This window comes from Dipteris shenzhenensis, chromosome 22, assembly GCF_047967505.1.
Source record: "Dipteris shenzhenensis isolate YYH24624 ecotype China chromosome 22, Dip_SZ_1.0, whole genome shotgun sequence".
Taxonomy (NCBI): Eukaryota; Viridiplantae; Streptophyta; class Polypodiopsida; order Gleicheniales; family Dipteridaceae; genus Dipteris; species Dipteris shenzhenensis.
The window spans coordinates 31391525-31535703 of record NC_141617.1 but is presented as its reverse complement, the minus strand read 5'-3'; the positions used below and the strand labels follow the sequence as shown (position 1 = coordinate 31535703).

Sequence of the window (144179 nt, the reverse complement as noted above, 5' to 3'; positions counted from 1 at the left end):
CGAATTGTTCGACGCATTGATGCGCCGCATGCGTTAGGTACTATATCGACATGAGAGACAACTTATTACAAGAATTCGAGTTTCTCGCCGCTCTTGTCCATTCGCTTCGACCTTGAACTAGGTGAGCTGCGGATTCTGGAATCACTTTGAAAGTTTGGAAGCCAATGGCTGCGGAGAAATCTCTGGCCATCGTCAATCACAATGAAATATCTTTAATAATACAGTGGAGTCTTGAGTGTAGAAATGTAGACATCTCAACACGCTACTATACATGTCATACACGGCAAGAAGATGCACAACAGAACAAGGACTGAAACTACCCAAGCTTGAACCTAAAGGTGCACGACATCTCATGATAACAAACAAGGCTTGAAGTCTCAACCACACGGGTAACACGCTACTATACATGTCATACATGGCAAGAAGATGCACAACAGAACAAGGACTGAAACTACCCAAGCTTGAACCTAAAGGTGCACGACATCTCATGATAACAAACAAGGCTTGAAGTCTCAACCACACAGCTCTGAATTGATTTAGACTCCTCTCCTGCCATTGCTAACTCCCTTCGAGTACATTTAAACTCCCAAGTAAAAATTCAAATACTGAACTACACATGATTTTTACCAAACCATCCTAGAAATGAAAAAAAAACATTACAAATAAATAAACAATGGGAAAGAACCCCACTAATCCACATCAACGGGAAGACTCTATGTGTGTGTGTGTGTGTTCGATTCCTAGAATCACTTCGGATGATTCACTCTTTGGCTCCTTGGCGTTGTTGCTACAAAGTTTTAAAAAACCTCTCTCTCTCTCTCTCTCTCTCTCTCTCTCTCTCTCTCTGTTTCTCCCTCTCTCCCTCCCTCTCTCTCTCTCTCTCTCACGCACACACATGCACAGGTCACATACACACACACACACACACACAAGAGACGAGAGGTTGTATTAAGACTTATAAATCATTGCAACAAGTCACTCTTTGTCACTACTAAGAGCATCTACGTACACTGCACGCGCATGTTGACCATGAGTCAATACCAATGCTTACGACATTTTAGGGCAAAGGTGTTATGCAAACTATTGCTCGAGAGATTGCAAACTAGGAACACTGAGTGGACGGACTAGCTCTTTAAGCCATATGAGCACTACTCTAGGCTACTTTGATAGATGAGCATCTCTTTCTAACTCCCTATTTAAGTGTAGCACCCTTGTTGAAGGATCCTCAAGGTTGTTACATTTATGTTGGCATGCTTCTATACTACTAGAGTTGGTGTGCTGCCTTAGAGACTCTTCATCTTTCTAATTAGTTAGATCTCGGGCTTGAGGGGGTAATGCATGATCGAATGTGGCCATTTTTTACAAGGTTCAAGGAATATATTGCAAACCAGCTTGCTTGGTCCATTCTTTATGTGTTGATCAATGGAATTCAACAAACTTAGTATCCAAACTAATATACACATCCCAAATGTGAACATGAGACCTTATGTGAGCATGAGACCTTGTGGAATCACCTTCTTGAACGAGATCGGTAAACTATGACAAATGCTATTTTGTATGTGAAGTATCATGTTTAGTATTCAAACTAATCTACACATCCCCAAATGTGAACATAAGCTATGGAATTTCTTTCTTGAATGAGCTCGTTAAACCATGACAAAGGCTGTTTTGCATGTTGAAGTATGTATCCTAGGCTATACAGGGTATAATCATACATGCAAGCAAGTGTTTAGTGCTCAAAAGTGCAAGTAATGTGTTTTCTCACAACATAGGAGACAATCAATTGTAAACATATGATATGCTTTACAAGGTGATGCAATGTTGTACTAGAATTATGTGTGCACATTCGAGGGCGTGCTGCATGACTTTTTCTAGTTTTGTTTACAACTAGATAGATTTGAAGGAATGTACTCCATACTTATGGAGCTATTGTATGGTGTTCTTAAAAACACAAGGAAACCCTAACCTAAAGGGAAAAGTTGTGTATAAGGCCATTTCGTAGAGTTGTGCATTATAGGTTTCTATGGTGTACTCTCTCTCTCTCTCTCTCTCCCCCTCCGCTTTTATGTGGCATCAAAGCCTTCCAATGAGTCATATACTCTTGTAAATCATGAAGTTGATTGTGGAATGGGTTGACTTTGTGTACATATTTCCTTCTAGATTATATATGAGGCCTTATGACTTAATAGAAGGCATAGGACTAATTAATTGATGGGCATGGAGCCTATAGTTGATTGGCCCAAGTGCAAGAAGCACTTTGGTGATTGGTGGCATGTACATCATGCCTATGCATGGTCGAGATGTGGCATTATTTGAGTGTGATAGTCTTGGAAAACCTTGGCTACATGGCAAATACAAAGTTCTTGGGCGATAATGGTTCATCTCTTTTTGTCCATTGTGATCCTTTTAGGGTTTGATGAGAGTCAGTTCATGGTTAAGCAACAGCTTCTCATTATAGAGTCCATACTGAGTCTTTGTAGACTTGTATGGCCAACCAATGCAGTAGTGATGAGGCCATATATTGGAAAATGAATGTGAAATAAGAGATGCAAGCTAATTGAAACAAAGGATCCAATCAATAGTGTATGCTCGGGTGACATAAAGTATAAACACAAGACTTATTATTATATTTCTCCGCACACTATCTATGGTAGTGCATCCCTATAGGGCTTGTTCTACTGACCTTACAAAAGCTAATAAATAGTATGCCACAAAGGCCAAGAGATCCTCCCTCGATCCTCCAAACACTCAGAGTACAAAGATATCAAAAGCATGAGCTACCTTGAGGTAGAGTCAACTATATAGAGGTGGTAGAGCTTTGAGTAAGTGAAGAGCCACAAGAGACACTAGCAACACCCCCCAATCAAAGCCAATCATTGTGTGTAGTCCAGCATCAAGGTAGTCACTCAAGGTTTCTGCCGAGTCTCACCTACACTAACTCTCATGGAGGAGAGCTGAGCTTTGACCTTCTCAAGGTGACAAGGGTTGCCTTTGTAGAAGGATGAACACACATGCAAGGCTACCACATGGCACTCACTAGAGCCATAACTCCTTTTTTCCCTTGTCTTTTATTGAGAAATATTGCTCAGTAGTGCCAACTATATTCATCTTAGACCTCCTTTCTTCACTCAAAAGCATAGAAACAATATCGTGAAAGGTGAGATCATCACAGTTGAGCCTTGATATTGTGACTACCTTTGAGTATTGTGGAGGAAGGTTTGTCAGCAAAATTGCCTGGGTATCATCATCTTCAATTTGAACATTGTGTGCCTATAGCTACTTCATAATTGCCTACATCTTATTGAGATGAGTAGCCAAAGAACACTCGTTGCCCATTTTTAATGCAAACAACTCTTGCTTTAACATTATCTTGGAATTTCTTACCCTAAATCCAATTAGAGTTTCAAGCATGCTCCAATTTTGAGAAGCAGTCTTGGTGTCATCAATGTGATGAAAAAAATCTACTTCGAGTGATCGACCAAGAAATCATAATGCCTTATAATTATTTACATCATAGGCTTGCATTTTTTCAAGCCCTTGATTATTTGTGGGCTTCTTTTTGTCCCAGATACAACCTCCCACAAGCCTTTCTCCATAAACAATATCAGATGAACAATTTCCAGAAAGGGAAATTCCTACCATCAAAATTACCAGGGATGTTTTGGGGAGGCAAATCTTAGCGATGTTTGTCCATGCATCCATATTTGCTCCTATTGCAAAAGAAATTGCCCACACAGATCTGCTAGCATGTCAAATATATCAAAAGCATGACATGCCCTCCTGAGGTAGAGTCGACCATATAGAGGTTGTAGAACTCTATGTCAATGAAGAGCCACGAGAGACACTAGAAACACCCACCAATCTCTATGCGTGATCTATCATTAGGATAGTCACCCAAGGTTATTTCCAAGAGTCACGTGCATTGACTCTCGTGGAAGAGAGCTCAGGACCTGATAGGAAGAAGAGACCTTCTCAAGGTGACAACGGTTGTTTTTGTAGAAGGATGTGGTAACATGTATGGAAGGCTACCACATGGCACTCATTAGAGCCCTCCATCAACCTTTGTGTTATCAATCCCCCCATGAGGTTTATAATCAACCAAACACACTAACACCATAGTCTCCTTGCATCACTCTATCTCTTGAGTTTATGAGTCGAGGATAATAGAAAATATTTTGTTCACTCGAGGCTTGGGACTTCACCTCCCCAAATTTTAGTGTACCATGTGCATTCAAAAGGTCCAGGGGTATTTTAATTCCACTTTTTGGGAAAATTTTAATAGGATTACAATAACAAGAGGGGATTTTAATTCAACTTTACAAAAAAATCCATTAGTTCATAAATAAAAAGGCGCCTTTTTTTTAAAAAAAGTTGTTTTTCAAATACCCCTTGAACACACGTGATACTTAGGATTTTTTAGTAGTGCACCCTTTAAGACTTGAGATGTCGCAATCACTTTTTGTATTCAAGGCAATTCAAGAATCTATATGAATCGTCATAAATGTGGTGTCTGCTACTACAATTGACATTCTATAGGTAACTTTGTCAGTTTATAGGAATAAGCAGTTCGGGCTATGAGACTATTATACTACATGCTATGCTTGAGTGTTGAGGTTCCAAAATCCTACATTTGGTATTAGATCCAATGGTCAATTGTTTGTGAGTGAAATTTGGAAGTTTTTTGTTGGTGCTTTCCTTGTCCTTTGAATATATCTATAGTCATCCCTACGAGGAGAGTGAATCTATCTATAGTCAGCCCTACGAGGAGAGTGATTGTGTTTGCAATATGGATGTTGTAAAGAAAGAGAAAGCCATCGTAGGTTCCATTGTGCAATTCAATGGTTGTAACTTCCCCTCCTGGCAGATAGCCACTAATCTCTACCACATGCAGAAGATTCTTTGGAATGTGGTGGTAGGGACTGAGAAGAAGGCAAAAAGTGGAGAACATGATGCAGACATGGGAGAACAAGAATGAAAAGGTGATCAGTATCATTAGAAGGGCATTGATCCTGAATTCTTCCACCACATTGATGTTGGAAAGATGGTGGCCAAGAACTGGACAACCTTGGAAATGTTATTCTGTGTTCATATGAAGAATTCAAAGGCTATGTCAAAGCAGGAACTCTTTGGTTTGTAGATCAACAAAAATGAGAGTTTGGGAATATTTCTGAACCAAATGCAAGCACTCCTCAAAAAACCTCATGAGCTAGGATAGAGACTCAAAGATGCAGATAAGAAAGCAGTGTTGGTCTTTTGCTTAGTAAAGAATATCTTTTTCAAAGTGACCCTTCTTATGTTACCAAAGATAGAGGTAATGCAAAGAGAAAGAAGAGCTATAGCTAGTGTGGAAAGCCTAGGCTATAGAAGTGCATTGTTGGAAGTGACAAAAGGATGAGAAAGCAAGAGCCCACATACGTTCAAAGAATCTTCTATGAATGAGATTTCTGACCTTGCTATAGTCATGGAGCATGACTGGGCATTTTAGATTCTTGTGATTTTTGTTAGTAGTACACCTATTTTAAATCATGATAGATGTTTCATTAGTATTTGGGATTATCTAGAGTAGCCTCTTCCTATTTGGGTTATCTACTACGTCTTTTTTGATGAATTAGTTGCAGTAGTGTTAGTTCTTGTTTTCTCATATTTTATTTTCTTCCCAATTTGACTTTCGAGGGCGATTTTTGGAGAAAATCCTTCATGGGGTGGCTATCTCAAATTAAGGTTTGGAGAGGTGCCTTATGACTTGGCAAAAGGCATAGTAGTGATTGGCTGATCGACATGGAGCTCATTGTTGATTGGCCTATGCAAGAAGCATTTTGGAAATCAGTGGCTCATACATGATACGTATGCATGGCAATGCTCATATGATCAAATGTTGTTTTTTTAACTCATGGCTTGTTTTTGGAGTCTCTTTCAAAGATCAGTGAAAAACGATAGCTCTAAGGACTAAGGGATTGCTAGCGTTTTATATATGACTTGATTAATACCTCCTTTGTATAAAACACCAGTAATCACAAAAAGAGACTTACTCCTCAAAGCTATGTTTTTTCTCTGATCTTTGAGAGACTTCTCTCCAAACAAATGTCCTACAAGAACTCCCTGATGGGATTTTGAAGTAAGAAGATATTATGCTCTCTATTTTTGAAAGGATGCACTTTTTTAAAATCCCATTAGGGTTGTAGGACTTTTCTACTTTGGATTGCACAACTGTCAACCACATTGGTTAACAAAGGCGCCTTTTTGGCATCAATGGATTGGGGAGTAGAATGTATAGGTGATTATGCCTTGGATCCGGATAGGCCCCAAGTGGCTTGTAAAAAGAGAGAAGATTGAGAGTGGAAGTAAGAGAATTGGGTTGGCCCTCCCTTCAAAAAGTGAGATGTATATAAGACCAAAAGTTTGACTTTGGTCTTAAGTGTTCTCTTGTTTCCATTGTAGTGACCTTGTGATTGCCACTCCCTCTCTCTCTCTCTCCTTCCCCTTCATCCTTCTCCTTCCCATCCCCTTACCCTTCTCTCTTCTCATCTCCCCATCCCCTTTCTTCTTTGTGGCAACAGCCTGAAAGCTGCTATGGTGACACTAGAAGTTTTGGCAAGCCTCTGCATTGCTCCGAGATTTCTCCCACCCAGGAGTCAAGTGGAATAAAGCTCACCAGCATGTCTGCAACATCTTCACAACACATGAGTCACCATTAGGACATTTTTAGTTGCTGGGGATAGCCAGGTATTCTTTTGCATTTTGTTTTGCCTCCTTCCATTATCTACCCATTGCCGAATTCTTTCGAGCTTAACTAGGAGTGTTGGTTTTGGAGAATAGGAAGTGGTTGACAAGAAAAAAGAGGAAAATATATTTTTTTGTTTTTGAAGCATATGAGGTGGATGTGAGTTCTTTTTGGTGTTTTGTGTTTTCAAATCACAATAGAAGCTAGTTTAGATGATTGCTAAGGTGTTTTGCAATCAAATCCCAAGAAAAACGCTGTGAAATGTTGATTTTGGGTGAATTTCAAGTTCTTAGGAAGACCAAAATTGTCACATCATATAAAAGTTTCCATTTTTCCTCCAAAATGTGTGTGTTTTTTTTTGTTGCAATGGGTTGTATAGGTAGTATATGGACCCCTAGAAGCTCATAAACTCTGCACAGAGACTCAAAATCAATTAAAAATTTGCCAGCTCGTATAAGGGGTATAGTCACCAATATCATGGGAAGGTTTGGACTATCAGTGTCCTCAGACATGGTAAAGTCGTATGCTCAGCAGAGAAAGGATTAGGAAGAGCCCCAACAACCCCCAATTTCCACTCCACTTGTGGTGTTAGAATCCATATTTGGGGAACTAGATACCATCGGCTATCAATCCTGAGTCTACCCACTTTATGATAATAGTCAGTCATTTGGAAGTGAATTTGGTCCACGACCCCCACAAGACTTCCAAGTGGGCTATAACCCTGGGTAGATCCACTTTATGATGATAGTCAGTCATTTGGAAGTGAATTTGGGCCACTACCCACACAAGACTTCCAATTGTTAGATCCAAGTGGGCAACACATTTTTCCAATAGGTCCACCAGTGAGACCATCAACCACTAAAGCACCAGCATTCTCAGCTTGGAGCCAACACCCTACCCAACGACCATCCCATATAGACCCTATGACCTCGGGGGGGTCAGTCGTCATATGTAACCCTGTCACGTGAGTTCAACAGAAGGATATTTTTAATATCTAAATTTTACATAAATTAATTTACATAAGGGAGTTTTTTTAATGATTTTGGGAAAATTTTACAGATTTATATAGAAAAAGGGTACATTTCATTAATGGAAAAATTATAGATAAGGGATTTTACAAGTAGGTCTTGAACGCACGTGATATTGAGGGTTTATACATAGTGACCCCCCCGAGCCTATGACTAGGGTGAATATAGACCTATGTCTGGGGTGAGTATGCCAATCTCCCACATCACCATTTCAGTGTTCGGTGGGTCAGATTTTCAAATCCCACCTTCGAACCATTGAATCAATGGGCACCTCTAATGTGGCCACCTCTGTATAATGCTCGAATGACATTCTTGCAACCCCAACCCTATTCAATAAACGTTCCTTATGGACAAAGCCATGAGGATCCTAGTGCAAGCACTAAGAAGGGGGCCACCATGCCTCCACTGTTTATAGAAAGGGATACCAATCCTTCAAGAAGCAAGCTTGTTACAATCTTGAAATTAACTACCAAGTTCCTAGGAGAGGGAGACCCAATCTCCCATGTCAAATGCTTTGAGCAAGTTTGTGAGACATTTGGTGATGCCGAAGATTTGGAAAAGGTCAATGCTTTTGGCTTAATTCTGGATGGTAAGGTTGGAAAATGGTTCAAAGCCTTAAACCTTGAAGAAAAAATAAACTGGGACACATTGATTAAATCCTGCATAGTGGGGCTCACCCCTATGGCCATAAATGGAGTCCCATTAACCAACTTTGCCACGTAAAGAAGAAGGAGATAGAGTCCATAAGAGACTATATCACTACGATTAAACATTTGAGCTCACGATGCGAGACCCATAGGATTAGGGATGCACAACTTCAGCCATGTTTCCTCATTGGGCTATGGGATCCAAACTTTTCACGATCACCTTTTAGCCACAAATACCACATTTTTTGAGTTATGTAGCAAGATGGCAATATGCCTAGGTGATAACTCAAATGGATAAATCCTCATCTTCCCAATTAACAAAGGCTTCAACCTCAAAGAGGCTCATAGAAACCCCCATCTATTTCCATGGGGATAATGTATGGTGTGGGGTTTGCAATGGGCATCATCCTAATAATGAGTGCCCGTGCCTTAGGACATGCCTGTCCAGTGTCACTCTACTATGTTCACTGTGCTCTATGGGAAAAAACCATGACACTAAGACATTTTTTCAATTGGATTATCAACCAAGGCTAGGACTTGCCTTACCCACAGTGCCTTATGCACCCAATCACTTCTAAATGGAGGCATAGGATTCCATACTTAACATTTTGGGCTAGCATAGGAACCAAACCATTCCATTACCTCCACCAGTACTAGGTTCTCAACCTTTGCCTCTGCAATTCATTCTAGTCAACCAAGTGTTTATAGAGGAAGTACCTTGTAACCACGAGGTTCAGGACTAAGAAACCAAGGGGATTACATCCTTTATGAGAATCAAGCTGACTAAGCTGTAGTCATAAGTCATTATGTGCTGCACAAGGACCTGTATGTACCAAACTATTAGACAAATCTAGTATTAGAAAAGGCTAGTGATATGTTAGCACAACTAGGAAGTGTCGCTATACCTACGAAGGACCCCTTAGGGCTATAGAGTGCCCATTCAAGACAACAATAACTATCAGCCACCTATGTCTAGTGAGGTGACCCTCCACTGCCATTGCGGACCTCAAGGCCCCTCTCAACTTGCTAAGTGTTGAAGTTAGCCAAGTATTGTCTATCTCCTTAAATGTGCTCACCAGACCCCAAGTAGAAGCCTTTAGCTAGGAGCTTCACAAACAAGTCAAACGGGACAAGGCTAGCACATTGTAGCCCTATGGAGCGGGCCTTGTGCAAGTACTAAGAATGTAATGCAAATAGGCAAGGGTCAATGAAGTGATCATCCAAGATGGATTTGATGAAGGGATATCTACATTAGCCACATCATAATCTTTGAGCAAGTCCTCCTCATGAGGTGATAAGTCAATTCCACCACAAACCATGGGGAAGGAAAGGGTTGGAACCCAAATCCAAGACACTGGGGCTACATCAAGAGGACATCCAGATTACCCCAATCTCTAGGTCAAAAATAGTTCTTATTAGACCTAGAAAACTTGGTACTTGAGTGCTAAGAAAAATTTGAGCAAAGGCTCATGACCGGCAAAGGAGCTGATACAATGCATCCTAGTTATCAAGTAGCCCCTCAAACCACAAAAACCATATAGGTATTGGAGAAGATAGAGGAATAATTTATAACAAACCCTTCTACATCATATTTCAAGGAAGGACCCATCCTGCAATAGCTGATAAATGGGGAAGAAATGACCTTCTATGACTTTGAAGAACCAGAGTCCATTGGTAAAGGACTTGCCACCACAGAGCCTCAAGACATATCTAGATTAGACTCATTCCTATCCATGGATTAAAGATGCCCATTGCAGCACTACTGCAAGGTAATTCAACCCTTTGGAGAGACCTATCAGATTGGATGATGCCACTAATCTAGGGTAGTACTTTGAAAGTGATGCCACTAATCTAGTGCTCCCAATTTCTTACTAGAATCAGAAGCTCACCATGTTCCTAGATGGAGGGGCCAGCAGATTAAGTGTCGCCACCAAGCAATGTTGGGAAAAATGGGGAAGACACAACATCGGGAGTATGTCCTTAACTAGCCAATGGAGGCACAGTGAGGCCGATAGGAGTGCTCAAGGAAATCATTAGTCTTTTTTTTTCCTATTTGGTATGGTTTGTCATAATGAACTTTTGGAACCAACTAGGGTACGAAACCATCTTAGGGAGACCTTTCTTGCCCCTCATAGGTTTGGTCCATGACTGGCACTCAAGAGTCCAAGCTAATCTATCTTGGAACCTAATTGACTTGAGTTATAGATCATGATCACTCTTACGATTCATCCACCTTAGATTAGTGTTGTCATTAGAGTACATTAGGGTCCATAGGAGAGCTAGGTCCATGTGCTTTAACAAGTGGGGGGATACCTATAAAAAGATGAAGCGACACTTGAAGAGATAGTTATAGTGATCTTTAATCTCATAGTACATAGGGCATCAAAAGGCGAAACTCCTCAAGTTGGATCTCTTTCCAATTACAAAAAGAACAGATGCAACCCTCTTTGGGTACTGTGTTATGAAGTTGGGGGTAATAAACTTCACGCACCTCTTCACTTCCTACTACTTTTGAACAAAGTGACAAAGATGTTTATCATTGAAAAAGGGACATTAAAAAGAAGATTTTATGCCAAGATACCACACCATACTTTCCTCCCTTAGATGAGAATGAAGATGGTAACATCCCAAGTGATGTTGTACTCAAGCACAGGGAGAAGGAAAGGATCAGCAGAGGCCATAATCTTAACAAGCCGGTCTGCGCCAAAGAGAAGAGTGATCTGTTGTTGAAAGAAGATCTTGCGGCTCAACATGACATGAACCGATATATATCGAGGAGCTTGAAGAGACTGATTGGGTCGGATGGGTAGGTTCCGAGGAAACATTGCACCTCCTTCATAGATACCTTTACACTTAGCTCAAAACACTCTACAAACTGTCATTAGACACAAAGGCCTATAACTTTTGGTAGATACATGATACCAAAGATTTAAACACATATAGAGATGCACCTTGAGATGGGCTTCGCGCTGATATACATTTTGTAAGAAACAAAGAAGCGGCCAGAAAGTTATGGGCGGTTTACTAGACGGGGGTAAAAACTATCATGAAAACAGATTGTCAAACACAGAGACATAACTTTTTGCTATAGTATCCGATTCAAGGTCTAATAACACAGAGATATGCACCTTGAATAGAGGTTCGCATTGATATAAGCTTCATCAAAATTGGACTAACGAGCGGAAAGTTATGAGCAAAACACTAATAGGGGGTCAAACTATCATGAAATAGACTGTCAAACACAGAGACTCATTATTTTTTGTTGTAGTATCTGATACATGGTTAGATATACTAACAAGCAGAAAGTTATGAGCAAAACACTAACAGGGGGTCAAACTATCATGAAAACTGCCCTCTACCCATGCAAATTTTGCCTGTGCAGGATGCTCCCTCAAGACTCCACCTTCATCAACGATCCACCACTCATAGATTTCACCTAAAAGAGAGTAAGTAACTCCTTTGGTGGCTCAAGAAATGGATGGACCGTGTGTGTGCAATGAGCAGCCGAATAGAAAGAACTTTTAAGGCTTTGAAAGAAAGAAAAGGGAAAGAGATTCAAGCGAGGGAATATGAAGTAATATTCATTGTCAATAGAGTGAGAATCCACTCTAATGCAACTCAAAATTCTACAAACACAAGGGAGAAGAAGAGGTTTCATACGTACAAGAGGGAGCAGAAGCTCCAAGGCTACTCATAGAGAGAGAATGAACTAGAGAGAGATGGACTCAAGAGTCTACATAAGAGAATATCTACAAGAGGGAGAGAAGGCTCATGGAAGAGACTTGAGGAGACTAGAGCTATAGCAACATGAGGCCTAATGGTAGAGGAGATGATGAACAAGGGAGAGGAGGGCTCCTTTTATAGAGATTTTGTCACCCTCCACCCATTTACAATTGCTGCCTATAGATTCCTTTCCCCATCAATCACATAAGCCCGTATGTCACCATCCATGTCCTTTTTGGCTACTCTTGTCATGTGTCCTATCAAAAGATGCTCAAGACTCTTAAAATATTGAGAAAGTCAAGAGTCTCCCCACATGGAGCCCATAGGAACCCTCTCTTTTCCATATGTCCACATCCTCCTTATTCCACATAGGAATTCTAGAGGATTCCTCTTGACTCCACACTCCTCCACATGCCTTCCACACGCTTGGCATGTGATCTCTCTTATATTATTGGAACGCATGGACATGAGTCCACCTCTTTATATGACTCACTCTTCCTATTTTCTAGAAACCCCATAATATCCCTTACACAAATAACTCTCACCCCATACCAAGGTATTTATAATTCATACATATGGTATTTACAATGATCCATTCCACTCATCCTCTCAATCCCACACAATATCTTAGAAAATAGAAATGAGAGCCGCTAGGCTATCACTTGATACTCAAACTCTTATCAAACATAGAGAAAAACAATACCAATGCCAAATTAAAAATATCAATTTTTGGCGTCACATCTTTCCCCCCTAGTAGATCCTCTCTAGTGACAGAGAGGGTCTGCTGGCCCTCAAGGTGGTCGAGCATAGAAGAATTTAAGGTGATACTCATTGGTGCGTCTGGGTATCACCATGCCGTCAACATCCTCAAGCTGATAGGTTCCATTGGTGACATTCATATACATCCTTATGCAGGCGTGGCCAAAAGTAACCAATCTCTGCTTCTGTTGTGGAGTTAACCCTCAAGGAAACATGCCTTCTTCCACATATTGCTGAACATCTTGCAGTTCTAGCCATCCAGTGTCTACCAAAGAAACCACCCCCCGGTCTTGTACTACAATCGCTTGAGTAGCTAACTCATCTACCCTTTGATTTTCTTTTTGTTTTATATGAACAAACTTGCAAAAATCAAATTGACTACATAGTACCATAGCCTTTTGATTAAGCTCCTTCAAATGAGAACTTCTTGTCTTGTAATGCCCTTGCATTTGCTTTATAATAAGCTGAGAATCTCCTCTTACTTCCAATTCTTTAACTTGACTTTGAAGACAACCCTCCAAACCAAGAATCAAAGCATTATACTCAACTGCATTGTTAGTTGTGATACCTGGAAGCTCTTGTCCTCTTGCCCACACCTCTTGACCTTCAGAATTCATCAAGACTATCCCCCTGGCTCCTTGTTGGCATGGACTAAAAGCCCCATCAAAATACAAGACAAAAGCTATTGGTGGTGTTTCCTTTCATCATTAATGTCCTCCTTATATTTCTTTTCTTCTCTTAGATCCTGCCATCCTGTGAGCAAATCTGGCATGTGCATCTGGCTTGATAGGGATCGCCTGAAAAGTGGTTGGCACAGAAATTCCACATACATCCACTTCTAGATTCTTCACAACTCCCAAGGTCTTAACCCTAGTGTTATTAGCCAATTTGATGCAATAAGGAGAGGTAGTACTAGAGTATTTTAAATCAGCATCTATCATGGTCTTCTCACTCATGACATTAATCGATGCACCTCCATCAATGTACACATTAGAAATCACTTGACCATCAATGATCACATCAACCACAAGTACATCATCACCAACATCTATATCTACCTTTTGAACAACAGGAATGGCACTTTTCTTCTTTTTTTCTTTGACACTCTTGTGCTTGCTAGCTTTCCCTATTCCTTCCGTAGTTTTGGAGACAAAGCAAGTAATTGATAAAAGGTGATATGAGCTTCTTTTTCTTTAAGGTCAAAAAACAAGTCATAGCTTCCAATGTCTTGCCCTAAAGGAAAGTCTCACTAGCTGATTCTCCTTCTAGATGCCTTCTTTTTCTTACTATGGCGTTCCTCTTCCTGATGTTCCTCATCTACTTCTTCCTTGCTTTCTTCTTCTTCTTTTGCTTTACCACGCCCCCGTTTAGCCATCATTACCTCTCTTTCCTCATCCCCTGAAGAAGCTTCTAACAAGGATACTTTTTTTTCTTCTTTCTTTCTCAATTTAGGACACTCAGGGCAATAGTGACCTTTTTCATTACATTCATAGCAAGTGATCCCACTCTTATCTCGAGGCCTATCTTCACTCTTTAGTGCTCTAGGTTGTCGTGCGTTGACCAAATGCAATTTCAAATTAGCAAACTCTGCCATCAATTGGGAGATATTATAATCTAACTCAGAGGACTTTGGTACCTGAGGAGTGCCCATTACCTCCACCTTAGAAGTTGAAGCTATTGAAGACACAAAAGAGGATTTGATCTTTAGAGAAGCTTCTTCTTGGTTGCAATGTGAAGTGCCTCCACGTATGTTGTTGGATCTTTACTCATTACTTTTGAGCAAAGACAAGGCTCCAAAGCCATAACAAATTTGATCATCTTTAAGTGCTCCATCCCCGAGAGACTTTGAGGGGCCGATGATGCAGATGCCACAGCTTGCAAAGCTATCCTTTCATACTTTGTCCATAAAGTTTTGTATTGGATTACCAACGCAGAGACCATCTCACTCTCTCCTTGATAGAACCAGTCCAACTGAAACATCAAAGCTTTTGGCGACTCCACTGCCCCAAATCTCTACTTCATTGTTGCCACCAAACTCCATTTTTCACCAAGTATTATGCACAAGCGCCAAAAAATAGTATCTGAGGTGTATTATTTGAATGCTCTCATACCTGATGGGCACGATATTTGCACACGTGTTAATATAACTAATTATAGATGCATGAAAAATATCATGTCCATCAAATATGCTTTGGATCATAAAATGCGCCACAAACTCCATTTCTCACTAAGTGTTATGCACAACTGCCAAAGAATAGTATCTGAGGTGTGTTATTCAAATGCACTCATACCCGATGGGCATGATACTTTGCACACATGTCAATACAACCTATGTTGAGGTGCATGCAAAGTATTGTGCCCATCGAATATGCTTTGGATAGTCAAAGTTGGCACAAACCCACTTTTTCATCAAGTATTATGCACAACTGCCAAAAAATAGTATTTGAGGTGTGTTATTTAAATGAACACATACCGGATGGGCATGATACCTTGCACTCATGTCAACTTAACCTTTTTTTATTCTTGTGCCATGTATCGTCAGCAGATATGATTTGGATGGTCAAACTCGCCACAAATCGCATTTCTCACTGTGTCATACACAACCGCCAAAAAACACACTCTGGGTGTGTTATTCAAACGTGCACACACTTGATAGGCATGATACTTTGCATGTGTGTCAATCCAACCTATTTTGATCTGTGTGCAAGGTATCATGCCCATCAGATATGCTCTGGATGGTTGAAGTCGCCAGAAACCTTGTTTTTCACCAAGTGTTATCCACAACCGTCATAAAATGTATCTGAGGTGTGTCATTCGAATGCACTCATACCCGATGGGAATGATAATTTTCACACACATCAACACAATATATGTTGAGTTGTGTGCAAAATATCATGCCCATCATATTTGGTTTGGATGCTCAGGTGTGCCACAAACTTCGTTTTTCACCAAGTGTCATGCACAACTGCCAAAAAATAGTATTTTAGGTGTATTATTCGAATGCTCTCATACCTGATGGGCACGATGCTTTGCACATGTGTTAATATAATCTAATTAGAGGCGCATGAAAAATATCATGTCTATCGGATATGCTTTGGATGGTCAAATGCACCACAAACCCCATTTTTCATCAAGTGTTATGCACAATTGCCAAAGAATAGTATATCTGAGGTGTGTATTCAAATGTACTCATACTTGATAGACATGATACTTTGCACACATGTCAATCCAACTTATGTTGAGGTGCATGCAAAGTATCATGCCCCTCGGATATGCTTTGGATGGTCAAAGTCAGCACAAACCCAGTTTTTCATCAAATATTATACACAACTGCCAAAAAATAGTATTTGAGGTGTGTTATTCAAGTGCACACATATTGGATGGGCCTGATACCTTGCACTCATGTCAATTTCACCTTTTTTGAGTTCTGTGCCAAGTAGCACGCCTATGGAATATGCTTTGGATGGTCAAACTTGCTACAAACCCTATTTTTCACTAAGTGTCCGCTGCAAAAAAACACGATCTAAGGTGGGCTATTCGAGCGTGCACATACCCAATGGACATGATACTGTGTGTAGGAATCAATCCTGCATATTTTGATGCATGTAAAAATTATCATGCCCATCAGATATGCTTTGGATGGTCAATGTTGCCACAAACCCCATTTTTCACCAAGTAATATGCACAACTGCCAAAAGAAACTATCTGAGGTGTGTCATAATAATGTGCTCATACTTGATGGACATGATACTTTACACATGTGAATCCAACCTATGTTGAGGCACGTGTAAATTATGGTGCCCATCATATATGCTTTGGATGGTCAAACTGGCCACAAACGTTGTTTTTCACCAAGTGTTATGAGAATATGAGGTGTGTCATTCGAATGTGCTCATACTTGATGGGCACGACACTTTACACATTTTCTTTAAGCTGTAATTTGAAACTTCTAACCATATAGATGACTCCAGATGGCTTATTTGAGTACTAGGAGGGCTAAATTTGGGTCTCATACGAGGAAGTTATGTTAATTTTTGGGCGAATTTAGCAAATTTCAAGTTTGAAATATTAGCTAAACTAGAAGGGGAAAGGGGGGGGGCTAAAAAAGGGGGGGAGGGGGGAAAAGGTGGGAGGGGAAGGGGGGGAAAGCGTGGAAAGGGGAAAGGGGGGAGGGGAATGGGGGAATGGGGGGAGAGGAAGGGGGAAGGGGGGGAAAGGGGGGAAGGGGGGAATGGAGGAAAGGGGGGAATGGGGGAACGGGGAATGGGGGGGAGGGGAAGGGGGAAAGGGGAGAAAGGGGGAATGGGAGGGGGGAAAGGGGGGAAGGGGGGAATGGGGGAAATGGGGGAATGGAGGAATGGGGGAGGGAAAAGGGGGGAGTGGGGGAATGGGAAAAGGGGGGAATGGGGGAGGGAATTCGACTTCTTCATCAACATCAGAGTCATTTGACTTCTTTTGATCCACATCCACTTTTTGGTTAAAATTGTCTGGCTTGTTGGACTACATAGTCGAAACTGTCAGAATCTGTCTTCTTATCATTTGTGTATTTCTATAGAATGCCTACCATATCTACTTCAAACAATGGTACTAATGAAGGATTTCTTCTGAGAAAATAATCCTCTTCCAACTCTAGACCACCATATTAATTCCCTCGGCCTCTATAAGTTGCATATGCCTAGGAAGAGTTCTCTTCAGAGTTAGACTTATCTTGTAATTTTTCTTTCCCTTCCTAATAGTAATCCTTTCAGCTCCCCATTCCTGCTTAGCTTTTATAGTACGAAGCCAAGGTCGGCCTAGTAGCATAAAGTAAGAACTTTCTTTTTCTTCCATTCCCAGTACCACAAAACTTATTGTAAATGTCAATCCCCATTTATTGATTTGCTGACCTCTCACTATACCCAAGGTTGGATTCACCTGTGATCAACCATTATGACCTGAAAAGGTGCTGGAACCAATTTATTCTAACAAAAGCGCTTATACAACTATTCCGAAAGGATGTTAACACCAGATCCCCCATCAATAAGTAATTCTGGAATTATTTGTCTTTTGTACTCCACACATACTATGGGAATTTTATGATCAACATCCTCCACCACAGAGGTATAGGTTTCCACATCTTCTTCATCTTCCACTCTTACTCCCACTTCAACTACTATAGAGGGTTGCTTGTTATGAAAATTCTAGCACAAGTGTTCTTTAAAAGCAGGTACCAGGTTAAGCAATTGATCAAGTGTAATATGGATCTTTGAGTGCAACAATTCTCTAAAAAACTCCTCTTGTCCTCCTTTACTTTTAGGCTTCACTTCAAGTTCTTGTGCTTCATCTTTGATCAGCAAACTCTGCTCCCTTTTAGGTGCTTCATTTTCTTCTTCTTTATCTTCAAATTTCTCTTTACTGCTGCTGACTGCTGTCTTCAGATTCCTGTCCGATCTAGTCCGTCTGTATGTTGAAGTCTCCTTCTTTATTGTGTCACTTTGGGCAAATTCTTCTTAAGACCATACTTGTTATTGCTTTGTTTATTTGATCTCTTCTATTCTGGCATGACTCCTCCATGACTCTTAGTAGCATCATTATCCTCCTCCATCCGACCTACATTTGACTGCTGTCAGACTGCACTCTAACTGTTCTCCATTGACAGTCAGAAGTGAGTCAAATCGTTGTTTCCTTTACTGAGCTCCTCTTTTCCATCTCTCTTAACTTAATTTGCTTTGTATATAGCCTTCAAGGCTTCATCCTTGACTTCTTGTTGTTCCTCCCAATCTACAATTGTTTCGGATCAAAAGCCAATGGGTTTTATGTTTGCACTTGAGCCTTATCTCCTGCTCTTGTGATCACTAAAGCATCGGTATTCGATTGAACCATGGATACCTCGGCTTCCTTTTGACACTCTGAACAATCATAATTAACTTTAGGATATTGAATGCCACATTTGCTATGAATTTTTTTAACTGTCCTTACAATATCCTCCTGGAAGATCTCTTTGGGTTCCTCCACAATTGTCTCAAGAATGACAACATTTACACCTGTTAGTGGTTGTGGTGGAGGGTTTGCATTAGGTCTAGGAGTAAAGTTTACAATGGGAATACCTCTTTCATTTCTATGTTTACACCATAGTTCACAGTGAGGGCCTTGGAAATGTCTATCCTCAAGCCCACAATAAGTGCATGCTTGACTATTTTGTCTTTGCTAAGTATTCCAATAATGGTTCTGTTGTCTTCTAGGTGCTGTAGTTATGTCTTGGGTTAGCTTGTGCGCCCACTCAATTAACAATTGCTGCTTGGGTAGCTTGCCCTATTGGCTGCATATGAGGAGGCAACCTCCCCCTGTAATTTGGATTATACCAACACTTTTCTTTATCATGATTATCTTTCCCACAATACTCACTTGGTGCCTTCTCTTTCTTTGATTCTACTCCCATACTCTTCAATTGTTCCTTGATTATCTTCTCAAGCTTAGAGTCTCCTTTAGGACTCCTTTCTTCTTTTTTCTTGGTTTTAGTTTTAGACTTTGCTTTAGACTTCTTGTCTTTTCCTTTTTTCTTCCTCTTTTTTCCTTCTCCTTCCTCATCCGAATCTTCATCTCGAAACTGTCATCTTCTGAACTATCACTCCTCAGCCTCTGAGTTAGAATCCTCCTCTTCATTTGATTCTAAGTCAGAGTCATTATGCTTTTTCTTCTTTACCTCCTTTTCTTTGTTCTTTGAAATACCAGATATTCTTTCTGCCCTTTGGGCAGCTTCAACCATATTATTAAAATCATTTGCTCCAGCAAGTTGGTCATGGCCTGCTAACTGCGGTCCGCAACTCCTTGCCCTTTGCAAAAATAGTCTCCCAACTATTCTTCAGAAGGACTTTGCAGTGCTGCAAGCCTTTGATACAGGTTTCTAAATTTTTGTGCATAATCCTCCACTAATAAGTCTTTCTGCTTCATGTTGCGAGTCCTTTTAAGCACTGCCTTCGGTGTCTTTTCCTTTGGAAATCTTCTCAAGAAAGATCCCTTCATATCATCATGACAAGAGGTAGACACTATGATGTATGACCTTCTATGGAAAAGGATGGGCCATCAAAATGTCCCCTTGACCCAAACATCATCGCTTTTGGCTTGCACCTTTGATTGTGGGAAGGGCATGTCCTCTCAAAGGTTTATTGGGACCCTACAGAGTGGTTTGTTTGTGCATAGCCACAAAGCCTCTCCCTACCTTTCTTTTGTTGTTTCACTCAAATTGGGTCTAATTGTGAACAATCTCCTAGTACCTCAAGGGAACAACATAGAAGCTCCTTCTTTACTACATCTACTTATCCCTGGAAACTGCTCGCAATCCAGTGGGCCCAATGGGCCTCCAACTGCCCTACATGACTATCAGGGTCTTGTCCTTTTTTCCCTTCAAACTTTGTGGGCTTTCACTAGTGGATTTGGGTTTGCACTTCTAAATACTCGAAACTGCAAGTAGAATCCATAGAGGATCCTTCTCTACTCGACACATAGTCAACATCTTCAATGCTTTCTCCATCTTGTTGTTGCTGGAGGTCAGTTTGACTAAAGGCTTCAGACCTGACTCTCTGGTAAAATAGGTGTGGCCTCTTTGGGTAGGAGTCTCATGTTCTCCTGTGTCTGACATTTGCTACCCGATCCTCCATAAAGTCAATGATGCTAATTGCCGAAACGTCTTTCCTTCATTCTCGTTCTCCTTTGCCAATTTCATCAATACTCGATTTGCTCTTTTTGCTTGCCCATTCCCTTGTGGGTAGCAAGCTTGCGTCTGTTTTGTCTTGCTCTCTTTCTTCATTGCCTTGTAACTACTTTCGCACATCTTGCTAACACTTTTCCATACACGGCATCAATCTTCATTGATCCTTTCCATTTCAAAGACTTTTCTGAACCTAAACCAACTGTAGGATCACAAAGTGCGTTCAGGGTGGTTATACCCAGACACTTCTACATTAGACTTTAGACAAACACTTCCCATCAAGTATTCAAACACAGAGTCAAAACTATATCAAACAGAAGTTGGAACAAATAATTATTCAATGGTGCATTGGAAATAGCAAATATAGATCAAAAAGTGTCTCCTTATATTCATCATTATCAGATATAGCAAAAGATCAGTATAGAACTGGTAAACAGAGCATCATTACAATCCAATCAATCTCTGAATCTTGTCAGACTACTGAGACTCATAAGCACAAGCATAGAAGTTAACTGCAGATAATTGAATAACTATTTTTAGTATGTTGACTATGACAACTAACACTTAGGACTAGAGCTAGTTATAGGTGCCTAGCTAACCCCTAACAGTGATGCACATTAGAGAATTGTGCAATTCTATGGTAGATAAGAATAGAATGGTTTTGTGAAAGGAACAGACATATTCAAAAACATCGTAAATGTGTCAGTGGCTTTAGATCATGCATGTGTGATATGTGTTTGTAGCGGAGTTCTTCCGAGCATCTTGGGACACCTTGGGCCACGATGTGACTAACGTGGCCAATACCCCCATCATAGAGGTTGCCTCTAAGAGGATGTAAATGCTGGTTTCTAACGCTCTTCCCGAAACACCAAAGATGGTTAAAAGTTGGGGATTGGTGCCCTATAGCCGTGCTCAATACCTCTTAAACAATAATCGTAAAGGCATCGGCAATACACATTGGAGGATTGTGTATGTCCATGATGGATAAAGGAGAACAAAATGGTTTTCCCAAAGGGTTGGGACATCTTGAAAACATCTTAAATGTTTCAACAACCTTAGATCATAGATGTGTGATCGAATCCTGATGCTGTCCAGGTGTGGGCAATCCGTATCTTCATAGACATGTCTATCTCACCTTTTCTAGGGATTGAACTAGATAAGGCTTATGATCACGTGAGATGGGGCTACTATCTAGATATAGTAGATAAGATGGGCTTGAGGCTTGGGTTGTATAGATTGGTAGAATGCTTATTTGGGAATGGCTCATCAGTTCTATGCATCAATTGAGGAGCGGTTGGTAGATTCTGATAGTGGAAGTGAGAGAGGGAGAGAGGGAGAGAGAGAGAGAAGTGCACACGATATAGCTACATGTACACTATGTTGTATTGAACATGAACATGAAGATATACATGTGGACCCCTTAGGGTTACGGTTAGGGCTAGGGTTAGGGTTTGCCCCTAATACCCTAGAGGTATGGTGCAATTTACACCATCCTCAACACCCCCTCTAGAGGGTGCATGTACAAAACCCCCTCTTACATTGCACTAGGTAAGTAGAGGGTGCATGTACAAGACCTTTTTGTGCTTTGTTTGGTGCATATAATAGCATCCAAAACTAGAAAAAAAAATTGAAAAAGAAATCAGAGTAGTATGTGCATATGCTCACATTGACTACGTAGTGGAAGCATGTACAATGAGTACAACTTATGATCCTATACATAACGTGGATTTTCCCCTCTTATATTGTGGGTCAAACTGAATATAGACATAAGGGAAGAGGAAGGAAATATGTAGAAAGCAAAGTTCACCTAGATCAAAGACTGGTCGATCGAAAGATGACTATGTGTAGAACTGTGTGTATGGCTACGTGCTGAATATGTCAAGGTTGAACATGTTATAAGTCACCATGGAATGTGCAGTTGAAGAGGCATCTGGATGTGAAGCTAGTTGATGTATCCATGAAGACATGATCTAAAAGGTTATGACATACAAGAATGTCACCAACCCAAAAGGACTGATAGCAATGGCGGAGGTATGCTGCAGTATAAGTATAGTTTCTATCGAATGATGTGGGGTTGAATAAGATTGCAGTGATCCAGGGGCTGAAAATCTGGGGCCGAAGGTGCAGGTATGATACACTACTCTACTAAAGAAGAGGCCCGTAAAATTGACAAGGTACGACAACCTATCAAACTGGTATGCTTAACTGTCATGAGTTGAAGGGTAAGTGCATGGCTAAACATCCATCGGCATGGGATGTAGCATCTATCATAGGATTGTCAAGAAGGAATTGATAGTAAGAAGGCCTAGAAGCCTGAAACACAATTGAGAATGCATAAGATGTCCCTAAGGCATATGTGCTACCAAATGCTAATGTAGGGATCGATCTGCAGTCCTAGATCCAACCACTAATCTACATCATGTAAGGACTATAAACTACAACCTGTATCTCCATATGCGACTGGAGATGTGGGTGCCTCATACTGAGGACTTACATGCTGAATAACTGCATGATCATAGCTGTTGAACTCCTACTGTGTATCAGCATCTGGTGTGATAGTCAATGGAGCCAAATCCATGCATAAATGTGATGGATGTGCATCACTAGAATCAGTCTGTGCTGATGTAGATGGGACGGCCTTGTGCTGAGGGATTACTATCAAATGTGCCTCGTGCTAAGGGCCTACAGAGCAATGTGCCTCATGTTGAGGGCTTACTGACAAATGTGCATGATCAGAATGTGTGGGTTAATCCATGCTAACATATATGTCCAATCGCTTAAGATCAATGAGGCTCGAGTCTGCATCATATACTGGTACATACCCTATGGCAATAAATGGTCAAAGGTTCTCTTTCCACTCACGAATCTTGCTCGGAGTCACGACTGGTGTATCATCAACTGCATGACGTGTGAATAGCTCCACGCTAGAGGCAGCCTGGTGCTCTATGCAAGAGGCTTACCTGTGTACCCATGAGAGTGTCTACCCATGAGAACACTATGTGGGAGTTGCCACTAGGGAGCTTATGCTAAACTGTCAAAATCAAGTCATGTGAGAATTGCCACTGGGGGGCTTACGCTAAACTATCAAAATTAAGTCATGTGAGAATTGCATGTGTGCCAAGGATCAAGCCTGTAAGAAAGTGATGGCATCTATGTGTCGGGCATAGCCAAGAGGCTGTACAAGGCTGATGTATGTGTGCTATAACCAATGCAAAAAAATGGTCAACAATGTGTGACTTTACATGGATGGCATGTGCGTGCAAGATGTGTGCAACAATCTTAAATCCGAGAGGAAGATCATTGCCAAGTGTCACATTGAGTGATGAACCGCCAATGCTAAGGGACTGAGCTAGTGTTGGATGTGTGAATGTGTACATCGATGATAGATCCTATGGGACTGATGCCGGTGGGAACTAATCGGATAACGTGGTAATGGATGACTTGGCTTGGTGGAGTTGGATCTCCTCTATGGTGGTGCTAGTCTACAGCTACAGTACACGTTGAAGCGTCAAATGCACCAAAATGAATTTTATGTGGATTCATTTTATGCACTGGGTACGCTATAATGGATCAAGAGGTGGTTTCGATGATGAGGATTGCATGATGATTTGTGAAAAAGTCAAATGGAAGATCTGAGGTGCTCATCATGTAGAGCATGATCTAACAATCATTTTTGCTTTTTGGATCACCTCCAAATTCCATGTACATCAAAAGTTATGGCTCTCGGAAGGATGGCCAACAAACTTTGATCAAGGAGAGTGGTCAAAATTATGCAGTGGAGGTCACATGCCAAATGCACTGTGTGCCTGTGGAGAGAGAACAGTGCCGACGGGTATGCCATGTGGCACTACTAGCTGTGCAAGCTGAGGTGGCAGTACGACTAATGTGACAATGCCAACTGTACAGATGATGTGGCAAGCTACCATGTGTCTTGCTAACGTGGTAGTGTAGAAGCAAGGTGATGATGTGGGGGGGGGGGGGGGGATTTGGGCTCGCTACTGATTAGCAGCTGAGCTGTCAAGTGATGACATGGCAGTCAGTACGTGGTAAGCTTGACGTGGCAAGGTGGGTGCCTACGTGGCTAAAAGAGGTTGGCAGATAAGGTGCCACATGGCTGTTTGTCTAGTTATCAGAATCTCAAGATTTCGTCATCGCTCGTTGCTGAAGAGTCTGCTGTGTTTGAGGAGACTTCGGAGGTGGAGCTTCGTAGGAAGCTCGCTTGGGGGATAGCTGAGCAAGCTGAGCTCACCGTTGTTGTGGGCTAAGGTGCTGGCTATACGTTGAGGTCCCTTGATGGGAAGCCGTGGTGGTTTCAAGATGGAAATCCAAGGAGGTGCTGTAGCGGATGTCGTTGAGGTGGGTGATCTGCAGTTGCGTGGAGCTCTGAGGGCTGGTTGACAATTGCTGAAGGGCCGCCATTTGAGGTCGTGAAGGTCGCAGCTTGGAGCTAGCTTGCGCCTACTTCTGTTGTCAGTTGGCATTGGATGTGTTGAGGCTCCGTTGATGGACTTCGCTGGAGGAGCCAATTGCTCGAAGGAGTTCGCTGGCTTGCTGCTAGGTGTTGCTATGTTGTTGCCTAATTGGCGTTTGCTGCTCAAAGTGCTGGAAGGCCGTTGGAGAGCTCGTTTGGCACTGAGCTTTTGTTGCAGCCTGTGGAGTCGCCAAAGATGGTGTACGCGCTGCTTGTTGAAGTCGAGCCTTTGTGCTGCTGGTCGAGTAGCCGGGCTGGAGGCTTGAGAAAGGAGGTGGCTTGGAGTGTGTCAGTTGGCTGTGGAGCGGCTCGTATGCTTCTGGCTGAGATGTCGTTTGATGGCGCAGCGTGTGCTTGTGGAGTCGACGGTGCCGTGCGGGCTGTAGTCCTTGGTAGCCACTGAGTTGTTGAAGCTTGCTTTACAGCTTTTGCTTCAAGTCTGTTGCGCCTTGTGGAAGAGTCATGGAGTGTGAGCTTCGTTGGCGGTTGTTGGAGCTGCTGCGCAGGATTTTCGAGCCGCTGCTTCGTTGTAAGAAGACAAGGTGGGTGCACATGTGATGAAGCCTTTCCAATAGTCGTTGTAGTTGCTTGCGGGTCGCCTTGTAGCTGCACAAGTAGCCAAGTGGAAACAACCAGAAACTAATAAACCAGGAGAACCAGAACCAAAAATCTCTGCGGAAGAGCAGGAAAGAAGATACTTTTTAAACTCTCTGATAACCCTCTAAAATCTCTTCAAATGAACATCTCTCACAAGTTCTCTCAAAGCAACAATCACTCAAAAGGCATGAACATGAATCTCTCAAGAAATGAAGAAGAACACAACCTCACTAAAATGAGCATAAATGGAGTTCCAGAAATCGGAATTATGAGATTTCTGTCTCAAATGAGAGAAGGAGAAGAGTTTTACAAACGAGGGCTCAGCTCTCTTGTTTCCACCTTGCCACTGCTCTCTTTCAAGTTCCTACTGGAATCCTCCCTCCTAGCCCAGTGCTTGCCACATGGTGTTCTCTTGAGTGCCATGTGTCCATATGGACCTTAGAACCTCTATGCCCATTTAGGCCTTACTTATGCACTCCACATTGTTGCCTAAGCTTAAAGTAATCCCTAGTCCCCGACCCTCTACACTCCCATTGATGCGAGCAGTGTTGAGCCCTCTGGTTTCTCGCTTCACCATAACCACACCAGACAGTTCCGCAATTATGGCTTACTTAACATTCCCTTCCCCTTAAGAATGGTTAACGTCCTCAAAAACAAAATTGGGAAACCTCCTCTGGAGATTGATTACCCTTTCCCATGTTGAACTCTCTTTAAGTCTATCTTTCCACTTAACCAACATTCTTGCCATATAGTATGTCGTGTTCTTTTTTCTTGTTTATCTAAAATTCTTTCTGGTTCATGTGGTAAAGATGTAGGTTCAATGAGTTCAACTAGGACTTTATTTCCAAGGAGATTATCATCATCTCCTAATTTTCTTTTTAGCCTACTAACATAAAAGATTGGATGTACTCTACATCCCTCAGGTAAGGCTAATTTGAAAGCAAGTTCTCCAATCCTCTTAAGTATTGTGAATGGTCCACAATACCTAGGAGACAACTTCGGACATTTACTTGTCTTTAGAGATTCTAAAGATTTAGGTACCTTGAGGTAGACTTTCTCATTTACTTCAAACTCCAACCTTCTATGGTGGGCGTTTGCATAACTTCATGCCCTATCCTGAGCTCTTCTTATGCTATATTTAGCTAACTTAAGTGTTTGATTCATATCTTCAAGAAAGTCTTTGGCTGCCTGAACCTTCTCTTTTTTGAGTCCCACTGCCATTGGGGCTCTTGGTTGAAATCCATACATCATCATGAATGGACTAAAACCTGTAGCTGAATGTTTGGCATTGTTATATGCAAATTCTAATATGGGAAGATATTGTTCCTAATTAGTTTGCCATTTACTTACATGTGCTCGAAGCATATCCTCAATTATTGACCCTTTCAGTTTCTGTGGATGATCTGCGGTGCTCATATTCAATAAAGTTTCTAACCTGTTAAACACAGCCCTCCAAAAATGGTTGTTAAATTTTCTATCCCAATCAATAATAATACCGGCTGGTAGCCCATTCAGTCTATAGATATGCTCCACAAATAGCTTGGCTAATTCTAGAGTTTTAACATCTTCATTAACAGGAATAAAATGAGCCATCTTGGTCAACCGATCCACAATTACCTACACAGAGTTGTGCCCCCTCTGTGTCCTAGGTAATCCCACAATGAAATCCATGGAGATGCTTTCCCATTTGCCAGATGGAATCTCCAATGGGTATAGGAGACCTCCTACCTTAAGGCGTTCAGGCTTATTGACCTAGCATTTTTGGCTCTTCAATACATAATCTTGGACATCCTTACCTATTCTAGACTAAAAGAATTGTCTTTTCAGAAGCACATATGTTTTCTGAATTCCCGAGTGTCCAGCACTCAGACTATCATGACATTCAAAAAGAATTTGGCGCCTAATATCATTATTATTCGGAACACATACTCTACCCTTGTAAAGCAGGCAGCCATCTTCAATAGTATATTTTTTCCACTTGAGTCCTTTATCACCAACCTGTGGTGTGTCGCCATTTCCATGCGACTCCTCAGTGAAAGCCTCTGGATTAGTTGGATCCTTATCTCTAATTGCTTTCCATATTTTAGAGAAATGACGATCAAACTCACATTTCCCCTTTAAGGACTCTAGAAAATCATTCTGAAATTGAGTAAAACTCAATTCATTAACAATTGGCATTCGGCTAAGAGAGTCTATACCACATTGAACTTCCCTTTCCTATATGTCAATTGTATATCAAACTCTTGCATTAACTCAGCCCATCTAGCTTTTCTATCTTTAAGCTTTGGCTGATTACAAATCCACTTAATGCTCTCCTGATGAAAGATGATCTCAAATTTTGCACCATATAAGTAGTGCCTCCACTTTTTTAAAGCATAGACTATAGCATAAAGTTCCTTCTCATATTCCGAGTAGTTCCATTGGGCATTATCTAATTTTTTGCTTTCAAAAGCCACTGGCTAACCCTTTTGTAAAAGTACCGCCCCAACAGCAAAATTACTGGCATCTGTCTCAACCACGAATGGTTCATTGGAATCCACTATTTTCAAGATAAGAGCTGCTGCTATAGCTACTTTGAATTTTTCAAAACCTCTCTTTTGAGATTCATCCCATATGAAGGTGCTTCCCTTCCCCTTAAGTTGGTCCGTCATCGGAATAGTAATCTTAGCATAATCCTAGATGAATCTCCTATAGAATCCTGACAAACCTAAGAATATCTATAATTCTTCTAGATTTGTAGGTTGTGGCCATTCCAATATGGCCCTTACTTTGTCAGGGTCCATACGAACCCCTTCTTGGGATATTATATGTCCCAAGTAATAGACAGCACATGTGGGTGCTATCCTCATGATAGACCTCTACCACAGTGTACTTTTCAGTACCATTAAGCGGCAACACTTGCATCGCATGTACTTGTTTTTGTGGAGGTCTATTTGGGGCTTTAGCTCCCGCTTGTCTATTTTTAGGGCAATTCCAAGCAGCATGGTCTTTGCCCAAACATCTGAAGCACAGATTTTCTTGCGTGGCCCTTTCATAATCCTCTTTCTTCAAGAGAGGATAATTTTGTGTTTGAGGTTTCTTAGGTGGTACCTGAGGAACCTCCTCCTTAAAGTGCCCCTTTCTTTTCAAACTGAGAAATTTGTTAAACTTTGGAACAAAACATGTTTGCTATGAAGTTCCAAATTTGAATTTCCCTGTGGTATCATCGTATATTTGGGCATACTTAATGGCTTCCTCAAAGGTTTTAGGAGAATTTCTTTTCACCTCAACCTTATTCATCAATTCCCTTCAACTTAAGAACTGCCTCCCTATAGTTTGCTATATACTGGACTAGAGTGTTTGTACCCATAGTGCAATTGTCCCAAGCCTCCCACAAATTTTCTAATTCATTTTCCGGTAAAAACTCTTTTAGGAAGGCTTGTTCAAACTCAGTCCAATATCTAGGAATTCTATCGTTTTCCCAAAGACTCATCCACCATTTATAGGCTTTATTTCCAAGGGAAAGACTTGCTTCCACGACTTGATTTTTAGGAGGAGTATTCCCGAGTCGATGGAAGTCTTGCCACTTTTGCAAGAACATATTAATCGCATCTTTATTATGCTCCTTTTCTTCCCCATTGAAAATTGGTGGTTTCAAGTCCTTAAGGATGTTAGAGGTTTCTCTAAGTTGAGAGGTGGACCTTTCAACTTGATTAGGAGAAATCGGTGATTTTTCTGCAATAGTTACCGATTGAGAATCGGCTAACTTAGTTATAGCTTCAGCTAGGGTTTTTAATGTATCACTAATAACTCCTAGCTGTGTTTCTATATTTTGCATTCGAGTTTCAAGTTTAGTGAATTCTGTATACGGAATTCCATAATCACCGGTCTATATCCTCCATTTCCACGTTATCTTTTTGAGTTTCAATTTGTACCTCCTCATGTATTTCCTCTCCAACTATTGCTTTTCCTTTTCTAGCCCTTTCCCGGCCTCCCTAATCATTTCGTCTCTTTCTGGAGTTGTCATTTTAAAAAATGCATACTTTCCAAAAATTATAAAGCAAAAAGCTTTATATCAGAGAGAAAAATGCAATGCCCACTTCCTTGGTATTTGTTCGAGGCATTGGATTTGTCTTTGAAGTCGACACGTCCTCTCACACTTTTAATTCATGATCTGTCTTCCCGATCCCGCTCTCCGTTATACTCTTTGCTTCGAACTTCTCGACCCATTCTTCGATCTTCTTCTTTCACTTTGGCAAGGCTAAGAAGGTTGGAACTAATCAAATACAAAATTTGGATTTTCCAACATCTCCTTAGTGTGGGAAATGAACTTGTCAATAGAAACGTAAAAGGGCCCGTGTTGGCTCAATTTAATTTGAGCCATCCTATTACAACATTTTCAGAAAGAGAATGTGGCCAGCCCATTTCCAGCAGTGGTCAAATTCCCTCATGAAATTTTCGACGACAAAATTACCTAACCCGAAACTTGCTCCTCGAAGGTAAGAGAGAGATTGAGGATATAGGATACATGAGATTGAGGAGGTGATCCCGGACTCTTGGTGGGAGGGATTACGAAGCCCTTGGACCCCCCATTGGTGGTCAGGACTGTTCTCACAGATAGGAGTACCACTCCGGATATGCTTCTTTCGGGAGACTCTTGGCTTCCCCAAGACTTGCTTTTACCGAGTGGGATCGGGAGGATCTCTACAGGTTGAGTCGAAGATGGAGGAGGAGACAAAGGTGGACTTGGACTTAGAGTTGCAGAGGGTCAGAATAGTGGGCCGGCTGGGCAAGGCATGGTACATCGATCCCTCCATAGTCTTATCAACCCCAGAGGGATCAGTATGGCGCTTATGGATTTGGGTGGGCAAACCTTTATCTGACCTTTAGTGGGACCCGGTTGTGGCCAGCCCGCATCAGATACTCTAACCGAGTGAAGGAGGTCTCTTTCTTCTTGTACACTACTCGTATTGGACGCCGTTTACAGCTTGAGGTAGCAGCATGGTCCCCTACGAGGGAATGTCACTGGCTAGAGCAGGATGTCCCGCAGGTCATAGGCCGCTTTTGGCCCTGGACAAGTTTGTGCTCGCAGAAGATCTCTTATTTCTTTCGGATGTTGGCGCATGGGGGTGTGCCCATTGGCCCATGGCTAGAGTAGATGAGGATAGATGGCAGATGCACTACTGCCTTGTCGCACAACAGATATGGCTAGCGTCCTTTTAGGATTTTTGCCAGGATGAGCAGGGATTTCACGTGGGAGATGGTGGCTTACAGGATACATGGGCAAGCAGGTTTCCCAAATTGAGGTTCACAATACAGTTCAACCTCCACGTCCACCATCTCTCCTTGAGGATGGTGTTTGGGAGACTATTTCCAGCATCAATGCCTAGAATGTCTAGGTGGCTCAATACAGCCGGTGATGGGAGGCCAGTTGACTTCTTCGACAGCCACCCTAGTAGCCATTTGGCAGGATATCATCTTCACCCTATGCGCCATTTAGGAGTGCAGTACTCCAAGCTCGAGAGCGACTATCGAGAGACAGGAGCGCTTCCGCCAGATATGGCCGGTAGGCATATTCTACACCCATTTCGCAAGGGGTATTCGCTGGGCTTATAGACCACCATGATGGTTGCTAGCTCCTGTGTCCAAATCTCAAAAAAAAAAACCCGAAACTTGCAAGCGCCTCGCGAGCCTCCACGTGGGGTAATGGGCCGTGGTCGGGCCAGGCAAATGGTTCCAAGGCGGCACTTGTCGGTCTAAGAGGTCCATTGTCGGGCCAGGCAAATGGTTCCAAGGCGGCACTTGCCGGTCTAAGAGGTCCATTCCCCAATACGTAATGGATTCATTCTACTATTGCTTAGCTTCTTGCTTAAGAACTGCCGTATGGATTTCAGTTTGATGCTCCTCGTCGGAGCAGAGACATGCGAATCACATTCTGTAAAGAAAAAGTCGAATTCTTGGGAGCATTTTCGGACGAGCATTCTCGATTCATTACCCACAGACATGGTTTCCGGAATATTATGACAAACCTGATGGAAGAGATCCTATGCGAGCAAGCTATTCCTGGGTCGGCACATCCAAAAAGACGCATGCCGGCACCAGTGAGTGGACAGCAACGAAGGACCCTTCGAAGGACAGAGACATTTGCCAACGATGCTGTAGCTGGAAACCCAAATGTGGGAGTCGGGTTGAAGCAGCTGCCTGGGGCACTTGCAAATTGTGCTACCTTGGCGGCCCAATTGAGGGGCTACGGAAAAACCAATGCCCTACGCGATGGTAAGCTATTACATGCGTTCATTAGCTGCAATGGATATGATGGAAACACTTTTCTTGGAAATTGTCTTATCGATATGTATGGCAACTGTGGGAAGATAAAGGAGGCAGCAGCTGTGTTTGACGCATTGCCTAAGCCCAATCTGTATTCTTGGAATATTTTGATTAAAGCGTATGCCCAAAATGGGAGATTGGATCATGCAAGCAGTTTGTTTGACAGAATGCCTCATCGAGATGTTGTCTCTTGGAACGCCATGATTGCAGCATATGCCAAGAATGGGCATGGAGAAGAGGCTCTGGTGTTTTTCCGGCGGATGCAGCGTGAAGGCTTCAAGCCAGTCAAGGTCACCTTTGTCTGTGCTCTTGATGCATGTACCAGCCTAACAGCCCTGGAAGAGGGACAGGAGATTCATGGCATCATTCTCAACACACAATGTGAGGGAGATCTAGAGGTGGGGAATGCCCTTATCAACATGTATGCCAAGTGTGGTAGTTTGAGCAACGCAAGACGTGTATTTGGCAAAATGGCTTACAAGGATGTAGTGTCTTGGAATGCCATGATTGCAGCATTTGCCCAGAATGGCAGTTTAGATGATGCCACGTACACATTTGGCCAAATGCCTCATCGGAATGTCATTTCTTGGAACTCCATGATTGCAGCGTTCGTCCAATATGGACGTGGCAAGGAGGCACTGGATCTTTTTTATGAGATGCAGCTCGGTACCGTAATACCAGACAGGATCACGTTTGTCTGTGCACTTGATGCTTGTGCCAGCCTGGCAGCCCTTGAAGAGGGGCATTACATTCATGCTACTATCATGGGCATTCGATTTGAGCATAATGTCATGGTAGGGACTGCACTCATCAATATGTATGCCAAGTGTGCAAGTCTCTGTGATGCGCAGAGTGTGTTCACCAGAGTCCCTTATCGAGATACTGTTGCTTGGAATGCCATAATTGCAGCATATGCCCAGAATGGGCAAGATCAGGACGCTCTGGATCTGTTTCCTCAGATGCTGCTTGAAGGCATCAAGCCAAACGCAGTCACCTTCATCTGTATTCTTACTGCTTGTAGCCATACAGGACAGGTTGCAAAAGCCAGGCAATTATTTACATCTATGAGTAAAGACCATGGTGTAGCGCCTACTGGGGACCATTGCGTATGCATGGTGGATATTCTTGGTCGTGCAGGACACCTAGATGAGGCAGAGAACTTGATTATCAGTATGGCATCTGATAGAATTGCTCTTGCATGGTTGTGCTTGCTTTGTGCTTGCAGGATTCATGGTGATTTGGAACGGGGGGTGCGTGCTGCAAAGCTCTGTTTCAAATTAGATTCAAAAAATTGTGCGCCATATGTAATGCTATCAAATGTTTATGCTGCAGCTGGCAGGTGGAATGATGTAGCAAGTGTGAGAGAGGCTCTCAAGGAAATTAGTTTAAAGCAGCAGTCTGTGCATGCTTGTATTAAAATGAACATGAAGGTGCATGAATTTATCACTGCGGTTGGGGTCCATCCTCAGAGTGAGGTACATGCTGAACTGCAGATGTTTTCCAGACAGATGGAGGATGGTGGATATTTACCTGCCACAATGGCACTGCTGCATGTTGAAAAGGACGAGAGCTGAAGATAAGATATGCTTTCATGCTAAACAATTGGTCATTGGGTTCGGAATCATTTCCACATGCCCTGAATGTAGACTCCACCTGTGGGTGTGTTTGGAATGCCACACTGCCATTTAGCTCATCTAGAGGGGATGTTAATTGTTATCATCACTTTGAATTTCGAATGTGTTCCTGCAAGGATTAGTGGTGAGATCTGTGCTTACAACTTTCCACCTTTAACAAGAAGCAAGAAACAAGGTGCATGGAATATCACCAGGGTTGGATATATATCCTCCATCTATCTGGATAACCTCTACAATTTGAGCATGTATTTACTCACTTTGAGGATGGAGGCCAGCCTTCCTAATAAATTCATGCACCTTCTTGTCTGAAGTGCACTTCCACGGTGCTCAGAAATGATACCAAACAAGCAACAGTGACGTCAGAGAATAAGATCCATCAGACATTAGGCTGAGTGGAGGGGGATCATGGTGATGATGATTGCTTTAATGTCCGTGAAGGCTGCATAGGCCCTATGGGACCATAACAAAAGCCAATACATGCACTTTCTTGTGCACTATAGACCAATGGCAGTGTGACAATTCAAACACACCCACAGATTCTTGGTTTCTGAAGTGCCCTTCCACGGGGCGCAGAAATGATACCAAACAAGCAGTGACGATGTCAGAGAATAAGATCCATCAGACAATAGGCTGAGCGGAGGGGGAGACATGATGATGATGCTGATTGTTTTAACATCCGTGAAGGCTGCATATGGCCTATGGGACCATAACAAAAGCCAATACATCTATGATAGATCATATGACGAATTACATATGGTGATAAACATGCTGCATGTCTAGTGATTCAGCAAATGACATCTTGTCTCCATAACCTTTGCAATGTCTGCTCCCATAGCTAAGGTATGGACACGTTTGGAGAGGATCCCATGACACTAACAAATGTCTCCTCAAGAAGGCCTCTACAACTTGTTAGTCTTCTATGAAAGACACCCATAATGCTTCAGCACTCCATCGTTTGAACCAACGCTTGTGTATTGCATCCAACCCGAGACTAGAATCTTACTCTTGTTATTTTTTTGTAACTTCGAACTTGCTTCCCATGATGGCTATGTTCTCTTGAGAATTTTCGCTAACATAATCTTTGTTTTGTCTATGTTTATTTGCAGCCAACTATATTCGCATAAGATATCCAACACATGTATCAATTTTTTAGCATCTTCTTGTTTTTTTGTGGGATAGGACAATGTCATGTGCATACAATAGTAAGAGAATGGCATGCACCAACTTGAGGTCCCATTTGCCTCTTGGTCTGTATAATTTGTAACTGATTCCTCCAGCTCATCATGCAAAGCGAAACAATGTGGATGAGGGTGGGCAACCTTGCTTTACTCCAATATTATTCTAAAAGGTCTCATATAAGTGCCCTCTCTGTTGGAGCTCAACATCCCCTGATGTCACCTTAGAGAGAGAGGCCCAATGTGAGGATGGGGCAGATGAGAGACGGCCGTGTTGTGGGTGTGCCTGCCCCTCTTGTGAGGCATAGGTAGAGTAGGGTTTGGGATATGTTCATGCCGGAGGGCGTGCTGGCCATGTGGAGGCTGTTCAGGGCCTTCCTGAAGCCTGCTTTGTTGCTGCGTGGCAGCCCCTATTGAGGCGCCTAGGGAGTCGGCTGGTGCAGATCCTTTATGAGCAGGAGGGCAGAGGGCGGTTGGCTGGTGCTGCTCCCTGTGGAGGGCTAGGGGCAGTCGGCTGGCAGGGCCACACTTTAGGGCCTTGCACAGCCCTTTATAGGAGGCTGTTGGGTCGGCCCTGTAGGCTGCTGATCGGCCCAGCCCCTTTCTGGCCGACTAGGAGGCTGGGGGGCTATTTATAGGCCCCCCCACTTGAGCATATTGTAGGGCCTGGCAGAGGAGTAGAGCCAGCCCAGTCTTGCATCATGTGGAACAGTTCAGTCCACCACAGATTGTGCCTGGCAGAGGTGCAGAGCCAGCCCACAGCATCACTTGAGGAGCTGGGTAGTGGAGCAGTTCATCCACTCCCTCGTGCTCCCGTTGTTGTTGAGCTGTGCGTTCTGAGCTCTTGAGCAGCCCGCTGTTTTCAAGGTTTTCCCCCAGTTGTAGCAGGGTTTACTCCAGGGATCACTTGCAGTTCTCTTGTGCCTCTCTCTCTCCTTTCTCTCCTCCTTAGTGTGCGTGTGTGAGGTGTGTATCTCTCTCTCTCTCTTCCGTTCATTTCCACTGCACTTCTCACATGATATCAGAGCCACGGTTGGCTTGAGACTTGAGGGGCAGAGGGAGTGTTGGACCAACACACACAGGAGGATTAGGGTGCTGTTCGGAGGTGTGTTTGAGGAGGAGCGTGTTCGAGGAGGGGTGACCAGCAAAGGGGTGACTTTGAAGGATGTTGTCAGATCAGAGAGGAGGTGTTTCCAAGGGACGGAAAGCGAGGCGTGAAGATACACTGGGCTGTCAGCCCCTTTATCCTCTTCTTCCGCCTTGTTCCCTTCTATCCCATCCATCTTCTCTTTCAGTTCATCGTCCTCTTCACTCCAACATGGCGACTTTGTCCGAGATGGCAGAGAACAAGACTAGAATTCTAGTGTTGCCCACGTTCCCGGTTGACTGGCAGTTGGATGGGCTCAATTACGGCATTTGGTGGGTGATGATGGAATCTGTGTTACAGTCATACGACATGGTAGATTTCATCTTGATAGGTGTTGCCCGACTAGATCCCTTGGTGAAGGACCTTGGCATCTGGGTGCGGAAGGAGGCCGAGAACTTCTCTCAGCTCTAGGACCATGTTAATGCCAAGGTAAGATCATTTATCTTTCTTTAATTGTACTCCTCAGGTGATTAATCACGTGAAGCACATGACAGTGCCCATGTATAACTGAACCTCCGATCAGGTGCAGCAAGGAAGGAGTCATTTATCAAGGCAGGCTTTCAGGCAGGACCTCGAGCCACGAGGAGTGGTTCCCACTGACTCAGGTGGCAGTATGTTACCAGTTTGTATTTTGTTTGGACGTTATGACCTGGCGATCCAGAGGGGGTCTCCTAGTGCTTTGCTGCAGCTATTGTCTGATGCTGCTAGAGATCATTGCCAGTGCGGGAACCCAGACATAGTTGATAGTTCCTTCTGAGCTGTTATATGCCCGTTTGAAGCATTGAAGTTCATTGATCTAGCGACATTGTACCAGTTAGGACTTGAGAGGGGGCTTCAGAGGGGGCTATCTACCTTTATGATACAGGTGCCCATGCAGGGAAGAAGACCTTGCACCGGAGGTAGTATCAGTTGGATTATTTTTCCAAGATCCTCTGGTGGAGTGATGTACCTGTAGTTGGATTGTTGTACCAGATGACTCAATGTACATTACCAGACCAGAGGAGTGAACCTACACCCTGTGGCCTGGGAGCAACAATTCCAGGTTTCCAATGATCGCGCTGAGGATTTCGTGCCACGAGGGGGCTTCTTCGATAGTATTTGTGGCGGTCTTCAACAGTGGAGCATCACACGATGGATTCTTCCAATTGTTGCAGCGGTACACCTAGCTTCCTGGCGTCTCTGTTCCATCCAAGAGCTGAGAGGGGGTGTTGGAGGTCAACATTTCCTGATGTCACCTTAGAGAGAGAGGGCCTTGCTTGTGGGTGTGCCTACCCAGTGTGAGGATAGGGTAGATGAGACAGGGCCTGTATTGTGGGTGTGCCTGCCCCTCTTGTGAGGCATAGGTAGAGTAGGGTTTGGCAGGATGTTCATGCGCAAGGGCGTGCTGGCCATGTTGAGGCCTGCTTTGTTGCTGCGTGGCAGCCCCTATTGAGGTGCCTAGGGAATCGGTTGGTGCAGGTCCTTTATGAGCAGGAGGGCAGAGGCGGTTGGCTGGTGTAGCTCCCTATGGAGGGCTAGGGGCAGTTGGCCCTAGGGCCCTGCTTGTCGGCTCGCAGGGCCACACTTTAGGGCCTTGTACAGCCCTTTATAGGAGGCTGTTGGGTCGGCCCTGTAGGCTGCTGGTCGGCCCACCTTGCTGACCGACTAGGGGGGTGGAGGGCTATTTATAGGTCCCCCCCACTTGAGTGTTCCTTCACACATGGCAGGGCCTGGCAGAGGAGTAGAGCCAGCCCAGTCTTGCATCTTGTGGAGCAGTTCAGTCCACCACAGAGTGTGCTTGGCAGAGGTGCAGAGCCAGCCCACAGCATCACTTGAGGAGCAGGGTAGTGGATCAGTTCTTCCACTCCCTCGTGCTCCCGTTCTTCTGGTTGTTGAGCTGTATGTTCCAAGCTCTCAAGAAGCCCGTTGTTTTCGAGGTTTTCCCCCAGTTGTAGCAGGGTTTTCTCCAGAGATCACTCACAGTTCTCCTTGTGTCTTTCTCTCTGCGTTCTCTCCTCCTCAGTGTGTGCGTGTGAGGCGTGCTGTGTGTGTCTTCGGTTCATTTCTGCTGCGCTTCTCACACTCTCATCCTAGCACGACACTGAACATGCTCATAAAGATTTACAACTGCTTGCATGTAGTCTTTGGTACTCCAATGTTTTGCATTCGTTGCCAGAGACTTAAGTCTTGGGATGGTATCAAAAGGCATTGTTGTGGCTGTCCAAATAATGCATATTGTCCTAGGATTCTCTATCCCATCCCATTTCCTTGGCATCTAGCTCTGTATGCCAAAGGAAAAGCTCATCTCGATTTCCCCAATTCGAACTTTGCCAAGCCTTCCATTCATGTCCCCCAAAACCATTTACATAACCTTCCACATGATAGTTGCAATATCTATCTCAAGGTCTCTTAAAGGGTCACCATTTGTGCGTGTAGAAAACAAAGTTATTATGTAGCATCCAACCATGAAGAGAGATGCAGGTCTGTGTAATGTAATACGCATCCATATGTGGGAGCTTTCGTGCAATGCGTCATTGTATTTGCATCATCTCCCTTTTTATTCTCTTGCTTTCTTTTTCTCCTTACTCTCCCACCAGGCTCGACTACCTTGGCCCCGAGCTGATGCTCTCGGAGATACAGTTTTGAATACTCCACGACGGACGGACGGAAGGAAAATTCAGGCTTCTACTGCTTTTGTTTTTCCTAAATATCTTGCCAAGCTTGACTACTTTGGCCCCGATCTGAATTAGTTGATGTGCTCCCTTCCTCGCAATGCCCATCATCTCTCTCTCTCTCTCAGCCTCGCCTATAGCTTCCTCACCATCTCTCTCTCTTAGCCTTGCCTCTCCTTCCTCTCTTCACTCATCCTCTCCCCAGCCTCTCCTTCCTCACCGTCTCTCAACCTCGCCTTCCTCAGCTCTACAACTATCTCTCAACCTCTCTCTCACCCTCGCTTAGCCTCTCTCCTCCCTCAACTCTCCCTCTCAGCCTCGTTCAATCTCAACTCACATTCAACTCTGTCCTCCGCCCATCCTTTCCCACCGTATGTCAACCTCTCCCCTCCACTCAACCATCCCTCTCTTTCCCCCTATGTTTCTTTCTCCTCCGTTCTTCATCACTTGAAGGAGGCACTCAGCGTGTGGAGTAATCGAGGCGCCTCCCTCAACCCCTCTCTCTGCCCCCCCTTACAAGTCTCCCTCCCTCTTCCTCCCCCATATATTTTTCGTTGAGGCGGCAAACATCAAACTTCTAGACTTCCACGCTTTTCGAACGTTCTAGCTTAATTTATTGAATTGTTCACTAATTGCCTTAGGTTAATCTGGCATTCCACTCCAACCGTGTAGAACTAATTAATTAATAGCTTGTTTTCATCAACTCGGGGGCCTTATTCTTGACCGTCATTTTGTTGAGGGCTCTATAATCCACACACATACGATAGGAGCCATCTTTCTTTTGGACTAAGACCATGGGTGAACAGAAGGGTGAGGAACTGGGTCTAATGAGTCGTTTAGAAAGAAGGATCATGTACCTGTGCCATGATTTCTTTTGGTCTGTAATGCACTTACACGATAAGGTGGCTGATTTGGAGGCTCACTTCGTAGAATGAGCTCTTTGACATGTGTTAGATATGCTCAATGCTCCACCCTCCTGGTAACCACCAATGGTCCAAGGTGCTCAAGTTGTAAGGCCATCATATGAGGAGAAGCCATGTGTGAGCCTGGGACACTGGATGGATCCTGACTTACATGTCAGATGAGGTATATCAATGAGACCGTTGATGGTAGAAAGGTGATTGTGTGGGAGCCCCTTATTCTTGTTGGGGCCTGGGGGCCATCTAGCCCCCAGTTGTGGAGGGTCCTAGGGGGCCAGCAGTCCCCCTGGTGGGGATTCGGGGACGCGAGCCCCCGAGGCGACGGTATAAGAAATATTCTTTGAATATTCCATGGACGACTGGTCGGCTCCACCGACTAGGTTGACTGGTCGACTCCACCGACTACGTTGATCTGACTACTGCCCTCATAGCTATAAAGAGGCGACCTCCCTAGTCCATTGTATTAGATCAGATCAAATCTTCCAGCTAGTAGCTCTTCACCTAGTATCCGTCTAGATCGCCATCTAAGCTCCACTGTGGGAGCGCACGGGTGGACGGAGCCATCATCTGTACTACATCAATATTGAAGGAAAAGTTTGTTTCTCTCCAGTATGTTGTATACTCTCTATTCTTTGTTCAGTATCTATTTCGTTGCGCCGTGTAATTTAGCATGGTATAAGAGCCCAGGTGGCTCTAAGGATTGAAGAATAGAAGAGAGGCGAGAGTTTCATCAGCATACGGAGTGATGGCAATAGGAAGCGGCTCGAGTTCAGCAGTTGCTGCTGCACCAACAATCTAGGTGTCGAGGATTCGGCCACCAGCCTTCACTAAAGGCAAGCTAGATGGTATGAACTACTCTATGGAAGTTTAAAATTACTGCTATTCTGGATTCATATAAGCTTCTGGAGACAGTACTAGGGACTGTTGACCCAGAACCACAAGAAACCCCCGACCCAGCAAATCCGGGGAGTACGATACCTCCTAATGCCGACCTTCTACGAGCTTGGAAACGTAGGAACGCAGATGCTCTGTGTGCCTTGGTTACAAGTACTATTGATAGTGTTTTGACCTTGATTCACCATACATCTAAGGCAACTATGGCCTGGAACATATTGAAGAGTGAGTATGAGACGCAGAATCAGATAAGGATCCAGAACCCTGAGAATCAGCTCGCAGCTGAGAAGTTTAATGAAGGAGAGACAGCAGAGGTGTTCATAACCTGAATGAAAAATTTGCGTGACCAGATGGCTGGTGTTGGGATACAAAAGACTAGCGAAGAGCTAGCTTGGCGGTGTCTCCGGATATGTCCACCAAGGTTTGATGGACTGGTAACAGCGCTTAACACTCAGGTGAGACCCCAACTATTGTCATTTGAGGAGTTCTGTGCTTTACTTGTGGAGGAAAAATTGAGGCTTAAAGCTCAAGATGGAGGCGGCAATGGGGATGTTGCTTTCTCTGCCACTGCGAAAGGCAAAGGTGGTTTCTCCACCAAAGGTGAGTCCTCTACTAGTGGTGACAAAAAGAAGAAGGGCGGCAAGAAGAAGTTTCAAGGAGAATGCTACTGCAAGAAGAAGGGCCATATGATTGCAAATTTCCGGGTCAAGAAAGCAGATGAAAAGAATGGTATAGTGAAGAAGACAGATAAGGGGAAAGTGACAGCTAACATAGCGGAAGCAGAGTTGGATCTATTTCTGGCCATTGAGGAAGAGTATTCCTCAGTTCAAGAAGATTCAACCATTGATTCATGGGTGTTGGATAGTGGTGCCTCCCGTCACATAACTTGCAAGAAGGGTCTATATTGTTTCATGCAGCCTCTACAGGAACCCATCACCGTGACGGTTGGTAATAACGCAAAATGCCCTGTTGAGGGTACAGGTACGGTTTTATGTGTTTCTGTAAATGGAGATGTTAAGAAACTATCTAATGTGGTGTATGTTCCACAAATCAAGAGAAATTTGCTATCAGTTGCTTCCATAACTGACCTTGACCATGAGGTGAGGTTCAACAAGACAGGAGCAAAAATTCTAGATAGTGCAGGCAATCTTGTTGGCACAGGAGTAAGGAGGAACAACCTGTATGAGCTAAGTGCTCTTACAGCCACCGCTGGAGTGGGAACGAGTAGACTTTGGCATGAAAGATTCAGCCACATCGGATTTGCAATGCTGAAGGAGATGCAGAAGCAAGGTATGGTTGCTCACTTACCTGCAGTCGCAGAAATCAAAGAACCATGTGAAGCTTGCATGATGGGCAAGCAACAGAGAAAGGCATTCCCACAAGAAAGCAAGAATAAAGCAAGAATAGAGCAAACGCTCCTCTAGAGTTGGTGCACGTTGACTTGTGCGGTAAGATGCCTACATAGGCCTTAGGGGGATCTTCCTATTTTTTATTGATTGTTGACGACTATAGTAGGAAGATGTGGGTGTACTTTATTCGCAAAAAGGCTCAAGATTTTGGTAAATTTAAAGAATGGCTACAGCTTGTTGAAAATGAAACAGGGAGAAAAGTGAAGAATATTGGCACCAAGTGGGTTTGGAAGGTAAAGTACAAGGCCGATGGGACTTTGGAAAAGTACAAAGCCAGATTGGTTACACAAGGATTTTCGCAGGTTGAAGGGTTTGATTTTCAGGAATCTTTCGCTCCGACTGCCAGAATGACCACTATTCGCATAATACTATTAGTGGCTACTCATAAAAAGTAGCCAGTTTATCAAATGGATGTGAAATCAGCATTCTTGAATGGTGACCTCAAGGAGGAGGTGTACGTGGCTCAGCCACCTGGGTTTGAGGCCCCCCATTCTGAGAACAAGGTATGTAAGGTGAAGAAGGCTCTGTACGACGGGCTGAAACAGGCCCCAAGAGCATGGTACCAATGGATAGACAAATTCTTTCATAAATTAAACTTCAAAAGATGTGCCTCAGATGCTAACTTGTATGTGCACAGGAAAGGTGGAAAATCTGCTATTATTGTTCTATATGTGGATGATCTCCTTATTACAGGTGACTATGAAGACATGATCTAGCAGACTAGAAAGGCGTTGAGCACAGAGTTTGAGATGATAGACTTAGGCTTGATGCACTATTGTTTGGGGATTGAAGTCTCTGGCAAGAGCCAGGCAAGATCTTCATCTCTCAGCAAAAATATGCAAGGGAGATCTTGAAGGCATTTGGTATGTCTGAGTGCAAGGAGATAGCTACACCTATGGAGGTAAATGCAAGGTTGTCTATGGAGGATGCCTCACCACCAGCAGACATCGGGAGGTATAGGAAGTTGGTTGGCAGTCTCATCTATTTATGCAACACCAGAGCGGACATCAGATTTGCTGTTGGCGTTTTGAGCAGGTTCTCCAATAAGCCCCACGAGAATCATTGATATGCAGGGATGTAGGTGCTTAGGTATGTGAAGGGCACTCTTGATTATGGCATCACCTATGGTACAGGCACTTCCTCAACTGGTCATTGTGACTCAAATTGGGATGGAGATGTTGATTCCAGGAAATCAGTTTCTGGATATAGTTTCTCTTTAGGTCCGTGTATCTTCTCTTGGATCAGTAAGAAACTACCAACAGTGGCATTGTCTTCTACCGAAGCTGAGTACAAGAGGCAGCATGTTTTGCTGCATGTGAAGCAGTCTGGCTGAGGAGGATCTTTTGGCACATGGGAGTGCAAGAGGATGAGGCAACTGTGCTAAGGTGCGACAATCAAAGTTGCATGGCTATTGCTTAAAATCCAATGTTTCATGTGCGCACAAAACATATAGAGATTCAGTATCACTATGTGTGTGATTTGATCAAGGACAGGATAGTGGAATTGGTCTACTGTCAAACAGAGCAAAATGGAGCAGATATATTCACCAAGGCACTCGGAAAGGATTAGCTTCAGGGTCATCTACAAAGACTCGGCATTGGGTCGAGAAGGTAGTTCGACATTGAGGGGGGGTGTTAGATATGCTCAATGCCCCACCCTCCTGCTTACCACCAGTGGTCCAAGGTGCTCAAGTTGTAAGGCCCCCATATGAGGAGAAGCCATCTGTGAGCCCGGGACACTAGATGGATCCTGACTTGCATGTCAGATTAGGTTTATCAATGAGACCATTGATGGTAGAAAGGTGATTCTGTGGGAGTCCCTTATTCTTGTTGGGGCCTGGGGGCCATCTGGCCCCCAGATGTGGGGGGTCCCAGGGGGGCTAGCAGCCCCCCTGGTGGGGGTTAGGGGGCGGGAGTCCCCGAGGTGACGGTATAAGAAATATTCCTTGAATATTCCATGGTTGACTGGTCGGCTCCACCGACTAGGTTGACTGGTCAACTCCACTGACTACGTTGATCCGACAACCGCCCTCATAGCTATAAAGAGGTGACCTCCCCAGTCCATTGTATCAGATTAGTTCAGATCAGATCAGATCTTCCAGCTAGTAGCTCTTCACCTAGTATCTGTCTAGATCGCCATTTAAGCTCCACTGTGGGAGCACACAGGTGGACGGAGCCATCATCTGTACTACATCAGTATTGAAGGAAAATTTTGTTCCTCTCCAGTTTGCTGTGTACTCTCTATTCTTTGTTCAGTTTCTATTCCGTTGTGCCATGTAATTTAACAACATGATCTTCCTTTGTCGCTTACGAGGAAGCTCTCTTGGAAGAGAATCTAAGATATGATCTCTAAAAGAATCAAGAACCTAGAAATTTCTCTCAACTCTCTCTCTCCACCCCTTCCCTCAAGTCTCCCTCCCTCTTTCCCATATATTTTTTGCTGAGATGGCAAACAGGAAACTTCTAGACTTCCACGCTTATCAAACCTTCCTGCTTAATTTATTGAATTGTTCACCAATTGCCTTAGCTTAATCTGGCATTCCACCTCCGGCCGTGTAATACTAATTAATTAATAGCTTGTTTTCATCAACTGGGGGGCCCTATTCTTGACCGTCATTTTGTTGAGGGCTCTATAATCCACACACATATGATAGGAGCCATCTTTCTTTTGGACTAAGAGCATGGGTGAACAGAAGGGTGAGGAACTAGGTCTGATGAGTCATTTTTGGTCTATAATGTGCTCACACAATAAGGTGGCTAATTCGGAGGCTCACTTCGTAGAATGAGCTCTATGGCATGATCTTCCTTTGTCGCTTAGGAGGAAGCTCTCCTGGAAGAGAATCTAAGATATGATCTTTGAAAGAATCAAGAACCTAGAAATTTTCTTTTTAAATTGGATTCACTTCTACTTGAGGTTCTCTCTCTCTCTCTCTCTCTCTCTCTCTCTCTCTCTCTCTCTCTCTCTCTCTCTCTCTCTCTACGAAAACAAAGTATGCATAAAAATGTGATTTTGTTGATCTAGCAATGGAAATATTAGATAAAACTAGGATTGTCTCGCCTCTTCCTTTGGCCAAAATCTTGTGCTCCTTTTTTTTGTGCATGAAACGGAGAGTTCTTGCCTTGATGTCAAGATTTACTTCCGTTAAGTGGAAGCACGGCATACCCAAAATGACATCATGATGTTTAAAGGGTGAAACATAGAACTCATCATGGTCCACACAATCGTAGATATGAATTATGAGCTTTCAAATCAATGGAGTGACTTTAATTGGATTTCCGTCAAAAACATGTTCCGCATCTAGAGCTGATCCCGACTCTTCACTCTTGATTCCTAGTCTCAAAGCTAGGTCTTTTGAGAGGAAATAATCTGTAGCTCCTGCATCGAATAAGGTCAAAGTATTCTAGTCTCTTATTTTACACTGGGAGAGATAAAAGCTCTCAAGATTTTGGATCAGTGTGGCTCTTCCCAACATATTAGGGAATCCTCCCACCACCTTAAGGCTTTGATGTTTCTTTTGGTGTTTTCTGCTCTCTCAAACTCACAGGCTTTTGGCTGGGCAGCCAAATGCCATTTTTTTTCACAATAGAAACACTTTCCCTCCTTTCGGAAGTCCTCTAGGTACTCTGGTGAAAACTTTGACTTTCCTTTATAGGATTTCAATCTACCCCTTGGCCTCTGAAACTAGGGCTTCCTTTGTCCCTGAACCATCAGGGTCATGCTCCTTTTGGAGGTGCCTCCATCTTTGCCTTTTGAGGCAGCCATCACTTGTAGTAAATCTTTCTTCATTTCTTCAACCATTAGGGCTGAGTGCATTGGATCTCACAGTTTTGTCTTGCATTCATGTTCACTTGGGTACAAATATTTGGATGCGGACTAGCCCGGTACCTCTGCATCTTTGACTTTTTTGAAGTTTCCTTGAAGGGAGTAATCTCAAGCTACACTAAGAAGAACTTCTGATAGAAAGTCTCGACAGTATTCGTGGCTATCATGGATACACTCTCCCAAGTTGTATGAACATCGTTATAAAAATTATTTGGCAAGAATTGCTCCAAAAATTATTTCTTGAAACTTTTAGACTTCTTGGGTGCTTCATCTGCCATTAGAAGAGCTCCCCACCATGGTCTAGTATTACTTGTAAGATGGAGACTTACAATCTTCAATTTTGATTTCTCGTGATAGTGTCCTATCTAGAAAGCTATGTCGAACTGTCGGATAAAGTCCAAATCTTTCTCACTTGCCCCATACTTTCCATCAAAAGTATGAAATTTGAAAGACTTGCCTCCTCCTTTGAATTCCTTTCGTCTTGTTTTGGTCTTTCTCCTTTTTCTCCCATGAGAAGAATGCTCTCAGGATGAAGAGAAGGAGGAGGAAGAAGAAGAAGAAGAACTGGAAGAAGATGAATTGGAGTTGAGAGATGTTTCAAACTCTATTCCATGGGAGTAGCTGCAATCTTTCAATCTACCATATGAAACTTCTTTAGGAGATTGTCAACATATTTGAGCTGACTCATAACGGTGTTGTCTGAATCTCTCCAAAACTCAATTCCAAGATAATAGTGCAGAATTCCAAGATCTTTCATGTCGAACTCTGCAGATAATTCTTGTTTCAAATTTTTTATGAAGCTATCCTTGCTTCCGGTCACAATCAGATCATCTGCGTACAAAAGTGCAATAGCAATGTCTTCCCCTTCAACTTTGTAGTAGAGAGTATGATCTGCATTGGATTTCATGTATCCTAGGTCAGCAAAATACTTGTCAATTCTGATGTACCAACTTTTGGGTGCTTGCTCTAAGCCATAGAGACTCTTCTTGAGATGGCAAACCTGATTCTCCTTTCCTAGTTCAACATAACCTATTGGTTGTTGCATGTAGACTTTCTCATCTAAGTAACCATTGAGAAATGCATTCTTGACATTGAGCTGGTACACATTCCATCTACTGAGTGTCACTAGTGATATCAAGAACCATATGGAATCCATCTTTACTACTAGAGCATAAGTCTCATCATAGCGTTAACCATATTGCTGTGCAAATCCTTTTGCAACTAGTCTGGCTTTGTATCTTTGAATGCTTCCATCTGGATTGTACTTCACTTTGTATACCCATTTGTTTGCTATGGCCTTATTTCTTTGTGGAAGGTCACATAATTCCCAAATTTTATTCTTTTACAAAGCATCCATTTCTTCATTCATAGCAGTTTGCCATTCTGGCTTGTCAACTGCATCGTCGAAGTACATTGGCTCTTCTATAGCCATGATGGTAGTCATAAGAGCATAGTTGGTGGTTTCAACTTGAATTGCTTTGCCTTTCTGAGCATATGTCAATTTGGCTAGAGGTTTGCTTTCCCTAGTAGACCGTCTGAGTTACTGTGGTTCTTCTCGGGGTGTTTCTGGTAATTCTTGCTCTTCTTCATCAACCTTTTCTGTAGATGATTGTGAAATCAGTGCGTCTATCTCGTGTATTTGAGGTTTTCCATTCTGATTCCTCGTCAAAGATTACATCTCTAGAGATAATGACCTTTCGGTTGATGGGATCATATAACTTGTATGCTTTGCTTTCTTCACTGTAGCCAACCATGATGCATTTTCGTGACTTTGCATCCAATTTTCTATGATAGTCATCATGTATGTAGGCATATGCTATGCAACCAAATATGCGGAGATGCCCAATCGTGGCTTGTGTCCAATGAATGCTTCATAAGGTGTCATACCCTAAATCGATTCGTCAGAAGTCGATAAATCAAATAGTTTGTAGTGGCTATTGCTTTTGCCCAATACTGATTCGGAAGATGTTTCTCACTAAGCATTGCTCTAGCACTATCTGCTTAAGTGCCATTCTTCCTTTCAGCTCTTGCATTCTGTTGAGGAGTAGCTGCACAAGTGAATTGTTTCGAATGCCGTGACTTCTGCAAAAGTTCATGAATGCTAAAGACATATATTCACCTCCTGTATTAGATCTCATGACTTTGATCTTTCTGTCTATCTCGTTTTCTACCATGGCTTTGAATTCTTAAAATCTGGAAAACACTTCAGATTTCTCTTTCAAAAAGTAGACCCAACAATATTTGTTGTAATTGTCAAGATGAAAGTCAAGTAGTAAAGTGAACCATTGATGCTGCGGGTCTGGGCATAACCTCATACATCTATATGTATCAAATCAAGAATTCCTCTAGCTTGAAAGGTGCTTCTGCCAAAGTTGGTTCGCTTATGTTTGTCGAAGCAGCATGCTTCACAAACTTTTTCAAGAAACTGTAGCTTAGGAATCCCAATTGCCATATTCTGATTCCTGAGATCTATCAAGCTCTTGAAATTGACATGTCCTTATCTCTTGTGCCATTTTGCAAATAGTGGCATCTATTGTGGTTGAGTTGACATGCAAGCAAATTTGATACTGTAGCTAGCATTCTGAGTAAGCGTCCTTCCTTGACTCCTTTTCCTACTAGCTGAAATCCTTTGGATTTGTCTCTGATGGTGCATTCATCTCCGTCGAAGGTGACTCGGTAGTTGTGTTCCGTCATTTGACCTATTGAGGACAAGAGGTTCTTGCTGAGCTTCGGAACATAGGGTACATCTTTCACCAATCCTTTCGTACCAGCAAAATTGTTCATAGGGATAATGCATGTTTCTTGAACTGGATTCGGTGTATTATCTGACATGTAGATGAAATTTTTCAGACCTGCTAATGGTTTCATCTCTGTGAACCATTCCTGATGATTTGTCATATGAGATGATGTACCGTTGTCAATGTACCAAGGATCTTGATCTGCTTGGTCGACTTGATAACTGAAATCTTCTTTTGAATTGTAATCAGTGTCTAAATACACTGTCTAAATACACTGTATCAGTATTCTACATTTCCTCATTTTCAAGGAACATATTCCCATGTTCATTTGCATAATGACTGTAACTAGAATGTCCACCACGATGATTTCCTCTTCCGTGGAAATTCCCTCGATTGCCGCTGGACTGACTGCCTTGATCGTATTGCTTCTTGCGGCAATCTCTTTCATGGTATCCAAACTTATGACAGTAGTTGCACTGAATGTTTGACACATTGGTGGAAGCATTCCCTCGTCCTTGGAATCTTCCTCAATTGAAATGATTTTCTCTTTGTTGATTCTGATGTTGCTGAGGATGATGCTGATGCTGATTCTGACTTTGCTGATGACTTTGTTGTTAATGATGACCACTTCTCTGGAATGATCTGCCTCTGCCTTTGCTTCTGTCTGAAGCTGTGAATGCTCGATCCTTGGAATGACCTTTGCGTGCATGAATGGCCTGAGTCCTGAGTTCTTCACCAAGTAATACTGGCTGAAGTTCTTCCAATGTCGAAATTTGCTGTTGGATGGCAATACTTTGGACTAGATTCTCGTATCCCTCTCCTAGTCCATTCAGGATTACTTGAACCATTTCTACGGGATTCATTGCCTCTCCTGCTGCTGCGAGTTGATTGTTATAATCTTTGATCATGAGTACGTAAACATGACCGGTTTCACTGCTGTTGCAGAAACTCTGCTTGATTTGGTTTCTCAATGTGAGAATCCTGGAAGTGTTCTTGGACTAGTAGAGAGCTGCGAACATATCCCATGATTCTTTTGATGTCTTGACTGTGTTGAGTTGTCCTAACATGACGTCTTGCACATTCTGCTTGATCCAACGATATGCATACTTGTCTTTCTTGTCCCATTCTGCCTGTGCTCGGGCAATGGCAGGATCTGCTACAAGTGCAGAAGCTATTTGTGGAGCTGGAGATCCCGCTGCTGGTGTTGTGACAACAGGTGGAGTAGAGCTACTGCTGGCTGGATCATCCAATGGTCTAGGTGTAGATCCATCAACATACTCCCATTTGTCTTGAAGTACAAGAATGGTCTCCATTTGGTATTTCCATGTGCCATAATTGGAGTTGTCTCGCTTAGCAGATGCCTCCAGATTAAGGTTGCTAGACGTAGACATGGTGCAAGAAATGTATTCAAATTGTCATGAAAATCATTGTCTGAATCAATCGCAAAACGCTGACTGTGGCAAGTGAAATATGCACTGACGGCGGTGAAGGTAGAACTGCAATATATAATCTGATCTAAATTACAAGGCTTGTGGCAAATGATGCCGCGAATAGCCAAGAGGCTTTACAAGGTTGGAATAAAGTGCACAATGCCGTGAAATAGCCAAATAGGCTTCACAATGATGGCATGTGTGTGTGAAATCAAATCATGTGCTATCTGCCCACCATTGATCAATCGGTCAATGCCTCTGAACACCCTGAAGTCTGCTTCACTAAATTAATGAATGTCAGGTTTCAGGTAATGTGATGATGTGAAATCGTATATGAGCGTAGGGACTGACTCCGAGTAGGAACTAGTCAGGAATTTTGGGCATGGCTTAGATTGGCAACTTGGACAAATTCAAGTCATCTCCTCTATGGCGTTCTAGTCTACTCTGATCTAGATCTATACCAATCATTGATCGATGAAAGAACAGCAAATAATTTCTTTTCTTTTGCTCTTTTAATGTGCTGGGTCCGATGCGTCGATGTAGAGGCTGATGTACATGTAGGAAGTGGATTTGTCGAGCGAGGATCAAAAGTGAGTAAAATGTGTGCGTGATGTGACTATCGTGTAGAGCACAAAAAATCGAGCGATTTTTCTTTTTGTAGCACCCTCAAATTCTTCCTGGATCAAGAGATACGACTTGATCTAGGTGGAGAGGCAAAAGGAATGCAAGGTGCTCAATGATGATGTGGCAATCAAGGGTCACATGCAGTGCCTGTGCCTGTGAAGATGTGTCTGGGGCATTGTGTGATGAGGTGGCATAGGGATTCACATGCAGTGCCTGTGTGTGCCTTGCAAGAGGTAACTATGCCTGACAGGGGACTACCATGTGGCAGTGCTGAGGTGGCAAATGATGTGGCACTTTGACTTTGACTTGCTCACTTGATAGTTGACTAGTCAAAGATGATGTGTCAATGAGTTGGATGATGTGGCAGCTGATGTGGTAGGTTGACGTGGATCTGATAACTGGCAGATAAGCTGATAACATGGATGTTGGTGATGTGGCCTTGCTTACATGGCTGGTGATGTGGCACTTGCTGAGGTGGTAGATAGGGATGATGTGGCAAATAATGATAAGATGCCATGTGTCAAAATATTGACCACACTTATCTATGGTAACCCAGTCGTGGGTTGACTTGATCAGGGGTTGGCTTGACCAACCCTATCTACTGTTAACCCCAGTGTCGCCCGTACCGTATCCACTGTTAACCCCCGTACCCTATCCACTGTTAAGGGGTGTGGTTTGTGGAGAGCCAGCGGGCTGCCAAAATTTTCTGAAGATTTCGTCTTAGAGAGGATTTCCATCGTTGCTGCTGTTTGATGCTATGAAGGACGGTGAGGTTGTTGGAGGCGGCTTCCTGTTCGTGGTTGCGTCCTGTGGGTATTGGAGATGCCAGCTCAGGTTGTCGTGGGTGTAGGTGAGCCGCAAGGTGGTCGTGGGAGCTCTAGAGCCGGTGGCTAATGCTCGGCTAGAGACTGGCGATGTTTGGAGGTTAGGAGCTCACAGGAGCTTTTAGATGAAGCTTACCTTGCAGGGCCGTGGAGGAGCCACTATGAAGGCTGGTGGCGTAGCTGTTGTTGATGGTGTCGCTCCTTCTCTGCTATGGATGGATACGATGATCTCCCAACATTGTTTAAGAGAGCCATCAAGCCGGGCAGAAAGGCAGTCCCGTGTGCTACTGTGCAGTCCTGTGTGCTACAGGTCCTTCGTTTACATGAAGGCAGTCGCAACTTTAATGGATGTGTATTGGAAAGTTGGTCTAGGTAGAGGCAGTTGCGTTGCAGGTCGGCTGTGGAGAGGCTGGCCATAGGAGATTCAAACAATAATTTGATTGCGATGTGTGACTTATCGGGAGAAACAACCTTGCACGAAGCGACAAGGAACAGACACTGAGATGTAGTGAAAAACCTCCTGAAAAGAACTACTCGTGCAACTGATCTGTTGCGGATAAGGGACGTTGAAAATCGGACTGCCTTGCACTGGGCTGTTTCTAAAGGAATACAAGAGTTGTAGTATGGAGCCGGGCTGCACGTCTTGCAGAGTTGCACTGCCAAGTCATGTGAGGTGCCTCTTCTGCTCTTCAAAGGCGTTGTAGGAGCTTGCAGCCGAACAAACTCACTCTTTGTCTCTGTCGAAGCAAAGATCTCTCTCGATTCTCACAATGGAGTTCTTTCTCAAGGCAATGATTTCTATCAATTCTCTCACGAACTAAGAAATCTCTTAGAAATCTCTCAACTATAGCCTGAATCTCTCTCTTCACACATGTAATCTCTCAAACTCTCTCAAGGACGAATTCTCTCACCAATGGATGGAATTGTATAACGGAAATTTCTTTCATCAACAAAATGAAAGGATGGAAACACTCGATCGCTCAATCTCTCAAGCACTCAATCTCTCTCACAAGAATCTCAATGCCTCAACGGAATGCAAGGGAGCTCTGATACCATGAAAAAATATAAAGAGGGGAGAGGAGAAGAGTGGAGATGAGGAGAGAGGGCACAGCTTGAGAGCACACCACAAATGACCAACTATACACTAGATTTAGTTGAAAATGTAGAATATATACAAACCCATACAGGGTTAGGGTTAGGGCATCTGATCCTTTCCTTTATAGCAAGTGGCTTTCGGTTGTATGACTCAACCACTAGTCTAGGGTTTCCATTAGTTCAGGGTTTGGGCCAAATAAGATAGAAAATTATAGTATATGCTGACCCGAACTGATTTGCGATGAGCTTAGTCGGAGGATCTTGCGAACTCGCCTACTGTAAACAGAGGAGTCTTTGGATTATTGCCACTAAGGAAAGTGGCAAAATCTCTCTTTGATACGACTAAAATCAACTCCAGGCTCTCAAAGACCACTCTAGATACAAATTGGCAGAAACTCAATCGAATTTGGAACCTCTGGGTCAAATCGCAACAAATTCTGCGTCTCTTGATCAATTCACAGCACGGTCTTGGCCTTTTGGAACAATTTGCAAGTTTTGGAGCACTAGGGGATGCTGAAAACCCAAATCTGAATGTTTTATTAGCCCTCTGATTGCTAGAATATGGATTTGCAACATGTTCTTTCTCTAGATATCTCACGGGTGCTTTTGGTTGAGGAATCTCATGCTATTATCAATCGCAGCACTGAGGGAGAGCATGGAGGAACAGAAAGAATGATTCGCATCAAAAGAAGAAGATAATAAACAGCACTAGGGCCTAAAAATGAGGGTTGGACCCCCTCGTAGGTCTTTATTGCAATAGGAATAAACTTTGTAGTGAAGAGCATGAAGCTGAGTATAACTCTTGTATAAATCTAGGAGCTCAGAGGCCCCTTCTTTTATAGACTTGGCCTAGCTAAAAGCTAGACCTATTTTTCTAAAGCTAAAGTGAGCTTTCACGCTTTTACCTGCTTTTCGGCAGCTCTTACATCCCTTTTAGAATCCCATGGGGCCCTCCTTAATTCTTGTTGCTTTTTTGCCTCAAATTTGGAGTAGGGAAGAGAAATGTTTAATAGATAAACTTTGCAATAAGCATCACAAAAAACAAAGTAGCATCATTAAAGGATGAACAATTTTTTCAAAAGAGAAAATGTGAGCAGTAAAGCTTTGATAAGTCATTGGTAGCATCATTTTTATTGAATAGGGGAGTCTGCCTACTTGGCACCATCCAACAAGCAAAAGAGTGAGAACCAGTTTCAACTTTGGTTGGGAAGACAGGTGTCATCAACACCCCTCCCTTGTTATTGGAGTCACAAAAAAAATTGATGCTTTAGCCACACTTGTCAAGCAAAAGTAGCAAAAATAATGAACCTTTGTAGAAAAATCTAAAGGTTAAGAAATACAGAGTAATGTTAGCATGATCAATCTAAAGGTTAAGAAATAACAATAGCGGCACCTTTGTAGTGAAAAAAAGAGGGTTAATAAAAACTTGAAATAAGTGATGGGGTAACAAAGGGTTTAATTAAGAAGGGGAGAGAGACAGAGAGAGAGAGAGAGGGAGAGAGGGGGGTTAATGCAAGGGGTCTTATGAAGGACCATAGAAAGGACCAAAGAAAATAAAGAGAAATAAGGTGCTCTAGATTAAATTTTCTTTAAATAGATATAAATAGAGAGGGGAGGGGAAATATAGATAGAGAGGGGAAGGGAGGGGAGAGGAGGGGAGACTTAAATAGAGAGGGGAGGAAATACTTAAATATAGATATAGATAGAGGGGGGAGGGAATACTTAGATACAGATATAGATAGAGAGGGGAGGGAATAGATATAGATAGAGAGGAAGGGAATACTTACATATAGATAGAGAGGGGAGGGGATACTTAAATAGAGAAGGGGAGTATTGCATAAATATAGAGGAGGGGGAAAAATAGGTAATTAGAAAGAGACAGGGGGGGATTTAGTGACGGGTTTTAGAAGAGATAAAGGAAAAAAAGGGGGTCTAAAAGCACCTGAAGGTGACATGTATGATGGGCTATCAAGAGGAGGGCAAAGTTTGTACTATGCAGTACAGACTCCAGAGGCGCACGTCGCCGCATGGGGTTGATTAGAGTAGACCACACGAGCGCTGGAACTCGACAACAACACAGCACCCACAACCATAGACCGAGCATTTTGAGAGAAGGGGGGGAGAGGGGCTGTGAGTAGTGAGCAGTGAGTGAAGGGAGGCAATAAATTTATAGGGAGAGTAGGCTTAGTTAGGTTGGGGGAGTCGAGGCAGTGAGAAGTTTAGAGGCCAGGGGAGGTGTGTATTACGAGGCACATGAAATGATGTGAGCAGTGCACATTACGAGGAAATTTTAGGCTACACAGTGAGAAGAAGAAGGGGTTTTTTTAGAGAAGGTTACGCACATGGGGACAATTGAATAAAGATAAATTTTTTAATTTTTATGGCGGGGGGTGGTTTGGTTTAGGGAAAGGTTTGGTAGGGTGTGGGTTAGGTAGAGTATAAGGAGATAACGAAATTTAACAAAGTAAAAAAAGGGCAAAATATGCAGGAATACTTTGGGTAAAAAGATTTTTTTTGGGAAGGAAAAATATATAGGGGAGCGAAGGAAAAAATAGGGGAAATAGAAATAAAGGAGAAAATAGGGAAAGGGGGGGGGGATTTGGAAAATTAGAGGGAGAAAGGGGAGTATAGGGGAAATTAGGGGGAAATTAGGGCCAATTAGGGGGAAATTAGGGGGAAATTAGGGCCAATTGGGGAGAAATAGGAAAAGTAGAGTTTAAAATAGGAAAAAATTAGGGGGAAATTAGCAGAAAAGGGGGGCGGGAATTAAAGCAAAGTGAGGTGTTTTTAAGTAAAAAGGGAGCTTTTTAGTGAATAAAAAAGAAAATTAGGGAGAATAGATACTAGAAAATTAGGAACAAAGGAGGAGACTTATTTCAATTAAATTTTAAAGTGAATGGGAGACTAGGGGAGTAGAAAAGGAGGAAAATAAAAGGGAACCCGAGGGATATAAAGGGAGGATGGCCGAGAGGTGAGATAAGGATAGAGGTTAAGGGAAAAAGTTGAGGGGAATAATAATGATAAACAAGGGGGGGGGGTAAGAAAAAGTAGAGTAAATGTAAAGGGGAAGTGTGTATGTGTGTGTGTGTGGGGGGGGGGGGGAGGGGGGCGGGAAATTGAGGGGAGAATAAGGAAGTTAGAAGTGAAAGAAATTAGGAAAATTTAAGGGGGGTTGTCGAGAGGAGCTCTAATGAGCAAGTGGTTAAACCAATGGAGGAAGGGATACTAAGTGTGTGTGTGTGTTTGTTTGTTTGTTTATTTATTTGTTTTTAATTATAAAAGTGAGGGGGGATTCATTGAATGGGGAAGGAGGGAGTAACTAGAAACAAATGGGAGGGTTAGTTAAGTGGAAGGATGAAATAAATTTTGTTAGAAGGGGAGGGGACCCAATTGTGCGAGCACGAGTAGGGGAGGTGACAAGATGTGATGACGGGTGTGACATATAAAGGGGGAGGTCATGGCAATAGCCAAGTTCCTCAAAAGATGCAAGGGGGAGGGGATGGGGAGTAACTAGGTGCGAGGGTGTTGGGACAATGCAGTACGAAACACACTATACAAGTGGGGGAAAGTATAGTAAGGGGGCAAGCCATGACAGCAATGCAAAGTGCAGTTAGAGGGGGAAGGACAAAAGGGGCAGACTGTAGTTGGAACAGTGGCAGTGTGGTGGGCAGAGAGGCAAACAACACATGCTGACTATGACAGCCTAACCTCGCAGAGGCCCTATTTTTTTGGGGTTCTATCTCTTCTTCTTGCCGTCATCACATTGACGTAAACTATTGTAGCTGCTTATATAGGGTAGAATCTTGCTCTAATGCCAATTGGTTTGAATAGACTCTCTTTGCTTTATTGGATATGCTAATATATGCTGGATGATGCAAAATGCAATGCCTCCAAATGGGGTGGAAGGAGAAGTTCCCATGTGAGTGTACTTGTTTCATGACATCTCTACATACTCATCACATATTTCACATACTTCATATACATGAATACATACCAACATTTGATGCAATGTATGAGAGCTTACACCCTTTCATGCCATTTCGGGATTGGCTCCCATTGCCATCCCCATTATTAATGCAACACTTGTGCATCCTACCCATCCTATAATTTGCTCATAGGACCTACATCTTCCACGTGCTCCATAGGATGTTTTTCAAATTCCCTATATTGATCTCTTGTTTCGACATTGGGGGTCAAAGAGTTGTGATCTTGGCAGGCTCCGAAAATTCAAAGGACATCATCCCCACTAGTGTAGCCAAGCCGACTAAGCTAACGCTCTCCCCGACAAAATCATTAGCTATGATCGAAGCATTTCTTGGAAAAAGTGTTGAAAGCAACATGGAGGCCAAGGCATCAATCTTGATGAGCTTCGGTGGGTGGACAACCATCTTGACGAGTTTCAGGTGGGTGGACAACTGGCCCAATCAAGGGGCCGACATTAACACTGGCAACAACCATCATTTGAGGAGATCATTGGTGGGGTCCTACCAAACTAGAACAAGAAATATTTGATTCTTACCAATTGGTTTCAATTCTAGCTTTTTAGCTTTAGGCTAGTCCCTTGAGCTCAGCCATCCCGTTGACTCAGGAGTTACGTTGAGGTGGGAAAGCTTATTTAGACTATGCCAATTTTGTCATAGAATCTTTAGACACCAATCCAAAATAGGAGGGCTTGTAGAAGGTCCAAGAATTATTTTTTTGAGCTTGCCACTAGGTCTTTCAGAATATCACCAGATCGAGCTTCTCCCTAGGAGCTCTACCACCCAAAAAGCATACCTATTGTGTTAAAAATCCCATGCCAGAGTTAGAGATCCATCTAGAGGAGTTGCTTAGAATTGGCTTCATTAAGGCTATTAATTGCCCATGTATGCAACCTCAATCCTTTCATTAAGAAAAAGGACAATACAGCTAGGATGTGTGTCGATTATTGTGCATTGAGCAAAATTATGCCTAGGATCGACTACATCTTGGAAAGGCTTGATAAAGAACCTATGTTCTTTAAGTAGACTTGAAGAGTGCATTCAATCAACTTCGGATCCATGAAGCAGATATCCATAAAGCAGCTTTCCACATAGATAAGATTGAGTATGAGTCCATAGTCATGCTCTTCAGCTTCACAGATACATTGGCCACTTTTTTACTAGATAATGTTCTGGGTGTTCAAGAATCTCATCAGCAAATGGGTCTTTCTTTTTCCTACCAACCTTTTGATATTTGGAAGGTTCCAGGTCAGCACAAGGCAAATCCTCCAGTTCTTGAAGGACAACCAATTGTACACCAAGGCCTAGAAGTCTATTTTTAAAAAGAGGAAGTATGCTATATAGGGTACATGCTCAATTCCTCCAGGTCTGTGCATAACCCCATACATCTAGATTATTCAAATAAAAAATACCTCCTACTCAAGAGATGCTTCTCCCAAAATTGCTTCGCTTTTGTTTATTAAAGCAACATGCTTTGCAAACTTTTCCAAGAAACTATAGCTTAGGAATTCCAAGTGCCATATTTTGATTTCTCAGTTGCATCAAGCTTTTGAAATTGATATGTCCATATCTCTTGTGCCATACTGTGGAAAGTGGCATCACTTTCTACTAAGCTGGCATGACATGCAGGTCTGGTATTGAAGCTACAATTCTAAACAAGCATCATTTCGCGACTAGTTTTCCCATTAGCTAATATCTTCTAGATTTGTCTCTGATTGTGCATTCATCTCCATCAAAGATGACACTATAGTTAGGTGCTCTCATTTGTCCAACTGACAAAAGGTTCTTGCTAAGATTTGGAACAATTTCATCTTTCACCAATCCTTTTGTACTAGTGGAATTGCTCATAGGGACAATTCCTTTCCCTTGAATTGGATTCAGTGTGTTATCTACAGTGTAGATAATGTTCTTTTGTCCTTCTAATGGTTTCATATTTGTAAACCATTCTTGATGCTTTGTCATGTGAGATGATGCACCACTATCGATGTACCAAGGACCTTGATCTGCTTTATCAACTTGGTAACTAGCTACATTCCTCCTTGGATTATCAATCAATGTCAATATACACTGTGTCGGCCTTCAACATATCCTCACTTGTAAGATACATTGTTTGAGGTCCATTGGCAGAATGATTATGCCTTGGATGTCCACCATGCTGATTTTCTTTTCAACGAAAATTTCCTCTATCATTGCTAGATATGGCGCACTGAATGTTTGACACATTGGTGGATCCATTCCCTCTTCCTTGAAGTCTTCCTCTATTAGAATGATTTCCTTTGGGATGCTGATGTTGATGCTGCGATAGATGTTGATGCTACTGTTGATGATTTTGATGTTGATGACCAATTCTTTGAGATGCTCTACCTCTACCTCTACCTCTACCTCTGCCTCTGCCTCTGCCTCTTTCTAAGGCTATGAATGCTTGATCATTGGAATGACCTTTTCATGCTTGAATAGTCATGTGTTAGACTTTGTTGTCTAGTTGTTGCAGGTCTAGAGACTCCTCAAAGCTAGAAGAGAACTGAATCGTTCTCTCTCTCTCTCTCTCTCTCTCAAAGCAGGGACTACCAGAACCTGAAAGAGACTAGAAAGATAATCTTGAACCTACTCTCTCAAAACCTTGTTAAATATTTAAAAACTCATGAACTGAACGTCTCAAGAAAACTCAAGATAAAGAAGCATACCTTACTCTCCATAGCTTAGAATGATAGGATTTTTGAAGCAAATCGAAGAGGAGAAGGGGCTCTATAAGAGAAGAGATAGAGAAGTGATGAAGGTGCCTCAAGGGACTGCTTATCGCCTTGATGAAACAAGGGCTTTCACTCTCTCTCATGAAAACTCTCTCACAGAAAGAAATGAACCTCGTAGATCTCTCGCTCGGAGATAGAGGATTTTGCCTCAACAGTAGAGAGCAAAGCCATGCTCTGATACCATGAACAAATATGGAGAGGGAGGGGAGAAGAGTGGAGATAAGGAGAGAGAGCATAGCTACAGAGCACACCAAAATAGACTAACTATACACTAGCATTAGCTAAAAAACAAGAATATACACAAATCCTTTTAGGATTCGGGTTAGGTTGCCTTTTAGCACTGTATGTGTTAGTTGAGATGATTCCTCAACAACCTATGGTATGCATTATTTATGTTGGATGGACCATGGCACAAGTGTAGTTTTATATGAGATGCCTCATGATAAGGACATACCTACAATGAATTTTTAGCAACTATTAAATTGTATGAAAGATTTTTTGACCCATTTGTTTTAATATCACTCCGTTGTCTATTCCATCATTGATTCTTACTATGGATGCCAAGCTTTGCTGCATTAACACACTTTCATTGTGCTTTATTCTAGTCTTTGAATGGGATGAGCATAAATCCATTAAGTGGTGGTTATTTTTATAGCTCTATTGAGATTTATTGATCATTTCTAGCATGAATATGCATTACATTGTTTGTTAGAAGCTAATTTTTTAAATATAACATGTGTACCACATTGTGACTTTGTGTTGGAAATATAATTCTTCAATTCAACCTTATTTAATATATTACATGAAAAGTGATTTTTGCATCCGTGTTCACCATTGATTAGCACAACATCACAATAAGATTTGATCCTTTATAGCATACAACATCACATTTCATTTCATAAATTGTTATGCTTTGATTTTCTCTAGTTTCTTAATCTATTAGAGTTGGAAGTTCATCATAGTCCATTAGCATTACATAATTTAAACTATGGATGCTTCTTGATGAAGGCTTTGTGGTGCTCTTTACTAGATGGAAACTATGAGAGGACAGATGAATCATGAAGCATACATCCATAGTAAGGCTTATGAGTCTTTGGGATCAAGAGAAAAATGGAGGAAAAAGGAAAGAAGTGTGGCCTCAATGTTGAAATCCGATTGTGAAAACACCGCTTGTGATTCAAATGATACGTGTGTGCTATTCTGCAACTATGCACTACGATATATATAGGAAGCCTCCATCTCCCTTATGATATCTCTTTTCCTCACACAGCATGATATAGTCAATGGGCAATGAGACATGCTATAAGAGATAGAGGAGTCATTAAAGAGGCACTCTATAGAAAAGAGGTGCTCAATTGCAAGGAGGGCGAGAATGCTCAATAGCAAGGAGAAGGGCGAATTGATTGCAACACAACCATCAATACATCAAGAGTGCTTTTGATATGTCTTCTTCTTATTGTCTCTTTTCTCTTACTTCAAACTCATACACCTCCCATGTTTATATAGAGAGAGTCCATATGCTTTTATAATCATCCTTTTACAAACAATAGCCTTCTAGCCTAATATTACCACATCAAAAAATGGGCACTTCTAGACAGAACTAGGAGCCCAAGATCTACACAAATCTGGAGCCTTCTAGAAAGATATAGCTACCTAAACAACGGAACCAAGAGACCACCTCTACCTAGCCTCATCCACTTACCTAAATCGGCATACATAGATTACCATTCTTTGGCACCAATGGCCTGTACATACAATAGAACCCTCACACCAAGCATCATGTGCCCATACCAAATATATCCCCCCCCCCCCCAAACCCATCCATGCAAGACAGCCATCTTAAGCCTCCATCTTTCCAATGTTTCTTGCCGATACAAATATATATTCTTCACAAATTCCAAGGGTCCAAAGCAGTTCGTCTACCAAATCATATTAGGAATCTCATGTACTAGTTTGAGAATCCATAATAGTTCTTGTATCCATAATGTCTCCAAACAAATAAGTAATATATTAGTAACAACTCCATCATTCTCATAGCCATAGATAAATGCCTCAAATAGCAAAATGCATGAGATACTCCTTTATAGATCCTACCTAATATATCCGAACCACATATAAGTGTCATAGATATACATAGATGAATCTTGAAAATCAAGCTGCCGAGCAAACCAATCGGAGGTATAATATAATAGTATGTATGGTGAAATTTTTTATCGCCATAAGTGTTGCACATGTAGGTAACATTCTTGGAAAAAACAATATCATCATCATATGCAAAAGAACTAAAGGCATCAAAGTAATCATTAGTACCTACATCTATCAAAACCTCTAGTAATGTACCTCATCATATGGTCTACTGAATCCACCCATATAAACACAAGGATGGGATCCAATAGACACATCAATTGACTACTCATCTTTTATGCTTTAATCTTCTTGTCCTAGGCCACCAATTTGTCCACCTACATTGGTCCTTATTATAGGAAACTCACCAAGGTTACATAGCTCGAGCTCCTCACAAACTCCACCCCATTGATGCCTACTGCATTCTCATCAACCCCTGAGCCAACACAACAAATTGCAACTATGAGCTTCTAACATTCCACTCTTCATTAACCAGCTCACACCAAGAACTCCAATCTGGAATCTCTTCCATACTAGAGCTATGAGCTTTCCTCTCTTACACACATAGGACTCAAAGTCATATAACACCACACTAACCTTATGATCATCCATACAATGTATATCACTTAATGCCAAATAGGATACATTGTATTCCTTCTCCAACAAACATTTATTCCCACATGCATTCAAGCCATCATCAAACAAGCTATAGATGCTCTCCAATTCCATTAGATCTTGCTCACTTACCTAGAACATCAAGGATTGTTGACAAATCTGTATGGGCAGTGCCTCCCAAATCTACATCAACTATATAATCTCCATAGTCCTAGCTAATAACACATGTATCACTAGAAGAATCCTTATCATCAAAATAGTCATGGCTAAGTATTGTATCTAAGGACATACTAGCATCCACATTCATATGCATCTCATCAACACCAACATCATACTCTGTGAAGGTATCCATGGTATCCCATAAGTCACCATTGATGATAATGTCTACTACTATGGATTCATCACACACTTTCACATCAATGGTTGCTACCTTTGCATGTGTATCCTTTTTCTTCTTTGTACATGAGTACTCACGTATTATTCCATTCCCTATATAGACTAGGAGATGGAAAGATCAACTATCCAAAAGTGATGTTAGTTGATCTTGACTTCAATTTTGTTACTAAATCATACAAATTGAAACCTTGTTGCAAGGCAAAATTCTCCTACATTAACTTCCTCTTTGGTTTCTTTACACGCTTGGTTTTGACCATCTCCTCCATATCCTCATCATGGCTTAGGGAAGTCTTGACCACCTCCCCTTTCTTTTCCTACTCCATCTAGCCATCATATCCTCGAGTTCCTCTTCTTCATTACCAACCACCTCATGTCCCAATAAAGCTACTACGATCTATCTTGGATTGCCATTTTCTTGCTCCTTTCAACGTGGGCAATTTGTCCTTACATGTCCCCACTCTGGCGTTCAAAATGAACAACATTCTCCAAGTCCCGTGGTCTCCCAATGGTTGTTGGCACTGGCCTTCTCTGATCCTTAGTATAAGATTTGCAACTTTTGAAATTAAACGATCGAGTTTACCTTGATTCTTTGATTGCCCCTTTGATGTTGTAGTTGTCTATAGGCTCTCTTGGTGCACCTTAAACAAAAACATATGCATCTTATGGCATGGAATATGGAGCTAATGCCCAATGAATGTGCTATGTAAACTCAGGACTGGATCATGCTCTATAAGAGTTCAATTTCCCGCAAACATGTGATTATGCAATGTTTCTTTCTTAATGTTTCCATGACACAGTCCATAGCTGCCTTTCTTCTACAACACTCTAATGTCTACATACTGAAGGATGCACAGTCATCTCGTATTGACCCACAACTTGCCTTAGCAATTAACAATAGGTGGAGATGTGACAATATCATACAATGAGAACAACAGAAAAGGCCAGATACATCATACAATGCCAATCCAAGCTCACCAAAACTTCCAAGCCAAGCCTTGCCTTTATATATGATCTGGGCGAGGTTGGATGAAACAGAAGATCATCAGATAGATCAGTAAAACATAATGCAGTTCAGGGCCCTCAAACATTGGGTTGCCTAAGCATTGGCGTCACTACTTCATAAGGTACTCTGGACACCAGGAGGTGGGGTAGGGATTGCATTCCCTAGAAAAGTGTCTGTTGCTCCAACACCCTGTACAACAGATCTAAATTTAACAGTGCTACATCAAAAAAATATTGTGCCATCCTTCAACAAAAACTCCACGAGTACTTTAACCAACATCCTTCGAATCTAAGCATGTCTTCAATTTTCATGAACCATTCCCTCGAATGAAGTCACTTAGTAAAAAAACTCTATGCTTGCATATAACAAATGTGGATTACAGAAGTACCTAGAAAAACACAAATACAATAGCGTGCACATGAATATGCATTGTGCATTCACACAAGAGGTGACAGTAGAAACCTGAGCTACACCATCGTGACTTGACATGGGATTAGATGGTGTTGGAGTGGACGGACTGCTCCTTGATTGCATGTGAGTCATCTGCGGCTGGCTTTTCTCCTGACGAAGACTATTAGACCTTTGATAGGGATCTTTTGCACCCTGAAAAACCAGGTCAATTGCGCTTGATTTAGTGCAATAGGCAGGAAGGTCCAGGTCTACATTTTCCATCTTTTACCCTTGCAAATTTATTCCAATCTATAGATTCTGACCTTCGACCCCACGACGAGCCTTTATAGCCCCTTTTGACAGCCCAGAGATTGCTTTTGAAAATCTTCTCCCCTTCATGATGTGGCCAGCTTATTGAGTCTTTTAAGGGATTTTTTCCAGATGTATCTAATGAATTATTGTGATCTAGAGATTGTTTTTCGACAAGGAAATGGGATACTGTTTTCCGCTTCACAGCATGAATATCATGGCATTGAGCACCTTACGTACACATAACTATCTCAGAATGGCAACAGTTTGCCATGCTAGTACCATGCTAGTAGCATGTAATATCAAACAACAATCTGGGCTGACTTTTGGTTGCTTTAGACAAGGAAATAAGTTGGTCCTTGAAGGGGGAAAGAATGTACTATTTGCTAAAGGGAAAACACAATCTCTCGGGTCATCCCCCCCCGGACAGCAGCCTCTATTCTTATGGAAGATGGGGTGCCGAAGGTTTGTGTGACGGTTCAGACTCCTCTTCCTTACCTTCTTGTATCTCCTTGGAACCCCTCTCTAGAGGAGTTGTGCTTCAATGAAGATAGTGTCAAGAACTTGGCCATCTGGCCTAGGCTTGCCCGAATGCTCTAGGAGGGAGGGAGGCAAGGTGGAGAGGCGCCTAGACAGCAGTAGGAGCCATCTCCCTTTGATTTCCTCTCCCCTCCAATGGTGCCCTTGGACCTCTTGCCAGAAAATCCAACAGCTTCACAGGGACCCCTCTGCCTTCGTCGGTCTCCTGAGCCAACCAACTACTTTCCCCACTCCTCTCTCAACCCCAGGCTTGGTTTCAACACCCCTGTTGTCCGTGTTGGGACTTCCTGGTCCCCTCACTGAACCACCCCATCCTAACCTCCCCCCGTCATCTATAGTGGCTTTCAACCCCTCTCCCTTCCCCAGCAACCAATAACTGTATGTTAGGTCTGTATCCGGTGGCCTCCTCCCGTTCCATCCCCCTTTCTTCCTTGACTTCGTCGCATAGCCATTGGTCAAAACAGCCTCTTTATGAAGACTTTTGGAGAATCAGGCCTTAGAACTACATGGATGTTCTACCCAACTATCCCCATAGCCTGGAGATTAACAATGATCTACATTCATCCTAGTTATGGTGGCTTGTTGGGTGCCTTAGATAAGCCTGTCCTGGGACTTGCTTCCGCAGCACTCCGCAATGAGGTTTGGTCCCATGGTAGATCTTCAAGGAGTAGATGATGTCCTTTAGGGGACGATGGCTAGGACCCAACATACATGATATTTCCTCATCATCCAATAAATAGAATATGAAGCAATCTCTCAATTGTGAGCTGTTCTTATGAGCCATTAGAACCATTTGAGCCTAGTGTAAGATTTGGGGAGAGAGAGAGCAAGAGAGTGAGCTGAGAGCTGAAAGCTTGAAAGCTTAGTTGCAATAGAAGAGTATAAGAGTACAACTAAAAGAGTGAGAGATAAGGTTTTGTCCTAGTGACAAAACCTTAGTAGTCACTAACCATAGTTAGTGGACTAACTGCGGTTAGGGGAAAAAACCTCTTAAAGAGGGAAAAGTGCCCCTAACTAGCTTATTAAGTTACATTGGTCACTGCTGAATTATATCTATAATTCTAACACCCCCCTGCAGTGCCAATGTCATGTACAAGGATGATTAGTCACCAAACGGATATAAGTTCAAGGCACTGCGAAATGCCTCAAACTTTTCACGTGGAAGTGCTTTGGTGAAAATATCTGCAACATTGTCATGTGTGGACACAAAGATCATACTGATCTCTCCTACATGCAACTTCTCTCTGACGTAGTGATAGTGAACCTCAATGTGCTTCGTGCGAGCATGAAACACTGGATTCTTTGCCACTGCAATGGCACTCTAACTATCAGTGAGAATTGGAGAAGGACCCTCCAATGACAGATGAAGATCAGCAAATAGACGACGCAGCCAGACACATTCAACTGTTGCTGTGAAAGCTGCCGTGTACTCAGCTTCACATGATGAGGTAGCCACTGTAGATTGTTTCTTGCTCAGCCAAGAAATGCAAGCTTTACCTAGTGGACTGCCTAGTGTCATAATCACCAGCCCAATCTGAATCACTGTAGGCATGCATCTGCAGGTCACCCCCCCTGGGAAATAACAAGCCAAAAGACTTCGTGCCCTGCAAATAACGGAAGATGCGCTTAACTGTCTGCCAATGCATAGTTTTTGGGCTGTGCATATACCTGCTCACCTGAGATACTACAAACTAAATATCAGGTCTAGTGTTGCAGAGATAGATGAGGCATCCAACAGCCTGACTGTAAAATGTGGCATCAACTGATTCTCCTGCATCATGCATTGTGAGTTTCAGCCCCGGCTCCATGGGAGTGGCTATGGGCTTACAATCATGCATGTTAAATCCGTCCAAGAGTTTCTGCACATACTTGGACTGAGACATAACAGTGCCACCTCTCTCTTGAGAGAACTGGATCCCCAAATAAAAGTGAAGCAGCCCCAAATCTGACATGTCAAAGTTGGTCTGCAAATCAGCTTTGAAATCTGCAATATTATCTTCATTGGACCCTGTGAGCAGTAAGTCATCGACATAAAGAATGATGACTAAAATTTCCCCCCCATCCTTCTTGATGTAGAGGGTGCTCTCAGTAGGACTATTATGCAACCCCTTGCTGGTCAAAAAGGCATGAATCTTGGCATACCATGCACGAGGGGCCTGTTTCAGCCTGTACAAAGCTTTATTTAGCTTGCATACCTGAAGTGCATTTGCTGGAATTTCAAAGCCTGGAGGTTGTTTGACATAAACCTCTTCCAACAAGTCTCCGTTTAGGAAGGCTGTTTTAATGTCCAACTGATGAACATTCCACTCAAAATGTGCAGCCATTGCAATAACAGATCGGATGGTGGTCATCCGGGATGTAGGAGCAAAAGTCTCCTCATAATCTATGCCCTTTTTCTGAGCATAGCCTTTGGCAACCAGCCTTGCCTTGTATCTGTCAATGGAGCCATCTGGCTTCCGTTTCACCTTGAAAACCCATCGTGTACCAATGGCATGTTTACCTAGTGGCAAGTCTACGACATCCCAAGTCTGATTTTTCTTAATGGACTGCAACTCATCGTGCATGGCATTCATCCAATGCACATTGTCCTTTGCTTCTTCGAATGTTGCAGGCTCCTCATCATCGAGAAGAGTACCTGCATATGCTAATTCCACTGAATTAGCACCTTCCATGTGCCTTACTGCACTGCGAGTCCTGCCAGGTAATGGAGCATCAATCTTACTATCTCTGAGAGTCTGTAACAGCCAGTTTGGGGCTGTTTTTGCTGCATGTATGTCTGCAATTTCTTGCTGAACCACCTGTTCCACTGCCTGTGGAGGTGGCAAGACATTCCGTGGCTGAACTGGAGCATCGGGAGGTGGCTGTAAATTCTGATTTGCATCAGAAATATCAGCAGGGGAACCCAAGGCAATGGGTAGCAACCCCTCAAAAACATCCTCTGAAGAAGAAGGCATATGAAATTCAGCCTAAGTGTGAGCTGAATTTTCTGCAAATATTACATCTCTACTGACAATGATCTTGCGTGTAGCAAGATTGTAGAGACGGCACCCCTTGCTTTCTGCACTGTACCCAATAAATATGCACTTAATTGCCTTATCTGACAACTTATGCCGAAATTCAACTGGCACATGAGCATATGCAAGGCATCCAAAGACACGGAAATGAATCACTGAAGGCTTTCTCCCATTCCAGACTTCATAGGGAGTTTTTGTTTTCAAAGCCTTAGTGGGAGCCCGATTTAAGATGTAGTTGGGACACATTAGACCTTCAAGCCAGAATTTGTGAGGCATGTGTTTGCTTTTCAGCATACATCTGTCCATCTCCATAAGAGTTCTATTTTTCCTCTCAGCTTTGCCATTTTGCTGAGGGGTCAGCCTCACTGTGAGCTGATGCACAATATCCTTGCCTTTTAGAAAAGCATCAAAATCTGTAGACAAGTATTCCCCACCTCTATCTGTGCGCAATGTATGTATCTTGAGTCCAGTTTCATTTTCAACCATGGCTGAAAAGTGTTTAAACACCATGAACACTTCTGATTTGCGCTTCAGCCCAAAGACCCAAGTGAAATTGGAGTAATCATCAATGAAAGCAACAAAGTAGAGATGACCACCCAATGATGGAGTCCTCATGGGACCACAGACATCACCGTGTATAAGCTGTAATTTCCGAACAGCTTTAACTAAACCATCCTTTTTGAAGGGAAATCTATGCATCTTGCCTAAAATGCACCCTTCACAGGCATGTGGAGGAGGTATCTCAAGAGGTGGCAATGCATCAACCATAGAGTGCTTCTGAAGTGTCATCAAGCTGTTGTAATGCATGTGGCCATATCTGGCATGCCATAACTCTGCATTCTACATGGCAACAGTAGGAGTAGAAACTGCAAGAGCATGGGCTACTCTTTTCTCAAAAAGATCAAGCTGAAAAAGCCCACGCAGCAGAGTACCAGATAATCCCAAGGCATAATCATTTTCCCTGTCTCGGACAGCACATTTGTCATCTTCAAAGATGACCTGAAATCCAACCCTGTTAAGAGTGGACACTGAAAGGAGATTCTTGGTGATACCAGGCACATATAAGACATCTGAAAGTCTAAATTCTGAGCCATCAATGGCAGTAAGCTCAACTTCTCCTGTACCACGTACTGAATATGATGAGTTGTTGGCACAAGTGACTTTTTTTCCAACGGGAGGTAGATGCAAGGAAGTAAAGAGACACTTCCTAGAAGTGATATGTTTAGAGGCACCGCTGTCAAAATACCAAGTATTCAGTGTTTCATTGACACTGAAAGCTTATGCATCCGTGGAAGGATCATAACTGCAAGTCAAAAAGGCATATGTATCATCATTACAAGTGGCTGTACTATCCTGAGCATCTGGAACAGCCAGCCTAGAATCTGAAATGCAAGATAAAAAGGCATAATCCTGTCCAACAAAGTTGGCTGCAGCATCCCCACTGTCAGATGCATGAGGAGCTGAATCTGAAACAGCCATACCGGAGCTGTTTTTCTTCTCTTTTGCAAGCCTTTTCCTGCATTCTGCAATGTGATGACTTGGCTTTTTGCAATAATGAAAAAAACCCTTCTTCTTGGGCTTGCTTGCATCATTTTTAGCCTTTTGTGAAGGCTGTCCTGACCCACTGGAAGGCTGATTTACTGATGTCTTTGCCTGTCCCTTTGTTTTTGACTTGAACTTTGAGAGCATAGCTTGTTCACCTGCACGTGAAGCCAAGTTTTTCATGGTCTGCTCTTCCTGAAGCAGAAGTCCTATCAACTCATGAAAAGTGAGAGGATTTGCACCCCCCCTCAATGATAAGTTCAGTGAGGTATGAAAGCTGAGATAAGACTCAGGAAGAGAATTCAGAGTGGTGGTAATCATCTTTGAATCAGGAATAATCTCATCAATGTTCAATAATTGCTCTCTGAGATCCTGTAGCTTTGTGAGGTGGACTGACATGGAGTCACCCTCTTCCATATGTGTATTACTTAACTCTCTTTTCAAGAAAGATACCCTTGCATCATTCCGGGCTGCATACATGCTTTCTAAGATATCCCACGCTGCCTTCGAGGTCTTACACGACCGGATATGCGAAATGATAAATCTTTTCACTGAAAGAGAGATGCATGACAAAGCTAAGGCATCCTGTGAATCCCATCTCTTCTGCTCTGGAGTAGTGGCTATAGCTGCACCAACAACTTGTCCTGCAGCTGCACCCTGTGCACGACCTCTTCCACCTCCTTGCTGGGGAGGGGTATTAGGTGCCATACTTGCTGGTCGGATCTCATCCCCATTCACATAATCCCATAGATTGCGAGAAATCAGAATATTGCGTACCATAAAACTCCATAGGGAGTAGTTGGTACCATCCAACTTGTCTTCCTGTGAAAGACCACCGAACGCGAAATCATTCTGATTTTGCTGGGCCATATCTGAGAAAGAGTTTTTAGCAGATACACTGAATTCCCTTACTGGGAATGAAATGCACAACTCCCAAAAAAACACAGCCAAGCACTGGCTGTAAATGCACCTCAGATTTCTGCACTTGCACTGTCAGAAATCTGTCCAAGCATCAAAAACTCTCCAGAATCTGCCAAAAGTGCTGCAAAACACTTCAAGAAAGGCAGTATGAACTCAAATCTCCAAAATTGCTCTCCCAACACAAAAGCCCCAAAATAGGCCTGAAATTGCAACCAGAAAGGGGCAAATTGATCAAAAGCCCCAAATGTTGCAAGAATTGCGCTCTGTCTGCAAAAGCCCCAAATTTCACTGCGAAATTGCAATGTAATCATAAAATCCCCAAATTTCTGTAAGAAATTGTACTGCAAAAGTGAAAGCCCCAAATTTCGAGCTTGAAATTGCAACCAGAAAGGGGCAGAAGCACAGAAAGCCCCAAATTTTGCAATTTCAGCAGAAAGCCCCAAATTTTTGGGCTAAACCTCTTAATCTGCCTGCAATGTCTGCTTCACAAGAAACTATGAACCCAAAAATACCCAAATGACTGCAAAAGACTGCAAATGTCTGCACAGATACCACCAAATCTGCTGGTAGGATGAGTACGGATGAGCATGTACGGTTGTACAACAGAGTACGGATGAGCAGGTACAGATCTGCCACACATGCAGATGAGCTTGTACTGATGTACGGACGAGCATATCCAAGATGTACGACAAAGTACATGTGTACGGCGAACTGTACGGAAGCAAACCTGTATGGAAGCAAGTACGACGACCTGTTGTACGGCGTGTATGCGCATGTACGACAGCAGCATGTACGTGCTGGTACGGACGGTGAATCGTACGATCGCATGTACGAACGGCGAGATTGCAGGTGTGCTTGTACGGGCATCAACGTAGGTACGTACGTGCTGGAGTAGCAAGTACGTACGGACCTGTACGAAATGTACGCACTGTACGGGATGATGAGCTGCAGCAGATAGAAGGTACGGCCAGCAAAGGGAGCTTGCGGGAGCTAGAGTCCAGGAGCAGGGAGCAGGTCCAAGAGCACGATCTGCTCTGATACCAAATGTAAGATTTGGGGAGAGAGAGAGCAAGAGAGTGAGCTGAGAGCTGAAAGCTTGAAAGCTTAGTTGCAATAGAAGAGTATAAGAGTACAACTGAAAGAGTGAGAGATAAGGTTTTGTCCTACTGACAAAACCTTAGTAGTCACTAACCATAGTTAGTGGACTAACTGCGGTTAGGGGGAAAAACCTCTTAAAGAGGGAAAAGTGCCCCTAACTAGCTTATTAAGTTACATTGGTCACTGCTGAATTATATCTATAATTCTAACACCTAGGGGTTATCAACATGTCTTTCAAAACCTTTCTCATAGTGCTCCTGCCATACCATGGTACCTAGTCCATGAATAAGAAAATAATTTGAAGAGCGACATCAGCCATAACATCAGTTGGTAGGGCCATGTAGCCCTGTTGCAACTCTAGCAAGGTATCATCAATGTTCCGCTGGCCTTTTGGAACATGTGAATGGTTGGGCATGTATCCTCCTCCCATATAAGCATTAGCATAATACATACATCTAGGTTTTACTTGAGTAGGTTTGGACTCTATATAGCGCATGTGTAGTGCATCCTATCTAATTGAGTCTCAAGTCCAATCTTACAACTTGAATTTATTTACAAATGAAGGAAAAAACAATGAGATCGAGAATGTCTTCTAGACTTTTGACTTCATGAAGACTATGCATTGCTCACTATACTCCTCTTCCTCCACAGCCTTGTCCTCAAAGCATGGAGCTCAAGGGTGCACACAACCAACTCAATGCTTGCACATACTACAAACAGCCTTGTGGCTTATGTAGGTTTCATGCTTCACCAGGTGCTTGGCCATTTTGGCAGTTTTCATATTCATCTGTTGTGCACTTACCTTGCTTTACTTCTCTAACAAGCCTTGGACCATGGAGCCTCTGATCGGTCATCTCTTCTGCCTATACCGCATGTCCTTGCTATCCCCATATCTTGGGGGGCACCTCCCCTTGCATTCTGCCCAAAATCATCTGCATGGACTGGAAAATCATAGAAGACTCTTCTCCACCTGCTTTCACGGAAGATAGTTCATAATGCTGCTAGAGGTCATCAAAAGATCCCCTAGAACAGAATTACCATATGAGGGATCCCGACTTAGCATGACTGGACTAGTGTCACCCAACTGCATCACAATCATAGATATATATATACCTTTGTAAGACTAGAATAAGTCCAATCATACAAATTTAGATTTTTTGTTGTTCTAAAGACCAAAATTTCTACACAGAAAATAAAAGAGAAAATGAAAGAGAAGAAAAAAGAGGTAAACAAAAAACTTTTATGCAAAACAAAAGGAAGACATACTTAGCAAGCAAAGCAACACTTTATGTCGTCATCAGTGCCCAAGCATAAGCAGCTATACTAGGTTTCTAAAGACCCGCAAAGTCTCCTGGGCAAACCCAGTGCTTACTACAATATGTGACAATCATAGGCTTTAGTCAAAGATTGAGTGCCCATTTTCACATGAATCCAATAGGCATCATAGACTCAAGACCTTCTGTCACACATTTATTTCCTCTGGACATCTCGTTGGCTTGCATCTCCATCGAATGAAAATTGAATATCTAAGGCACAGCAATCACTATATATATCCCAACCTTGCAAAATGTTTCTTCCTTGCAATATGCTATACTGTAAGGCCAAGTATACCAAGGCTTCGAAACCAACATCTAACATTTGAGGCATGACAATAAACTTAAAGGAAAAACACTTTGTAACAGTAGGGAGTTCTAGGTTTAGCAGTCAGCTAGTTAAATGGGCCCAGTTAGCCTAAAAAGGGAGTCTCATTCATTGTAAACACTTTAGTATTCTCTTGTGTATGTTTTATCTAGGCTACAATATAGGTACTCTCTAAATAAATAAAGCTGCTTTTGCACTCCTTTGCCCTATGCCCTCCCTAAGCTGATGTACTAGATGGCTTTCATGTTGTCCCATAGACCTCTTGGTCTCCCGTGGATGTTAATAGACTTTCTTTCTTTCTTTCTAAGCTTGATTGTGGGTTTGCCACGTGGCAGCCTGTTGTCCCATAAGCAAACAGGGCCCACAATTCTAAAAGTATGTAAAGGGCCTTCAACTGTACTAAACATTCATTCTACACTCATGCAATTCACATTTCTCTCAATCAGCATCAGCCCAAAGGCCGCATATGCAAAGAACAGCATCTAACACCTAGCTAGCCAGCCATCAAAGGAGCTGCTTGATCCCTTGCTCTTGTAAGAGAGACCTAACCCTTCCCCTCTTCTACCTTTTCTGCTAATTTTAGCTAAACAGTTCTCTAGGTTCCCCAAAACTAGTGATTGTTACATAGCTACAGTAGAAGCCTTATTTCACACTTGGGTACAACAGACTGTGGAGGGTCATGAAAAAGATTTCAGTTGTGTACTCCTCTCATTTTATGTAGCTCCTACTCCATGAGCACCCGACATGCATAGAGTATTCATCCTAAACGCCCTTGGGATAATTATAGCCTTTAAAACTGTACCCATGAGGCATCACAAATCCATCCGCACTTCCACACAAGCCAGCCTTCAATGGCAGCACTTGCAATAATGGCATTCAGATAAAAAGTTTACTTGCTCAGATGCTCAAATTGAGAGCTGTGGCCATTGCCTAATGAAATTTGTGGCAATTTCTGGCTGCTGCAATCTCTGCTGGTTGCTCCTCTTTTTCCTGTTTTACAAGGGGATAAACCCAACAACTTAACCTAACCCTAGGACGTTTAGCCTATCCTTGGAAGATTTTGGTTACCCAGCTAGAGGGGAGGAAACCACCTACACATTTAAGTGGGGCATGGAACTCTCTTGCAATGACAGGAGAGAACCTAGAGAAGGACCTGGTGGCACAAATCCTCACAACTGTGGAGAGAGGTGTTTGTCACGCCAAGCCTTTGCTAATGACTGATCTCATTTCTGATCTCTCTCACAACCAGGAACTTCACGCTTGTATCCCAATTGGAGTGGGAGGTTCAGAGGCCCAAAAGCTCAAATCGAGATCTGAGAAGAAAGCTAGAGTAAGTGCAAAGAGCCCTGCCCTGATGCCGAACTAAGAAAGAGGAAGGTACAGATTTTAGGAAGGGGGAGAAATAGAACAAGGTGGAAGATGGACAAGGAAGGAGAAGCTAGGAGGGCGGGGCCCAAGGGGGGAGGGGGGGGGACGGAGGGGGGGAGGGAGGGGGGGGGGGGGTTTGTAGAGGAGGGGGCGGCTCCATAGATACTTTATTTGAAATGAAGAAATATGTGCCCCAGTCAGCACTGGAGTAGTATGAAATCATCACACTCTCTTGAAAATCTGCATGACGAGTGAAAGCTAGTGGATAGCCCTAGTAGAAAAGCAGGCCTCCCAACTTCAGCACTACAGGAAAATTTTCTCTCTTTTCAACCTGCTAGGGTCATCAGATTTTCTAGGTAAATGCTCAGCAGCATCATACAGATTTAAATTGAGAAGGTTTGTCATGGTTTCAGACCACACCAGTTCCAGCAAATTGCATGAGTCTCTCTCTATACTCCTCAGACCAAGATGAATTTCAGATTAACAGGGCCTCCTCGCCAGCATCCGGTTTCTTACCTCTCTTGTGTCTCTGGAGTCTATACTCCTTATTGTAAGTTGGATACGTACACCTGCACAAGCGTTCGCAGACACAGACACACATACGAAGGGTGCATGCTACTTCTAAACAAATGGAAAATCATTTGCCTTCTCAGTTTAATGTTAAAAATCAATGGAGGCTTATAAAACCATACCTGGAAAATGGATCCCAGCTTCCTTAGTGCCAAGGCTCTAGACTTCACTGTTTCCTTTGATGCATTTGATTCTGACAACACCTGTCCCAGACAAGTATGCTTCCGAGTTATATGGCAACCATGTACATCTCCCATAACCACTATTTTCCACCCCAATAATGAAGGAAAGAAACATTCGATTCCTAATTTCAAAATTGTACAACCAATAACATGAGACTTTAGCCTCTGAAAAGGTCCCCCACCTGCCCCCCTTTTTTTAGATCCAAAAACTGAAACCATGTGCCGGAGACAGCTCTGACAGCTCTCAAATTATAATCCACTGTATTACATGCCAAAAAAGTTCTTCCCAATAACAAAGGAAAGAAATTGATCAACTCCTAGTTTCAAGACTGTACAAGCAGTAGCATAAGATTGTTAGCCTCTCGTAAGCGCCCCCCCCCCCCCCCCTGTCCCCTCAAAATCATTCAAGGCAGACAGCTCTTAAATGATAAGCCATTGCATTAGATGCCAAAAAAGTTCTTCCCAATAACAAAGGAAAGAAATTGATCAACTCCTAGTTTCAAGACTGTACAAGCAGTAGCATAAGATTGTTAGCCTCTCGTAAGCGCCCCCCCCCCTGTCCCCTCGAAATCATTCAAGGCAGACAGCTCTTAAATGGTAAGCCATTGCATTAGATGCCAAAATTTTCTCAGTTTTCAATTCCCACTCTCCGTTTGTGTCCCGAATCTGGCCAGGACGGCTATAAGCCTTGCCAGGGACGTAACTGGCTTCCAAAAACGTGTGGTCTAATTTCTGTATTTGACTAGAACGAAGGGGATAACCCTTGGTCATGACACCATCATCTCAGTGAGAACAAGGGAGGGCTGATCCCTTTCCATCAGGATATTACTGCGTCTAGATTTGGAACATAAAACACAAACAAATGAGCTGTTAACAGGTCCAAGTACACTCCCAGGTCATATATAGCAGATAGTTTCCCTTCACCATGGCTTCTAATGCTGGATGGAGTCAGAAAACCCAAGCAATTGAAAAAATTTTGATGCACATTTGCTTCAAGAAAAAATAGGAAAAGACAGAAAACAATATCAAAGAAAGAAATACGTGATGCAATTGTCAAAGAAGTAAAAATCCTTCAACCAGTTCCTAAGTGTGCCTAATCAAAAGATACTTCAATTGTGCTGCACAAAAAGAAGTAATGTAATTGCCCAAGCTTCCCCTTCCATGTTTCCTACATGTCTACTTCATTTACTCTGCATAATCTGAGCCAGAGTGAAGAATGTCTATCACATAGATCATGCAGAAACTCACTGTTTGACAGACGTGCATAAGAGTAACCTCGATATCAGCAACATTTATTTTCCACAAAGAATTAATCATGGCTTCTTTATGGGCCTCCAAGAAACTTGCAATCTCCTCTTCACCCCCCTCGGCAGATGTTTCAAGCTTACTCTTAATGTTCTCTTGCATTTGCATCAGAGCAATGGCACCTGCTCAATATGAAGAAAGGTTTCAGACAAAATGGTAACTTAAGTTCTTGAATCTATACATAATTGAGCTCACGACACATTACCAGACATTACCACCACTCAACCTCTTCATGGTATCAATCTTAGCACCATGTCGGAGGGGTATCAAACTTGGCGTACCTGAGGCAGCTGTCACTTGGGACTTTATAAAATGGCCCTTATCCCTGACCCACTCAGCAACAAAAGGGACGCCCATAAGAAAGAGATTCTTTCCAAGCTGTTTTGCAGCTTGCCGCTTGTAGATGTAACCGATAGTGTGCAACATAGGCTCACCAAATGCTGCAAATAACCAAGAATAGCCTTTAAAATCAACTCTCATAAATAATAAGGCATGTAACTAGCATTAAAGAAGTGCATTATATGTAATATTTGCATGTATTACTTTAGCAGCTGATCACAGTAATGAAATACTTTACTTTTATATGAAAGAAAAAGTCTACATGGAACTACAACAATGATAAATTCATGTATCAGACTATTTATGTAAGTGCTAACATGGCAAACCGGGACAATAACCTCTCATGACTCAACCAACGGGAAGAAGACCTTTGGGAAACAGCTGTGACTATATTCATTTCAAAGAAGTGACTAGATATAGACAGAGCTCACTGCCTATACTCCTGGAATAATGCATGGGCAGCTTCCATCTGGTAAGCTATCATCCTAACTCGATACTACAAACTGCTGGATCACAGCAAAGCCAAATGGCACCTTTCAAAACTTAAAGGCTCTTATGTAAATGGGCACACCCAAGCATTCTTGTTGAGGGCACAAATGTGGCCACTAACAATTGAGTCTTTTCCCAAACTAAAGCGGGAATCTACCTTCACATTGAGATACTGGATGAGCTTATGTTAGAAATAACTTGAATTTCAGTCAACTTCCGTCAGTCTCTAGATGTATACCTTTTCATTCATGCCTAATGGTGGATTAATTTTAACATATAAATGCCTCGATTTCCTCAAATGCATCCTGACTTATATGATAAATTTTTGGTAATGAAGACAGTGTTCCTTTATTTTCTCAACAGATCATAAACCAAAGAAAAGACGGGTGACGGTTGCATAACATTCAAACGTATCTTTTTGTGCTGTGATCATATGTTATAGGCATTTGAGCACTTTATTGATGCTGTGATCATATATTATAGGCATTTGAGAGCTTTACAAAAGAGACTCCAGCTAATCAAAATGATGCATAGAAGGCAGCCCCAAAAGATGGTGGTTGCTCAAGTCTTGCCCAACAATTACAAAAGATTATATATATCTATGTGTCTATCTATCTGTATGCATGCGCGTGCGCACACACGCACGCGCGCGCGCGCGTGTGTGTGTGTGTGTGTGTGTGTGTGTGTGTGTGAGATACGCATCTTCTCCATCCATGTGCAGATGGGCAACCATCCCGAAGAAATATGCAATCTTCCATTCACTGAAGGCTGGTCCACAAATGCAACCAGAACCTGGCAATGACCTCCTAGGGCACCTGCTCGATCCAATGCAGCTCTATTGAAGGAGTCCAAGCAGTTGCCTCTAGCTAGAGACAAGGACCAATGCATGTAATATACAAGAAGAAGGGAACCTCTCCGATTTCCAGAAAAGGCCAAATCCACTCTCCCACATCTTATTAAACCTTGTGAAGGGGCCAGCCCTTCCACAAATAAAGTTGCCACCCTGACTTGCCTTGACTTGTAGTGTGGCTGGCACTGGGTCAATGATCCGGTCATTGCCAAGCGGCCCTATACCCTGATCCTTTGCAGCTTGCTCAAGTCTGAAACCCATCCAGATTTGGGCCTCCATTTGTCTCTAGCTGAAGGTGTCCGGGCCCCACTCTGTAATATCTGGACAGCGGACGGTAAGGATCCTAGGGCTCGATGTAAGAACCAGACCTAAGGAGAACTCTCCTAGAGAATTGTTCCATACTAGCATGGGAGAGCTAAGGATCTGTGCAAAACATCCCTCCAATACTCACGGATGGTGGAGTCTATCTCTACTATCTTGGTGCCTACCCCCCTCAGATGAGAGAGGCCCTGGTTTCTAGAGTGCAGGAAATGGTCACCAGTCCTCCCTTTGCTTGGCGCAGGATCACTATCTAGCCTTGGCTCCGCGGCCTGCCCTAAATGCCATACAATACAACGCAAGGGCTCCCTCGAGTCCCTCTAGCATAGTAGGCCCGAAACGTACGAAACGTTTCACATATGAAACCCGCATTTCGGGGCCCCCAAAAAACCCGCAATGTTCAAAAAACCCTAATTTGCCCGATTTTGGAAAATATGGTGTTCATTGCATTTTTGCTGGCCATAGGTGTCAAAGCGCCGCCCATACATCGCTCGTATGCTAAAATCAATCTTCAGCCGTACAAATTTGCCTTTAGCCCATCCAAGTGCAGCACGGACATGAATCATGATTCATGATTCCACGTATCTTTGTCAATTCTGAAATATGACCATTGATGCTTGAATCTACAATGATGTGTTGAATTAGAAATTAGAAATTAGTAATATGTTTCAAGCATCCAATTTCAAGTTCTAAGTGATGTGCATATTGAAAAGTCTGTAAAAACACTATATAAATTCCTTGGTTAAAGTGTTGAAAAGCATAGAGTGGTTTCAAGCAACCATCCAAGAGAATGTCTCAGGGCTTTGGGTGTGAGCCAGGAAGCATGTCAAGAGGCATGGAGATACAAGATAAGACGACAAACAAATAAACCTCTTAACTGAGGTCAATTAAGCTCAAACATGACTTTAAAATAGGTCGATGTGTAGGACTACTCATTGGTATAGTCAAAAATCAATTCTGACCACTTTGAAATTTTAGGTTTTCAGGTGCACATGGCAAACTGACACATGGTACACGACACATGGCAAGATGCATGTGGCAGGCGAGTTGGCAGCAAGGCTAGCTGGCCATGCATGAGGGGGTGAATGGCATGCAAGATGACGTGTGTGGGGACCTGGGAAAACGGGCAAGGGAGTGGGATGGGCCTATAAAAGAAGGCCCTCCCTCCCTCATTCCACACAAAAAAATCCCTCGTCCATTTTCTGTCCCTCCTCCCTCCATCATGCAGCAGCCCTCCTCCCTTCCCCATCTTGGTGCAGCCAGCCTCTTCTCAGGCCCTCTTGGTGGTGCAGCAGTCTTCTCTCTTTTCTGCCAAGCTTTCTCTCTTTGTACAGCAGCCATCTTCTCTCTCTACCAATGTAACCAAAAAACGTGTTTCAGGGCCCTGACGCCCTGAAACGTTTCGCCTAGAAATGGTTCGGCGAAACACCCGAAACGTGGTGTCTTGGGAAAAACGTAGGCTGTCACTTGCCACCTGTATTGGGAAAAACATAGGCTACCACCTGTCACCTATAGGTTGTAACAGTGTATTTGAGAGCTCTTTTGAGAGAGAGAGAGAGAGAGAGAATCTAGAGGTAAATTTTTATACAATATATATAATTTATTTAAGAAAACATTTTCTACCACGTTTCTAGGCAAAACGCCTATCAAAACCTAGAAACACGTTTCTAGGTGACACTACTCTCTACAGTTTCAGCCCTCTCTCTCTATAGTTTCAGCCCTCTCTCTCTACAGAAATCTCCTTCTCTTGTCACTTTTGGATCAACAGAAACATCCCTTTCTCTTCCCCCTACCTTGGTGCAGCATCAGCATTCTCTCTTCTGCCAGTCTTTCTCTACAATAGATTTTCTATCTCTATACTTTCAGATTTCTCTCTGTAGAAATCTCTCCTTTTCTTCACCGGAGCAGCAGCAGCATCCCTTTCTCTTTCCCCTACCTTGGAACAACAGCAGCACTCTCACTGTACACCATTACTCCACTCCAAGGCTTTCCCTTCCTCCTTGCATCACTTTCTCTCTCTCCAGCCCCAAGCTTTCATCTATTCCAACAAGAGGGGCTGCAACTGCGCCAAGGGCTCTGTAGCCAATGGAGCACGAGTACAAGGAGGGTTTGAGTCTGATATTTGTTCATCCAAGATTCATTTGTGCATTGATTTCTTTCTCTTTCCTAGAGATCTAGCATGAGCAACTAATGTGGGACGAAGTTATGATTATGCAGGCATCCTCCTTGCGGATTGTGGTGCCCACGGAGTCCTGTCCCCTCTAGTTCCAGCATTGAGTCATTCCTTATATAAAGCATCAATTTGAGCATCCCTTGTTTTTCAGTTGTGTCTGAGCTTAATTCAAAGTTTGTAAGGTGCATTGCACCTTGGTCTTTATCTCCATTTGAGCCATTAAGGAGCTTGGATAAAGGGGGGAGAGCGGGGGGGGGGGGGGCCGTCTTGGCCCCTCAACTCGAGTGCAATCATTGAATATCTCTTATTGCTCTTTGAAGTTATCAAGAAATGCAAGCATTCTCATTCATGCAAACTCCAATCCAACTTGCATCCATGTGCATTGTGCGGAGTCCGTTAAAACAGTCTTTAAAACCCTTTATCTGAACTGTTGAAAAGCATAGACTGGTTTCATTGGTATCAGAGCCCAAGTAGTGGTCCCTTACTCTATGTTTTTCCCTTGTTGAGGTCCTTTCTTGTTCTCCATTGAGTCAAATCTGCCATCATGGCAACCCATGGTCTTGAACCTCCTCCTAGTCTCCATTAATTGAGTTCTCTCTTGTCCAATATAGTTCAAGAAATGCAAGTCCTAGAGAGTAACCATGAGGGACCCACGGACCAGGGCCCCAATCCCAAGGAAGAGGCCGTGTGGACATCCACAACCCTAGCACGGAGGATAAGTCCTTTGCCTACCCTCCTCAACGTAGAAAGCGGATCCAAAGTCCATCTCTTGCAGGGCACACAAGTAGACAAAGATATGCTATTGCTGACACTTCATATTTCACTTAATACAGTCAGTGTTTTGCAATTGATTCAAACATTGATTTTCAGGACACTTTGAGTACATTTTCTTGCACCATGTCTATGACTAGCAACCTCAATTTGGAGACACCTGCTAAGCTAGACAACTCCAATTACGGCACATGAAAATACCGAATAGAGACCATTCTTGTTCTTCAAGACAAATGGGAGTATGTCGATGGGTCTACACCTAGACCATTGGACGATCAAGCCAGTAGTAGCTCTACTCCACTTGTTGTCACAGCACCAGCAGAGAGATCTACAACGGGATCTCCAGCTACACCAACAGTGTCCGCACTTGTAGCAGATCCTGCCATTGCCCGAGCACAGGCAACATGGGACAAGAAAGACAAGTATGCATATCATATGATCAATAAGAATGTGTAAGATGTCATGCTAGGACAGCTCAACATAGTCAAGACATCAAAAGAAGCATGGGATATGTTCGCAGCTCTTTATGAGTCCAAGAACACTTCAAGGATTCTCACACTAAGAAACCAGATAAACTAGAGTTTCCGCAACAACAATGAAACCGGCCATGCTTACGTACTCACGATCAAGGATTACAACAATCAACTCACAGTAGCATGAGAGACCATGAATCCAGTAGAAATGGTTCAAGTCATCCTGAATGGACTAGGAGAGAGATACGAGAATCTAGTCCACAGTATTGCCATCCAAGGACAAATTCCGACACTGGAAGAACTCCAGTCACTTTTACTTGGTGAGGAACTCAAGACGCAAGCCATTCACGCACGCAAAGGTCATTCCAATGATCAAGCATTCAGAGCTTCAGATAGAAGCAAAGGCAGAGACAGAGGCATAGGTAGATCATTCCAACCAAGTAATCATCATTAGCAACAAAGTCAGCATCAAAGTCAGAATCAGCATCAGCATCAGCATCATCATCATCATCATCCGTAGCAACATCAGCATCAACAAAGAGGAAATCATTCCAATCGAGAAAGATTCCAAGGACGAGGGAATGCATCCACCAACGTGTCAAACATTCAGTGCAACTACTATCATAAGTTTGGACACTATGAAAGAGATTGCCGCAAGAAGCAGTACGACTAAGTCGGGAAGATTGCCACAAGAAGCAGTACGACCAAGGCAGTCAATCCAATATCAATCAAGGAAATTTTCACGGAAGAGGAAATCGTCGTGGTGGACATTCTAGTCACAGTCATTATGCCAATGAACCTGAGAACATGTTTCTTGCAAGCGAGGATATGCAGAAGACTGAAACAGTGTATCTTGATATTGATTGCAATTCGAAAAGGGGATTTAATTATCAAGTCGACCAAGCATATCAAAATCCTTGATACATCGACAGCGGTGCATCATCTCATATGACAAAACATCAGGAATAGTTCACAGAGATGAAATCATTAGAAGGACAGAAGAATGTCATCTACACATCTGATTATACACCGAATCCAGTTCAAGGAAAAGGCATTGTCCCCAGAAGAACCACAGCAATTCAAACGGTCTACTAGGGAAAGCAAACCTCCAGCCAGATTGACATATGCTCAGAAAGGCAAAGCAATTCAGGTTAAAACCACCACCTACGCTCTTATGACTACATCATGGCTACAGAAGAGCTAGTGTACTTCGAAGACGCAATTGACAAGCCAAAATGGCAAACTGCTATGAATGAAGAAATGGAAGCTTTGTACAAGAATAATATTTGGAAATTATGCGATCTTCTAGCGGGAAAGAAGGCCATAGCAAACAAAGGGGTATACAAAGTTAAGTACAATCCAGATGGAAGTATTGAAAGATACAAAGCCAGACTAGTTGCAAAAGAATTTGCCTAGCAATATGATCAAAATTATAATGAGACTTATGCTCCAGTAGCAAAGATGGATTCCATACGATTCTTGATATCACTAGAATTTCAGCAGATGGAATGTGTACCAGCTCGATGTCAAGAATGCGTTTCTCAATGGTTACCTAGACGAGGAAGTCTACATGCAACAACTAGCAGGTTATGTTGAACCAAAAAAGGAGAATCAAGTTTGCCATCTCAAGAAAAGTCTCTATAGCTTACAGCAAGCACCCAGAAGTTGGCATAGCAGAATCGATAAGTATTTTGCTAACCTGGGATACATGAAATCCAATGCAGATCATACTCTCTACTACAAAGTTCAAAGGGAAGACATTACTATTGCACTTTTGTATGTAGATGATCTAACTGTGACCGGAAGCAAGGATAGCTTCATCAAAAAGCTAAAACAAGACTTCTTATTTGCAAAGTTCAACATGAAAGATCTTAGACTTATGCACTATTGTCTTGGAATTGAGTTCTGGCGATATTCAGACAGCACCTTCATGAGTCAGCTGAAATATGTTAACAATCTCCTTAAAAAGTTTCATATGGCAGATTGCAAGATTGCAACCACTCCCATGGAACAGAGTATGAAAATTACAAAACGATTCAAAACACCCTACCGTCAATGACACGTACTATGGGCAATTCATCGGATCTCTTATATATCTGACTATCACATGGCCAGATATTTGTTATATAATAAGCTCACTAGCACAGTTTATGTCAAATCCAAAACAGTCCAACTAGAATGCAGCCAAAAGAATCTTGAGATACATTAGAGGTACAAGACAGTTTGGAATAGAATACAGAGGAAGTCATCCAAGGTTGCATGGATACTGTGACAGTGACTATGCCGGAGATCATGAGACCAAGAGATCGACACAAGGATATGCATTTTTCCTTGGTCAAGGTGCTATATCATGGTTGTCTAGCAAATAGCAACCAACTGTTTCTTTGTCTTTAACTGAAGCTGAATATAGAGCACTCACTATAGGTGCATGTGAGGCTATATGGCTTAGAAGACTATTGTCAGAAATAATTATTTTGATGAATCAAAGCCAACAACAATATACTGTAATAAGCAATCGGCTCAAGCATTGGACAAGAATCCAGTATATCAAAGCACATTGATGTCAGAGAGCACTTCATCAGAGAAAGTGTTACTTGGTGGCATCACACTGCAGCATTGTGATAGCAAAGAAAATATTGCAGACATCTTTACCAAACCACTCGGTAAAGTGCTTTTCGAGAAGCACCGACAAGCTCTTGGTTTGACTCAGAGGAAGGACATTCCCATTAAAGAGATATGCTCAATCCTTCAATTCCCCAGAATCATCATCTTGAGAGAAGGCCTACTTCATGATGTTGATCTTGAGGGAAGGCATTTAGAAACAATGCTCAACATCATGTGATCATATGTGCAGAGCGCTAACCTAATAGAGTGCTATAAAGGAAAGGGTTAGATGCCCTAACCCTAACCCTAAAAGAGTTTGAATATATTCTACAATTTCAACTAAATCTAGTGTACAGTTAGTCATTTGTGGTGTGCTCTCTAGCTGTGCCCTCTCTCCTCATCTCCACTCTTCTCCCCCCTCTGCATATTTTGTCATGATAGTCCAATGGGGCATACTCCGTCAACAACAAGGAGAGACCGTTAGTGAGTATGTTGCTCGCTTTTCGGATATTTTGTTGAAAGTTCAAGCATTCAATAGGAAGAATAAAAAGGAACAACAAAAAGTTCTTTGCTGGGATAAGGTATACCATTTAGAATGAGGTAGATGGTACGGGGCTTTGTTTATGGGCTTACTGCTAGGCCCTAGAACAATGGCATGATCCACATCCCTCTTGTGAGGCAATTGGGATGGCATATCAGCAAATACATCAGCAAACTCCGAGAGCAACTATTGCATATCACAATCCTCAACACGGGGAATGCACCGGCTGCTACTCCCCGACTCCCTTGCTGCCCCCTCTCAGCCTCCTCTTGTCTCCCTCCCCGCCCCTTTCTCCTCTCTCCTCTCAGCCCCCTCCCTACCTTACCTCTCCCTCCTCCCTCAGCCCCTCCTTGCCTCCCTACCCCTGCCTTCTCAGCCCCCTTCCCTCGCCCTCTACCCCCGCCCCCTACCTCACTGCTCAGCCCCCTCCCCCCCGCCCCCTACCCCCGCCTCTCAGCCCCTCCCCAGCCCTCTACCCCCGCCCCCTCCCCCCACTTCTCAGCCCCTCTCCCCCGCCCTCTACCCCCACCCTCTACACCTGTCCTCTACCCGTGCTCCTCAGCCCCCCTTCCCCCGCTCTCTACCCCCGCCCCCCTCCCTCGCCCCCTCAGCCCCTACGATTTCGTCACAGCCTTCAGAATCGCTTCCCTCTTCAATCCATGCAAATCCAACCAACAGTCTCCCGCACTGTATACACAATCCCACTGTGTGCACGATCCAGGGAAATGCGTTCAGTTTCGCCCTCGCTGTCCAAGTCCTGAATTTGTGGCCAGCTGCTCGTCGAATAGCGCTCCACCATGCGTCACGCCATGCTGCACCTTGGAATCCCAATATCAAAGGGCTCCCTCGATACGTATCTCTGTCACGCTTCCGCTCACAAGTGCGTTCCGCCTCCCTGGTCAATTCGCCTAACACCCAGCAATCTCCTTGCTGACCAGTGCGGGATGACCACCGAACAGACCCGTCGTCTGTCAGATCAAAATTCGTCCCCTCTCTATCTCCTAGCCTTTTGCTCTGATACCAATTGTAACAAAACTTACTCTTTCTACTAGTAAATCACGGGAATAACCATATCTTTCCTCCCAGCCAACCTTGCTGAAGCATGAGAGCTGACAGAGAAAATTCGAATTCCTAAAGCATGCGTGAATAGTTCATTCTCTTCTCTCTCTAGCTTCAACAAGCCCCATCTCCCTAGATGGATCTAGATGCCACATGTCATCATCATAGGGCCTTCCTAATGCAACATTTTACCCCTCTCTTGGGATGCTTTAATATCCTTTACCCCTAGACACATTCCTTGCATTAGGCCCTTAGCCTTAGATCCACCTAGTCCAGTGCTTATCAACCCTCACCTAGGACCTTGACATTAATTCCCTCCCGATCATTTACATGAAACGCAAACAAATAATTACAAACATAGATCCTTTAAGGGAAATGTCGACTGATTCTTCCGAGGTCATGCTATTTCGGCTAGAGCGTAACATTCCTTCCCTCTTCACTCCGCAACTGGTATACGGATTGCCAGGTAGCTTCGGATAGAGGCTGACCATGCCATGCAACCAACACCGTGGGTATCTTCTGATTTCGTATTTGCATTGTTCCTCGGTCCAGGATTCTTGTTGGTTTACGCCTTGCATTATCCTCTATCTCCTGAAACAAAACCACACCTTCGATTAGTGAGTCACCTATATGTAAAAATTTCTTTAAGCGCGAAACATGAAACACTGGGTGCACCTTACACCCCTGTGGCGATTCTAATTTATAGGCTACCTTGCCTATTCTCTTTAGAATTAACCACGGCCCACAGTATCGAGGTGATAACTTAGCACACTCTCCTGAAGTTAACGACTTCGAGTGCAAAGGAACTTTGAGAAAAACTTTTTCTCCTTCCTTAAATACTCTTATAGACCGGTTTTCATCCGCATACACCTTGGCTCTATCCATAGCCTGGCAGATATTAGCTCTCGCAAGTGCTAGCATCTCTCGCATCTGAACTACAAAGTTCGCGGCACTAGGCACTTTCTGAGGTGCTCCAACTATAGTTGGATTTGCTAGTCTATAACCATAGTTCAGCTCAAACGAACTGAACCCTGTAGAGAAATGTTTTCTATCATTGTAGGCAAACTCTAACAATGGCAACCACTTGTCCCATGTATGTTGCCTCAATGACACATATGCCCTCAGCATATCCTCTAAAGTCTGGTTGACTCTTTCCGTCTGACCATCCGTCTCAGGATGATCCCCACTACTCATTCCCAACTCAGTCCTTAGTGTCTCAAATATCGCTGTCCAAAAATGACCGGTAAATCTGACATCTCTGTCTGACACTATGGATCTAGGCAATCCATGCAGACGAAATATATGTCTAATAAACAAATCCGCCACTTGCGGGGCACTAACAGACTCTCTAGTCGGAATGAAGTTAGCCATCTTGGTTAGACGATCAACCACCACAAGGATAGAATCATACCCTCCTTGTGTCGTAGGCAGCCCTACAATAAAGTCCATGGAAATGCTCTCCCACTTACTTAGTGGTATTTCCAAGGGTTGTAAAAGTCCGGGTGGCTTCACCTGCTCGGCCTTACTTACCTGACACGAGAAACACCGTGTCACATATTCATGAATATGCTTTTTCATCTTTGGCCAAAAGAAATCTCGCTTCACGAGATCATATGTCTTTTCGACTCCTGGATGTCCCGCACACGGGCTATCATGGCACTGCCGAATGACTCTCTGCCTGAGATCATTCTGACTAGGTACTACAACCTTGCCATTTCTTTTCAGCATACCATCCCTTATGGTATATCTTGCATATGTTTGGCCTTTTCGGGATGCCATGTCATCCTTTTCGTTTTCCTCGGGTCTAAAATAAGCTCTGGACAAACTCGTCCACCTTTTGAGTTTCTCTGATCTCGGTCATTAGAGCACTCTCTAATACCGTGAAACTCACGTTGTGCATAATGCGAGACAACGCATCAGCAACCTTATTATCCTTTCCTCTTCAGTACCGAATCGTTAAATTAAACTCCTGCATGAGCTCTGCCCACCTAGCTTGGCGGCCCCTCAAGTCAAGCTGTTTACAAAAATGTTTCAAAGTATCATGATCCACATCCACATAAAACTCTGAACCATATAAATAATGCCTCCATGTTTTCAAAGCATCGATAACAGCATACAACTCCAATTCATGAGTTGGCCAATTCCTTTGAGAGGGAGAAAGCTTCTTGCTTTCAAAGGCTACTGGCCTTCCCTCTTGAAGGAGGACTGCTCCTACCGCAATGCTACTTGCATCGGTTTCCAGGAACAACGGTTTCTGGGGATAAACTATTTTTAACACCGGTCCTGTGACCACAGCTTGTTTTATGGTGTTAAAACTTTCTTATTGATTCTGTCCCCATATAAAAGGTACTTTATCTGAGGTCAAATCAGTCAATGGCGATACTATTTCGGAATATCCTTTGATATGTCTTCTATAAAATTGGACAAATCCCAAGAATGATCGCAACGCGGTCAGACTCTCAAGGATTGGCCAAGTTAGTATCGCAGCCACTTTCTTCGGATCCATTTCTACCTCCTTTGAAGTAATTATGAATCCTAAATATTCAAGCCTAACCATACACAGTATAGTTTTCTTTTTATTTACATAAAGACTGGCTTTCCTCAAAGTACTGAACACTATTCTTAAGTGTTCACGATGCTCAGTAATACTTTTACTGAACACTAGAATATCGTCAATAAAATGTACTACAAACTTTCCGATATACAGACGTAGTAAATCATTCATAAGCATGACGAATGTCGCTGGAGCATTGGTAAGTCCGAAGGGCATTACCAAAAACTCATAATGACCAAACCTACTTCTGAAAGCGGTTTTATGCACATCCTCGGCTCTAATCCGGATCTGATGGTAGCCACACTTAAGATCTATCTTGCTGAAAATCACGGCTCCATGCAATGCATCTAGCAAATCATCAATCCGAGCCATCGGATACCTGTGCTTAACAGTGATATTATTCAATGCTCTGTAATCTATACAGAGGCGAAACGTATCATCCTTTTTCTTCTTTAATATCACTGGCGAAGCAAAAGGTGAGAAACTTGGTTGAATCTGCCCCAACTTGAGGTATTCTTCCAGTTGTCTACGCACCTCCGCCTCTTCAGTAAAACTCATTCTATAGGGAGGTCTATTTACAGGTTCTGCCCCCGGAATCAGTTCAATCTTACGCTGAACATTCCGGTCTGGAGGTAACCCATAAGATAGTTCATCCCTAAAACATTCAGAGAACTCCTCTGTTATAAGATTAGTCAGCTTGGCCATCTCACCACTTTGCGTAACATCAGTGCTAGCCGAAGAATCATCAACCGGCTCTACCGATGCTGTGCAAAGGAATAAAAACTCTTCTTGAGCTTTTCGGATTTCCATCACGGAAACCAACGGTCCCTGAGGTATATCTTTCTCACCTCGCAAGACATAAAGCACATCATTCATCTTGAATTGATATACGTGCTTTTTCCAATCAATGGCTGGATTCTTCCTAGAATGCCACGCCATACCCAAGGCTATATCTGCATGAGCAAGCTTGGTCATTTCAAAATCAAGCTTCTCAACATAGTCCTGAATACGAAGCTCCAACTGGGTAACCCTTGGGTCCCATACTTCAGTTGAACTTCTATCTACCATCCTGACTGTACACGCATAGTCAGATGGACTTGTCTTTAATTTCAGCCTCTTCACGAGCTTGGAGTTAATCACATTGTGAGTTGACGCCGAGTCAAACAACACAATGACATCATGATTGGCCACTTGCCCTTTCATTTTAATTAACTCCGTATCATTAAAGGCTGTATACCCCGTTGCTGCGGGCTTAGATAGGATGTTATCAGGTGCACTCGTTACTAGCTTAGCAACAGACACACATAACAAACAAGGTACTGACCTCTGAGAAGATCCCGCTAGCTGAATCTGCATCTCTTCCGCTCTGGGACTTCCCTCCATTTCCACGTCGCATTTTGAGATCACCATCTCAGCCATCCGACGATCTTTGTTACATGGACAATCCTTCCACTGATGAGGCTGAAGGCATCCAAAACACAAGCCTTCTCTCCTCGCCTTTTCTCTTTGTTCTGGGTTTAAGGAAGACTTAGACCAAGCCCGGGCTGCCATTGGGGTTACTTTCCTCTTCACTCCAATGGTGGTACTTGGTTTAGGAGTTTCAGCCGCTTTCGCCTGCTTGGCTTGACCACTCGGCTGAGAACCACTCCCTTTACTAATCCATTTCTTCTTAAACCCAGATTTCTTCGGATACCCATACTAGGTTCCGACCTGTGCAAACCCACTTGGCCTGCTCCCTTGGTATCTTCATAGTTCAGGGCTATGGCTATTGCATCATCTAACGTGTTTGCGTACTTAGCCCAAACTTCCATTTTTATCCGATCATTCAATCCAAATATGAAATCTTTCACTTGGATTGATTGAGGCAGGGGTTCATCGACCTTCATTACGCTCTCTCGAAACTTATCAGTGTATTCTGCCACTGACAAATTTCTCTAACGAAGGTTCCTATATTGATCCCAAGCTCGGGATGCTTCGTCAGGAGGTAAGAAGTGTTTCCTGAATTCTCTTTTAAACCCCTCCCAGGTAGTGGATGCTATACCATCTTTTTGTTGCTTAATCCACCACCGATCCGCTGCCTCACTAAACATGTAAGTGGCCTCGCGGATCTTCTTGATATCATTCCTAATTTCACAAATGGCGAACGCCTCGTCCCATTTGTGTAACCAGGTCTCAATGACATCGGAACTACGGTCATTCATCCGACCAGAATACTTTTCCGGCCTGTAATTGGCAATATTTGGTACTTTAGCCTTCCTAGGCTCGACCATATGGACACTAGACTCCGGTTCCATTGAAGCCTTTCCTTTCTCATCTCCAGAAGGTCTAGCAGACATACTGTGTATCGCTCTTCTAAGTTCAGACTACCCTGCATTGGCCTGTAACTGTTGCGCTAATGCTGCAAGGCATCCTCAAGCAATGCAATCCTGCCAGATAAGGTGTGAGCTACTAGGCGTGAGACCTGCTGGGTCCGCCGGACTCCTGGCCTCCTCCTCTCGCAGATGAGGATTGTCAGTTCAAAGATTCAGGGCCTCGAGGGTCTACCTCACCGCCGCCGCAGGCAACTGATTCGTAACCAACTTCATCCAAGTGTTACTGGGGGTCCCATGGACATTCTGATGATTCAGGAACACAAATTGGATGCCAGGGATTGTTCCAAGTCGGGTAAGCTTCTTTCAGGCCACACTTTTTGGTCACCCGCCTTGGACACCAAGGGAGGTACTTGCATTTCTGTTTCTTCTTCTATACTCCCCTTGGTGATTGGACACGGGATCATAGTCCCTTCCAGAGCTCAGTGGATTATACTTTTGATTGATGGGCATAAGGTTGGTCTCTTAAACCTTTATGCACCCAATTCTAGAGGGGATCGAGTTCTTTTTTGGAAGGAACTGCTCTCTTGGTCACATATTGCAGATGCTTGGATTATAGGGGGCGATTTCAACATGGTTGAAATGCCCTCAGACAAAAGGGGTGGTAGGGAAGTTGGCCTTCACTCCCTAGAGAGAGCAGCGTGGGATGCCTTCCTTTTTCAATACAGCAGTGAGGATGCTTGGCATGATGATGTTTTTCACACTTAGCCACATTCTCTCCTGTTTTCTTGGTCGAACAGGAGATTGCAAATGCCTATACATGCACGGATTGACAGATTTTATGTGGATGATTGGGCTCTTGACAGAGGTGGTACTGTTTACATTGCAGCTGGGGTGTCCACTTCGGATCATTTTCCGTGGTTTTGATGGTCTCAGATTCCCATGTGAGGCGCCGCTCTGCTAGTGTCAAGATTCCATATTCTTTCTATGCAGAGGAGGGCCTTACAGAGACAGTGTTGAGGACTTGGGTATCTCATTTGCAGGATGGGCAGCTTTCTCCTTCAGACTTAGCCGCAGCCCTCTCTGATATCAGTGACTTTTATCTTTCAGTTGCTTGTATCAGAAGGGGTGAGATCCTCAGGCGTGAGATAGGTATCCGCTAGCAGTTGGCTGCCCTCCAAAGGGAGGAGCAGAAGAGGCCTACAGATGCTTGGATTCAGGAGCGCCTTGCTGCAACAAGGGCTCAGTAGCAGTCACTTTTAGATCAGAGAGCAGAGTATGCCTTTCACGCCAGAGAGTCATTTGGACATAGAAGGGAGGTAGGGTCAACAAGCAGTTCTTCTACTCTTGGCCCCAAACATAGTAGGGAGAGCATCTCACAGCTTGTTGACTCAGGAGGAGTTCTCCAGACACATCCAGAGGCCATCTTCCAGGTTGCTACCGATTTCTATGCCTCCCTTCTTACAGCAGATACAAACACTCACGCCATAGATGATGCTAGAGTGGTTATTTGGCGACACGTACCTGGGTTGGTGATAGGGGATATGACTGTTTCACTTGATGCACCCTTCACCAATGTAGAGTTCAAGACTGCTCTCTCTGCCCTTCACAAGGGCAAGTGTCCTGGTTTAGATGGACTTACCCCCTTATTTTTTATTACTTTTTGGGATCAAATTGGGGATCATATTACCTCAGCCCTGCAAGGTGTATGAGACTCGGGTGAGATGCTAGACTCACTTACGGAGGGCCTCATTCATTTGATTCCGAAAGGGGGTTGTACGAATTTAGTGTCTTAGTGGAGACCGATCACCTTGCTGGGTACCTTGTACAAAATCCTAGCTAAAGCTATCAGCCTTTGTATGCAGCCCTTTCTACAATATCTTATCCATGATACGCAGACGGGTTTTGTGCATGGCAGGAGCATCTTTGATAACATCTTCTCATTTTGGGAGGCTTCGGAGTGGGCCATGCATAATGGCCACAGGCTGGCCATTCTACTCTTGGACTTTGAGAAAGCTTATGACAGGGTAGACGGGGGCTTTCTGGAGGGCACACTTACTCGATTTGGCTTCTCAGATGCATGGATCAGAGGGGTACCAGCCCTCTATAGATCAGCAGCCCACAGCCAAGTTCTTATTGGTGGTGGAGTCAAGGGAGACAGGTTTGAGAATACCAGATCAGTCCATCCGGGTTGTCCCCTAGCCTCCTTTTTATTGCTTTTTGTGGCTGAGGCTATGAGCTATTACATTAGAGCTCAAGCTGGAATCGTAGGGCTCAGGCTTCCTCTGAGGCAGAAGGATGAGCTCTTAGACAGTGAGTTGGCAGATGACACGGCTGTATTTTTGGATGCCACTCCACAGACACTGAATTCATTCCGGACAGCATTGGATTTGTTTTGCATTGCGGCAGGTGCACACATTAATTGGAACAAATCCAATGGCTTTTGGATCAGTGATGAGGACACTCCAGTCTGGGGGATTGACATAGGGTTCACTTGGATTCAGAGAGGAGTCTCTGTCAGATATCTAGGATGCCAGGTTGGGTTGGGCATCTCTCCATCACAGCAATTTGCTCCCGTGTTGGAGAGTATCAAGAGGAAACTCATCTTTTGGAGTTCAGCCAGACTTGACCTTGCATCCAGAGTTGTGGTTGTGAACCAGGTATTGTTGGCCACTGCTTGATTTGTTTGCTCATGTTGGTGCAGATCTAGAGATTGTATTGCTCAAGTCATGAGACCTATCAGGAACTTCCTATGGAGCGGTTTAGATGGCACCCTAGATGTTGTAGCCAGGGTGGCTTGGGAGACCCTCATTCTCCCCACAGGAGAAGGGGGTCTCAATATAATTGACCCGAGCTTGCAGTGTATGGCCTTGCTCTACAAGTTTGTAGTACATGGATTGATGCCTGGACACGAGCCCTGGAAGGATTTTTTCTCACGCAGCATTCAGGCTTGCACCCCTTCTCATGGGGGAGATTGGTTGGACAGCAACAGATGGATCATTACTTCAGCCCATCTCAAATCCTCCCCTTCCCCTCTCATGGCTGCTATTCTGAAAGCTTGGGGCTGCTTCAGAAACACACTTCGCAGAGTTCCACCCACTTCTCGTGAAGAGATTCAAAGGTAGCCAGTCATGTGGAATGACTCGATTTTGGATCATCATGGCAGGCCACTCGGAGTGTCACATTATATGTAGTGGTCTAGATGGGAGAGGAGACCTACCCCTACTGTAGGCGCTTGGCAGGCCATTATAAGACTTCCAGAGGATCAGAGACTTTTAGCAGTTGGCCACGTCAGAGGGAGTGCACTCAGAATACAGCACATACAGGCAGCCATTCCACCAGAGTGGATCGACAAAGATGACATGCCGCTTACAGAGTCCACTTGGTGGGGAGCGTTCTCAGGGACGGGCATTCCGTTACATGTCATTGCATTGCAGGATGCACATGAGGATACCCTTGTCTTTGATGATCAGTCAGGACGCAGACTTATCACATCTTCTAATGATATTCTTTTGGAGGTTGCATTTCAGCCTATTAGGATTACAGGATTCATGGAGTGGGGCAAGGATTCACAGTGGTATCTTGACGATCCTATTCTCCTTGAGCTGGGGTCTTGGAGACTCTGGCTGTATGGTGGTTCCCCTATTAGGTTCTTGCAATGGGACCCAGGGGAGTGGGAATGGATTGATGAGAGGCACCAAGAGAAGAGCTTTCCCTTCTTTCACTATACAATTAGAAATGCCCGGAGATTTCAGCTCAGCAGTAGAGGTTGGAGGCCCTCCAGAGCGCCACATTGGGATAGTTTTCAAATTTTAGAAGCTGTGCGGAAGAACTTTTGGCGTAGGCTCTCGAAATCCCTCAGGAATAGAAAGATCACTCTTTTCTTTTGGCTTTTTATTCATGGAGAGATTGCAATGAACCTGTGGAGATCCAGGTTCGGGGCTGACCCTACTTGTCCTCGTTGTCACATGGCAGTTGAGTCAATACAGCATTGCCTTTGGAAGTGCAGACAGGCAAGGACGATCTGGAAAGGTGTTGCTAGGATTTCCAGCATCTTTCATACAGCACCTTTCTATATGACCTGGGGTTCTGTGGTTTGGTTATCTCTTACTAGCCAACAGGTGTTTTTCGAGAGACATGATCCAGATCCAGCTTTCATTATACGGCGACATTCAGTGGAGTATTGTTCCCTCCAGGTTGTTCCCCTCACTCCTTTTAGAGTTGCTCATGCCTCAGTAGACACGGCTTGGGAGATTTTGGCTAGCATTGCAGCTTGGAATATTTGGAGAACCAGGTGTACAGAGGCGATGGAGAATATCCAAGTTCACCCTTCCCAGACTATGGCCAGTATTTGGACTGACACAGTACACACTCTGATGGCCATTTGGGCGAGCATGTAGGGATCCTCCAGAGCAGCCACTGCCAGGAGAGTTACTTTTTTCAGAGTTTGGAGGGGATCTCCTTTCTTCTCCGAGTTTCCTTCAGAGTTGAGATGGCATTTTCAGCCTCCGCCTTGGTTCTTTATTAGCTCACTTTGAGCTGTTTTTTCCTCATGCGTTGCATGATGTACTTTGTCCCATAGACCCATGCGGTCTCCTGCAGACGTTAATATGACTTTCTTTCTTTCTTTCTCAGCACTAGGACCCAAGACAACTTGTTGGGATGGACCCCCCAAAGGTTTTTATTCATTCACTGGAAAACCGAGGACAAGAGTACAATTCAGCTCACGGGTTGCTTGTAGGAATCCTACGTGAAATCATTTTACAAAGAACTCTCAGCTCATTTCTTTTGGCAACATGTCAAGTGTCAAAATATCTAACTAAATTTTAGCTACATGCCTTAGAGGGCAAAAGTCTTCGTAGCCCTCGATCACATGGACTTCTCCTGGCTACCCACTAGGCTCCATATCACTTGGGTAATCAACCCCTCTTAGAACCTGCAACCATTAAGTAAAGCGTACATAGCCATGGCACCCATTCATCGTTAGCGCTTTTGCATGCAAATAAATTCTAGACTAATTGTAGTCTTTGTGGGCGTCCCTACCAAGCAAACATGTGCCCATAAACATAAAACAATTTCTCTGGTCAACCGAGGTCAACCCTCTCGATCATAAGTAAGGGGCTTGACTGACAGTCAAAGCGTCCTTAATTATGGCCAAGTCTCTCCAATCGAGGTTGGCACATCTTGGCTAACTGAAGTTTACCTCTTGGCGTAAGCCAAGTCTCATTGACCGAAGTCAAGGCTTTGGTTCTTTGGTTAACCGTAGTTAGCCATCTTGGCCTAAGACAAATCTTCCTAATTGGGATTGCTTACTTAACCGGGGTTAAATATCTTTGACCGAAGTCAATATTTTGACCAATTAAAGATAACTTTTTGAACATAATTAAATAGATGAAAGACTCATTAATTATGGTCAAATAAATGGTCGACTAAAACTTTGACTTTGGAGTATTTACGACTTGGTGACAGGCAACAAAGGAGTAATATCCAAAACAGAACAAGCCTAAATGCTAGGAAAAAACTGGGGCTTTTTAACTTTCTGTTTGATGCTCCTAAACACACCCAAGCTGAAATCGCAAAGCTATACTAACTACGTTGCAGAGACGAGCAAGCTTTCTTGATTACTTTACCAAAAAAATAATACTCTCTCAACACAGATATTTTAGATGTGCAATAAAAAACACCTGCTTGTGAAAGTCGTTTAGCCTCTGCAATTCCCCAAGAAATGAATTCCTTTCTATCTTTTGCAAACAACTCTAGTTTTTGCTCCAGGCTTGTCACAAGTTTGGCCTCCCTTTCTTTTTGAATCTCCTAGAAAAGCAAACAAGAATACAAGGTAAGCTAAGGATAATGGTGCAAAAGAAACGAGCAAAGTCATAAGACTTACCAAATCCACAGTTGGAAGATTGAGAAACGGCATTCAACATTCGAAACAATTGGACATGAACCATTACACTTTCTTTGGATAAAATTGAGGATCGACCTTGAAAAACTTGTCTTTTTCTAAGTTCATGGTTCATCCAGCTTCATATTTCTGTTAGTCTGCATTTTACATATACAGTTTTTTCGAAAAAGTTTTCTTCAACTACTCCTTTTGCGACTATCGAGTATGTAGAGAGACTCGTTCCATACGACATGACAGGTCACATTTCTTACAAAGGATCATGATTGTGACACGTCACACTCTTTTTAAGGGGTCATATTCCATAATCCGCTTCGCTGCTCCTAGATCTTGGATCTACCAATATCCGCATCTTTCTATTGCATGAAGTATCAGACACTAGGTCCATTGGCTGCTTAGTCGCCATTTAAGCATGTATAATCAAGACCCTAGCAAATCCACTTCATAGGTCATAGACTTAATTACCAATGAGAAAGGATAACTTTTTACAGTAGGCAACCTAGAAGCAAGTTTTGGTTTTATGAGCTCTCCTTGAGCCACGTGTACCATTAAAGACCCTTATTCTTGGATTAATCCTAAGGACTAGAACGTTTCCTAAAAGAAGCTCCTTGTAATTTATGCTTTTCTATTGCTTCCATCAAAAAGCGTATACAAGTTGATCCTGGCATTGCAGCATTGTGTTGGATGATCTCGGATTTGGACAGAAGTGAAATGAAGGTCGTTGCCACTGTAGTATCATCCTTGTACAAGTCTTCTTCACAAGTGGCTCTCTCTATTTACGGTGCTCCAATCTAGCTAGAGCTCAATGAGTATTTGCTAGTTCTAATTGAACGAGGAGCTGGAGGTAAGCCCATTCGAAGGGCTATGCAACAACGATGGTGCTATTGATGGTGCACGGGTTGAACATCATCGTCCGAGTCACAAAAGGAAAGAAAATCCAAGGTCTTTGTGTAGCATATCGAGGGGCAATGCGTTCAGGCTCCCCGATTTTGTCTGGAAACGCATGACATAGACACATTGATAACCTTCACCAGAGCCCCTCTCTCCCTAGTCAGCTTCTGAATTCTTGTGTGACCGCTTCTTCTACAAGCCTTCACTTGCATTAGCTACTCTCCGAGCTTCGGATCTTTTAACGGCTTTTGTGTGGAAGTAGACCGGATTTGTTTCCCAACTATTCCCAATATGCACATCCATTTGTCTTACAATATTCATGTTCTCTCACGACTATGGATCTGTCGCACAATCAGCTTTTTGGGCTATCCTTGCATCCTTTCGAAAGTTGCAATATCTCAATTCGCTCAATCTCTCAAACGACCCTCTGTCTAGTGAGATCCCTCCACAGCTGGCAACATTGCAATTCTTGCTTACCCTATTTAATGTGCCAAACAACGATTCATTTGGACAGTTGCCATTCTCTCAAGATGCCCTAATGAGAGGGAATTATGATCTTTGTGTTCCTGGGCTGCCAACAGTCTCTGAATGTGTGCATTGAGCAATAGAAGAAACCTCAAGCAAGGGGCATGGATTGCTGGCACAATGTTGGCCTTCTTAGCTATGTCTATATCTGTTAACTGCTACTTCTACAAGAAGAATCGCTTCTACAATAGGATGCAACACGAAAGATTGATGAGAGAAGAGCGTTGGACATTGACACTGTTTGAGAAGCTGGCATTTGAAGAAGGCCTACTTGGACGAAGATAAGTGTATCATGGAGAGTAGTAAAGCAATGGTAGTGAAGAAGCTATGGGTGAAAAGCAAAGGGCAGGATCACAATGACTATGCATTCAAGGCAAAGATGGAGACACTTGGCAATAAAGCACTGCAACACATGCGCTTACTCTCTTCTCCTCTCTCCCTGCATTCATCATTTCACATGGTACCAGTTGTAGAATGTTTTTGTGTTCGCCACTTTGATCCTAGAGTGATCAAAGGGTTGTTGAGACAATCTCCTAGAAGATTTGGTGTAGAACTCCCATCAGGTGCACCTATCAAATGATCAAACTTATAAATTTTAAAAAAGGCACTTGACTTTTTTGTGATTTGCAAAAGAAGCTCATCTTTGCATTAAAGTTCTGGGAGTTCTTTTTGGATTGGCCTTGCACTAGACTCTCTTAGGGGGATTTTTTTTGGATTAGCCTTGCATTGGATTGAGAAGGACTGCTTTAAGGGAATTTTATGTGTTGAGGGCATTGAGGAGGAAAACTCGATCACTCACCACTAAAGGAAGTAAGCATGCCTTTAAGAGTGTTGGAGACAATAGTGGCCTAGCAAATTTGGAACCTTCAGTGCTGAGCTTGATGGCATAAAACCCGCAATTATACGGTTTTCAAAGAAAGGCAATGTAGTCAAGAATGCATCGTCCCATCTCTTCTAATCCACATTTAAAGAGACATGGGAGAAGCTCCATAGATAAGAGAAGGAATCTATTTGGTGATGAACTAAAGAATGTCGTGTACAATCATTAACCATTTTTGAAAAGTAAAACAAAATCAAAGCACAATAGGAAGAGTGGAGACGGAATGGGTGGTGTTGAGAATGGCTTGGTTGGTGATGAAATGGGCAAATTGCCCTCATCTCCATTTCCCTTTTTCTCCCCCCGTGAATCCATAAATATCCAATCTGCACACCTCCATCCCTCAATTCTCCTTCACCTCCCTTGTGTGCGACAATTGATTTGGAATGTAAAGGACCATGTACCTCTTGGTTTTCTCTCTGAGCCCTCTGCTTTTAGGTGTGCGCCAGTAGAAAGACACTCTGGAGACTCTTTTTTGTGCAAGATCAATGCTACTAAAGCTCTCGAAGAAGCCCTGCAGACTACTATTGAGGCTAAAGCCAAGGTGATCATGATGTACAAGTACTGGTAGGCATACTTCTCACGCAATCGAGCAGAGAATTGAACTTAGATTAGGGCGACAAGAAGAGAGAACCCCTGCAATCAAGTAAAGATTCACATTTTATATTTGAGGCTAGTTATGGCAAGAAGACTGAACCATAACTGCTTATACGTGGGTTCTCATCCAACTTCCAAGAAGACATGATTGCCTGTATGTGGATTCTCATCCAAAGTACTTGAATCATTTTCCTTGATCAGACTATGACTATAGCAAGGGAAGATGGGTCAGACCCAATCAAGTGCCTCCTTACTTGGGCAAGGAATGCACGTGTGGCTAGCACTCATTTGATTACTTAATTGAACAGAATTTGAATATGAAAACTTCCCTTGGCAGCCGATCTTTCTCTACTTAACCCGAGAATGTTGCTACAAAGGTAAGCTCTTACGATGGAAGTGTGACTATAAAAGCATGCTATGTTCTATCACAAAAGGAATTTTGCCTTTGCTATTGAAGTTCTTGTGAGGGAAATCATATTGATTTATTTGCAATAATCTCTTGGATAGGATGAGGAATCCTTGATGTGTCTCCTCATAAGTGGAAGAAGCAATATAAGGGTTCAACACACGAGTGTTGAATACGGCTTCAATGTGGCTTCCAAATCCTTGCGACCTGCCGGTTAGGTTGTGAGCATGACAGGGAATTGCATATTGTTTCAGGATCGTTGAAACTGATCTACCGAGTCCGAAAGAGATCTAGGTGACTAGAGCGTGCAAGATATTAAATTCTTGACTTACAATATGATTATTTGGAGAAGGAAGCATGCCGCCTCCCCGCCCACACTATGTGTGCTTATAATAATTATATTATATATTATTATAAAAAAACTTTTAATTTCTTTCATTGCCCTAGATATCCTTACTTCAATCTAAACTCTTATAACATTCCTCTTTTTTTATTCATGTTCTTGATGCGAGGGGAGATTCGGAATCAGCAACAACAGACATAGCTAAGTTGGATGCAAGATCGAGAATGACAATTCATATGGTTATTTGTTATTTGGCTCCGTGATCTGAAAATGTCAACGGTTCCTGGTAGACAAGTTCTTTTTCTTGCCCTTCATCTTTCTCAACCATGCTTTCTCGAACTATAGAAGTACCCAATCTCCTTCTTGGATATTCATTTCTCTTCTAAACTTATCTGCAGCTTTCTTTTACTTGTCTCGAGAGATTTCAATTGTTGTTCGGACTTGTGTCAAAATATTATATAGGTTGCAACCAAGGATGAATTATGAGCTCTTGTGAGCATAGCCTTCTTCATGTATCTATTGGCCTTCGTTTCAGCTTTCTCTTTTCCTTTTTCTCCTGCTTTGTCCATACAAGTTTCAAGTCTTCTTATACATATTACAGGTTTTTTCAAATCTTGGGCTTTCTCTTCTTTCAGTAAATATGGTTGAATATGAATATGACAAAACCTTTCATAAAGAAAGATTGGGACAGAATAAAAGGCAGAAGAAGGCTGAGGGTCAAGATGACCCTGGTCATGCTTCCTTTGAGGCTCAATTGGTATATAAGGCTATGCATCAAGGCTTCTAGGACACACACAAGCTTGGAAAGGTTCAGCCCTTGCAGTTGAACTTTAGTTGATCCTGTGCGGGATTATGCAAAGCATGCTGTTATCATTTTCTTTCCGGGTCGTATGTTGGGGTAAAGGCACATTGCCACCCTTTAAAAGTTATGACCCCTATGACTGTCTTAAGACAGCCATAGGGTGAATCCCTAATCCTAATAAAACTCTTGAGTTTGTGGTGTGGCTCAACACTTTTTACACACCCACACTTCCTTGTGTCTCTCTCTCTCTGTCTCCATCGTTCCACTCCCTCTCCCTTTCCCTCACAAGTGGTATCAGAGCCTCTACCTCTCCCTCTCATTTTCCGCTCTACCCCTCCCTCTCCCCTCAGACCTCGTGCCCTCAGCAGCGAGCGGGCGCACAGCAACGAGCGGGCACGACAGCAGCGCGCAGGAGCAGCCGCGCGCAACAGGTCGCACGCGGGCAGCTATAGCTGCAGCAGCAGCTAGCGGCTGCTAGCTGCTACCCGCCTAACGGCGGCCGCAGCCTACCAAGCGGCCGCAGCCAGCGCGCGCGCAGCACCGGCTGCGTGCAGCCCGTCGATCGGCTGCAAGGCAGCAACCGCGATAGGTACGGCCATCCGTACCTGCTGTACGGACGCCGTACAGGCAACCGTACCGTAGGGACGTGGCTGTATGGACGCCGCAACAAGCAGATACAGGTCGAAATTTTTTGGGGATCCGTGCCCTCGCAGGTACAAGGTACAGCAGGTACCCTGCGCAGATTTTTTTTTTGGGAGAAGAAGGAAAAGAGAGCACTCTGCTCTTCATTCCCGGAATTTTTTTTTTCAGTTCTAAAACTGTGTTTTTGAGGTACAGCAAGTACACTCGTGTCCCTCGTGCTTGAGGTGACTAGTGTCACAGTGTGTGGTGGTTGCACAGTTATTTTGTTTCGGGAAGGTCAGATGCCTTGATTTTGCAAAGGGCTTTTATGCTTTTGCTGAGTGCAAATCTCAGTTTTCGGGTGACAATTTCAAAGGGCTTTTGCCTGGAAGTGTATGCAGTGTATGCCTTGAGGCAGTGTGGAGCCAGGGTGCCCACATTGGTCTTGTTTCCGCAGTGTACTCAGTGACATTTCTTGCAGGTCACATTCTGTGTACGATACTTTGAAAATCTCAATTGAGCCACGCTTGGCCAGGGCGCATCGAGTTTACTCGGTCCCTAACTGTCCATCGTTGACAGTGCTCAAAAGATTTTCTTTTTGGTGTTTGTCCGTTGGGATCTGTGTTGTTACTGTGTACACAGGGCCGTTTATGCATTACTTTGTCAGGTGAAAGTGCCAGGAGAGCGCTGTATTTTGTATGCTACCTCAGTGTTGAGGTGTTTTTCACTTGGTACAGGTGTCAAATCAAGGTGCTTTTGCCCAGATTTTGCTTGTGAGCACTTGAGTTACTGTTTGAGACTTTCAGATGCCTTTTATCCCCTTGGCAGAAGGGTGATTGTTTGGGATTTGTCCCATACTTTGTTGCAGGTTTGTGACAGGCTGAGGTGTTTGGAGCCTTTTTCAGTGGACAAAACAATGTATGCCAAGTGGTTTATGCATATAAAATCAGTGCAATACCTCATCTGAGGTGGGAGAAGTGTCCAGGACAGCAGTGTTTTGTGCTTCGTCAGATGATGATGCACTGATAAAGCACTTGTGGAACAGCTGCAGCATTCTGAAGTTACTGTTTTATGCCTATTTGAGCACGGTACAGTGTGTCAGAAGGTACAGTGACTGGAGGGAAAATTTGCACTGATAAAGCACTTGTGGAACAGCTGCAGCATTCTGAAGTTACTGTTTTATGCCTATTTGAACACGGTACAGTGTGTCATAAGGTACAGTGACTGGAGGGAAAATTTTCTGTTTTGCTGCAGATTTTTTGACAGTAAAAAACAGCACTATTGTGAGTGCTCCTGGCTCTTGATAGAGCAGGTTTTCTGAGAAATCAGAATTTTATTTAGTCATTTTTTTGACTTACAGGGAGTCGGGCACTTTCCTTATCTGATATGGCATCAGGGGGAAGTGAATCTTCAATACTGAACATAAAGAAATTGGAAGGGGCACACAATTATGCATTATGGACAGAACAGTGTTTGAATGTACTTCTGCTAAAGAAGATTTCTAAGCCCATAAGGGTGAAGGGTGTCAAGCCATCTGGGATGGCAGATGATGAGTGGGAGGAGCTTGATTTGTCCGCAAGGGCTGCTATCATGCTTACTCTCACTGATTCTCTTGTGTTCAATGTTCAGGCTGAAAAGACCTCTTATGGCCTATGGCAGAGGCTAGAAGAGTTGTATGCCCAAAAGAGTTCAGCCAGTAAGGTTTATTGGTTGAAGAAGCTTGTCGACCTTCGCATGAAGGAAGGTACAGCTATGACCTCACACTTGAGTGAGTTCAATGCCATCTTTACACAGCTTATTGCACAGGGATTGAACCTTGATGAGGAGTTCAAGGCTACTTTCTTGTTGTGTACCCTCCCTGAGAGTTGGGACACTTTCAAGACCACCCTGTCTAATTCAAATGTCACTCTTATGTATGCTGATGTGGAGAGCTCTCTTCTCATGGAGGAGATGAGCAGGAAGAATAATGCGGGCAGCAAGTCTTCCAATGCTTTGCAAGTACAGGAAAGAGGTAGGACTCAGCAGAAGGGGAGATCTGCTGGCAAGTCCAAATCCCGCAGTCAGTCCCGTGGCAAAAAGGATATTGAATGCTTTTACTGTGGCAAGAAGGGACATGTGAAGTCTAAGTGCTTCAAGTTTATACAGGATCAGAAAGCCAAGAAGGCTGAGACAAAGGATGCAGGCACTGGAAGCAAAGGCAAAGGCAAGGCCAAGGCAGATGACTTGGATGCAGTGAATGTTGCAGCAGAGGATAGTGACAGTGACAGACATGATGTATTATGTTCTTTTGCTGTAATTGCACATACATTGGTTGTTGATGGCCATGACATGCACACCTGGCTCTTGGATTCAGGTGCTTCTTTTCATGTTACTCCTCATAGGGAGTGGTTTACTTCCTACACAGGTACTCATGGAGTTGTTCACCTTGGGAACAACTATGCATGCCAGATTGCAGGGATTGGCAGTATACAGATAGTATTCCCTGATGGACGCATATTTATGCTTGATGGTGTTCGCCATGTGCCGCAAATCAAGAAAAATCTGATTAGCACTGGCTTGTTGGATGACAGTGGTTACCACACCACATTTGGGGATTCCAAATGGGTGATTATTGATGGCCAGGTTATAGTGGCTGAGGGTTATAAGAGTGATACCTTGTACCCTCTTTATGTTTCCAGTGTAGATAATCATGTTGTTGCCATAACCGAGCTGCCGAAGGTTTCATTGTGGCATAGCCGGTTGGGACACATGTCCGTTAAAGGAATGCAAGAACTGTCACGTTTGGGTTATCTGCCGTCTCTTTCATTTTCAGATTTGCCTACTCGTGATCATTGTATTTTTGGAAAGCATTCTATGACTCCTCATAAGAGGAGAACTCCCCAGAATAGAGCACCGCTTGATCTAGTGCACACTGATTTGTGTGAGATGCCACAGCTATCACTAGGGGGTGCAAAGTATTTCATTACTTTTATTGATGATGCCACACGCAAAGTGTGGGTCTATTTCTTGAAGCATAAGAGCGATGCCTTAGATGCTTTCAAGAAGTTTGTCGCTCAGGTTGAGAATCGGACAGGACGCAGGCTGAAATGCCTCAGATCCGATAATGGGGGTGAGTATGTGTCACATGCTTTTGTACAGTTTTGCGAAGCTAAGGGCATTAAACAAGAACTCACAGCCCCTCATAATGCATCTCAAAATGGTGTGAGTGAGCGGATGAATCGAACTATTCAAGAGAAAGTTCGATGTATGTTGTCTTATGCTGCATTGCCCCATGGCTTTTGGGCAGAAGCCGTGCAAACAGCAGTTCACCTAATTAACAGGTCGCCGAACAAGGCTTTGGAGTTGAAAGTGCCAGAGGAGGTGTGGTCTGGCAAGCCACCTTCATATAAGCACTTACGTGTGTTTGGCTGCGAGTGCTTTGCTCATGTACGCAAAGAACTGCGCACCAAACTGGAGCCAAAATCTTTCAGATGCATCTTCATGGGTTACGGTGACGAAGGTGAAATGGGGTACAGGTTATGGGATCCCGTCAAACGGAAGATTATACGCAGCAATGACGTCATCTTTAAAGAGGATAGTGTACACAAAGAACCCGTGCAACCTGTGGAATACAGGAGGGTTGTTTATGATGATGTCGGACAGCAAAGAATGCCCATTAATATGCAGCAGCAGGCTGCTGTAAATAACCCTGTTCAAGAGGGTATACAGGCTGAAAATCAGCCAGACAATTTTGCCAATGATGCACCACTGGATATGCCAGCAAATGGCGCTGTAGAACAGCCAAATATGGTGGTACAGCCACCCGTCATGCATGACGAACAGGCTAGACAGCAGCCTAATCCGGAACATTTTGTTAGGAGGAGCACCCGTGTACAACGGCCTCCTGACAGGTTTGTTCCAGAAGCCAATAATGTGGCTGATTTTATCATGCTGACAGATTGTGGTGAGCCTTCCAGCTTCAAGGAAGCTATGGGAAGAACAGAGAAAAGGAAGTGGGAGAAAGCCATGCAGTCAGAAATGGACTCCCTACTTCAAAATGATACATGGGACTTGGTGCAACTACCTGCAGGCAGAAAGGTTTTGCCATGCAAGTGGGTTTACAAAGTCAAAGTGGATTCAAATTCTTTACCGAGGTATAAGGCCAGATTGGTTGCCAAGGGATTTAAGCAGGAGAAGGGCATTGACTCTGATGAGATCTTTTCCCCTGTAGTCAAGATGACTACTTTGAGAGCAATGTTAGCTCTTGTTGCTCATGAGGACATGGATTTATGTCAAATGGATGTGAAGACTGCTTTTCTTCACGAAGATCTCCATGATGAGATCTACATGAGTCAGCCAGAGGGATATGCTGTTAAAGGGAAAGAGCAGCTTGTGTGTAAGCTCAAGAGGAGCTTGTATGGACTCAAGCAGGCGCCAAGAGAATGGTACAAGAAGTTTGATGCCTTCATGCAGTCCCAAGGGTATCATAGGTGTGAGACCGATCACTGCTTGTACACCAAACGGGCAAAGGATGGCAGTTTGATGCTACTCATTCTATATGTGGATGACATGCTAATTGCCAGCAAATCTCAGCAGGAGATTAGTGCTTTGAAGAAGCAACTGCATAAGTCTTTTGACATGAAAGACTTGGGTGATGCGAACCATATTCTTGGTATGCGGATTATTCGTGACAGGTCCAAGGGACTTTTGTTTCTGTCACAGAAGAAGTACATTGACAAAGTACTGCAGAGGTTTAAAATGGAGGGGGGGAAGTCTATTAGTACCCCGTTGCCTCCTCATTTAAAACTCAGCAGTAAGGACAGCCCCAGATCAGATGATGATAAGACTGAGATGGCCAAGGTTCCGTATGCATCTGCAGTTGGTTCTTTGATGTATGCCATGGTTGCCACTCGTCCAGATATTGCTTTTGCGGTGGGAGTCATCAGCAGGTATATGGCAAATCCAGGCAAGCGGCACTGGGAAGCAGTGAAAGGAGTCTTGAGGTATCTCAAGGATACCAAAGACTTATGCATATGCTATGGTAGGCAAGATGCATTGGTGCATGGTTTTACAGATTCAGACTATGCAGGGAATGCAGATAACCGAAAGTCTACTACCGGTTATATTTTTACATTTGCAGGAGGTGCTATATCATGGGTGTCTCGGTTGCAGAAATGCATTGCACTGTCAACCACTGAAGCTGAATATGTTGCAGCCACTGAGGCTTGCAAGGAAGCAATATGGCTTACTCGGCTGGTGGGAGATTTGGGCATTACTGGAGATATGCCAGTTTTGCATTGTGATAGTCAGAGTGCTATCATGTTGGCAAAGAATCCGGTCTTTCATCAGAAGAGCAAGCACATAGATGTGAAATACCATTTCGTCAGGGAGGTACTGGAAGACAAGCGACTTGAGCTTGTGAAAGTGCATACTGATGATAATCCTGCAGATTTGCTCACTAAGAGCTTGCCTACAGAGCGGTTTGCACATTGTCGCCACATCATGGGATTAGGATGAGACCATTCTTATTTTATGGTCTTGTATACAGTAACTGTATATTGCTGTAATTTTTATTCTTTTCTCCCCTTTAGGCACATTGGCCTTTAGGTGGAAGGTTGTTGGGGTAAAGGCACATTGCCACCCTTTAAAAGTTATGACCCCTATGACTGTCTTAAGACAATCATAGGGTGAATTCCTAATCCTAATAAAACTCTTGAGTTTGTGGTGTGGCTCAACACTTTTTACACACCCACACTTCCTTGTGTCTCTCTCTCTCTGTCTCCATCGTTCCACTCCCTCTCCCTTTCCTTCACATCGTATGCCAGTTGCTACAGAAGTAGGAAATTGATTGCCCAGGACACGTGGTGGTTCTTTTGTTCGCAAGGTCCATTATGCAGCCAAGGGCTTTTTTGAAGTCATTATGACAAATGAGGAGCATAAGCAAGTGCTATTGGAGAATTCTCCTCTTTTTATGGGCAGCAAATGATACATGTGCTTCCATAGTCACCGACCAGGGATTACCAAGCTCTCATCAGGCATCGTTAATCCTGAATAACTGATTGCATTCTAGCAAAAAAAGCATCCCAGGCATAATCTATATTAGTGAAACTCTGCTGCGAAAGAGGCTGACAAGCACCATAGACCATTGCCTTATAAGCAGCATGCTCCAAATAACTATTCTTTACAATGAGCAACGTTCTTTGTAACAGCCTGTCATCTAGCATTTCATTTTATCATAGTGTTGCGGGTTGACCCTATACCAATGATCCAGGCGAGCCTGATAAGAAGAATGTGCATTATGTTGGAAAGTGTAGCCTGGCCAACATGGTTGCGATTCCTAGATTTTGCATTCTATGGAATACTGCTAATCCCACACCTGAATCTTGTTCTGTTATCGTGAACAATGTTGATATGGGGAGTGCCTTTTACAAGCTCAAGTGGGCAGGAGCTTGTTTTGAACGCAAAAAATTTGGACATATGGCCTTGCAATGTCCTTTGCGTGTGCAAAAAATGCCGCCAGAAGCTATGCCTACGAGATGCTGACAAAGGATACTGGTGGGTCTTATGCAGTCAAAAATAAACGCAATAGACAGGTTTTTGCAGCACAAGATAAAGGCAAAGCACCGATTGTTTCTAATGAGACTAATGGGAATGTTTCAGCTTCTCAAGCACAGGTAAAGGGAAAAATTTGAATGAAGCTTGGCAAAATCGAAGAAAAGTTATCTCAGTCATGAGACCATTACCTCCTCAGACATGGAATGGTACTTCCTCTAATGCCCATACCCTTGAACAAAATTCAGGTGTTGGCTTTACTTGGGCTGCTGTGACAGCCAGTCGTACTCTTTTCCCTGGAGGAAATTGTGGGTTTGCTGTCTTCCCAACAGGCGCTGGTGTCACCTCAGGGTAGAGGCCTTGATCCTGAGGTGGATATGCAGACTTGGTTCAGCCTTGCTTCACCTGTATATAAACTGTAAATATGCTGTCACAAATCAAATGTTTGACACTTAATGTACAAGGTTTGTGTGATGCTAGAAAATGGAAGCCAGTTTGGGTGTATCTCAAAATGTTTGACATTTAATGTACAAGGTTTGTGTGATGCTAGAAAATGGAAGCTAGTTTGGGTGTATCTCAATAATTTGCAGCCTGATATAGTGGCTCTACAAGAGCACAATCAGCATATGTATGCAGGACAAAATGGTCACTTTGCTATGATATCTTTTAGGCGGGAGAGCACTCTTTTTCAGGTGTGGTCTTTTTGGTGAAGCATGATTTCAGCCAACTGTTGCCTTTAATGACACTCAAAGCAGATGGATTGGTATGCCGTGTCTTGTTCAGGGAGATATCTTTGCTTCAATTTACACACCACAATCATCTCATAGTAGAGGTATGATTTGGGATGATATGCAGCGGTATCAATTCTGCTTGGGAAAATCAGCACATGCCGGATTCCTGGAAAAAAGGGCTTATAAAACTCTTCCCAAGAAGCACATCTATGAATCCTTGGCTGATTGGAGGCCTATCACTCTCATGCCTGTTATTTACAAGATCATCACTAAAACGGTTGTTGATCGTATCAAAGGGTATTTACATGATGGCCTTCATCCTGCACAATATGGTTTTGTTCCTCACAGGCGTATCACAGATAATATTGCAAATGCTTATGTTGGAATAGAATATGCCCAATACACGGAGCAAAATGTTCTATTATTGCATATTGACATTGCAAAGGCATTTGACACAATCCAATGGGATTTTATATCATAGACTATGCATGCATTGGGTTTTGGCCACACATTGCAGCATGTTATTTATTGGCTCTACAGTGATAGTAAAGCTGCCTGCATACTGTCTGGGGATATTTTTGAAGCATGGACTCTTCGTTGTTCAGTTCGTCAGAGCTGTCCACTTAGTGCACTTCTATATGCCATTGCCATGCATCCTATGCTTCAATACAAGGATCATCTATTGGCAACAGACATGCTGCATGGATTAGAGATTCCTGGAAGCAGCACTATAATTGCTTAGGCTTATGCTGATGATTCAATTTTTACTCCTTGGAATACTGAGCGGGATCTGTCCTCCCTGATGCATGCTCTATCTTTATATGGTTTGGCCGCTGGTCTTCATGTCAATTTTCAGAAATCTAAGTTATTACCTTTGCATTCCAAAGACTGGCATTCTCTTTTATGGCCAGGGGGAATTGTCCAACCCATTCAGCTGGTTCCCCATCTCGGTTACCCTTTAGGTTGGATGATTACTCGTCGTCAACAGTCTAACTGGATACTTGCAAAGCTGAAGGAAAAACTTGAATATTGGAAGTTAGCAACTTGGCCATTGCATGTCAGACTACGGATTGTTCAATCCATTTTGATGGCATATATTCAATTCTATTTACCTTTGATTATCTTCAGCAAGGGAGATCTTACATCTTTCATGTTTATAGTTATGGAAACCTTCTAGCAATCCAATCATGGCAAGAAAAGTTTGAGATTACTTTTGGTACAGCATCTCTGTTCGCCAAAGATGCATGGGGGTCTCAATATTCTTAACATTCATGTGCATATTCTTGCTCATAAAGGAAAAATGATGCTGCAATTCTTGCAGGGTTCTCAGCCTTGGGCTGCCATGATGCATCATTTGCTCTTACATCTCACCACCCCTATCTTTGGATATTGGCACCCCACTCACTGGGATTTTCTTTTGGATTGTATTATGGTAAGATCAAAGGTTGTCCACTGGTCTCCAACATGTTGATGCACTGGAAACATATCCTCTCGCATTTGGAATGGCATGGCCGGGATTCCTTGCAAGGAAATTCTCTGAGAGCTGAGAGTATTCATTGGTCAAGGGTTTTTGTCCCTCCACTGGCTTTACAGGAACCTAAACGTTCATACTTCACTAGTCTGAAAGGGATCCACTCGGTTGCAGATGTCATTCATGATGATGGAACCCTTCTTTCCTTTCCTTTGGCAGCTGCAAAATATGGTTTTGGCATGCATTATCGTCCTATATGGCACGCTATTACTCATATGCTTCAGCACTTTCAGCTAGTACCGCCACTAGAAATTGAGGACCGGTTCCAAGATTGGACTCTTCATTCGCTATGGTCGACATGCCGTCCTTTGAGGCTATCTCACATTATTGTATCTTCCTTATATAAAGTTCTTCTGCCCTCGCCATGGGTTTCACACAAGGCAAATCATCTTTCACAAATGAATCCTGCAAAGTGGAGATTCATTTTGAAATTCTAAAATCGTCCTACAAAGTGGAGATTCATTCACTGCGCGACTAATTTGGAATTCTAAAATTCCCCTTCGACAACAAGTTTTCTTGTGGAGAGTTTTGCTAGGTCCATCTGGGCAGCTTTTGGCACGCAGACATATTGCTCCACCTATTTGCCACAAATGTTTGGCTCCGCGGGAATCAGTGCCTCATCTTCTTTGGCATTGCTCCCACACCCGTGATTTCTTGGGCTTCCTTGGGCAGCGTTTGCGAACCAAATTTCAAAATGCTACTTTTGGGAAGTTTTTCTGGCTTTTGGGATTCACCCACCTAGACAGGACTTTGATTTATTTGTCACTTGGGCTCACTATTGGGCACTCTAGACTTTATGGAAGGACAGAAATCATACAGTCTTTGGTGATCCTACTTTCTCAACTAGGCACTCCTTGCAGCAATCTTTCTATGATTGTCTACAAACTCATTATATAGACTCTGATGTGTATACTTGTCTTATACAGAGATCTTTGCTTGATGTATTTTGGCTCATCCCATTTTGGGATAGTTACTCTGTAATATAAAGCATCAAAAATTTCACCCCAAAAAAAAAAGTGTGTATGGTGTGTGTGTGTGTGTGTGTGTGTGCGTGTGTGTGTGTGTGTGTGTGTGTGTGTGTGTGTGTGTGTGAGAGAGAGAGAGAAGGTGTGAGGCGCGAGGAGAGTCGTGAGGCTGCATACGCTGTTCAGAGTCGTGAGGTTGCATACGCTGTTCAGCGTCGTCCGTACTTCCATACGGCGGTCGTACCGTTCCCGTACGTCAGGGTTTCCTTACCTTCGCGTCCAAGCTCCCTTCCCCCCTGCACGCCCGTTCCAATCCTTCAGTCTTTCTTCCGCAGGTCCGTACAGTTTGTCCGTACTATCTCCGTCAAATTTTCCGTACAGTCCGTTAGATATCCCGTACAGTTTCTGTCAGCTTCTCCGTACAGTTTCTGTCACTCCTTTCCTGCAACCTGTAAATCCTTCCGTGCAGTTTCCATCAGCTTTTCCGTACGTCCGTGCAGTGCCTCAATTCAGCGTCCCTTCCGTACAGCTCTGTCAGCTTCTCCTTTCGTCCGTACAGTGATTCAGCCCTATCTCCTTCTCTTCGTTTGATATTTGTTGAATCCCCTAGCCCCCATGGCAGAAGCCAACAAGTATTATGTCAAGAGAGCACTCTCTCCTGAACCCAAAAGACAATCAAGGGAAACCTCTCCCCTCGTAGCTCCTTCTAAAGATGCTTCCTATGTGTTTGATATGTTAAATGATGATTTTCAACAAAATAGAAGGGAATGGATTCAACCTGCACCAGAACTCACTTACAAAATGAAGCTGCCTTCTCTTGTGCATCCTTTGAAGAAGCTCTCTCAAACTGCAGTTATCATCTTTTTCCCAGGCAAAATTCCCTCTGCTAATGATGTGGGACAATGAGTGAATTCTCTCCTAGGTGGATGCTATGTAGAAGGAGTCTATTTTGCCTCCCGGGGATTTTATGAAGTTCATCTTTTGGATGCCTTGACAAAACAAAAAATGCTGGAAATGTCCCCTTTATTTTTTGGTCGACAAATGGTGCATATCATGCCCTGGTCCCCTAATAAGGACTATCAGAACCTCATCAAGCACCATTGCCCTCTATGGGTTGAAGTGGTTGATTTTCCAGATTACATGAGAACAGAGCTTCTAGGTTTAGCTATGACATTGGGACAAGTGATCTGTCCCCCTCGTCCCACAGGTAATAAAAATCGTTTTTGCATCTTATGGGACACTGATAGACCGACCCCCTCCTCTATTGCAGTTGAGATTGAGGGTGTTAATTTGGGAAAAAAATATTTCACTTTAAAATGGGGCATTTTTGCTAGAGCTTGTTTTTCTTGTCACAAGTTTGGGCATCTTGCTTCAAAGTGTCCCTCTATCCTTCATCCACCTCCTCCAGCAGCTATTCCTCTGCTATCTAATAAAGGAGATTAGAAGACATATGTGGAAAAGATAGAAGCTAAAGGAGCAAAGCCATCAGTTCATATAGGGAGCCAGGCCAATTCAGCTCAAAATAAGGATAAAGGAAAAGGCAAGTTAGGGGAAAATAACTCATCTTCTCATGAGGGATGGCAGACTGCAAAGAAGACGGTGCCTCTCAAACAAAGACCTCTCCAATCTCGTAATTGGGATGCCTTTGCTCCTTCTCCAGGACAATCTTCTACCTCTCCAAGCAACCCCATCTCAAAGGCATGGGTTAATGCAGTCAAGAAGGGTCTTCCCCTTTATGAAAAAGATGATATTATCAGGGAATTGGATGCTGAGGGTCAGCAAGACCCTATGGCAATGGTAGAGGCTTGAAGCCTCCTTTTCTTTTGGAGGACCGATCATCTCTTGTATATATTTTCATGCGTGCTTCTCTTAAATGTTTCCTATAATATACAGGGCCTCTGCAACCAGAATAAATGGAGGCTTCTATGGCATTATATAAATACCACTCATCCGGATGTTGTGTGTCTGCAAGAGCATAATCAGCATTTTTTTGCTGGCCAGCATGGGTTTTTTTCTGGATATGATATATTTTATTCAGGATCTGAACAATTCTCTGGGCTGTGCATTTTAGCCAGACATGATCTGCAACCCTGGATAGCATATAATGATCATGGTGGACGATGGATGATTATCCAATGTATGATTAATCGAGAGATTTTTGAAATAGGATCTTTGTATGCCTCTCAAAATTCAGCTTTCAGAGCTCAAATGTGGAACTCCATCAGGCAATATCCTTGGTCTTCAAATGCTCTACTTTGTGGTGATTTCAACAATTCTCCTCACTGGAAGGACAATACCACACATAAATCCCATATGCTGCCCTCTGAAATCCAGCAATGGGAACATATGACATCATCACTTCAATTTGCAGATTTATGGACAGCAACTCACCCATCAGTTATGGGATTTACATATCATCATAATGCTTTTACAGAATATTGGGCCAGGCTTGACAGATATTATCTCATTCATGCTCAGCAATATGATGACTATACATGTCAAATGTGGACTGATTATTCACAACAATTATCTGATCATACTCCACTGTGGCTCACCCTTTCTTTTGGTATGCCTCTAGATGACTTGCAGCTCTCTTCAGTCGGAAATTTACAGGTCAATCAATTGTATCTCTCTCATGAAAAATTCCAGAATATGATCAGACTGGCTTGTAGGCCATTGCTATCCCATGCTCAAGAGGATCTGGACTTTGCTTGGACTTCTTTCATACATCGTATTCAAAATGTCATTAAGGAATATGGAAGATGGTACATGGCAGAAACCAGACAGCTATCCAATGGGCAAAATCATACAAGCAGTATTTGGTACAGATTAGTCATCAAAGATCTCTATCTGCTTCTGAGCAGCATTTATTGTCTTGTGCTTCCTCCATAATTGATGCCAATGATAAACGCAAGCTGTCCAAATGGCAGACCAGGGCCAGAGCTAAGCCTATGTTAGATAAGGGCTGTTCCTCGAAATTTTTTTTTGGAACTTACATGCACATAGACAAAGCCAATCTATCATGAGGGTCAGGAAACCAGACGGCCTTTGGACCCAGACTCTATCTCAGTTAGAAAAACAATGTTTGGATCATTTTCAGCTACTTTTTTCTCAGCCATCTTCTTCTACACCTCAGGTTGTTTCAGCTCGTAACAGATTTACTCAGCTTGTTTCTCCTATTGTCTCCTTGCAAAAAGCCTCAATGCTGGAAATGTCTTTTTCAGATGTTGAATTGGATGAAGCTCTTAGGCATTTGGGCAAACATAAATCCCCTGGCTGGGATGGTCTGACGGTTGAATTTTTTGAAGCCTTTTGGCCTGAATTGAAGGGTCCAATTCTGCAGTTTATAAATGTAGCCTGGCAGCATCAACATCTTCCCTCAGCTTGGAAGCATGGTCTGGTTAAGCTTGTGCCCAAAAAACCTCTATGTGAGTCTGTGGATGACTGGAGGCCAATCACTTTGATGCCGGTTATATACAAACTGATTGCCAAAATGTTGGTACATCGGATAAAGGACATCCTTCATGATGGACTTCATCCCAGGCAATATGGTTTTGTTCCAAGACGGCGCATACATGACAATATCTCTAACACTCTCATCGCAATGGAATATGCAAAATATTCAAATCAAGATGTGTTGGTCATGCAGGTGGATGTGGCGAAGGCATTTGATACAGTACATTGGGATTATGTCTCTCAAATCATGTTAAAACTTGGTTTTGGGCCAAAGCTAGTTAATGTCATATATTGGCTTTACTCAGATTCCACTCCACAATGCTTTATAGGGAATCATTTGTCTAAGTCTTGGACTCTCGAACGTTCAGTTCGACAGGGATGCCCTCTCAGTGCTTTGCTTTATGCCATCGCTTCACATCCTTTGCTTCTTTATATGGATCACATGGTTGATACTAGACAGCTAGAGGGGCTTCAAATTTCTGGTTCACGACCTTTCATTGCACAGGCCTATGCAGATGATTCATTCTTCATGCCAAAGAATAGTCCTTTGGAGATTCGCCTCTTGATGGATACCCTTTCAAATTTTGGGTTGGCAGCTGGTCTTAAAATCAATTTTCAGAAATCAAAACTCTTGCCTCTCAAGCATTGTGACTGGCATGCTATCCTGTGGCCAGGCCAGATTATTTATCCGGAACACATAGTAAGACATTTGGGCTATCCTATTGGCTGGAAAATCAGCAGAAAGCAACAAATGTCGTGGGTGTCAAACAAAATTCAGGACAAATTAGAATATTGGAAGATCTCCACTTGGCCTCTGCATGTACGGCTTCGAATTGTTCAGTCTATTGTTCTAGCTTATGTCCAGTTCTACCTTCCTCTATTACATTGGTCATCTCGAGATCTCACTTCCTTTATGTCTCAAGCCATGGAGATTTTTTGGAAAACTAAGCTTCATAAAAAAACTTTACGGCTGCTCAAAATGGACTTGCTTTGCTCACCAAGAATGCATGGTGGTTTGAATATAATAAACATCCAATTCATATGTTGGCAAGAAAGATCACTATGCTCAAGACATTTTTTCAACAAGAGCAGCCCTGGTCTATTATGTTGGCAATTTTGTGTGGACAGATGAGCACACATGCTTATGGACATTGGCTAGTTGATCCATCGGAAGTAGTACTTAGCAAATTTCAAGGTAAAATCCCTGGTTGTCCATTTTCTAATTCCTTGATTCACGACTCGAAGCAAGTACTCTCTCACATCAAATGGTCTCCCCATCCTGCTTCTATAGCTTCCTCACTAAGAATGGAAAGTATTCATTGGAGTGCTATGTTTTCCTCTCCCCTTGCTGTTCAACAACCCATCAGAGCTTACAATCTTATAAAAATGGGTATCCGGTTCATTGATGACGTGGTAGATATGCAGGGAAATATTCTCACTTTTCCAGTAGCATGTCGACAATATAATCTGGGGATGCATCATAGACCTATTTGGAAAGCTATTGCTGATCTCTTACTCCCTCTGGTTCCGATTCCAACATTGAATGCCAGAGACAGGCTTCAAGATTGGCACCTTCAGTCTTCAAATACAAGCATATCTTCTAGGCCTTTGCATTTATTGACTTCTATACAGGCTTATCGATTGATATTACCTCCTCCCTGGATTGCCCATCATGCTAATTCTCTATGGCATTTGAACAAGTCATTAGCCTGGTGGAAAGGAAAAATGCAATTGATATGGAAGTTGAAAATGCCATTGAAGCAACGACTCTTTTTATGGAGATGTATTGTTGGTATTCTTCCAGTAGGGGTGAAATTGGCTCAAAGACGGATAGCTTCACCTCTTTGTCCAAGATGTCACCTTACATCTGAGACTATTCCGCATTTACTGTGGTTTTGTTCATATTCCAAAGATCTTCTAGATAGAATCTCCTATTTTTTCTCTCTCAAATTTCCAGCACATAGGTTCTACAGTTTTTTCTGGATGTATGGCAAACTATCAGCTGCTTTGTCACAGTATTCTCTTTTCTTCCACTGGATCAGATACTGGGCCTTATGGACCCTCTGGCTGCAGCGCAATCAAGCATATCTGAATTCTCCCCTTCAGCATCCATATGAGTTCTTCCGAGCTTCATTGCGGCAGTGTTTATATGATGCCTTACATGAGGAAGATTCGGATACTTCTTGTATTCAGCTTTTCTTTTACTGCTTCTGATGGATAGGGCTTTGGCTCTCTTTTGAGCTCTACCCAAATGTAAATGATGAATGTTTCATAATATAAGTATCTTGGTTTCACCAAAAAAAAAAAAAGTGTGTGAGAGAGAGAGAGAGCATACATCTTACACATTGAGATTTTATTTTCTTTTTGCTTTTATTTTTTGTGTGACACACTCTCACCTCCTAGGACCAGGGGGGACAGGGCATCCAACCTATACTAAAAAGGGGGGAGTCGATCCCTCCAGATACCCTAACTAGCCAACCATCTAGGTATACATGCATACGAAGCCGTACTAACCCCTCTATCTAGTAGTCTGTATGGAGGACTATAGTGCCAACCTTGGTAGCCTCCAACTAGACAAATCCCAAATCCTATGTGGTTCTTTATCGGCACTGTGTTTCTTTATCCAAAGGTGCACACTCAGGATTCTCTCACAAGTCCACGCAGATTTAACTATTCACTTGGGGGATGGTAACATAGCTCCTAAGAGGAAGGGCAGGCTTTCCAATTCGCAATAAGGTGAGCTCCGTAGCTAATTCTAAGAGTCTGGACTCAATGATGCACATAAAGATCACATACGTCACTCTGCCATGCAGCCTCCATCCCACTACACAAGATGATGTCTAAGAGGTAGGGGGTGGCAAGATGTAGCCTTGCGGTAAGGGGGGCAACAACAGCCACCATAGTTGATGTTTAGCTGGACATTTTTTTAACCCTGTGCTTGATTTGAGACGAAGGTAATGAAGGATGGAGGGAAACTGCTGAGCATTGCGCTCAGGTTTGCAAGGTCTGGTCTCTGGGTATATTCTATATTTCACATGAACTGAAGACTCACCATACTAGCTGCTAGCGCCTTCTCCAGGGTACCTTAGGCACTGAACTATGACGGTCAGAAGCGGCTGTAAACGGCTGGGATTTCCTTCCTGTCAGTGCCCTCTCTAATACATGCAGAGCGCTGTTAAATTTCTCAAACATACTATAAGAGGTTTTTTCTTTGGGGGAAAAAGAGAAACAATAACTGCAATACCAGCTAGAGTAGGCTAGATCTTATGAAGGTCAAAGATCAATTATAGTGTAGAATATGTCCACCCTAAGCTCCTCAGCAAAGCTGACACTAAGCATGATCAACTTGGAATACAAGCCAGAAAACTTCAGTTACCAGGAAGGGATACCTTACAAGGCTTCAAACATGCTACTATTCTAATAGGATTGTGAAACGAAGCGCAGTCTGGCATTTTACTACTGAAGTAGATCAACACCCCGCAATACAGTCTATCTTTACAAATCCTGTAAAATTGATTTCTCTTTTCTCAGCATTGCACAGAGTCAAATTTTATCACATTAACAGTCCTCTAACACACTGGAAGAAGGGCAGACTACTTTCGTTCCTTCCTTCATATAATTGAATGATATTAAGATTTCAGCTCTATTGTCACTCACATTACAAAAACACTGTAGATTCTAGTGCTATGTACTTCCTCATTGAAAAACAGTAATTACTGTGAGATGCTTTGTTAAGAGGACAAAAATTAGAAACTCATTCACAGATTCTAACTGTTAACAGCAGCATAGCATATGAAACTCGTAGAACATTTTCAATAGAGACTCTGAATCCACCAGCTACACCAATATTCTTGCATCTTTAGACACAAACCTTCATTTTGGCTTGAGCAGCTTCGTCTGTTCCCAGATCCATTGATGCCATAGAGGCCATTGCCAACTGACCAATGTACTCTTCAAAGAGCTCACTCCCAAAAATCATTCCGAACACAGCCACAGGGTCCAACATTGTCTCACTGTATTGAACAAGAAGAACACTTTCAACATAGCTGTACTGTAGCAAGCAGTTGTCCTCTAAAGGAAAATTTGGAAAACCAATATGCAAAGTAGGCTTTGATAAGCGAAACCACCCATAATGGGCTCACAAACTGAAAAGAATGGTTCCACCTCACATGACTTCTGAATCTTTTTTGCAGCTGATTGCAGCAAAAAGACAGCCAGCATTCCCTAAGGCAGCTAGACCACATGATCTTAAACTTTGAACAGCAAATATCGCAAGTAGCATTAAGGATTTGCCTAAGAAGAGAGGACAACACTTGGATACAGCATGCAATTATGGAGAGGAGCACATAGGCGTCACTGGGCAATGCCCTTACCCCATACATGGCAAACTATTACAAAATGATTAAGCATTACAAAGAAGGAACATATGGCCACAGGAAGGCAGCATGAAACAGTAAACCACATGTGCCTCTATTCAGAAAGAGGAATAGCACAGGTGTAAGAGGCAATTTCGCACTGCACAATAATGAGCGTGAGCTTTCACTTTCCGCTTTAAAAGAGGGGGAATAACCTGCCAAGGTGCTTTAAGAACAAAGTGAAATTTTTAGGAACTGAGTAGAACTGATAAGTTCCATGTGCTGTTTTTGCTGGCCTGTGCCTCTTATCTGGGGAAGGGAAATGCCTGCTGCTCCTCATCCTTCGCCCTCATCAACCAGGCCTCCAGCGCTCAGTTATGCACTACATCTGTTTACCTACATCCCCTAGCTTGAATATCATTACACAATCAGTCCTAGAGGTTACGTCTGCTGTAAAACTATATTTAAAAGACCTTACTAATACACCCCATCACACTACCTAAATTTTTCACCTTTCGTGTTACTCCATGCACATGCACAATCCATTTCATCTTTCTCAAGCTATCCCTAAATGTTCTCTCCACCCTCAAACTTCACGATTGGTATCAGAGCCTCCCTCCGACCAGCAAGATACTGCATTCCAAGGCTTCACATAGCCAAAGAAACATTTACACAACTCAATATAAAGTTCTGGCATCTAGAGCCTTTTAGAAGACGTACAACATGAAGAAACTTTGTCTTACCCTTTCATATGGCTTTGCGACACCTCTATGTCCTGACATAGGGGAAGAATGCATTTCCCTCAATACCAGCTGCCTATATTGTGAATCTAGAACCAAGTAAATTCTGTCCCCAAACCACAACAATCCGTTATGCAATGTAAAGTCAGGATGATCCCTGCATGAGTGCTTCTGCAATTCTGAAGTTTGCATGCACTCTTCTTGAATGCCATGTGTCCAATCTTGATAGACGGTAGAAACTGCAGACAAGGTGCAAGCCCACATCCTGGAGAAGGCATCAGCAGCCACATTTTCTTTCTGCTTCCTGTACTCAATGTCAAAATCATAGGACTGTATTGAAGCCAACCATCTCTAGTGCTTCGCAGACAATTGGGCTCCACTTTTTGAAGGCATGTAGGTTGGTCAACATTTCGTAATCATAAACATGGTAGTTGAGCTCTTTTGCATCAAATTTTCTGCTTTCAAAAGCTATTACACCATGCTCTTGCCTTAGAACAGCCCCCAAGCCTTTGCCACTAGCATCTGCCTCCACAATCGATGACCATGAGAAGTCACGGCGTACCAACAAGTCAAGGCTAATCTCGGGTCTTCAAAACTGAGCTGCGCTTCTTTTGACCACAAAAAGGCATCCTTCTTCAAGAGGTCCGTAAGAGGAGCTGCCCTCTTGGGCAATTTCGGAATAAATTGTCTGTAGAAGGAAGCAAGCCCCAAAACCCTCACCTGGATGAGATTTAGTGGTTCCAGCCATTCCCTCACACATTTCACCTTTACATAGTCCACCCGAATCCCATCTCTGCTCACAATGTGCCCCTAGTATTCAACCTCTTCTGCCACAAAGGTATATTTGCTGGCTTTGCATAAAGCTGATGCAATCTCAAGACTTCTAGCACTTGTTTGACATGCTCAATGTGCTCCTGTTTGCTCTTGCTATAAATAAGGATGTCTTTAAGTGGCTACAATATTTTGTTCATGAGTGCCTGAAAGGTGACCAGTGCATAAGTCAACCAAATGGCATCACTTGAACACATACAAACCCCGTTTCTGTGTGGAAGGTTGTTTTGTGCTCATCATCCTCTCTCACTCTAATCTAACGATAGCCTAACAATCTCAAATCCATCTTTGTGAAGAATTGAGCACCCTTTCGTTCATCTAACAGATCATCCATACTGGGAAATGTTTTTTATAGTAACTTTGTTTCCACAAGGAGCACTAGGGAGGCAAAGGGAGGAGTGCAACTATGTACATGTCCTGCCACTTCCTTCTGTTCCACTTTACAGAGATGGTATGGAGCCTTTTGTTTATGCATGGCATTCAAGTCAATAATAAACTGGCCCAAGGATTTCATCCAATCACATCCCAAGACTATGTCAATCAGATCCATGTCCAATGCAAAGGGATCATCTGCAAAATCATAATCATGAGAGACTTGGATCCTCGATTCCTAGCAACATGGTCTACTAATCATATGCTATCCATTAGCAACCTCGATTCTCATCCCATCAAATATTTCTGTGGCAATAAGCCCCACCTTCTGCAAGGTCCTCGTGTTGATGAAACTGCTGTCCACAAGCATATGAACAGTCCTACCCCTAATATCACCCACTAACCTGAGTGTCTCAGCGTTCCTAGCACCCATCAATCCATCAAAAGATGTTCATTAAAGTCCCAATATTGCTCCTCCTCATTCAGAGGGGCATTCCCATCAACATCATGCAGCGCATGGAATGGTACAGCAACACGATGCTCAACAAAAGTGAATGTAGGAGTATGATAGGGGATAACGTTGTTGGGCTGAACCCTGTGCGTGTCATGGGTGTGCCCTCCAAGATGAGTACTACCACCTGGAACAAAGGGAAACTCGCAAAGGTGAAACTAAATCCGACCCACCACCTGGACCAAAGGGAAACTCGCAAAGGTGAAACTAAATCCGACCAGGTAAAAGGGTTTTTGGGTCTTGCTTCCTTTCTTTGCACTACGGTCATACTCACTTGTGGGGCAGGCCATTCACAATTCACAGCTCTATACGCCATTGCAGATGGAGCCGTCCATCTTGGGATGACCCACTGGTGTTGCATTCGATGAGTGCTCTATGAGCATAATTAGTCCTTTCACCACTCCAGCTAGCATACCTAAACTTGTTTTTGGTTCACATGGCAGTCCATGGGCCGACCCACTGGCGTTGCATTCGATGAGTGCTCTATGAGCATAGTTAGTCCTTTCACCACTCCAGCTAGCATACCTAGACTTGTTTTTGGTTCACATGGCAATCCACAGCATTGGGAGAAAGGTTAATCCTCCTCTCAACCTTTTGGCATGCAATCATGCATCGAGATGCATTTGGCAGGAATACACAGCCTGGGGTTCATACACCCATTGCATCGTCAACGAGTGCTGAAAGCCATTTATAGCGTGTACATCAAATGGGTGGCTCTACATTTCATCAAAGTGTTGGCTATGGACAGCAGTCCGGAATTGATGAGAGCATTGCACTCTTATTGTGCCTTACCTTTGGCCATCCGTGAGGAGATGCCCTTCCATCATTACATGAACCTTAAGCGTGATGACACCCATAGATTTAAGGGAGGCCAAAGCAGAAATTATGTAGCAAATGATGGAAGGATAAGCTCACAATGCACAAGTTTAAAGATTATGTAGACTTGGTACATGATATATCTCTTTCTTTTCTTCATTTTTCTTGAAAGCTCCAATGTGGCATTGATTGCACCATTGCTTTTTCTCCGTTTGCTGCTTGATCCATATCACCCGGACTTCTTCCACTATGTTGGACTTGCTCATAGGTACTATGGCCCTTACAAAGTAGTGAGGAGAGTTGGCGAGGTGGCTTACCAGCTGGAACTGACCCCATCTTCAGAATCCATGATCTAGGCTAGACAATGAACTCCCTATCTAAATTATTCATTTCTACTCTAAGAATTGAAATGGTCTAGAAGCATGCAAACTAACACACTAGACGATGCCACCTAAATTAGCAATCGAGGAAGACTTTGAGAATCTTAACACATACACGCTATAGCCAATGGTTTCACAAGTTTAATCACCCCCAAAGCCACCCCAATGGAGTAGCATAATCCATAAAATACATAGGACTAAAGGGCTTTCAAAATTCCAGGTGCGGTAGGCCTAGTCTTGCTGGTTAAGGTAAACCAAGCTTCACTCAAAGAAATCAGATATAGTTCTACATGTACATGAATCTATGTTGAGTTACACCTTACTCAGAATCAGATTCTCGCAGATCAAAAACAAAAGTTCTCCGAAACACAAGAAAGCTGAAGCAATTCTTTCTTTTAGATTCAAAATTCATTATTCATATCACATAACCTTCATAAGCCTAGAATATATCCAATCTTATAAATTAAAATTTTATAAAACAAGCGAAAGAACAAAGTAAAGAAGGAAGTTTGTAAGCAATTTTAAACAAATTATGAGTAAAAGGAAAATAAAAAATAAAATAACTTAGTAAGCAAAGCTACACTTATGCCCTCATCAGTACCCAAGCATAAGCTGCCATCTGGGTTTCAAACAATTCCGGAATCATTATCTATATCACACCAGAAGACAACACTGCAATCATCAAACCTGAAACTCAGTTACATACTTAGATAAATCTATTTTTCCGTATTTGTCATAGGCTTCTCGCTGTTGGGGGTCGCTTAGAACTTGATAAGCTTCTCCTAGTAACTGCAGGACAAGTAAAACAGTTCAAATTGGTAACTCATTTGGAAATCACATACACATACTTTGAACCTCAATTACCAAGTAGGCTAGTAGCCATGCTGGTTGGATATTCTAACACAATTTAAAAAGGTTCTCACTGTTTCACGAATCCACTTTCCATTTTGTCCCTCTCAGAGGGATGGCAGGAATCTTTAAAACATTGGTAATACCTCATAATCCTTTCCTTCATTACCAAGCCTACTTAGCTGCTAAATGTTGAACTTCGTCTAGTAGTCCAGAATCACACTGACCTTGGCACAGCACCACTTGAACAGCTTGAAATCAACACTAGTCCCCAATAATTTTTAATAACAATCAACTTAATTTAAGCAACACCATTCTTAAATTCAACATTTAAAACCTCGTTTTAATGTACTGCAAGAATTGACATAAATAAAAGCAAGATATACTAACCTGGAATTTCAAGGCAGCTTGGGGATCGTTTAGGTTTTTGTCTGGATGCACTTTTCTTGCCTACAAATGGAATGTACAAAAAATAAGCACTAAACTGCTTAGAGTAGCAGAAGACAAGCAAAAAAAGAAGCTACAATCAGAAGAACTTCACAAGCCTTACAGAACTTCCATCTTCCTTCCCCGATTAAGTCTCATAGAACATTCGTGAAAGGCACTCATGATTGACATTGAACAAAATTTGCCTCCCTTAAACCCCTACATTCAGCCATACAAGGAATGTACTACAAATACTAGAAAGCACAGCAGCAGAACCAGGACTCATATGGAAAGTCACGTTTGCTCTAGTCTCTATGCTGGGCTCTCATAAGTTCCACAAGCAATGTCACATTCATTAGATGAAGGCAAGACACAAAAAGCAAGACCATGCCTCCCTAAGTTCCTCCAATTTAGTAGCATTCACTTTAAGGATTTGAACCCATAAGTTCAAATCTTCAATCTTAAATCACTGTTGAATAAGTCAAACAAATATTAATAAGTAAATCACAAACCAAAGCATATGAACAATTCTGAGCCAAATTTCTAGCTTAATATCCTAAAAAAGCAACCGACATGACCAGCATCATGCCAAGCACTTAGCTGGACTAATAGTGACACTATTGGTAACCAGATTCCAAAAAAGGCATGTACACTCAGTAAAGCAACAAACTCATAATCACCTACAACTCAGTGATATACTAACCTATGGTAGCAATCTCGAAGTCATTTATCCGCCGCGATTAATTCAATTAAATACTCTATTTTTTGTCATAAAAAAGCAAGCGAACACGTACGGCCCACAGGGCAAGCGCTGACTGCAACCAGCTTAAGACGAAAATAGTGGTAAAGAATGGGTGATCTAGATGATGATTGTGGTCAATTAGGCGACATATTAAAGTTTTTTATGAACTTATAAGATGCAAAACGACCCAAAACAGATAGTAATTATGCAAGGGACTGCAGAAACAAGAAGGTTGATCAGAAGAAGAAGAAGAAGCCGAAGCAGGAGTCAGAGGAGTGAAAAACAACAGCAAATGTGGTAACAGAAACAGGAGAGTACTTGGTGACAGCTCCGAGTGTTGCTGAGATCAAGTAGTATGCAAATTTAGGTGGAAGTATTCTTATGTCTGACATTGAAAGGTGGTCGGATGAGCCAGAGGAACAAGAGGCCTTTGTGAAGGTGGAAGACAGCAATAGTTGTTCAAATTGTTGTTGCGAGAACAAGGCTGACACTACTTGCATAAGAGAGTGCCTTCCAAGAACAGAGTCAGAGGAGTACAGGGACACTGATGTTGTGGGAGCCTCCAGGACGTACCTAGCTTGTTTTCAAAGCAAGCAGTCATATGGGTGGATCTTTGTGCATACATTCAAACTTCAGTAGCATGCTTTGGGCAAAGTGTTTACCTTGTGTTTCGTAGGTACTAAGGAAATGGAGGGTGAAAGCCTTCTTGGCAGACAGACCGGTAAGTCTTGTTGCAAAGGACATCAATGTCTATTACATGACGTTTGTCAAGGACAGTGATGACTGCTTTGAGGAGCACAACTTGCTAACAGGGACAGCAGTTTCGAAGGCTTCTTCAAGGCTCCTATTGTTGATGGTCTTTTTCCCTCACCCCTTGGTTGACCAGTGTCAGCTTGTTGCTTGGACGCAAGAAACCAAACGTCTACTACACGATTCGGCTGCAAGCACGGAAAAAACCATATGGAGACGGGAGAAAGAGCGTTAACACGATGCTAGAAAAGGAGTACATTGCACACACAACTTATATTACTCGAAAAGAGCAGGCTGGTACCCGCTAGCCGCTAGCCTAGCCTCGCCTCTCCATCCGCTAGCCCCCTCCACCTACTAGCCCCTCCACCTCCGCTTGCTTATAGCTCACTGTACAAGGGGGGTTCTCATCAGCTAACCCAGCCTCAGCTGAGCCCCTGGCTCAGTCTGAGGTGTTAGCTCAAATAAAGGGGTTGCTGATTGCGCAGGTCTTTTTCAATATGGAGTTCCCAAAAACGAAGGTTTTCCCATCGACTCCAGCCACCAAGAAGCCATCACTTATCACAAATTTCAAAGTAAGCTTGATCCACATGAACGGATTTACTTCCTACAGCAAGAACTCAGAGATGCAAAGCTCCACATTGCTTCTTTGGAGAAGATAGTTTCAGAAATGAAGAATGAAGGCAGACAAGAGGTAATACAAGAAGTCCTACAGCAATGCAACACCGCGGCTCTAACACCACAGCTCGTAGTCAAGGTCCAAGAAATGGTCAACACTCAGCTCAAATCCATGGGACAGGAAATTACAGAAGCAATACACAACAAGATCGACAAATGTGATCTCTATACTGAGGTAAGAGAGCAGAAAAACATAGTAAGTAACAAGAAGATTTTACACATTGGAGGATTGCAAGACAGCTGTCTTAGCTGTTTTGGAATGGAAGAGGAAGAGGAACACATTGATGATAGCAAGATCATTCATTTACTTCAAAGAAAAAAGCTCAAGGGTCAAGATCCTTAGACAAACCAACAAGCTGAAAGGTACTAGGATTTGGATCTCTGAAGAGCTCACTATGACCCAACTCAAACAACAGGCAAATGAACTCATCAAAGTGGAAGGAAGGTAAATGGGCGGTCTACCGAGATGGGCAAGCACTAATAAGAGATTTCAAACCTAAACCCAAAGATTCTCAGTCTTAAACTCATGTTATTCGAATCACTCTTACATAATACCTGAATGTAGTTATGTTATGCTATTATAATAATCTGGGGCTGAGTTGTTGTACTCCCCCACAGACTCTCAGTCTCTAACGGATGTTGTAGTTTTGTGGTGGGTGTATTTTGTCCCATAGACCCGCGAGGTCTTCCGAGGACGTTAATATATCTTTCTTACTTTCTTTCTTTCTTCTCTCTCCCGCCTCAACTCAAGACTCTAATCTCTATGCCTAGACTGTGCTAAAAGTCACTGTGGGCATCAATTCGGACTGAACAAAGTCAAAGTCAATCCAATCTACATTTACTACTTGGGTTTTGCATTGACCAAAACATCAAACTCGTCATTAGCACAATCATATAGGCATACTCTGGCCAGAAAATAATGAAGAGGTATTGCCTGGTTCGGGGGCTAGTACATATGTCGTGGTGTTGGTGTTGCACCGCAAAGAGCTAGGTTCATTGTGCGAAACTTCATCGGCATATCTCCCTACCAGAATAGCTCGCAAAATGTCCATAGGTATACGTAGAGCTATGGGCAACACATCCATAACGAGAGGCAAGGGCTCCGTGTCGAAAACACCAGGCCGAGTGACGTTTGGGTGGCCACATTGGCCCAACACCCAAGAGCGACATACTTTGGGAGAAAAGGGGAGGTGAGCCACCAAAATCAATCCAATGGCCCAGGCATTAGAGTCGAGCAATAATAATGCACGAGCTGCTGACCCTTCATCTGAGAATGTGGTCATGGTAGTTGTGGGCCCGCAGATGTCTTAGAACCCAGTGGACATCGCAATCTTTGTAGAAGATGCCCGTATGCCACCAGAATCTTGGACCCTGTCTACACGGCAATTTGTTTGGATGCTCCTCCAGCACTAAAATCTTTAACATTAGATTTTAAATCTGTTTAACCTCGCCTGCTCACAGAGAGAGTCACGCTTGGCTGGGATGGTTTCCAAGTCTTCCGAGTCATGCCGTGCAGGCACTGTGTTGGGGGCAATTGAGATCACGGATCCACTTGTATTTAGTGTTGTTGCACTTATGCCCCATTATCAAGCTCAACCTCAGAGACAGCAAGTGCTCCTTGTGTTTGCTCTTGCCTAAGTATAGAGAGAGCAACCTGGAGAGCAACATGTTCAGTCTTCAACTTCGTTCAAATCTATAGTAAGGCTAATCGCCATGGAGTGCAGTCTCAAAAACCTATAGAGCTGTGTAGTCTTGAGTCAGTTGCCCTTTGTGCACTTCCACCATGCATCTAGTATGCTGAGCCTCATTCGGGGAAACCCGAGCATTTGCACGGCCAAAGGGTCTTCTCCCTTCAACAGATTCCATCTATCTTTGATCTCGTCAGACTAGAGATCGGTTAAGAAAACCTCATTTATAAAATGTGTGCCTTGGTCACTTACAAATGCCTTGGCTTCTACCCACTTGGTGGCATAGTCAATGCAATGAGGATATACTTGTTTTATGTATACTGAGCCGAGTTCTTGAATGGCCCTATGAAATCCAAGCCCCATTATTGGAATGCCTCCCAAGCCTGACTCGGGTTGAGGGGCATAAGCTGATGTGGTAATAAGCGACCCGTCCAATGGCACACGTAACACTCCAAGCAATGAGCATGAGCATCTCGGAACAAGGTGCTCCACCACAGTCCTACTTGGAGCATTTTCCAAGCTGTAAGTTCTCCACCACAGTGCTACTTGGAATACTTTCCAAGCTGTGAGTTCTCCACTAAAGTCACCTCCACCAAGTCCCATATGAGTACAACTGCTCGTTCATGAGAGAGAATCCATCTGCAAAGGACTCTAACTACTCCTTGACGATAAAGATGGCCTCCAATCAAACTATACCTCCATGCTTTTAGTGCAACCTATATGCACTTGTCTCGTGGCATATTCTCAAGAAATGTGGCCTATGATAGAAACTGGAGCATCTCGTCATACTCCGTTTTGGATATGCCACCTGCAAACAATTGAGCATCGGGAAGCTCGATAGTGACTCCTTGTGCTTGGTCTGGTGCGGGTAAACACGAGAGGCAATCTACACCCCCATAAGACTTTCCTCGTTTATGAATAATCTTAAAATGAGCTTCCGTAACGAGAACATCCAATGTACCAGTGGTGATTGTTTTGTTAATAAAATACAATAATGCTTGGTGATCAACATAGAAATAAAAGAAATGCCAACAAATAGTGTTGAATTTTTGGACACTGCTAACCATTCCGAGAGCTTCTCACTCGATGGTACTGTAGTTGTACTCGGGGGGGTAATAGACCGGCTAATCCAGTCTACCATCTGGTTGTTACAAGATAATACCTTAATGCATCCAAATGAACATGAAAGATTACATCCCACCTGGATTGACATAAAATGACTGTCCTAATTGCCCATTCCTTTAGTGCCTTGAAGGCTACTGACACTTCCTCGTTCCAATGGAATTGGGTATCTTTCTTGGTAAGCTCATGAAGAGGTGCCGCAATTTTGGCAAAGTCTTTCACAATCTCCTATAGAAGCCGATGAACTTAGTGAATGAGCATAGCTATGTCAAGTTCTCGGGTTCTAGTATTTGCTCAATTGCTTGGATCTTACTCGACTCGTGTGTAATCTCTTCCTTGGAAATATCATGGCTAAGTAGTATACGTTGCAACCCCAACACAAAAGACACACTTGGCCAGAGTCAAGGAAATCCCACCTACCTACACTTGACGAAGACTTTCTCATGGCAAGTGAGGAGATCAAAAGTTGCCGAGTAAACACAGAAATCACCCAAATAGATTGCGATGAACTCGGTCAAGTACTCCCTGAAAGTCTGGACCATTAATCTTGATGCATGTTGTGCAAACTAAATGGCATGACTTTGCACGCATAGTGATGAACGCAATCTTTTGCTAGTCCTTGAGTGCCAACGAGGTTTGATTATACCCACTACCCATCCATAATGATGACTATCTCATGACCTCCAAAATGCTATCAAGCAAGGGGATCAAAAATGGATCTGGGATTGTTTGAATATTTAGCTTTCTACAATCTACGCATACTCGGAGCTTCCTTGTTTTCTTGGGCATCACCACAATCGGGAATAGCCAATCACTGCAATTGATAGCATAGATGAACCCGGCTTTGATCAGCTGGTCAAGCTCGGCTTTAACTTCCTTGGCGTAATTCGAATTCCTCCGATACCTTGACTAACAAACTAGGGTATCAACAAAATCGATGTTGGCAACTCTAAGGTGGCAGACCATGCGCAAGGGTGTGCGTGTGTGTGTCTGTGTCTGTGTCTATGTGTACGTGCGTGCATGCGTGCGTGCGTGCGTGCGTGCATGCGTGTGTGCGTCTGTGTGCGTGTGTATGTGTGAGCACAGGTGCGCGTGTGCTTGCGTAAGTGAAGGTAGTCTGCTATGTAGGCAGTTGAAAGAACTACTTCGTCGTACTTTCAAATATCATGTGTCAGCTGACAATGCTGATGTCTACCAAGACCGTAACTAGAAGTGCAACTGAGAAGATGGGGTTAGCTTGGGATCCATTGTCCAATTGCTATGCTTAGTGACTTATTTAGATCAGGTAGGCTCACAATTAATTGAGCTAGGAGTCTGAACAATTGGTGGATACATTGAATAATCACACCTCCACTCGAAGTGTCTCTCCAAGGGTGTGAACATAGAAGTCATTAAATGGCTGGGATAGCACACCTCAATGTAAGTATGGTTTTGTGGTATGAGCCAATACTTGAGAACAACATAACCATAAGGTGGCTAGGTGGTATGCCGTTTGGCCATGGACCCCTCTCAATGATGTCTTCACTAGTAAGCATTGCTTGATTGTGCACAACTGTTTTAACGATTAGGTCATGCACTTATAGAGTGATTGATGAATTACAGTCTGGCCACGCCAATTTCCTCTATTACTAGGTCCTTATGCACGATTCAGTTTTAATGTTGTTCTGACAATGTCTACTGTATACAGCTGACCTGTATATACATCACTTGATTGTGTTGTTTGTCTTGAACCTAATGAATATCTGAAACCTGTTGACTAACGGGATTGAAGGTGGCACTAGCGTGACTGTCATCTTAGTCTTGCTCTAGTTGGTACCAACATATCGAGTCTCGCTTCACCTTGGCATCTTGCAATTCTTTGTACAAACTTTTGTTTGTGGGTACCACCTTAAGACTCTAGATTGTCTTCATGTGTCCTTGGTAGCACTTGTCGTTATGTTTTGAAATGGGAAGCCGCTGATGATCCGATCTTCCAATTCAATAACGACATCTAGTGGTCCCAAGGTGGGAGAGGGAGACTTCGTTGTAGAGGACTCAACTCGTACTGTAATGAGGTTCCCGAGTCCTTTGAGAATGAAGGATGAATATCCTCAAGACAGATAGACGAGGAGACTTTAGGAACGAGGTCTTCAAGGAGACTTAAGTTACTAAATTCTTCGAAAGATCACCATGATCATGCCCAAGAGCCTGTTCATTACGTTCTTGACAGCACCTCTGCAGGAGCTTTAGATTCAGAAGACCTGAACACAAGTTCGGTTTTCTGGATGGAAACCTAGTGGAGGAAGTGTATGGGAAGCAACTAGAAGGATCTCTCTACCAAGGGCTAGTGAAAAGAGTGCTAGTTTCATCAGATCATCCTTTACTATCGGACACTACACTCGCAGGACTTGCTCGTCCTGGCACTACTCCCTAATAAAGCGGGCTGGACCGAAACACAAGGTTACCATCTTGTCCACGATCCTCAGAGCCTAACTGAATCACATGTAAATGTTGACGTCGCTCTGACCTTGGTTGAAGATGAAATGACCTTGTGATCTCTCTATAGAGAACTGATGCATGGCCCCTATCCAACCGTCTGGAATCCAATTCGGGATCTACGCAGAGTGCTAGAATCTCCAAGATGCTTGAGCACCATTGTCATATCCAGTTCAGCTCCCCTCTAGAAGGGGTTGAGTTTGGCCTGCTCTAGAGGGGAGACAACCTCCCTCATATATAAAAGCGGGCCTTATGCTAAACGATATTAAGGGTCATCTCCCCACATGTGAGCCTCCATAAGTCGACAACACCTATTTTCTCATATTCTCAGTAGCTCATTCGAGACGGCACTACCAGTTTCAGACTCTCTAAAAATGTGTTGCACACGATCGCCGCCGAACCATCCTAAGACTAAGTTGCAGACAGATCAAACAAGACGATTCCCGAATCCAAACGAGGATCGAGCTCACAAATGCTGGACAATAATTCAAAAAGCGCTAGGTACCTGCACATAATAGGCTTTCTTGATTTCCGAGGGGCTAGCGTCCGGCCGGACGTCTAGGACATCGTAATATGCAGTTTCCTTCACCATGACTGGAGAGTGGAAGAAGGCAAGCGATCGAAATAATCTTCTGAGGTGCACTAGGGATTTTCAGACAGGAAATTCGAGCATGATCTGCTGTTTTAGCTAGATGCAAACAAAGGGAGCGGCGTATTTCAATTATATTACTTTATCAATTATCAATATTTTATAACGACAAGTGTACTTTACACGTTGTCAACACGGCTGCCACTGCCACTTGCACGTGTGCCCCTCCTAGTGGCCTGAGTGTTCACAATAATATATAACATTTTATTTTTTTTAACACGATATGATTATTCTGTTTTACACGTCTCTTCAACGCGGCTGCCCCCACGACGGACACGTGTGCCCCTCGTAGTGGGCCTTGGGTGGGTGAGTGAGAAAATAATATAAAATATTTAATATTTTTTTTAAACACGCTATGAATAATTATTATTACTATCAATATTTTTTACATAATTCGTATACTTTTTTCCTAAAAATCATAGCTAAGGCTACATATTTGCCAAAATGGAGCACAACCAAAATGTTGCAATCCTAGTTTCATTAAAAATTATCACCACCACACACAAGCTCTTTACCCGACACAACAAACCTACCCGAACCATAGACCTAATTCAAAATTATCAAATTCTCTCTCTCTCTCTCTCTCTCTCTCTCTCTCTCTCTCTCTCTCTCTCTCTCTCTCTCAACTTGGCCTAGCCTAACCTAATGTAGCCTAAGGGTTCATTAGAGGGACGACAGACTCCCTCAACCTCATCCTTTACTCCCCCCTTCCTCTTGTAGTCACCTCTCGTCACCCTCTTGCATTTCCCCCCTATCGCCCTCTTGTAGTTGCTCCCCCCCCTTGCCCTTCACAACCATGCCCTCTATCTCCCTCCTCATCCTCACCTCCTCTACAACCTCTCCTCTCTTGCTCAGTCCCTAGCCTCTCCCTCTCTCGGCCATCTCTCCTTCTCTGGCATGTCCTCGAGGGCTCTTTCGAAGGGCTCGACCGCCCTCCTGCTCAACTTGCTAGACCCCTTTTGCTTCCTCAGCAATTCACTCTCTTCCACTCGGCTCTCGATGCATCCTACCCTCTTTCGTTATGCTAGGTCTGTGTTTAGGGCTAGGGTATGTTGCCATAGTTAGGTTAGGATTGCCTAGGCTAGGCTAGGCTAGGCTAGTTTAGGCCATATTAAACTAGTTTTTCAAGGTTTATGAACACCGCATCCCCATTCACACCTCGGATTTTTTATGTTCATTCGAATGGGGGACATTATAGTGCACACTTTGCCTTTGATTAATTGTTGAGTAATCTAATAGGCGGCAAATGTATAGTGCATAGTTTACCTTTTGTTAATTGTTGAGTAATTTAACAAGTATCAATCAATTATGTAACATGCTTATATCATTAAAGGGGAAATGTGTCCAAAGTTTGCAATTTTCTACCTACATCCCCCACCCCTACAACTCACCCAAACTCTTCTTAGCTCCTTCCTACACTTTTCGAACATTGCATACAAAAACCCATCACGATGTGGAAGTTATCAATGTGTAGTTTCCTTGTGTAATTTTTCAAGTATGTATGTTCAAATTGATTTTGGGTCATATCATTGCTTTTTATGAGAATTACAAACAATTGAGCGCTTCAACACCCATTTTGAACTCAATTTCTCTTATTCTCCAAATGCTTTTTTATGTGTGTGTGTGCGTGCGTGCGTGCGTGCGTGCACGCGCGCACGTGTGTGTGTGCATGCGTGCACATGTGTATGCATGCATGTGCGTGTGCGTGTGTGCATGCGTGCGTGTGTGCGTGTGTGTGTGTACGTGTGTGTGTGTGTACATGATGACTCAACCATCTCTATGTACAGTCCATATATTTCTTGGCATTAGCTTCCATGACGTTTGTGATACCCTCTTTGTGTTGCTCAATCTGCATATGTGTGATGTCCTTCTTGACAAAGATAGGACTCCCTTCAAGGTATCAGTCTTTGTTAAACTGTGTGCCTTGCCTTTGCTTACTTGATTTTAACTATGAGAGGTTTATCCCACTCGCTCAATTTTTCATGCTCTATGCACTCGTCACATCATGCACACATTTAGGCGCAAGTATCACTCACTTTTGAGCCTCAACCTAAAGACAAATCCACTTCCTACATGCACATCAGCCTCTACATCAACGCATCTAGCCCAGCACATAAAAAGAACCAAAGAAAAAGAAATTATTTGTTGTTCTTTTCTTCAATCGACAGTTGATCTAGATCTAGACCAGAGTAGACTAGATTGCCATAGTGAAGACGATTTGAGTTTCTCCAAGTTGCCAATCTAAGCCATGCCCAAAATTCCCGACCAGTTCCTACTCGGAGTTTCTCCAAGTTGCCAATCTAAGCCATGCCCGAAATTCCCGACCAGTCCCTACGCTCACATACGGTTTCACATCATCACATTACCTGAAACGTGACGTTCATCAATTCAGTGAGCAGACTTCTGAAAGTTCAGAGGCATTGATTGATTGTTCATTGGGCAAATAGCACATTATTTGATTTCACACACACATGCCATCATTGTAAAACCTATTTGGCTATTTCACAGCATTGTGCACATTATTTCAAGCCTTGTAAAGCCTCTTGGCTATTCTCGGCATCATTTGCCATAAAGCCTTGTAATTCAGATTGGATTATATATTGCAATTCTACCTTCGCCGACAGTTTAAATTTCACTTGCTTCAGTTAGTGTTTTGTAGTTGATTTAGATAGTGATTTCACAAACACTTTGAGTACATTTCTTGCACCATGTCTATGACTAGCAACCTCAATTTGGAGGCATCTGTAAAGCTAGATAACTCCAATTACGGCATATGGAATTAACGAATGGAGACCATTCTTGTACTTCAGGACAAATGGGAGTATGTTGATGGATCTACACTTAGACCATTGGACGATTCAACTAGCAGTAGCTCTATTCCACCTGTTGTCACAGCTCCAACAACGGGATCTACAGTAGGATCCCCAGCTACATAAATAGTTTGCGTACCTCTAGCAGATTCTGCCATTGCCCGAGCTTAGGCAGAATGGGACAAGAAAGATAAGTATGCATATCATCTGATCAAGCAGAATGTACAAGATGTCATGCTAGGAGAGCTCAACACAATCAAGACAACCAAAGAAGCATGGGATATGTTCGCAGCTCTCTACGAGTCCGAGAACACTTCCAAAATTCTCACATTGAGAAACCAAATCAACCAGAGTTTCCACAACAGTGGTGAAACCGGTCATGCTTGCGTACTCAAGATCAAAGATTACAACAATCAACTTGCAGCAGTTGGAGAGACCATGAATCCAGCTGAAATGGTTCAAGTTACCTTGAATGGACTAGGAGAGAGATATGAATCTAGTGCAGAGTATTGCCATCCAACGGCAAATTCTGACACTGGAAGAACTTTAGTCAATTTTACTTGGTAAAAAACTCAGGACTCGGGCCATTCATGTAAAGGTCATTCCAATGATCAAGCATTCACAGCTTCAGATAGAAGCAAAGGTAGAGGTAGATCATTCCAGCGAAGTGGTCATCATCAGTAACAAAATCATCATCAAAGTCAGAATCAGGTTCAGCATCATCCTCAGCAACATCAGAATCAGCAAAGAGGAAATCATTCCAACCAAGGAAGATTCCAAGGGCGAGGGAATGCATCCACCAATGTGTCAAACATCAAGTGCAACTACTATCATAAGTTTGGACACTATGAAAAAGATTGCCGCCGCAAGAAGCAGTACGACCAAGGCGGTCAATCCGATAGCAATCGAGGGAATTTCTGTGGAAGAGGAAATCATCTTTGTGGACATTCTACTCACAGTCATTATGCAAATGAACATGGGAATATGTTCCTTGTAAACGAGGTAATTCAGAAGACCGATACAATGTATTTAGACACTGATTGCAATTCAAAAGAGGATTTCAGCTATCAAGTCGACCAAGCAGATTGGGACTCTTGGTACATCGACGTGGTGCATCATCTCATTTGACAAAGCATCAAGAATGGTTCACAGAGATGAAACCATTAGAAGGTCAGAAGAATGTCATCTACACGGCAGATAATACATCGAATCCAGTTCAAGGGACATGCATTATCCCTATGAACAATTTCACTGGTACAAAAGGATTAGTGAAAGATGTACTCTATGTTCCAAAACTCAGCAAGACCCACTTGTTAGTCGGTCAAATTATGGAACACAACTATCGAGTCACCTTCGACAAAGATTAATGCATGATTTGAGATAAATCTAGAGGATTTCAGCTAGTAGGAAAAGCAGTCAAGGAAGGACGCTTGTTTAGAATGCTAGCTATAGTAATAGATTTGCATGCCATGTCAGCTCAACCGCAACAAATGCCACTATCCGCAAAATGGTACAAGAGATATGATCATGTCAATTTCAACAGCTTGATAGATTAGAATATGGCAATTGGAATTCCTAAGCTATAGTTTCTTGGAAAAGTTTGCAAAGCATGCTGCTTCAGCAAACAAAAGCGAACCAACTTTAGCAGAAGTAGCTCTTGAGCACGAGGTATTCTTGATTTGATACACACAAATGTATGGGGTTATGCACCGCAACATCAATGGTTCTCTTTACTACTTGACTTCCATCGACGACTATAGCAGATATTGTTGGGTCTACTTTCTGAAAGAGAAATATGAAGTCTTTTCCAAATTTCAAGAATTCAAAGACATGGTAGAAAACCAGACAGGTAGAAAGATCAAAGTCATGAGATCAGACAGACGAGGTGAATACATGTCTTCAGCATTCATGAACTTTTGCAGAAGTCACAGCATTGGAAGACAATTCACATGTGCAGATACTCCTCAACAAGATGCAAGACCTGAAAGGAAGAATGGTACTTTAGTAGACAGTGCTAGAGCAATGCTTAGTGAGAAGCATCTTTCGAATCAGTATTGGGCAGAAGCAATAGCCACTGCAAACTACCTGCTTAATCATCTTCTGACCGAACTGATTTAGGGTATGACACCTTATGAAGCATTCACTGAACATAAGCCATGCATTGGGCATCTTCGCATATTTGGTTGCATAGCATATGCCAACATACATGATGACCATCGTAGAAAATTGGATGCGAAGTCACACAAATGCATCATGGTTGGCTATAGTGAAGAAAGCAAAGCATACAAGTTGTATGATCCCATCAATCAAAAGGTCATTATCTCTAGAGATGAAATGTTTGATGAGGAATTAGAATGGAAAACCTTAAATACGGAGGAGATAGACACATCGATTACTCAGTCGTCTACAGAAAAGGTTGATGAAGAAGAGCAAGAATTGCCAGAAACACCCGGAGATGAACCACAACAACTTCGATGGTCTACTAGGGAAAATGGCTACAAAAGAGCCAGTGTACTTCGAAGACGCAGGTGACAAGCCAGAATGGCAAACTGCTATGAATGAAGAAATATATGCTTTGTACAAGAATAATACCTAGGAATTATGCGACCTTCCACTAGGAAAGAAGGCCATAGCAAACAAATGGGTATACAAAGTGAAGTACAATCTAGATGGAAGCATTCAAAGATACAAAGCTAGACTAGTTGCAAAAGGATTTGCACAGCAATATGGTCAAGATTATGATGAGACTTATGCTCTAGTAGCAAAGATGGATTCCATATGGTTCTTGATATCACTAGCAACACTCAGCAGATGGAATGTGTACCAGCTCGATGTCAAAAATGCGTTTCTCAATGGTTACCTACATGAGGAAGTCTGCGTGCAACAACCAGCAGTTTATGTTGAACCAAGAAAGGAGAATCAGGTTTGCCATCTCAATAAAAGTCTCTACGGCTTAAAGCAAGCACCCAGAAGTTGGTATAGCAGAATCGACAAGTATTTTGCTGATCTAGGATACATGAAATCCAATACAAATCATACTCTCTACTACAAAGTTCAAGGGGAAGACATTACTAATGCATTTTTGTAAACATAGATGACCTGTGGGAGCAAGCATCAAAAAGCTAAAACAAGACTTATCTGCAGAGTTTAACATGAAAGATCTTGGACTTATGCACTATTATCTTGGAATTGAGTTCTGGACAGATTCAGACAGCACCTTTATGAGTCAGCTCAAATATGTTGACAGTCTCTTGAAGAAGTTTCATATAGCAGATTGCAAGATTGCAGCCACTCCCATGGAATAATGACACAGGACCTCAGACATAGAGGGCTTCTTCTTTGATTTCCTCCCAACCACGGATTCCCTGAGCTCCTCCGATGCCTCTCATGAACTCTCCTCAGTTCCTTTCCTCATCCACTTTCCATGTGGAGCTCTCCTTCCAGAATCCTCCCCCTTGCTCAACACTTGCCACTTGGCATCCAACTTTGGTGCCACATGTCCCACAAGGGACTCCTCTCTGTATAGCCCTCTCTAGGACTCCTTATGCACCACCTCATAAATGCTAGGCCTAGGCGTGACCCTAGATCCAAGCCCATTAGGCCCTATTAATGCAAGTGCTGCCAAGCCCTCTGGCTTCCCGCCTTATACTGTGGTCACATGGTATTATAGTTGCCATAACATTCCCTTCCCCTTAAGAAATGTTTACATCCTCAAAAACAAAATTGGGAAGCCTCCTTTGGAGATTGCTTACCCTTTCCCATGTTGAACTCTTCAGATATATCTTTCCACTTAACCAGAGTGGTAAAGATGCAGGTTCAATAAGTTCAACTAGGACTTCATTTCCAATGAGATTATCATCATCTCCTAATTTTCTTTTTAGCCTACTAACATGAAAAACTGGATGTACTCTACATCCTTTAGGTAAGGCTAATTTGTAAGCAAGTTCTCCAATCCTCTTAAGTATTGTGAATGGTCCACAATACCTAGGAGACAATTTCAAACATTTACCTATTTTTAGAGATTCTCAAGATTCACCTTAAGATAGACTTTTTCATTTACTTCAAACTCTAACTTTCTACGGTGGGGGTTTGCATAACTTCGTGCTCTATCTTGAGCTCTTATTATGCTATCTTTAGCTAGCTTAAGCGTTTGATTCATATCCTCAAGAAAGTCTTTGGCCGCTTGAACCTTCTCTCTTTTGAGTCCCATTGTCATTGGGGCTCTTGGTTGAAATCCATACATCATCATGAATGGACTGAAACCTGTAGCTGAATGTTTGGCATTGTTATATGCAAATTCTAATAAGGGCAAATACTGTTCCCAATTAGTTTGCCATTTACTTACATATGCTCGAAGCATATCCTCAATGATCTGATTGACCCTTTCAGTTTGATCATCACTCTATGGATGATCCGTGGTGCTCATATTCAATGAAGTTTCTAACCTCTTAAACATAGCTCTCCAAAAATGGCTATTAAATTTGCTATCCCAGTCAGTAACAATACCGGCTGGTAGCCCATACAGTCTATAGATATGCTCCACAAATAGTCTAGCTAATTATGGAGTTTTAACGTCTTCACTAGCAGGAATAAAATAAGCCATCTTGGTCAACCAATCCACAATTACCCTCACAGAGTTGTGCCCCCTCTGTGTTCTAGTAGTCCCACAATGAAATCGATGGAGATACTTTCCCATTTGCCAGATGGAATCTCCAATGGGTGTAGGAGACCTCCTACCTTAAGGCGTTCAACCTTATTGACCTGGCATTTTTGGCACTTCAATACATAATCTGACGTCCTTACCTATTCTAGGCGAAAAGAATTGTCTTTTCAGAAGCACATATGTCTTTTGAAATCCCGGGTGTCCTGCACTCGGACTATCATGACATTTAAAAAGGATTTGGCTCCAACCGGAGCTAATTGAAGCTTCCTCATTCACTGATTGTCTTCCCAAAGTCTGAATCATTTATGTCGATTCATGAAATTTATGCCTGACATGGTGCCAACAATACGTGAGAACAGTCCCTATGCTATGCTTGGATTTGCCAGCCCTCCGGGCGAACGCGGGAACTCGCTCTTAGATTCTGCTTTCCTAATTAAGATGATTTTCAACTAAGTAATGCCAACACACCACCCTCTTTGTAATCTTTTACCTTCACTTTGGGTGTCAGATTATCATACACAGGTGGTTTTTGGCAGTGGAAGTTCAGGGGCTTCAAGTTTCGGGTGCAGACGAGATCTTTCTCGATCTACAAGGCCCTGCGCGAGAGGGGTAGATAAATATCAGTTGTGAAGATGCAACAGAATGTGCGTGTGTTCTTCTGCATTCCTTCGTTCGCTTCGTGCACCGACCCTTTGCCTATTTCGTCCAGTTTGTGTTTCCCTCTTTTTACGACACCCTCTCGAAAGACGAGTAAGAAAGGAGGGTTGCAGCAGTAGCAGTTGACAGATTTGTCGATTTATCTGTGTGTGGAGAAAAAGAACGACAAAGCGAGAGCGACCCGACTTACGTTTCGCCATTCAAAGGTGCACTTTTAAATGAAGGACAAATCCGGGAGACTCATACACACCTCCAAGGTTATCATTTTGAAAGTTAAGGGCTTTGTAATCTAATTATCTCTGTCTTTCTCTCGCATTCATAGACCTACAGCAATAACAGAAGGCGCAGCAATGGGATGAAGTACGCGGAAATTTGCTGCGGAGCTGAAGCGTGGAGAGCTGTCCATCTAACAAAGCTGGCCAAACGGATGCTTTTCATACACAAACAACTATACTTGACAAGATCGTCTCATAACACAAGCTCAGGCTAAGACGTTGAAACAAATACAACATTGAACAGGGAGATAAATTGGTCAAGTTGGAGCAAAATCCACCGTCAATGGGTTTAAGAAGAGAGCTGCAGATTAAACAAGTGTTCTCCTGAAAATTATGTACCATAATTTAAGAAAATAAATAACAATAGAATCTGCTCTTTAGACAACTAGCTGGAGTAGCTCAGTTGGTTAGAGCGTGTGGCTGTTAACCACAAGGTCGGAGGTTCAAGCCCTCCCTCTAGCGCCTTAAAGCTTTTATTTTAAGCTTAGCCTTGTGCGCTAGGCTCCTAGCTTCCTCAGTTTCCTTGTGTGTTTTAGACTCTCTTTAAGGTGGGAAAAACTTAGCGATATGCGAATTTTAAGGTAGCAAGGCAAGTTTCCTTGTGTGTTTTAGACTCTCTTTAAGGTGGGAAAAACTTAGCGGTATGCGAATTTTAAGGTAGCAAAGCAGAGGTGGCGAGGATGAGGAGGAAGGGAGGGTGATTAATTTTGGCTTATCATAGTTGGATAAGATTTTTGGGCCCCTCTTTACCTAGGTTAATTGCATTAATCTTTTCGACAAGACGCCACTAATTATTATGATTTTTGTTTACTAGGGGGACATATTTAGGCAAGGCTCTCTTTTAATTCCTGATGCCTTATCCTTTCTCATTCATAATGTTATGCCTTTAGGATTTCTCCTCTGAAATACAAATTGATTGTGTACTATCCAAATTATGGCCAAGGCATTGTTAAGGTAGAGTGCGTTCCCTTAGAATCTTCTATCCAAATTATGGCCAAGGCATTCTTAAGGTAGAGTGCGTTCCCTTAGAATCTTCTGTCAAAGACGTTCTCCAATTAGTTCCTAAGGAAAATGACACCATTTAGCTAAAGTTTTTGATGGCCTTTAACTTCATATTGTACATTATGAAAAGTTTGAGATTTTTTTGGGTAATTTGGGCTGATCATTTGTCCTTTTTATTTAGTGAACATGAACTTTCTCCTTATGTATTGGGAGCTATCGGAGGTTAAGGCCTCCTACTTTTGGCCCTACTGAGGGTCTATGGAAAGCTATAGATCTTTTTGGCTAATCTTGGCAGACGGTTTGTTTTTGTTTATATTTGGCCAACACAACTTTGAAACTTTCTCCTTTATGCATTGGGAGATGTAAAGAGATTCAAGGCCTCTTCTTTCACCTACTTTTCTGTCCAACTAAGAGTCTGGAGATTTTTTAAACCAACGGTTTGTTTTCTTTGTATTTGGTCAACATGACATTTTTTTAATTAAAAAAATGGAAAGGCCAAGTGTATTAAGGGGGTGGTCAGTCCCAAAAAGACCATGATGGGCGGATAGCTCAGGGCCTACACTTCACGTAGCCAAAAAAGGTCAACTTGGGTCTACCTTACAAGAAGGCCGACTTGGACTTCTAGGAGACATTTGCTGATGAGGAGTTGGCCACCCAGTTCACGTCATGCACGTTTGCTTTTACGAGCGCCATGATGGTAGTCTCTCTATACCCAAGCTGCACCTTCTGATTAAAAACTATCTTCACTTTCTAAACTCCGAAACCGCCATGATCATGGAGGCTTTAAGGTAAGGCAAACACAATGGCCAAAGTAGTTGGAAGACTAGAGGTGTCCCCTGCCAAGGAGATCCTCCATTGTGCACCCAAACAAAGCGGGCCATTAACCTTGCATTTCGAATAGCCGCCTCCAGGTTGCACCACACTTTTCTAGTCATAGCACAATTCCATAGCAAATGTCTCATAAATTCTACCGATTTTGTCACAAAGGGGGTAGGTTGAATTAACTGGGAAGCGTTTCGCCATAAACTATTCTCACGGGGATCTTCTTGAGGCAGTTCTACGCATGTACCATTTCTTCACTATCTTGGTTTGTAAAACAATGCAATCCATTGGCCAAGTGTCAGGTATGCATTCCAAAATCACCGGTCGGCTTCCCCATCAATTAGACAAAATCGAGTGCAAAGTATTAGGATCCACTCAGCTATGCATCGATCCTAGACTCCATCTTCTAATTCCCTTCTTGTGAGGTTGTGGGCTTTAGTCAAGTCGTGTAGAGTAAATGGGTCTCCATCTCTACCTAGTGCTTTACTCCCTCCCTAGAGGCTTGCACTGTCCCTCAACCCCTTTCTCCCCTTCTAGGATGAATGACTAACACACTACTTCCATGCCACAGCCACCCACTCTGAGCCCACAATGCGAATAGGAGAGTCAAAGACTAAGAGTTGGTCACCATGGACCTGCTCTCTCCTCTCGGCTGATCTATTGACATCACAGTGGAGCTTTCGGGGAGCCAGGAAGCTAGAGGAAATTGGTCGGCTCAGGGAGCATCCAAGGGCACCCCTTGGCACCTAGAAATCCCCACTCCGGGAGTTTCGCTCTACTTTTGCTCCTCCATCAATGCACTGCCTAAGGTTTGTAGCAAGTTTTCACCACCTACTCTTACCATTTTCGAAGCTTTGATAATGAGGAATACCTGATGGTGAGGAAAGCCTGCCAGTCAAGCATGGGGAATAGAAAACCTCTGGCCGGTGATTTTGTAGAAACCCTTTAAATATCCCTAGATATTGGACTGATAGGTTAGCTGGCATCCTCATTCAATAAGGAAACTTCTTATTGATTAGAAAGTGTTTTCAAAGTTGGCTCCCTTCTATTTCATGATTTCCAACAAGTCTCTCTATGTTTCACTTTTAGTAAGGTAAAGAGTTCCAAGGGCTCAAACTCAATACACATTTTTAATAGATAAGGGTTTTTCTTTGGCCTATAGGTCAATATGGCTATCTCACAAAAATTTGAAGAGTAGAGACAATCTTCATTTTATTCTAAAATTGCCTAGCCCAAAATGAGTTGATATTACCCATAAAAGTACTTTTCATGTATCAACCTTGTTCCTCCATTGCATAGGGATCGGCTCTAAGCGATCATACAAAGGCAGGTCAGGCCATGTCTTGCCCCCTTTACTTTTTTGAGTGACGATGAAGGATCTCACTATGTCATCCCACAAAGAGGAGTTTTTGAACACCTTGGGTAGCCACTTGCTTATTACAAGAGCGACATTTTTGAGGGCTATGTCTAGCAAGCCAATTCCCCCTTGAAGCTTGGGGGACTTTTGACCTTTCACGAGATATACAGCATCCTCCGAGTGCCTTTTCTCAGGCATAGGAAGGCTCGTAGCATGCATTCGATTTCTTGCCAATGCCCTTATTAAAATCCCAAATGGTGGCGACATAGCTGCTAGTAGATGATCAAGGTCATGATGTTCCAGACCCAGGTGACCCTGTGCTAGCTTTTGAGCTTTTGCCTTGATCTTCCCCTTGAACCACTTGAATTGCTACTTGACCATTATATCTAGCCCAACCAAGGCACCTATGTAGCATAGGACTTCCTTGCCGCCACCACTGCAGGGTACAATCTATACTTGTATGTCGTTAACCCATTCAGGTGGCATGGGGACAAGTTCTCAGCA

General features: G+C 43.0%; 2 protein-coding genes and 1 non-coding gene across 3 annotated transcripts; 2 read left to right on the top strand and 1 right to left on the bottom strand.

The window, feature by feature from the left end:
• Window positions 1-31533: 31533 nt before the first annotated feature.
• Window positions 31534-33513, top strand: LOC147888004 (pentatricopeptide repeat-containing protein At2g21090-like). Its single transcript, XM_087393274.1, has one exon. The coding sequence runs from the start codon at window positions 31534-31536 to the stop codon at window positions 33511-33513; it is 1980 nt and encodes a 659-aa protein (XP_087249400.1).
• Window positions 33514-63063: 29550 nt separating this feature from the next.
• On the bottom strand, window positions 63064-132162 carry LOC147888003 (chaperone protein dnaJ 10-like). The gene is made up of 10 exons (XM_087393342.1): window positions 131946-132162; window positions 123953-124012; window positions 123420-123502; window positions 118580-118721; window positions 96215-96341; window positions 76332-76490; window positions 75994-76172; window positions 74686-74766; window positions 63633-63773; window positions 63064-63359 (listed from the first exon to the last, which is right to left on the bottom strand). Exons 1-10 carry the CDS (start codon window positions 132030-132032, stop codon window positions 63285-63287), a joined length of 1134 nt encoding a protein of 377 aa, XP_087249468.1. The 5' UTR covers window positions 132033-132162; the 3' UTR covers window positions 63064-63284.
• An 8720-nt stretch (window positions 132163-140882) lies between these two features.
• TRNAN-GUU (transfer RNA asparagine (anticodon GUU)) lies at window positions 140883-140956 on the top strand. The gene has a single exon. It is a non-coding gene; the product is annotated as a tRNA-Asn (tRNA).
• The last annotated feature ends 3223 nt before the right edge of the window (window positions 140957-144179 follow it).

What these genes read in the sequence shown, in the direction of transcription:
- LOC147888004 (XM_087393274.1), top strand. Translation starts at nt 31,534, where the DNA reads ATGCGAATCACATTCTGTAAAGAAAAAGTCGAATTCTTGGGAGCATTT.
- LOC147888003 (XM_087393342.1), bottom strand. Translation starts at nt 132,032, where the DNA reads ATGGTGAAGGAAACTGCATATTACGATGTCCTAGACGTCCGGCCGGAC. An exon ending in AGAAAGCCTATTATGTGCAG is followed by an intron (nt 124,013 to 131,945) that starts GTACCTAGCGCT and finishes TTCCATTTGTAG; the next exon opens with GCAAGAAAAGTGCATCCAGA. An exon ending in TAAACGACTTTCACAAGCAG is followed by an intron (nt 76,491 to 96,214) that starts GTGTTTTTTATT and finishes GGTTATTTGCAG; the next exon opens with CATTTGGTGAGCCTATGTTG.